General features: G+C 44.0%; 3 protein-coding genes and 1 long non-coding RNA gene across 6 annotated transcripts; 2 read left to right on the forward strand and 2 right to left on the reverse strand.

The window, feature by feature from the left end:
- Nucleotides 1–6214: 6214 nt before the first annotated feature.
- Nucleotides 6215–33174, reverse strand: TKT (transketolase). Its single transcript, XM_027121096.1, has 14 exons — nucleotides 32926–33174; nucleotides 23613–23730; nucleotides 22680–22793; nucleotides 21778–21875; nucleotides 17383–17574; nucleotides 15392–15510; nucleotides 13721–13914; nucleotides 12813–12977; nucleotides 11495–11651; nucleotides 9521–9651; nucleotides 8830–8913; nucleotides 8629–8722; nucleotides 7205–7327; nucleotides 6215–6504 (listed from the first exon to the last, which is right to left on the reverse strand). Exons 1-14 carry the CDS (start codon nucleotides 33030–33032, stop codon nucleotides 6329–6331), a joined length of 1872 nt encoding a protein of 623 aa, XP_026976897.1. The 5' UTR covers nucleotides 33033–33174; the 3' UTR covers nucleotides 6215–6328.
- Nucleotides 9658–14928, forward strand: LOC113628001 (dihydrofolate reductase-like). The gene is made up of 3 exons (XM_027121101.1): nucleotides 9658–9900; nucleotides 13645–13701; nucleotides 14413–14928. Exons 1-3 carry the CDS (start codon nucleotides 9815–9817, stop codon nucleotides 14507–14509), a joined length of 240 nt encoding a protein of 79 aa, XP_026976902.1. The 5' UTR covers nucleotides 9658–9814; the 3' UTR covers nucleotides 14510–14928.
- A 9506-nt stretch (nucleotides 33175–42680) lies between the features above and the next one.
- LOC113628002 (uncharacterized) lies at nucleotides 42681–44358 on the forward strand. The gene is made up of 3 exons (XR_003435845.1): nucleotides 42681–43052; nucleotides 43374–43455; nucleotides 44122–44358. It is a non-coding gene; the product is annotated as an uncharacterized LOC113628002 (long non-coding RNA).
- Nucleotides 44359–44385: 27 nt separating this feature from the next.
- Nucleotides 44386–105621, reverse strand: DCP1A (decapping mRNA 1A). Of its 3 annotated transcripts, XM_027121099.1 has the most exons (11): nucleotides 105379–105486; nucleotides 104454–104823; nucleotides 102426–102466; nucleotides 100042–100169; nucleotides 75732–75798; nucleotides 70855–70993; nucleotides 63869–63982; nucleotides 52823–53572; nucleotides 50811–50876; nucleotides 48670–48888; nucleotides 44386–48365 (listed from the first exon to the last, which is right to left on the reverse strand). In XM_027121099.1, the coding sequence occupies exons 4-11, from the start codon at nucleotides 100121–100123 to the stop codon at nucleotides 48285–48287; spliced, it is 1518 nt and encodes a 505-aa protein (XP_026976900.1). In that variant the 5' UTR covers nucleotides 100124–100169; nucleotides 102426–102466; nucleotides 104454–104823; nucleotides 105379–105486; the 3' UTR covers nucleotides 44386–48284. The 3 variants fall into 3 exon arrangements, with proteins under 3 accessions (XP_026976900.1, XP_026976898.1, XP_026976899.1); XM_027121097.1 differs by lacking the exon at nucleotides 104454–104823 and having other exon boundaries at nucleotides 105379–105621; XM_027121098.1 differs by lacking the exons at nucleotides 63869–63982; nucleotides 104454–104823 and having other exon boundaries at nucleotides 105379–105538.
- Between the last annotated feature and the right edge of the window lie 38558 nt (nucleotides 105622–144179).

The raw sequence follows: 144179 nt of genomic DNA on the forward strand, positions 1-144179 counted from the left end.
AAAGGTTTTAAATTTCATTAAGTCCCATTTGTTTATTTTTGTTTTTATTTCCATTTCTCTAGGAGGTGGGTCAAAAAGGGTCTTGCTGTGATTTATGTCAAAGAGTGTTTTGCCTATATTTTCCTCTAAGAGTTTTATAGTGTCTGGCCTTACATTTAGGTCTTTAATCCATTTTGAGTTTATTTTTGTGTATGGTGTTAGGGAGTGTTCTAACTTCATTCTTTTACATGTAGCTGTCCAGTTTTCCCAGCACCACTTATTGAACACACTGTCGTTTCTCCATTGTGTGTTCTTGCCTCCTTTATCAAAAATAAGGTGACCATATGTGTATGGGTTTATCTCTGGGCTTTCTATCGTGTTCCATTGATCTATATTTCTGTTTTTGTGCCAGTACCATATTGTCTTGATTACTGTAGCTTTGTAGTATAGTCTGAAGTCAGGGAGCCTGCTTCCTCCAGCTCCGTTTTTCTTTCTCCAGATTGCTTTGGCTATTCAGGGTCTTTTGTGTTTCCATACAAATTGTGAAATTTTTTGTTCTAGTTCTGTGAAAAATGCCAGTGGTAGTTTGATAGGGATTGCATTGAATCTGTAGATTGCTTTGGGTAGTAGAGTCATTTTCACAATGTTGATTCTTCCTATCCAAGAACATGGTATATCTCTCCATCTGTTTGTATCATCTTTAATTTCTTTCATCAGTGTCTTTTTTTAAAAAAATAAATTTATTTATTTTTGCCGCGTTGGGTCTTCGTTGCTGCACGAGGGCTTTCTCTAGTTGCAGTGAGCGGGGGCTACTCCTTGTTGCGGTGCATGGGCTTCTCATTGCGGTGGCTTCTCTTGTTGTGGAGCACAGGCTCTAGGTGTGCGGGCTTCAGTAGTTGTGGCTCGCGGGCTCTAGAGCGCAGGCTCAGTAGTTGTGGCGCACGGACTTGGTTGCTTTGCGGCATGTGGGATCTTCCTGGACCAGGGCTTGAACCTGTGTCCCCTGCATTGGCAGGTGGATTCTTAACCACTGTACCGCCAGGGAAGCCCCATCACTGTCTTATAGTTTTCTGCATACAGGTCTTTTGTCTCCTTAGATAGGTTTATTCCTAGGTATTTTATTCTTTTTGTTGCAATGGTAAATGGTAGTGTTTCCTTAATTTCACTTTCAGATTTTTCATCGTTAGTGTATAGGAATGCAAGAGATTTCTGTGCATTAATTTTGTATCCTGCTACTTAACCAAATTCATTGATTAGCTCTAGTAGTTTTCTGGTAGCATCTTTAGGATTCTCTATGTATAGTATCATGTCATCTGCAAACAGTGACAGCTTTACTTCTTCTTTTCCGATTTGGATTCCTTTTATTTCTTTTTCTTCTCTGATTGCTGTGGCTAAAACTTCCAAAACAATGTTGAATAATAGTGGTGAGAGTGGGCAGCCTGTCTTTACTCTTATGTATTTTCCCAGATTCATACTTCAAATCCCCATGTCTGTAACACCCAGATCCCCAAGAGTTAGTGATTTCTGGAATCCTGCCCAGAGCACTTGCCAGTGTTCCCTTGCTCTTCTGTTACCTCTCCCTCCACCCCGAAGGGGACAGAAGAGCACAGGGGAGCCCCAGGCAGGGACTCATCTTGGGGAGGAGGGCTGGAACCTGTCTCTGAAATGCTTTAATTATTAAAGTAATACCCACCCCCAAAACCCATTGTCCCGGAGGCTGGGAAGGACAGGCTGTTTTAAGTGGCAGCTTTCTTTGTGGCAGAACCTGGATCCCCCTACACACAACATCCGGGGAGGTGATCTTTGGTGAGATGAGGGAACGGTTGTGACCCCAGCTGTGCTGCAAGAGGCGTCTGTGTGGATCTCCACACGGAGATCCTGGAAGCACAGGTGTCCTCACTGGGAGAGAAAGGAGCATTTGGTCCCCGGCTGCAGTGAGACATCTCACATTCTGCCCCCCTGTCCTCACCACAGAAAGGACAAGAAGTGAAGGCCTTCAAGTCTTATGAAAAAGACAGGAACTGGTGAAATCTGAGTAAGGTTTTGTGGTCACCTGAGACGTTGTACAAACGTGCATGTCCTGGTCTTGGTGATGCACAATAGTTATGTAAGATGCCACCACTGGGGAAAGCTGGTTGAGGTCATGAGACCTCTTCTTTTTTTGCAACTTCTTGTGAATCCACAATTATCTCAACAAAAAAGATTTTAAAAAATGGCAGACCCATAGAACAGGAGAAAATATTTTCAAATCATAATTCTGATAAGGGACTTGTATCTGGACTACATAAATAAAGAACTCTTACAATTTGTCTTAGTTTGGGCTACTGTTATAAATTACCATAGACTGGGTGGTTTAGCCAACAATTATTTATTTCTCATAGTTCTGGAAAGTCCAAGATCAAGGTGCCCTCAGATTTGGTGTCTGAAAGCCCTCTTCCTGGTATGCAGATGGCTTTTTAGTTATGTCCTCACATAACATAAGACAGATCTTATTTGCTTCCTCTTTTTTTTTGGCTGTGTTGGGTCTTCGTTTCTGTGCGAGGGCTTTCTCTAGTTGTGGCAAGCAGGGGCCACTCTTCATCGTGGTGCGTGGGCCTCTCACTATCGCGGCCTCTCTTGTTGTGGAGCACAGGTTCCAGACGCGCAGGCTCAGTAGTTGTGGCTCACAGGCCTAGTTGCTCCGCAACATGTGGGATCTTCCCAGACCAGGGCTTGAACCCGTGTCCCCTGCATTGGCAGGCAGATTCTCAAACACTGCGCCACCAGGGACGCCCCCTTTGCTTCCTCTTTTAAAAGGGCATTAATTCCATTGTAAGAGCTCCACCCTCATGACCTTATCCAACCCTAATTATCTTCCAAAGGCCCCAGCTCCAAATTTCATCACACTGGGGATGAGAATTTCCATATATGGACTTTGAGGGGATACAAACATTCAGTCCATACAATTCAATAATAAGAAGAAAAATAACCCAATTTTAAAAATAGGCAAAGAATCCATATAGATATTTCTCCAAAGAAGGTGTGCAAATGGCCAATAAGCATATAAAAAGATGTTCCACACCATTATCCATCGTGAGAATGCAGATCAAAACCATGAGATACCACCTCACCTGTAATAAAGAAGATAATTCCAAGTGTTGGCAAGGGTGAAGAGAAATTGGATCTGTTATGCATTGCTGGTGGGAACGTAAAATGGCACCGCCATCAGCCTTGCAGTTCCTCAGAAAGTAAAGCATAGATAGTTACCAGCAATTCCAATCCTAGGTATACACCCAAGAGAAGTGAGAACATATGTCCCCCCAGACCACAAATGTTTATAGAAGCGTTACTTATAGTAGACAAAAAGGAGAAATAACTGATGAATGGAAAAATAAAATGCGGTATAACCATACAATAATATATATTATTTGGCAATAAAAAGAAACGAAATTCTGATACATGGGTGAACCTTAAAAACATATGGTAAGTAGAAGAAGGCAGAAAAGACCTGTATTATTTTGTCAGGCTCACCTAGCTCAGGCTCGCCTGAGAACCGAGAAGTCCCCAGGGCACCCCTCACTCCTGTAGCCATGTCACATGCACGGCTGTGGGGTGGTGCAAAGAAAAGTGGTCCCTGGCCTCCTCTCCCTGCCAGCTGGGCTGGGAGGCCCTTCACTGGTGCCAGGAGTTTGTCCTGAGGCTGTTGTGGGGCCCTGAAGCTGACCCTCCCCAGGCCATACTGACCTCCCACTCAGCTGCCTAAGCTGTGAGGCTTGGCCAGGCCTTTCTGGCTGGGAGGTCAGGCCAAGGAGAGCCTTGGGCACTGTGTCCTGGCTTCTCATCCTCCCTGGCCAGGGGCTGAGGAGGAAATAACAGGTTCCTCGGACTCTCATGAGGGCCCAGCTGACTGGGCTTCCTGCACGTGCTTGGCCACACCGCACAGAATGTGGGGTCTTAGTTCCCTGACCAGGGATCAAACCCGCCGTCCCTGCAGTGGAAGCGCGGAGTCTTAATCGCTGGACCCGTAGGGGAGTCCCTACCAAGCACGTTTTATACTATGTCTTCTCAGCCAAAGAGAGGAAGCAGGGTTTCAAAGGCTCATCATGGGTGCTGGGTCCATAAGTGTCCCAGTTTCCTGTGTCCCTGATGTCTTAGGAGTAGGTCTGGGGCCTTGGGGATATTGTCACTTCCTCCGTATCCTGCCCGAGCCCCAAGGGCCTGCCCGCCCAGGCCTTTGTCTTCTCCCTCACAAGCTGTGTGGGTTTCAAGAGGCTTAGCAGGCTGGGGTGTTGGGGCAGCTGCCTGTCCTTCCCTCTGCTTGGATTATCCAGGGCTGCCCAGGTCCTTGGGGCCATGGCTGATGCATATAGGTGGGCCCAGCAGGTCTACCCCAGCCTCCCTGCAGGCCTGGGCCTGTGTCCATGGCTCAGGTGCCCTTTTCCCACCATTTGCTTCTAGAAACTTAGGTGCATGGGCCTTAGGCCCCAAGGACCACAGGGGGCTTTGCTGCCAGCTGTACAGAATCTGAGCTCCAGCGTGCTCTGTCCACGCTCCCCATGGCCATGGTGCTGCAGGACCCAAGGCCCTTCTCCAGGTGCCCGCTGCACAACCCCTTCTCCAGGGGGCTTAGGGTGCAGAGGCTGAGGTCTCGGAGTGAGAAAGACCCGGGTTCCAATCCCAGCTCTGCCTTTTGCTACTGTGCTGGAGTAACTGGTGTCTCATCTGAGCCTCAGTTCTACCTCATCTGAAAGATGGGGATGATCCAGTTGGAAGGGCTAAATAGATGTATACACATAAAGCGCTGGCTTGCAGGAGGTGTTCAGCAATGTCACCTTCACCTCCCACTCCTCTGGTCCTGGCTGGCTGCAGCCCAGTCCTGGGACAACAGCCGCCGTCCCACTCCTCGTCTCAGCCCCACCTTGGGGATCCATTTCAGGCATCACAGTACCAGGGATGACCAGCAGGTGGCACCCACCCCAGCTCCCTGTCCCCAGGCTGCTGCTTTGCAGACCTCCATGGATTTCCTTACTCTTTTTTTCTGGTTTACTGTAGTTTATTTTGGATTATACAAGAAGGGGCATCAGAGTTGTGTCAGGACCCAGAGCTCTGGCTGAGAGCTATCCTCTTCCCCCCACCCCACTGGTCCCAGGCAGGAAGAGCGGGCTTGCCTGCTCTCCTCCTCCCGCTACCCATGTGGGCTTCCTGCAGTGCCTGGGGCCAGCCTCCCTGGTGTTTGCCCTGATGTCCGCTTCTGGTGCTTAAGTTGCCTCCAGTTGGTGCCAGCAGGCTGATAAGCCCTGGCTCAGGACTCCTCCCCGCCCCTGCTCTTCCTGGCACCCTTTGGAATTGGTGTTAAACACAGGCACACAGCCTCTGGTCCAGCCAAACCTGGCTGAGTAGCCTTGCGAGCTGACTGTGGGTGTGACTGCTTCATACTGTCCACGTTGCTGGGCGTACAAATAGGCATGTCTGTGAGTGTCTCATCTCCCCAAGGACTCTGGATCTCCTGGGAACCCCACCAGTGGCTGGGAGCACCCAGCTCTCTTTCCCTGGCATTAGTGTGTCCTAGGTCGGGATAAGGGTCTATGCATTTGGCTACAGGCAAGGCCTACCGTAGCTGAGCCCAGGGAGCAAGGGAGAAATAAGCTGTGGTCACGGGGGTGAGGGAACCAGCCCCACGTAGAGGCTGGAGCTCGGGCCTGCACAGCTTTCTAAGTGTGAGCAGAAGCTCCTGGACCAGCTGTCAAATACAGAGTCCGGCCCCAGAGGCAAGGCCCAGGAAACTGCATTTTCACAAGTCGTGGGGAGGCAGTTCTGCACACTTGGAATTGAGGACTGCTGGGTCTGTGGTGCTGGGTGGGAGATTCTTGTTTTTCTTGAAGCCTGCAGCTCTGATGCCAACCTGAGAGCTTCATTCTTTCTCTGTTTCCCTCTGCTTCTCTGAGGTTGCTGGTTAAGAGGGCATGGGAAGGAACTGGAACAATAAGCAAGTGTCCTCCCTACCCCAGGAGACCTCGGACCACAGAGGTCAGACTATAAGGCAGCTCCCTAGACCCCTGGGGCCGGGCCAGCTGAGGGTGAGAGTTTCCACCTCTGGGCTGGAAGGCAGGTTGCAGGCGAACCTGGTGGTGCTTGGGAAGCAGCAGCAGCAGCTCAGAACCGACTGCGCCAACCTCCCTACTTCTCCCTCCACCCTTCCTCCTCTGAACCAGCACTGGCTGCATTCACATCAAAGAAAAAACATTTCAGGAGCCAATTCATTTTTCTCAAAACATATATTTATGACTCCTCTCGGTACATCTTTGAGCACCTCTGCCGGGATCTCAGGAATGTGTAGAACTCACTCCCACGCTGTACCCCCCACCCCCCACTAGGCCTTGGTGACCAGGCCCCGCACGGCTTGCGCGATGGCGTCCTTGTCAATGCCGAACATCTTGAGCAGCTCTGTTGGTTTCCCGCTTCTTGGCACATGGCTGACAGCCAGGCGAGTGACAGTGACGCCAGGCTCGCCCATTACTGCAGAGGCCACTGCCTCACCTATGCCACCTGGACAAAGGAAAGGAGGTGAGTCAGGTGATGCAGCCTCAGGTGAGCAGTGGGCGGGTCCCCAGAGCCCCTAGCTGCCCCCCCGGGCCCTGAATCAGCCTGAGTTTATTCCCTTTCCCAAGGATGGGGGGCTGGCATATATACCAGCCACCGTGCCCTATGCCTGTAGCCAGAGCAGACATCACCAATCACAGTACTTATTTTTTTCATAAGCCCAAATATGGCCTCTGAATCATATTTAACACCATCCTCTGGGCAGCTGTCATCAACCGACATCTGCACTTGATCTCAGGGTCTAAGCCCGTCTATTCCCCTGGGGCCTGCTTTGGAGGAGAGAGTAGTGTGTATTTGTAGAGGATGGCTTTGTGGAAAACTCATTAAAGCCAGAAATTTGTGTCGCTTTCCCAGTTTGATTCTGCACAACAGCCTTGACTTTCAGGTACTTCAGGGACATGACCACTGTGTGCTCTTAGCACGGCTGGAACCCTCTCGGGCTTCCTGGGTCAGGCAGGGATTCAAGGAGCCATTCCAGCCATTGAGTTCAAGGGTCCCCAGGCCAAGCCTGAGGTCTGTTAAGAGGCCAAGTCCCAGCTGCTCTGGGTTTCCTGGGCCGCAGCTACCCTCCTGGGGCTGGGATAAAGGAGGATGTCTAGCCCTATGCCCCCAGCCCTCCCAACCTGTGTGTCTCTGGCTCTCTCACCTTCATAGTAGTGGTCCTCCACGGTGACGATCCTGCCCTTGGTAGCACGGGCACTGTCGAGAATGAGCTTCTTGTCCAGGGGCTTGATGGTGAAAGGGTCCAACACGCGAATGTTGATCTTCTCTGTGAGGGGAGGAGAAGCGGGGTGGGCTGAGGGGAAGGAGCTGGGCGCCATGGGTCTGCCCTTTGGGGGCCTTTGATGGGCACCCTGTGAGGGGGCCTGTCACACAGCTGCCCACCCCCGATGGCTCGGCCACCTCCTCTGTTGATCTGTGATGCCCGTGTCCTCCATACCCACCCCTCCACCTTGGAGCCTCCCTGGCCTGACAGGAGCAGCAGGTCTCAGGCAGGAAGAGGAGCGCCTCCTCTCTCCCCTCATGCCCTGGGCTGCAGTATCTTGGCCTTTGGACCGACCGTCAGGGAAAGCCAGAGGGACGGCCGCCTCCAGGGGTCCGCCCTGAGGTAAAGTGAGGGCATGTGGGGTGGTGGGGAGGGGAGCTGTGGCTACAGGCAGGACAGTGTCAGGTCAGGAGGATGGGTCAACCCTCCCCCTGGATCTCCAGCCCGTCTCGCTCCTGCTCTGGCCCTCCTCCCAGTTCCTCAGAGCTCTGTTCCTTCTGCCTGGGCCTCTTCGATACCCTCTTTGCTTATCAGTTCCTACTCACATCTGAGGTCATTTTCTTTTCTTTTTTAAATTTATTTATTTTTGGCTGCATTGGGTCTTCGTTGCTGCGCGCGGGCTTTCTCTAGTCGCCGTGGCTTGTCTTGTTGCAGAGCACGGGCTCTAGGCGCGTGGGCTTCAGTAGTTGTGGCACGTGGGCTCAGTAGTTGTGACTCCCAGGCTCTAGAGCGCAGGCTCGGTAGTTGTGGCACATGGGCTTAGTTGCTCCGCGGCATGTGGGATCTTCCTGCACCAGGGCCTGAACCATGTCCCCTGCACTGGCAGGTGGATTCTTAACCACTGCGCCACCAGGGAAGCCCTGAGGTCATTTTCCTAAGGACACCCATGTCCACCCTCTCCTGGGTGCTCAGCACGGCTGAAATCTGTTGTGATTCTACTGCAGGGGAGGCTAATGCCTGTCTTCCCTACAGCTAACACTTGTGAGCTCGCAATGATAATAATAATGCCAGGTCACGTTTATTAAATCCTCAGGACAGCCCCGTGGGGAAGGTGATAGTACCTCCATCATGGATGGGGAAACGAGGCACAACGATGCTGAATAACAGACTTAATTAGCAGCCAGCTAAGTAGATTCAGGCTCCAGGGCCTCTGATCTGGCCACCATGCTGGGCACACAGTGAGTGCTCCAAGCCTGGCTTTTAGTAATATTCTCATCATTTAATTCGACGAGATTTTTCTTCACCCAATACGGGGTCTGCAGTTAGCACCCCATCTAAGACTTTGTGGGTCCCACCCTCCTTACCTTTCTTTAGCAGGTCAGCAGCAGCCAAGGCCTCATGCAGGGTCACCCCAGCCCCGATCACAGTCACCTGGTCGTCCCTGCTCTTCAGGACCACCTGGGGGCAACATGGGGGCCAGTGAGGCTCAGAGTCTGGTAGACTGGGGTGGGTTCCGACCTCAGGCTCTCTCTGCGGGGTCTCACTGGGGCATAAACCACACCGACCTTGGCCTGTCCGATTTGGAAATCCTCATTGTTGTTGTAGATGATGGCGTTTTCTGGGCGGCTGGTCCGGATGAAGCAGATGCCCTGGAATGAAACAGAATAACTGAGGATTTCAGGACGCAGGACTTCCAACCTTGAGGACTGGAGTCTTTCCTCTGCAGCACGTGCCTCTCCAAATATTCCTCCTGCGTGACAGCCAGCCCCAAGCCCCAGATGGAAGATAACTTCTCCATCAGGTAGACTGGCCTCCAAGGACTGCACACCCCCCCCCCGCCCCCCCCCCCAGAGTGCTGTGGCTCGCCCCCTGCCCTCAGAGGGACGAGAGCCATGTGAGACATTCCAGTCAATGGCAGCGTGGCTCTGGTTCAGGACTCAGTTCATTCCGTCTTGGAGAATTCAACTCAGGGAGGGCAGACAGGCATCAACTGCTGGATTGGCAGGGGCCGCCAGGATGCTCAGTGGTGAAAGAGAGCGGTGATCAATTAGCAATGTCTGCCACGCAGCAGGAAGGGTGGTGTGTATTTCATTTTTCCTGGTCTAACTCCTCCAAGCCACACCACCAGTGCAAGGTCAGGAGACACCACTCTGGGGCAGCAAATGATCAGCTCTGGGCCTGCATACTGGCCTCCCTTCCCGTCCCTTTAGGGAAGTGCTAGCTGCCAGCTGAAGAAAGAACAGTTAAGTGACCTACCTTTCTATTGGCTGCTAATTCCACTGCCTTCTCCGTAGACACCCCATCGCTTGGGTAAAAGACGGTTGACATGGGGACAGACCGAAACATAGCCAGATCTTCCAGGGCCATCTGGGAGGGCCCATCTTCCCCTGGGGTGTGGGAAAGGATATGCTGAAGTAAGACCTCATGCGTGGAATGGAATCCTGGCCCCAAACCCTGTTTCAGAAGTCCAGGGACAGAATTTCGCGCCAAGCTGGCGGGCTATCCCCGGCAGTGTGACGTGCTAGCTCGGAAGTGTTTTCTGCCACCGTCATGGTTCGTCTGCTAAACTGCATTGTCGCTGTGTCCCAGAACATGGGCATCGGCAAGAATGGGGACCTGCCCTGGCCCCTGCTCAGGTAAACAGAATTTGGTGATTATGGGTGGGAAAACCTGGTTCTCCATTCCAGAGAAGAATCGACCTTTAAAAGTACAGAATTAATATAGTTCTCAGTAGAGAACTCATGGAACCTCCACAGGGAGCTCATTTTCTTGCTAAAAGTCTGGATGATGCCTTAAAATTTATTGAGCAACCAGAATTAACAAATAAAGTGGACGGGGTTTGGATAGTGGGAGGCAGTTCCGTTTATAAGATATCCAGGTGTTCCTTCTGATGTCCAGGAGGAGAAAGGCATTAAGTACAAATTTGAAGTATATAAAAAGAACAATTAATGTGAAAGTGATTTCTGATCTATTTAAAGCCTCCTCCTCCCCCCCCCCCCCCAAAAAAAATTATGTATTTTTTGTTGTGGAGACTGTTGACTTTAGATCTATGGATAATTATTTCTAAGCAAAGTACTTTTTTTTTTTAAGCAAAGTACTTTTATTCCCCATTAATCTTAACTAGACTGTATCAGATACCATTTGTGAAACATTTCTTGCTGTAACTGCCTGAATGCCCATCAAGAGTCAAGAATAGGTGACCAGCACGTGCCTAGGGTAGAATATCTACCAAGACAGCCCAAAGTGGCAGCGTCCCCTGGCAGCATGAGTTGAAACCAGAGCCTATAGAGCTAGGAGCTGGGCAGATGGGTCCAAAGGTCAGAAATAGATTATAAACAGAAGAGTTAGCATTCAGTTATTAAAATTACATCAAAAGAGGGACTGTGAATTACTTTATATCACACTTTTGAAAAAAATTCTGTTCACTCAGACTAGGAGTCAATAAGTTGAAAACTCCAGGATACTCCACAGAGATAGTAAAGAGGCAGGTACGAGACTACCTTTTCGGTGGTTAAAGGAGAAGGTCTGAGACCTTAAAAAACTTTGTTTCTGATCTTCAATGAGATTGCATGGGATGCTACAATGATAGAATAAGAATTGGCTGCTCTTTACAAAAAAGAATAACCTAATATCAAGCATAATGGCTAAAATTAAAAATTCAAAGAGGTGAAAATTGAGAATGAATATTGCTAGAAACCAAAATTAGTAAGTTAGAAACTAAACTTCACAGAATTAAAAAATGAAAATTAAAACATGTTTTACCCATCACTTTAGCAAAGATTTAGATTAAGTATCCAAAAAAAAAAATTAGCATTTTCTGCCTTATAAATTGGTACAACCTTTTTAGAGTGTAAGTTAGCAATATCAATTAAAATTCAAAGTATTCTGGGTTTGGACCCAGAACTTCCACTTCTAGAAATTAATCCTGAACAAAGAAATGGACCCAAGAGTATTTCTTGCAACTTTCTTTTTCAAACTTGGAAACAGCCCAAATGTTGATTAATAAGAAATAACTAACCAATATGTCTATAGAATGTAACATCTGCAGCAGTTAAAAAGAATGAAGTACTGACAGAAAAATGCCAAAAATTGCTAAGTAAAAGAAGCAAATTGTGTAAAGTACTCAAAATGTTTAATAAATGTGCATGTGTGGGAAAAAGCAAACAAAAAAATAAAATAAAAAGAACTCCGGGGACGTCACAGGTGTGACACCCGGCCACAGCTCCTTACCGATGGACACGCCGCAGTGGGAGCCGCAGAGGTTGATGTTGCTCTCGGAGATGGCTGCCATGCGAATCTGGTCAAAGGCCCGCGTAAAGAAGGCTGCAAAGGTGCTGCAGAAGGGCACCGTCCTGTCACGTGTGGCACAGCCCACGGCGATGCTCACCTGGGGGCAGAGTGGGTGGTGTCAGCCCAGAGGAGGGAGAGGGTGGCCAGGGGGGCCAGGACCCCCAGGGCCACCTCTTGGGAGGTGAGGGTTCCGTCATCCTAGTAACTGTTAATTCTCCTCCTCCCATGCAAGTGATCCTGTGCGCCCACGGACTCCACAGTCTGTTTCCAAACTCCTTCAACTTGAAATCGTAATTTCACAAGTTCTCTTAAAATCACTCTCCTGGGGAACACTTTTCTAGCAAGAAAAGCCTTTCACAGAGCAGGCCAGTAAGCTTGAGCATGGATGGTCCATCCTTCCCAGGCCTCTGCAAGTCTCCTCCACCATCTCCCTGCCACCCCAAGGCCTCTGCAGAGACCAGCCCTCGCAAGCCCTCTGTATGCCCAGAGGCCCCAGGCCCCATATGCTGGCCCAGAAGCACTGAGTGCAGGCACTGGTTCTAAATTGGCATCGCCTCCACAGCTCCGAAACCCACCAGCTGACAGGAGCCCTCCTTCCCCAGCCCCCCACCCCCTGGCCCCGGCCCCTCCAGCTGCCAAGGCTGGAAGCCAGAGACAACTTCAGGTTCAGGTGGAGGAAGAACTCTGGATGCAGCAGAGTCAGGTGGTCTCCAGGGGGAGGAAGCTCCCAGTTCCTAGAAGCCTGCAGGCCAGGCTGGGCTCCTCGGCCAGGATATTTTGAAAAACAGGACAAAACACTGTTCCTTATTTAACAACCACAGATCCTGACAAGGAGCTGTTAACCCAACTGTGTGCATGACAGGGGTCCACAAAGTTCTCTCATCTCTGTATTCCACAGGGTAGCAAGGGCCAAAGCCTTGTGCATAAAAGGGCCCAGCAGACTTTGGCTGCTAGTTCCAGCCTCCTGGCTGTGCCTGCCCTTCCACCTGGAGGGCCCTTTACCCCCAGAGAAAGCCCCTCCACCACAACGACTGGCCTGCGTGCAGCATCCCCTGCTCAGCTCTCCCGTGTGCACTCACCCAGCCCTTGGGTGTCACAACACCCCTCCCCCACCAGTTACTTGAGGTCAAGGGTCAATGCTGGGTCCTAGCTGTTTCTAGGGCCTAGCAGGCACCTGGCACTGCCAAACACGGCTGCTCAAGGGAACAGGAGGGGTTCAGCCCTGCCCCTGCACCCCTCAGACCCCAGCTGCACCCACCATGTTCTGCTCAGCAATGTAGCACTCGATGAATTGGTCTGGGTGCTCCTTTTTGAAGAGTTCTGAGAAGGTGGAATTCTTGGTGTCCCCGTCCAGGGCGATGATGCGGTCGCTGGCGTGGCCCAGCTTGGCCAGGGCCTGCCCATAGGCCTTGCGGGTGGCTATCTGTAGGGAGGAGAGTGGGAAGGCTGAGCACCTCGGGGGGCATGTGGCCTGGAGCCCAGCTCAGCCTCTGGGCCATAGCTTCCACCAGGGAGGAAAAGGGTAAAACAGCAGAAAAAGGAAGCCCAGCAGCATACGGCCCTATGGAAACTTCTGTAAGGGTGCCAATAAGAACTTAAAACGATCAATGTCTTGGGTGCAGCCTCTTGTCTCCAGCCCGGCTATGAACCATCTGAGCTGGAAAAGATGTCCTAACAACCCCATTTCCCCAGCCCTGTGAAAGAGACCTGTGAACGCGCCCCACTCTGCACGAGAATACACTGAGGGCCTGGGAGTCAGAAAGCCTGACTCAGGTGGCACTGATGGGTCCACAAGGGGGAGTGCCCAGAGCCGGGCAGGCCTGCCCTTTGCCTTTGCCTGGCCAGAAGTGGGGGAGTCCTGAGCGCAGGCCAAGGCCATGATGGACCGGGGCTGGGGAGGGGACTCAGAAGCTGTCAGCTTTGATCCCAGTAGCTTGCTGTGTGACTATGGGCAAATCCCTTGCCCTCTCTGAGCCTCTCTGCATGTAAATAATTCCAGAGCTGGCTGGCCCCATGAAAGAACTGGCAGGAGCAACATCTCAGGGTTCCTCCTCACCCAGAACTAATCTAATCTCTCTTCTCTTTCCCAGCCCCAGCCCTGGGGAACCAGAGAACCGCTGCCACCCTAGCCCAACCAGTCCAGAAAAGTGAGGCCCAACTGGGTACCTTGTCCCCAACTTTGTAGCTGGGTGGGGTGGGCATTCTGATGTTGGTAATGTCCACCGAGGGGGTGTCCTCCTGGGGGGGTTTCGCCAGGATCTTCTTTTTGCTCTGGATCTGGCTGAAGATTTCCTGGATGATCTGATCAGCCATGTTTTTGGGGAGGGGCTTCCCATGCCAAGACTCCTTATCTTCTATCCCTATGGGTACAACGTAGGAGGGCAGAGGGACAGGTAAGGTGAAAGCTCCCAGAGGGCCAGGAAGCTGCTCGAGGGGGCCTAACCCTCCACACGTCAAGGGCAGGCCACCATGGGGGTCAGGGAAGGAGGACCATGGTGACCAGCACTCAACTGCAGGCCCCTGTTGAGTAGCAGCCCAGTCCCCCAGGAGCTCCCAGTGGGGAGGGGGCATGTGTGGTAGATGAATGTTGCTGGCATGCCACCCCATCCCATTCCCCTTGCATCACCTCCCCACCCCAAGCCTGCACAGCGTGGGGTCTGCTGTAGAAATCACACTCAGTTTGTTGCATAGGTTGGGAGAGGAAGCTGAGGCCTAGGGCGGGGGGAGCACCGCCAAGGTCCCCTATGCATCAGTGAGCAGCAGACAGGGCTCTGTAAGCCCCCAGGTGCAACCCCTGTTGGGGGGGGGGCATCTTGCCGTGTGGGGACCAGTGAGACTTAATAACCCTCTCCTCTAAGGTCACCTCAGATGTCACCACAGCCTGGAGAAAGCCAAGGACTAACCCTCCCAAGCAGCCCCCAGGAGTTGAGGTTTCCAGATCTCACGTGGTGGTAACACCTGAGGAGTCAGCATCAGCGGCACTGAGGCCATGACTGTATCCCAGAGTCCTCTCCCAGAAGGTTCCAGAGCTGTGCACTTCTTCCCAGATACCAGTGAATATCCTCATTTACCTCAAGTCCACACAGGCAGAGGGGGACGTGACCCCTGGTGGGCAGGGGGAGAGCCGGGCACATGGCAGTGAAGCCAGCCCGGAGCCTGCAGTTAGCCCTTTTAGTGCCAGACTCCCTGTATCCCTGGGCAAGTCCCTGGCCACTTCTAGCCCCATCTTCCCATCGTCACAATGGGCAAGGGCCATCCCAGCCCCAAGCAAGGGTCTGGAGCCCGTGCCTAGGTGCTAGGGAGGGGCTTATGTCTGCACGGCTCTCAGGCCAGGCACAGGAACCATCTTCCAGACGCTCCTGGGCTGCCCACCTGCACAGGCCTCTGGAATCACTTTTCCATTGCATGAGGGGTACCCTGCTTGCCTCCTAGGGAAGAATCTAGGTCTCCCCAGGATTTCCTGGGGCTCCCTGCATCAGCCCTTCGGCTCAGGGCAGACAGCTGGAGCTGTCAAGGTCGCTCTGCAGATGCCAGGCAGGGAGTGTCCTCTCTCCTTACCCACAGTCCTTCCCAAGTCCTCCCTCTCCTCCTGCCTACACATGACCCCCAGTCGAGACCAGCCAAACCAGGCTCTAAATCCCAGCTCAGCCACGCTGCCCAGCAAGTCTCCTGCTCCCCCTTCCCTGGACTGGGTGCACTCTGCTGAGGAAGCAAGCGGCTGGCTCAACCCCAGGCACGGGCTCTCAGAGGCATATGCCTCCTAAACCACCCCCTCTTCAGTCAGCCGCAGGGCCCAGTCCCGGGGTGGTAGGTGGGAGGAGACTCGAGCATACAGACCTGTGATGCCTCGACCCTTGAAGGTCTTGGCAATGATGACCGTTGGCTGGTTCTTGACCTGCCCGAAGGCCTTGCACAGCTCCTCCACGCTGTGTCCATCTACGATGATGGCGTGCCAGCTGGGGACAGAAAGAGGGCGTGAGGGGCGAGGGCCCTGAGAAGGGCCCTGGGGAAAGGCCCTGCCCTCGCTGCACTGCACGGCTGCGATCTGGAAAAGAGCTGGAGGAGCTGGGGTGCCTCAAACCTGCTGGATTCCGATCTGCGTTTAATTTTCTCTTTTCACATTGTTTTACTTCCTCTTGTCTGCCTTTGAACAGATTTTCCTCCTCTCTCCTAAGTAATGCAAAGCCTAGTTACTTATTGTCTTTCATTCCTGAGCTATTCATTTCCTACTGAAAGCTGCTTTTAGGACAATGCAGTGGGTTTGGAATCTACTGCTAGATTTTTGATGAATTTTTATTTAAGGGACACATCCGATCACTCCATAGATAGTGGACGTGGTGCCAGAAACTTGTATAAAATGAGTCATGTTGTCAAACATCCAGAGGAAGGAGCGCTTCTCTTTCAGGCAATCCCTTTTGGGACACTTTTTGGCAGATTAATAGTAACAGAAGTAGCAGCTCACACTTATTGAGTGCCCACTCTATGTAGGCACGGGGCTGAGCACATATTAACCCATTTAAACCTGTTTTTGGGCTTCCCTGGTGGCGCAGTGGTTAAGAATCCGCCTGCCAATGCAGGGGACACGGGTTCGCGCCCTGGTCCTGGAAGATCCCACATGCCGCGGGGCAGCTAAGCCCATGTGCCACAACTGCTGAGCCTGCGAGACACAACTACTGAAGCCCACGTGCCTAGAGCCCGTGCTCCCAACAGGAGAAGCCACCGCAATGAGAAGCCCGCGCACCGCAACAAAGAGTAGCCCCCCGCTTGATGCAACTAGAGAAAACCCATGCGCAGCAACGAACACCCAACGTAGCCAAACATAAATAAATAAAATAAATTTTTAAAAAAAGAATAAAAGCAAATTATTAAAAACAAACAAAAACCTGTTGTTGTCCCCATTTTATAGACATGTAAACTGACATACTGAAGGTGGAGTAATCTGCCCAAGGCCGCAAAGCAAGTTAAGTGATGAAGCCAGGACTTAAGGAATCTGGCTTCGTTGCCACAAGGTTATGGACACAGACCCAAGGATGCTGCCGGGGTTATACTCCAAGTCCCCAGCCCGATGTGGCCTTGAGGAGGTCTGTCCCTGAGGCATGTTGTGGCTGTTTCTTCCCCTGTCCAACAGAGAATCTTTCTTCTCTTCATTTTCTCCCTCTGTAAGGTCACTCAGAGATAACAGCCCTGTGTCTGCTGTGTGATCAGGTACTGCAACTCCAACTCGACTTTCCCTGGTCATCGGCTCATCTATGAAGGGTGGCCTTGAAGGCCCTGGGCCCTCAGAGCCCAATTGCAGAACTTGTATTTGGGGTAGGGGAGGGACATCAAGGTGAGGCCCTCTCTGGCTGACACCCGCCCAGATGGACCTCCCTGCTTTGTAACACGTGACTCTGAATTCACAACCATCCAAGGCCCATGGGGGAAATCTGGAAATCCTATCTCCCGTTTCCCTATGAGAGGCCTGTTCCTCCTCCTGTCACAGGAGGTAACCAGTGGCCTGACGTACTGAGCGAGCCTGGTCCACACCGTGCACCTCCTGCCTCCTCACCCAAGAACAAGGTGAGGATGTGTGAGATCACGTTATGTGGAAGTTCTGAGAGCCATCACACCACCCAACGTGCAAATAAAAGAACTTGCTCAGAGCTGGGCCTCAGCCCACAGATCCATGGCACTGGCTAGGGCGGCCACATGCCCTGTGAGTCAGACCCTGAAGGGAGACCTTCTTTTGATGGGGCTTAACCTCTGGCTTCAGCCCCTGCATCTGCAAAGCTTTTGGCACAGAGGTATCCTTTGCTATGAGGGTGCTCAGGCCACAGCCTCGTACGTACCCGAAGGACTCGCAGCGCTTCTGGTAGACGTCCATCTGATGCTGCAGCGGGGTGGGGTCGCTCTGGCCCAGGCGGTTGATGTCAAGAATGGCGACGAGGTTGTCCAGCTTGTAGATGGCCGCAAAGGCCATGGCCTCCCACACGGAGCCCTCTGACAGCTCCCCGTCTCCCAGCAGGCAGTAGACACGGTAGCTGTGGGGGGGTGGGGGTGGGGGGGTTAGAGACCGGCCCCCCTGCCTGGCCCACGTGCCCCTGGCCTTTCCCTCTGGGACGTGCAACAGCTGTGCCCACCCCAAGTCCACACCCAGTGAGGAAGGGGCTGTGAAGGAAGCTGTCAGGAGCTCCAGAAAGTAGTACCAGCTGCCAAGAAACAGCTCCAGACAGCAGTGTGGGGTGGTTAGGGCATGAAGAAAATGGTGAGGTTCACAGGGGCTGACTACTCAGGCTGGGCGGGAGGGCCTTGAGCCACCCGCTGCCGGAGCGCACCCACTTCTCTCCACCCCACCGTGAACCAGGACTGCTGGGGTAGCCCTGGGACTCGCTAAGTGGGCCAGAGAGACAGAGCACCTTTCTGCTCAGAGGAGCTGGGCCAGGGAGGCCATCTGTGATGCACCCTAGAGGGAGGCTTCAGGTGAAGATGAGCACGCACGAGGGGGCTTGAAGGCCGGGATCACGGTGTCGGCAGGTGCCTCGAAGGATGGTCTCCTCCCAAACTTCTGGGGCTGGTTCTTACCCAAGACTAGAGCTGGGCCTAGGCTTTCTCCACCCCAGGGGCTATCTCCTGCCCTCAAAACAGGCAGCCATGATTGTTCCAAAGGCAGTGTGACACGGTAAAAAGAGCAATAAAGTTGCGATAAATTACCCAGAAACAGAACCTTCCCTGGCTGGGGAGGGTGGAGCCAAGGGGTGAGGCTGGAGGCAGGGAGGCCAGTTCAGGGACCTTGATCCCAACACCCAACCCCCCAACTCTGCTTAGCACTGAGTAACCCTCTCAGAGAAGGTAAGTGCAGTTGTTATTCCCAAGAAAACATACAGACAAGGAAACAGGCTCAAAGGTCAAGGCACCTGCCTGAAGATCATGCAGTTGGGGAGCAGCTGAGCGAGGATCCAAACACAGGCCTGACTGCCCAGTCCAGACTGTTCACTCCCTGCTGACTAGGATCGCACACAGGGGGAGGGGCAGCAGGATGCCGAGACCCCCTTTCCCCCGCCCAGCGTCCAGATGCGTGACCCCAGGGAGCGAGGCTGGTGCCTGGACGGCTCGGAGAGATGCAGCCGCCCTGCTGCTGAGTGGGTTGGGCCTCCAGGCCTCCCTGCTGCAGGGCCAAGGCAGGGGGAGCTGAAGAGAGGCGGGGACGGCTGTGGTGCTGCCAGCATGACTCAGCACCCCTGCAGGCCTCCAGGTCAGGGAGGGCTCCTGCATCCTCCCCTTGCCACGCCAGGCCCGTACCTTCGCTTCTGCGGCCTCCAGCCGGCCAGGCCACTGGTTCCCCCACAAGGAGCAGAAGGTCCCACTCACAGAGGCTTATCTTAAGCTGGGTCTTGCAGGCTGCAAGGGGGGGCCCAAAGACACTGCAGGGGTGGGGTCTGGCACAGCAGCTCCCGAAAATGACCAGCCTGACAGGGCTAAGCCAGAGAAACCTGTAGGGAACTCGACTTCCCCAAAAAGGGATTCCAGGGAAGCAGACTGGCTGCCTTCCCAACCCCACACCCACTTCCAAGGAACCTGAACTGGGGCCAAGCGTGGAGTTCCAGCATAGCCTCAGACTCAAGTCAGGAAGGCGGTGTGGGGAGACACTGGGGGTGCTTGTGAACAGGAAAGGGGGTCCTGCAGAAGCCAGGGCTAACCCTGAGGCCGCATATTTCCTGAAGCTGTTAGATTCAGGGTAGGGCTACAAATGCCCAACATTTGCTGCAGGAGTTGGGAAACCACCTCAAATATCCAACAACAGATGACGGTCTAAACGTGTTACAGCATCCCCATAAAACAGAACAGTATCCAGTCATTAAACCTAGCTCTTGGACTTCCCTGGTGGCACAGTGGTTAAGAATCCGCCTGCCAATGCAGGGGACACGGGTTCCAGCCCTGGTCCGGGAAGATCCCACATACCGCGGAGCAACTAAGCCCGTGCGCCACAACTATTGAGCCTGCGCTCTAGAGCCGGGAAGCCACAACTACTGAGCCCGTGTGCCATAACTACTGAGCCCGAGTGCCACAACTACTGAAGCCCACGCACCTAGAGCGCGTGCTCTGCAACAAGAGAAGCCACCGCAATGAGAAGCCCGCGCACCGCAACAAAGAGTAGTTCCCACTCGCCGCAACTAGAGAAAAGCCCACGCACAGCAATGAAGACCCAACACAGCCAAAACTAAAAATAAAATAAAAAAAACAAACACTAGCTCTTGACAGGGTGTGAGAAAGTGTTCAGATTTTTCTAAAAAGCATTGGGTAAAATTGTATAAATACTAGGATTATAAATCCATTAAGTTTTTTCTCACAATAACGTGGAGGAAATAGGATACACGGTTAAGTGAGACTGAAATGGGGGAGAGGTGGTTAAGAATAAGGAAGAAGTTTGTTTCTTTCTTTTTTTTTTTTGGCCACACCTCGCAGTATGCAGGATCTTCATTCCCCGACCAGAGAGTGAACCCATGCCCCCTGCAGTGGAAGCTCAGTCTTAACTACTGGACCACCAGGGAAGTCCCTCGTTTCTTTTTAATGCATTCCTGTATTTTAGATTAGTATGTATTTTATAATTAAAAAAATTATTTAAAAGAGAAATGGGGAATTCCCTGGAGGTCCAGTGGTTAGGACTCAGTGCTCTCGCTGCCGGGGCCCCAGGTTCGATCCCTGGTTGGGGAACTAAGATCCCATAAGCCATGTAGTGCAACCAAAAAAAAAAAGAAAAGAGAAATGGAACAGACCCAATTGGATGTGTGCTCCCTGGCTGATGGCTGGACAGACCTGACTGGAGGCTGGATCCAGGACCTCTGGCAGCTGGCGCAGCCTGGTAATTCCCTTAACCCCTCAGCCTTAGCCAACCCTGGCCACTGAGAACCCAGCTAAACGCTATCTCCCTACACTGGCTTTTCCCATTATGTTAGGGTCAGGAAACGACCCTTCACGAGGAATTATTTCAAGCAACTGTAGAGAATAATTAACTCACAGCTCTGGTTCTGTGCCAAATAAAATACTCTTAAACACACATCCCATTCTTTGTGACTTTCTTCACTGCATGGTGAATCACTTCTGGGTGTAGCTGAGCCTGGCCCCAGAGCCCAGCCCGGGAGGCTATGCCGTCAGGTAACACTGGCCTGAGTCTGGAAGGCCTCGCAGCCCCAGCCCACCTCCTGGAGAGCTGTCTCAGGAGCTTGCCCTGCACACAGTAGGCGCTCACTGGGGTGGAGCATCCAGTCAGGCTCCCTGCAGCCACCTGCCGCCTGCAGGCCAGACTCCCTCGGCCTCTCCTCTGGGAAGCTTCCCGCCCACAGGGCTCCCCGAGCCTGCTGTGCTTCCCTCAGGCCCCTCAGAGCAGCCTGGGGACCCTGAATATGGACTCCAGATGCACACCCTGGGTTCACATCCTGCCTCCACCATAAGGCAAACACCTTACCTCGGTCTCCCCACCTGTGAGAGGGGCAGCTGTACGCACCTTATCACCTCATCAAGGTGAAACCCTATAAAGCACAGAGCGCAGGGCCCTAAACGGTAAAGGAGTGAAGAAACCGCTCGGACAGCCTGCAGCCGACACGCCTCCCCTCCGCAACAGACGCCTGTCTGCAGGCCACGGCGGACGGCCTTGCAGCTGAAACCTGCCTCGAGGGCTTCTCTCCCAAGCTGCCTGGTGCTGCAGCAGCAAACCTCTCTGACCAGGCTGCTCACCCTCCACAGGCCACTCTCTCCAGGGTTCATCTCTTCCCTGGCTGCCACGTAGGGGTCAGGGAGGCCCAGAAACACCCCCGGAACACCCCCTTTTCTCCTTTCCCGAGGTAAAGGCGAGTGGCTCCGGCCTGGGTTCTCGGCACCTAGTCAGGCATCGAGAGGTGGGCCCACCTAAGACTTCCAGGGTCCAGGTGCCAGGCTTGGGGGGAACACGGGAACTCATGAGCCAAAGCGCTCTGGCCAAAGAGCATGTGGCTCTGGACGCAAGCCTGGCCCTACCGGTCACTATCCAGGGACTCTGGGCAGGTCCCTTCACTCCTTTGAGCCTATTTCCTCATCTGAAAAGGGAGCTGGTCCTGGTACCAGCCTCATGCCACACATGCACGGTTAGTTACTCAGTTCCGACTCCGCCCTGGGCAGGCAAGGAGGTGCCTGGGGCCAGCGAGTAAAGCTGGGCCACCAGGACCCCTCCCAAAACCATCGTGGGTGGGGATGGGGAGTGGGAGTGTTACCTGGCTTTGTCCAAGTATTTGCCGGTGTAGGCCATCCCGCAAGCGGCCCCGAGGCCTTGGCCCAGGGAGCCCGTGGCCACATCGGTGAAAGCTTGTTTCTGTCATGACAGAGGGCTACAGTTACCACAGGCAATGTTTCCCAGAAGTGCCTCCCAGGATTCTAGCCCTGTGGCCTTGGGAGCCTCGAAGCCATACCCCACCCATACCCGGGGTGCAGGCAGGTCTGCAGAAGGCAGAGTGTGTCTTCTCATTATTCCCCTACAGCAGTAATTGTGGGTGTGGTTCAAATACCAGCTCGGCCCATAGGGAGCTGTGTGACCTCAGGCCACAGACTGAATCTCTTTGGGCCTTGGTTCCTTCACCTGTAAACAGAGCCCACATTATTCACCTCACACAGTGGTTGGGAGAATTCAAGACAAAACTGAAGTATTTGGCCCTAGTGGGTGCCCAGATGGGGCATCACAGTTTCCATGGTAACCCCATGAACTCCAAACGTTTGCAGCGGCCCGAGGAGCACACCGGGCCCCTTCCGTGGGTGTCACCAGCATCCTGCTGTGACCCCCTTAGAGAATCCCTGGTGAACCTCTTCGCCCAAGCTGTGTCTAAGTGGCCAGGGAGGCCCAGCAGGGAAGGGAAGCCGGTGTTTGGTGCCTGGGGAGAGGCCCTCCCTGCAGTTGACCCAGAGTGCCCTGGGCTGGGGCCTTAAAAGTCTCACCCTGCAGCACAAGCTTGGGGTAAACAGCGTGCCCCCAAACCCCTGCTTCTTCCTTCCTTTAATGCCCTCCTCTGCCCTCCAACACCCCCTCAGCTCCTCAGTGGGTGCCCTGCTCCCTTCCCGCATGCCTTGAGAAACAGGAAGTGGAACCAGAGGGCTGGAGAGGCTCCTGGTGGGGTGCACTTACCGGGACAGGGTGCCCGTCCAAGTCAGAGCTGATCTTCCTCAGGTTCAGCAGCTCTGCCTCGGGCAGGAAGCCGGCTTCAGCCCAGACGGCATACAGGATGGGCGCTGCGTGGCCCTGCAGGGGATGGACGGTGGGGGGATGGGTCAGATGAGGAGCTGTTCCCGCCACGCCCCGAAACCCGGGGCCTGGCCAAACCGAACCTACTGGCCTGGGTATCCCTTTCAGGAAAGGAAGCAAGTGAAGGCTACCTTCCCTCCTTTCATCCCTCTCCAGCCCAAGGCTCCCACAGCCAAGGCGGAGCAGGCCCTAGGACAGGTGCAGGGGGAGCGCAGCTGTGAGGCCCGAGGCCAAAACCCCAGCAGGCAGCCGGCCGCCCTAATCCCTGGGTTCTGGCGTGTGAGTGGACCTGGACAGACTTCTAAGCTCTCATGCCTACCCCAGGAGACCAGAGGCCATGGAGCCAGGCCTGGGTACAGGTGGATTTCGGGGTTTCATGGCATAGTTTGTGGCTATGGTTCTCAAGCAGGGCGGCGGGGGGAGGTGGTCAGTGCGCCCCATCCCAAACCCTACTGCAGGGCATCACCACTCTTGAGGGAGCGAGCGTGGCCTGGGTACTGGCACAGCAGAGACGCGTGTAGAAAGCCACAAAGCTATACCCCCGACCTGGACTCCAGTCCTGCCTGTCAACACCAAACATGGCTGGAACACCCAGACCATTTACATTATCCCCTACTAATTCGGTTGTTTATTCCTTAGCTTGGGGTTAAGTTTACCAGCTGGGTCAGCACAGAGCAAGACACCGAGGGAGGGGCCAGGCGGAGCAGATGGAGAAGAGTGGTGAGGGGCTGGCTTCACACCAGGGAGGTAGGTCCCCTTCTCACCATTTCAGGGCCCACCCAGCCCCAGGTGAAGGACAGAGGGCTGGCCTCCTACCTTGGAGAGCACAAAGCGGTCGTTGTGAGGGCTCTGGGGATCCATGGCCTTGTAGCGCATGGTGTGGAAGAAGAGGACAGCCATGATCTCGGCGGCGCTGCAGCATGACGTGGGGTGGCTGTGGCCCAGGAGAGAGACAAACGCATGCATCACAGCCCTGAACCCCTGATCTACAGGGCTTATCTCACGCCCACAGACAGGGACCTGGGGGTGCAGGTCCCAAGGAGTCACGGGCTTGGCTTGTCAGAGAGCCACGTGCTCCTCCCTCCTGGGAGGGTTACATGGGGTCTCAAGGAGGCACTGCTGGCAGCATGGGGGTTGCACCCTCCCAGGGGCCAACAGTCTGGACCCTCAGAGTCATGGTAATTGAAGAATTCTGGGGCTGGACTAGAGTAAGAAAGGAGGAGGGGTCCAGGAGACTGCGGTGGCCCCTCTATGAACAGTTAGCTAAGTCCCAGTGGGACTGCCCAGGACTCTGCCCACTTGTCGGGGCAACTTGGCCTCCTAGGCCCCCAGTGCTGGGCCTCCTACGGCCCTGGGCAGGGGCTAACGGACGAAGGCTCCCAGCAGCCTCCACCCGCAGGGTTGGTAGTCTGAAAACTGGGCCTTCGGGCTCTCCAAGAGCATCACTGGGCTACGCGGCAGGCTTTTAATGGGCATTCTGAGGGCTGGTACAGCCACCAGAAACCATGTTTCTGCACAGAATTTAAAAGGCAAAGCAATCTCTTGTCTTCTACAAAGGCTACAATCCTGGAAAAAATAAAAACTCCTTCTGCCTGAGACAGGCCTGGGGCGGTGGCTCAACGGGCCTCCCTTTTTCAGGCTCTTGTTCTATTTGCTGCAGTTATTTGAATGGCTACTGGGCAAAGGACTTAACCAGGGAACGTACAAGGATTATGTCTTAGAGATGTGACTTATTCAGGTTTCTTAGGACCCACTTGATTGATTCAGCCCCAGCGCCCAGGAGTGGAGACTGGAGTTCCCGGCAGGACAGCTGTGATTCCTGAAGGCCTCTGGTCCACAGTTTGATTACAATGTCAGCCTCAGGGCACGTGCCTCCCAGCCGCTCCCTCCATGCAGCTCAGCCAGCTCAGCGCAGCCTTCTGCCGCTGCTCTGAGGCCCTTCACACTAAAACATGCCCACTGCCAAACCCAAGGGCACATGCACCACCTGGAGTTCAGTGGGCCTCCCTCCTCCCTGCCAGCCGGCTCCCACCACGGGTTAGGGGTGAGTCACTCCCAGAGCAGACACATTAGTAGAGAAATCCGGAACTGCCCATGCTGGTTTAGTACCCACATCCCCAGCACACAATCGTCTTATACTTAACCATTTCTACGAACTCCTGGTCATGGGGAAAGACACTAGACCTGAAAGAGGGAGGTGAGGAAATGTGAACGAGAAACCTTTCCCCGCCTGGCAGGAACCCAACTCCCTTGTCGCTAGCGCAGAATTCAGCTGGGGGACACCCCAGTCAACACCAGCCAGGCTGACCTCCTGCCCTTCCCCTCCTAGGGCAGCCCCATCCCTGAGGAACCCTCTTTCAAAAGTCATGACCCTGTTAGGAGAACAGCGGGGGAAGGATGTGGGTGGAGAGCAGGCCAAACTGCTCCAAGAGAAAGAAGGCAGACACGGACGGGAGCTTGGCCTGCCCTGCCCACCTGGCGGTTCCCAGGAAGGGGCTTCAGGGAGAAAGGGCTGTGACACAAGCACTTTCTGCACATGGTGGAGGTGTGCCTGGCCCAGGCAAAGCTGACGTGGTGGGAGGGAGGTCACCCACGAAGAGACACCAGAAGTTGAGAAGTAGTTGATTTGAACCATTCCTTGCGAGACCCATGGGGGTTGAGCCTATATTTCCTCCAAAGCCTGCATCCCGGACACACTACTAGCCCTACCTTCATACCTGCCAAATAAAAACATACGGAATAAGGGATCCTTGGGGGCCAGGTGTCTGCTCCACCGCACCCCAGAGCTTTCAGGGAACTCCCTCTGAGAGGTGTCCCAGGGTGGGGATATGGGCCACTCAGGCTGTGACTTCAGCACATGCTTCACCTCCCTGAGGCTCAGCTTCCTCACTTGTAAATGGGGTGCTGTGTGGGGATGGCGGGGGGTCCATAAGACAATGAACTCAAAGTGCCCACGTGACCATCGGCCACCACCATCTGCTGGAAGACCAGATGCCACACTTCTCAGGGCCTCCAACTCCTCATCTGCAGGCTGGGACCGCGGCCCTCTGCGGACCACGGGGCAGGCAGGAGGGAAGAAATGAGCTGAGAATTGAGATGGGGCTCTGCAAACCGTAAACTGCTGAACACACAGGAGACAGTTACTTTTAGGTGCAACTTACTAGAGGAACTTCAGTGTACAGAGTCTCTGGTCTGAGGGCCTGAGATTCTCCTGTAACCCCAGCCTGCCCTGGGGGTACAACTGTGGGCGGGGGCCCACCCCAAGGTGCTGTGCAGGACAAACCCATGAATGTAAACTGGCAAGAGGCAGGGAGGGGTGTGGGCAAGGTGGGAGGCTGCAGGGAACTTTATCCACTAAGCAACTCTTTGTGACGCATGGGGGTTGTAAGTTTGTTCCAAAACCTGTCCACTTACTCCTAATTAGTTCAATCTATGAAGGTGGTGCTGAGGCCTTACAGCTGGGCCTAGGTAAGTCTCCCAAAGGCCCCCCACCTCTGGGAGGACATTCTTCCAGATGTCCCCACCACCACCCTTCCCTTCAGCATTCACTCTGCTTGCTCACAGGTTTCCCTGCAGAAAAAGTGCAGAGAAGATCCCTCACCCCCTGGCTGGGCTCCTCTCCATTATCAACAGATAATGCTGCCAGCTGCTGGAAGATGGCCCTTCTCCCACCCTACGCATGTCCTACACATGCCTCAAGGCCTCAGAAAATGAACCGGGGAGGCGAGCACTACAACAGCCTCTCCCATGCTTAAAAATACAAAGAAAAATAATCTGTTATGAAGAAGAAATAAGTCCCTGAAGGAAAAAGTAAGAAATATGAGTTGAAAACCAACAGTTAAGGTCCAACCTAAAAAGTTAAAAAATATGGTGAGCTCAAAGACAGTAGAAAGATAAAAAATGGAAATTTATGAAATAGGAAGCAAATGTACAATTTTTAAAAATCGAAGTCAAGAGTTAGCTCTTCAAAAGAGGAAAAAAAGGGACTTCCCTGGTGGCACAGTGGTTAAGAATCTGCCTGCCAATGCAGGGGACACGGGTTCGAGCCCTGGTCCAGGAAGATCCCACATGCCACAGAGCAGCTACGCCTGTGCACCACAACTGCTGAGCCTGCGCTCAAGAGCCCGTGAGCCACAACTACTGAGCCCATGCACCCCAGAGCCCGTGCTCTGCAACAAGAGAAGCCACCGCAATGAGAAGCCCGCGTACCGCAACGAAGAGTAGCCCCCGCTCGCCTCAACAAGAGAAAGCCCGCGCACAGCAACAAAGACCCAACGCAGCCAAAAAGAAATAAAGAGGATATTTAATGACAATATATTCCTATAATGGAATACTATGCAACAACCTCAACAAGATCTCACAAATACAACACGTGAACAAAGCACACTGCTGACAGATCTCTACAGCAGGGAAGACCACACTGTTTATGAATTTATACAAACGTTATAAGACTATAAGGAAAACAATAAAATGCAAAACTCAGTGTATAGTTCTTTCTGGGGGAAACCCTCCTTCTGTGAGTAGGGAGAGACACCCAGCAGGTTCTAAAGCACTATAACGTCCTAGTTCTTAGGCCTGGAGGTAGGTACACCCAGGATAGTTATTTATAACATGTACATCATTTGTATTCTTTTTTAGGTATGTATTAAAAAAAAATACTCAGGGGACTTCCCTGGTGGCATTCTTAACTAGTGGTTAAGAATCCGCCTGCCAATGCCGGGGACACGGGTTCGATCCCTGGTCTGGGAAGATCCCACATACCGCGGAGCAACTAAGCCTGTACGCCACAACTACTGAAGCCCGCGTGCCTAGAGCCCGTTCTCTGCAACAAGAGAAGCCACCACAGTGAGAAGCCCATGCACCACAACAAAGAGTAGCTCCCACTCACCGCAACCAGAGAAAGCCCGCGCGCAGCAATGAAGACCCAACACAGCCAAAAATAAATAAATAAAATAAATAAATTTATATATTAAAAAATAAACATTAAAAAAGAAAATACTCAGGCAAGAGAATCGCAGGATGCCAGGACACAAGCCATCCTTGTTCTTCCTGTTCCTAGAACCACCTGGGCGGGCTCCTGTCTGGAAAGACTGCCTCCACACCTCAGACTGTGAAGAAACAGAGCTATGCCCCACACCACTCCCTCAGAGAAGCCCTCCCTGACCTCACGATCTAAAATACCTTCTTCAAGACTCCCCTGGCGGTCCACCGGTTAAGACTCTGCGCTTCCACTGCAGTGGGTTTGTCGGGGAACTAAGATCCCGCATACTGCGTTAGAAAAAAAAACAAATAAACCTTTTTCCCCTCACTCATACTTGCCGCCAACTGACACCATGTGGCTATTTGTTGCCTGTCTATCCTAGCTGCAACTCCAGCTCCAGGAGGGCAGGGAGTTTGAGTCTTTTCACTGTTGTAGCCTCGGGTCTGAAGAGCATCTGGAACAAAGAGTGCACACATAAATGATGTATCCTGGCTCCAAGACTCTAGGGATGTCACCTCTCTGAGCCTCAGTTTCCTCAATGTAAAATGGAGACAGTAGCAGAATCTGACTGAATGAGGTAGTATTTGTGTGTAAAGAGCTTGACACAGTGCACAGGAAAATGGCAATTGCTCAGTAAATATCAGCTCTAAAGATACCAGATACAAAGTCGAACCTCCTTCTCATTTTGAGGATGGGACCACTAAGGTCCACAAAAGGGGGAAGTACCTTGCCCAGGGTCACACAGTCTACCATCAGAAGAGCTAGGAGAAGAGCAAAATGCTAAGAGAAAGTGAAGAATGGATAAACAGAATGTAGTATATCCAAACAATGGACTATTCAGCCATAAAAAGAAATGAAGTACTAATTCATGCTACAACATGACGACCTTCCAAATATTGTGCTCAGTGAAAAAAGCCAGACCCCCAAAGACCTCATTCTGTAGGATTCCATTTATATGAAATATCCATTAGAGTTAAAAGGGGAAGTGGTAAATTCACTAAAACTTATTGTAAGTCACTGTCAATATACTAAATTTATTAAAAGCCACTGGACCATACACTAAGAATGTTATGATATGAAAAGTATACCTCACTAGAGCTATAACAGGATGATCTTTAAAAGGAAGAAGGTGCTCAGAGCCCAGCAGAGGAAATACCTGAGCAGCCACACTCCCTTAGCCAGTTGTGCAGCCCTCAGAGATTACAGCCAGGCCACGGGTGAGACTGACTTCTGAGCACAAGGCCAAACAGTTCAGGCCCCCGCCAGCTAGACCCACATGCTGGGGCCAGCTCCCACCAGCCCACCCCATGGAGTGGACTTCACCTCACTGTTCAGGGCGGGAGCACAGAGTCTGCCTAAGGACCCAGCGTCCAGGGCTGGTAGCTGTTGTCTGTGGCAATAAGGGAGTTCCTGATTTTGTGAGACTGGGCTCTAGTGACAACAGGCCTCTGCCTAAAGAGGCAAAGTCAAGGGGAGTCAGAGCTGGTGGTCCAGGGGCCACAGTGTGATCAGCTCACGGGAAGACAGGAGAACATCTCAGACCCTAGCCAGGTGGCTGCACCAGGTTCCCAGCTTCAGGAAGCACTGCCCATCAGCCCTGCTGAGTTCAGAGGCAAAGAACAGGGTCATTGCGGGACAGCCGGGTGTCCTCACACAGAGTTGGGAAATGCTGCTGCTGGGGTAATCTCAACGGGCTTGCTCTTGCCTCAGTCAGGGCCAGGCTGGGGTGAAGACAGCCAGAATGGAGAAGCAGGCCCAGGCAGCAGTTTTCTGCCCAGAGAGAGCACTCAAAGCCTCTCAGAGCACCAGAACTGGGTAGCAGGGAGGGATGTACTTCCAGCCACTTCAAGGTCACGTGAATCCCCCAGGACATGAAACCCACAACAGGAGGTGGCAGGACCCCAGAGCTTGCTCATTCTGGTCCCCCAGCCCCACCCCGGAGAAACCCAGTTCAAAAACCACCTATCTGTGAACTTCTCCTTTAGAGATGGGGAAACTGAGGCCCTGGGATGGGAAGGGTCTTTCTGACAAGGGCACAGCCAGTCGGAACACAGCCAGGGTTAGATTCGTCTCCCTGTGCCCACCAGCCAGGCCTGGCCAGACCTTACGTTCCTGAGTATCCACCCCAACACTGTGGGTCAGAGTCCCGGGGACGTCTAGGCACAGCCTGCACCGCCAGACCCGGGCCTGACTCTGACGGCGTCCTCAGATGACACTCAGCACTGTTTGGATAATGCCAGTCTAGCCCGCTTGCTGAGAACTCAGAAATCTCCACCATGAGCCTCAGCAGGAAGGGCCCCTCTGACAAGGCCATCAAGTCTTATCTTTTAAAGCCTGGATGAGCTGGACCCTTGCCACGGCTGCCACAGCTCCCCCAGCACGCCGAGGGAGGGGCAGGTGACCTGGAGAAGCTGTGGGTGTTGCCACAAGGAGCCCTCTGTGCAGGCTCTGTCCCTCAGCAGCTCGGACACAGAGGCCAGTGTCCTCACTTCCCGGGCCTGGTGACGTCCACTGTCACTTGGTCAGTGATGGCACAGGAAGGGGAAAGCTACCGAGATATCAGGACTTCACCGAATCCTGAACACCATGGCCTGGTCCTCACTGATCCAATGTCAGTCCAGCCTCCACAGTGACCATGAAAAGACCTTGGCCTAAGTGCTGTTTCACCACCGGGGTGTAAGCTCCCCCAGAAAGGAGACAACCTGACAGGATGGTCACTTTGGCCGCGACTGCACAGAGCCGGGGCCTCAAAGCTGAGCCTTCACTTGATGGACCGCACCCATTGCTGTGAGGGAATAGCCGGCCTCAAAACCAACATCTGGAGACCTGTTCAAGTCTTCCTTTACTGTTTTTTTTTTTGTGTGTGTGCACCCAGAGCTCTTGGCACATGCCTTTCAAAATCTCTTGTGAAAGAGGTAGTAATAGTAATGTTACTTCCTTCTGAAAAATTAAGTTTTTTCTAAGTATTTCTTTTTTTTGGGGGGGCCTTGCAGCATGTTTTTTCCTAAGTATTTCTTTCCTGCACTTTTTACGCATGCTTAAAACGAACAGGAATCACTGTATCTTGCACTTTTTCTTTTTGTAAATGGACACTTTGAGTTCAGTGAGTTCCTCCCTAAGGCATTACAGTGTAAACCTGGGTGTAACTTAGTTGCCAATCCAGTATCTTTTCCCCATAGAAATCAGAGTTTAACTATCTAACAAAGACCCAGGAGACCCATTGGACACCCTCTCCCTTTGGGAGCCCCCCTCCCCCAGCTGTAAATGTTATTTCATTTCTTTCCAAGTGCCTTCAAACTGACTGAGATCCCTTATCACTGTGCCTTATCTTCCCCTTTCTAGTTTCTCTCCATTTTCTGGCCTGGTGCTGCCTGCCTGCCCAAGAAGTCTTCTTGGTTAACGGGAGCCCCTCACTGGACAGCATGGAACAGCTACCAATGACCAGCTTGGGCAAGTCACTCAACACACTAGCCTCACTTTCCTCATCTATAAAATGTGATATGACAGCATCTGTCTCATAGGGTTATTCTCAGAATCCATAAGATAATATTAGCAATAAAGGATGCTCTGTGTCACACCAGGGATACTTATTGACCACTCAAGATCCCTGTAATTGTCTACAGGTTTTATCTAGACCTGTAAGATGCTCGGAAGTGTAACACTATTTTGTGTCCCCCCAGCTAGACCGTCAGGAATCTAGCTAGAGAGCTCCTAGCATACAGCAGGGCTCAACAAGGTTCTGCAGGGCAAATGATCCCCTAAAGTGGTCAAGGGAAGGGGATCCAGTAGTACTCACCAAGCAATATAGGTGTGCAGACCTACTGTGTGCCAGGCAGGGGAGAGGGCACCAAGAGTAAGCCAGGTCCCTGCCTGGCCAAGGGGTACCCCACATGATCGGGTACCAGCCAGAAGCAAGCAGACTTGGCTGGGAAGGTTTCTGGAAACCATTCCCCAGCCAGACTTCAAAATCATTTCATGAACCCATCACATGCTGTCTGGGCAGCCTCATGCCCCGCCCCAAAGGGCTGGAATCCTGAAAACCACTCAGTGTGTAGGCGCTACTACTGTTCCCATTTTACAGAGCGGCGAAACAGGCTCTGAAGCGACTCAGTAGCTGACCCTCTCAACTACCCCACCTGATGCCTCCAGCTGCAAAGTGGCCAGTTATCATTACTGTCCCTTGCAACTGGCCATCTTCAGAGAAGGCTCCTTGGGATGGGCAACAGCCTTTCTCCATCTTCTGAGCCATTAGGGCTGTCGGGAAAGAACGCTGGGGGATGGGCCTCTGACTTGAGGAAAGTGCACCTGGAGGCTGGCCCTGTATGTTCACCCCAAGGCCCTGGGGCTTGGTTCTTGGTTCTCTTAACCTTCCAAGTCTCCCCTCCTCCACCCCATCCCCTCCTCCTGCCCCCACCCCAGAGGAGATCTTAGACCTTCCCTCCACAAGGGATGCCAGGGCTCTGCATCCACGTGGCCACCTTCCTCCTCACTCTCCACTCCTGGAGTCTCAGCACCCCTGCTCCAAAGCCAAGAGTGGCAGGAATGTGACTCTGAACAGGAATGTGAGGTGGAGAAGGGGACAGGTAGTTTGAGGTAGGGACAAGGCCGGGGCCCCCAGGCTCGTCTGCAAGATGAGGGGTTAAAACAGGCGCTCTCGAGTTGGGCAGCACGGGTTCAAATTCCAGATGTCGCCGCGTGTGACCTCGGGCAACTGACAAATTCGGAGCTTCAGTTTCCCCACATGTGGGTGGAACGTTACCAGTTACCAGGGAGGAAAGGGTCCGGGGGCCGCGCGTGCCGAGGGCACGGTACAGGGCTTGTCTCTCGGCGAGTGGGCACTAATGGTGGCCTTCCCGGCACGGCCGGCGAGGGGCCTCCGCAGTGCGTAGCCGCTCGTCCCCTGCGCCTTTGAGCAGCGGGGAATGAGGGGCCGAGCCGGCCTGAGGCCTGCTGGGAGCCGGGCCCCAGCGGGCGGAAGCCGGGTCGAGCGCGGGCGCGGCGGAAGGCTCCTCCGGCGCTGACCTGCGAGGCGCGCGCTCCGCCATGTGACCGCGCCCCCGGCCGCCTCCCTCGTGGTGGCACCGTGCAGCGCGACACGGAGCCGGCGTGCCCGCGGCCCCGGCGCCCTCGTCCTGCGCCCTCACTCACCCCGAGCCGGCCGCCGTGGTGGCCTGGATGGAACTGATGCGCAGGCGGTTGGCTGTGTCCTTCAGGGCCTGCAGCTTCTGCTGGTCTGGCTTATGGTAGGCCTCCATGGCGCGGCCGGGCGAACGGGCGGGTGGGGAGACAGAGGACGCGGAGACGCAGCGCAGCGTAGCTGCCGGCAACTGCTAAGGCCGGACGCAGCGCTGGGGCGCGTTAAGAGTGCCGGGAGCCGCCCGCGGGGGCGGGGCGCCGGCATCACCCCAGGTTGCCCCGCCCCGCCCCGCCCCCGGACCAGCGGAGGCAGCCCCGCCCCAGCCCTCCGGCGCTGTTAGGAAACCGAGACCGTCGGGAGCCTGGGAATCTCTGTACCCAGCCCGATGCTGTCCGCCAGCCTAACCTCTCCGTCCCTCTTTCCTTCCCCCGAAATCTGCGGGGCAGCTGCGGGCTGCCAGGCTCCTGTGAGTCAGGCTGCACTGCCATGCCGGGATTAACCACCGACACAAATAATGTGATAATAACTGCAGGTTCTAGGCCCGGCTCAGGGTTCTTCTGTTGACTCGCATCTTCACTGCAGACCGCTCTCCTTCCTCCACAAAGCCCTGGAGTGAAACTGAGAGGGGAGGCTTCATTGATTGTACCTTAGTAAAAATGAGCAAACTGAAACTGGTAAGGTCAATTAAGGTCACAGGGCTGGTGCGTGCAGGGAGCTCTGCCCTAGCAAACACGCCCTGTCCTCGAGCCCCAGCCCCAGAGAGGGACCCCAGGGCTTGAGGAGCCTGTAGGAGGATGAGGATTATGAAAATGAGAATACATATGAGTAGTAATGATAATATCAGTTAATGTTAACCGAGAAATTACTAGAGGCAAACCGTTTACAAGTTATTAAGGCCTAATAACACTGCTGACTCTTAGGGAGATCACTAGATTTGGTTTCCAGGTCTGTAAGGACAGGAGAACCCACCTCTGCTCTTACCAGGTCCCCTGGCCCCCCAGGGGGATGAAGGTCCCCCGAGAAGGAGTAGGGAGGGGACCGTCATCACAGATGTTGTCGGTGGAGTTCACCCACCCCACATGCCCCAGGAGGCTGATACCCTTTACCACGTCTTATACAGGAAGAAGCTCCATTTTACAGAGGACAGAGAAAGGTATCCCCTCAAATCAGTGGCTGAGGAGGGGGCTGCATCAGATCTGTCTGATGCTGAGCCCCTGAGCAAGCTGAGGGAGGCAAGTGGCCAGGCCTTCCTTGACTGTGTCCCCTCTGTGTCTTTTGCCAACACTCAGAGTTCTGGGTCATGAGGGACAATGGACTGAATGTGACTGAGTCCCCCACCCCACTTCTGGGTGCTCCTTGGCTGTTCCTCTGCTGGCCTGGCTCCCAGATGCCCAGCCAGACCCTAAGCCAAGTGCATCTCATAGCACTTGGGTCCTGCCGGCCCAGCCCACGGAGGCCTGCCCACCCAGGGTTGGGTCCAAAGCTGGCAAGGGCTGAAGGCTGGATTGGAGTGAGATAGCCCCAGGGGTATGCCACGTCAGAGACCTAACGTGTGCCTCTGCCCTCAGTCTGATAAGAAAAGACATACCTTTGAAACCCTTTGGAAGCTCTGTGCCTTCCAACTCTGGCCTTTAGAGCAGTGTTTTCCTGTTCCAAGCCTCAATTTCTCCCTCTGCCCAATGGGACTAATCCTTGCCATTCTGCACCCACCCTGGTCTCTAATGGTGGCACAGTTCTCTCCATGGCTCTGGGGATCCAGCAGTGATAGAATAAAATGCCCCTCCACCTGCCCCATTGTGGGGCTCTAGGGACCCCTGGGGCAGCTTCTTGTCATCCCAGGATTCCAGGTGAATAAGACCCAGTTTGGCATCACCACAGCCTTCTCCTCCTGCCCCGCTCCCCGACCCCCCTGGCCTACAAGGTCTGGGCGCCTTAGCTAAGGCACAGGGCAGAGCCAAGGTCTAGCTCCTCCTGCTGCTCAGACCTGGGCACCCAACTAGACCCTTGGACATGAAGACCTCCACAGTGCTCGTGCCCTTCCACTAGGAACTCTGTGCCTGGGAGATGTTGTTGAGGGAAGTTCCATGGGCAAGCATGTCCGCAATGGCAGCAGGCACGGGCTGGTGGGGCCCTACGTGGTCATTTCACCCAATCGGTGTGAAGACCAAGCCTCCTGAGAAATGGGGATACTCTAAAGTATCCCCATTTCTGACTTGCGGACAGAAATTGGAAGGGCCTGTGGGGAACTGTAGCTCCTAAGGGTCCCAATCACCAGACATGACAGTCCCCTAGCTGGCTGAGTCATAAGAATTGCCTGAAACAGTTATTCTACCCACGAATCCCTGGTCACCACATCTAACCTTCTGAATCAGAATCCCTAGGGTGGGGCCTGGGGCTCTGCATTTCTAAGAAGACACTCAGGCAATTCTGTTTTGGGGCTGAGAACTCTCCAGAGAAAAACATCAGGGAGACCTGGACAGACCTGAGTTCAATGCCTCGCTGGTTACGCCATGGGGCTAAATGAAGCACTGAAAGTCCAGCTGTGGTGGGGAGATGTCTGTGACATGTAAACAGAGTAAAGCAAGGTATAGAACAGCAGGTAGAGTGTGATCCTATTTCTGTCAAAAATAAATTAAAGTGTGCACACGCATGTGTGTGTATGCGCATGCGTGTGTACCCATGCATGTGTGTGTTCGTAAGTGTGTCTGGGCAGAACAGAGGCTGCAAGGACAGACTTCAAGCCATGGGGGACTTTGGAGGGTTGGACTGAGGGAGACTTTGGGTTTCTACTTTATGAATTTCTCTTTGGCTGGAATTTAGTGCTAGTGAACACTGTTGACTTTTATAATCCAAAAAAAAAGCAAAACAAAATTCCATCTTGAAAAAAGCACTGTTGAGATTGGGAGATGCATTTTTTTTAATTTTAATTTTTTAAATTAATTAACTAATGGCTGCTTTGGGTCTTCATTGCTGCGCGTGGGCTTTCTCTAGTTGTGGCGAGCGCGGGGTACTCTTCGTTGCCGTGCGCGGGCTTCTCATTGCGGTGGCTGCTTTTGACGTGGAGCACGGGCTCTAGGCGCACCCGCTTCAGTAGTTGTGGCTCGCGAGCTCTAGAGCGCAGGTTCGATAGTTGTGGCGCTCGGTCTTAGTTGCTCCGTGGCATGTGGGATCTTCCTGGACCAGGGCTCAAACCCATGTCCCCTGCATTGGTAGGTGGATTCTTAACCACTGTACCACCAGGGAAGCCCTGGAGATGCATTTTTATGAATGCGCTTTTTCTTGTAATTTCTCACGATTATGTAAAGCTGCCTCTGTGTTTCATAAGCCAGGCTGTTTCCTTGGATGTTTTTGAGTTGGGAGCAAACCTCCAGGCGGTGGGTGCTCACCAGTGGGAGGTCCCTCCTGCCCTTGCTCTGCTATCTACATGAAATTCAGGGCAGAGCTATCCTGATGTGCTTCTGCACATCCCCTGAGTTGACACCAATGAGGCGTGAACGGGTCCCGAGCAGCTGTGTTCCTGAATGACAGCACTGGGCATCTCTTTGGCAGGTCTGGCCCACGTGCGGCTCCTGGGGCAGGCCTGGGCTAGTGCTGGGGGCCCTACAGTCAGCACGGGGCTTGCAGTGGAGGCAACATCCCAGTCTGGGTCTTCAGAACACTGTCTTTGACTCATATCCGGGGCTCAAAGCCTGTGGGGGCCTGGGATGGGTCCTTGTGTGAGGATGTGTCCAGCCTCGTGTCCACCAATGCGTAGCAGAGGGCCCACTCTTGGACACTCTCTAACGGGCTTGTAGGTTGATGAAGAATTCAGTTTTAATAAATCCATCTCTCCTCTCAATGCCGGAAATTTCCTTCCAGAGGCATTTTTGGGGTAAAGTTTCTTTTGATAATGTTGCCCCCAGGGACGTGAGATGACACACAGTTCAACTCACAGAACCTCTGATTTTTCTGATTTAACTTTTGTTTTTGTTCTTGTTTTTTAAAAACACTTCCCCCCCTCCAAAGGTAAAAGTAAAGTACACTCATTGTAAAAACCTGGAAGGTATAGAAAATTTAGAAGTAAACGAAAATTGTATGTAATGCCACCCAAAGAGGACCACTGGTAAAGTCATTTGTTCGTTTGACAAATTTTTTTTTTTGGCTGCACCACGCTGCATGCAGGATCTTAGCTCCCGCCGGAGATTGAACCTGTGACCCTTCCAGAGGAAGCTCGGAGTCCTAACCACTGGACCGCCAGGGAATTCCCTCATTTGACAAATACTGATTTATTACAATTGTTTGAAGAAAATAAAAACAGGGTCAAGGGTCAGGGAGAGGGGCTGGAGAGTAGAAGTGGGGGTCCCTTCATTAGGTGTTTGCTACTGTAGTTTCTTTTGTTTTCTTATTGTCAGGATCACATAAAATTCTCCATTTGTCATTTACATTTTCCCATTAGCATTCCCAAATTCTTCAAAGACATCGTTTTTACTAGCTGTGTATTGTCCCATCATGGAGCTATGTCCTCATTATTAACCATCCCTTAGTGATGAGTATTTGGAGTGCTTCCAGGTTTTCACCAAGATGTATTACCCTGCAGTTAACATGTGGTACCTAAATCCTTGTCCTCCTGGCAGCTTAGCTGGGAGTTTTCCCAGAGTTTTCAATGGGAAGCTGCTAGGTCAGAGGGTGGCAACCCTTCTAAAGCCCTTGATACGTATTTGGCAATGAGCTCTCCAGGAAGTCTGGTTGTGACTCAGTCACCTCTGCCTCTCAGCCATGTGCTTGGGGGAGAGGGCAGAGGGAGGGAATCCAAGACCTGCATAGCCTTGAGTGGATCCCTGCATGTTTCTGGGCCTCCGTTTCCTCACATTTGTAAAATGGGCTCATTCTCACAACAAACAGAGGTTTCTTCTTGTTTTCCCTTTCTCTGCCTGGGGAAAGCAAATTCAAGGTGGGGAGGCTACCCTCATTTTCACAGCTGTAAGCTCTTCCTGGCAGTGGTATGTAGGCAGCAGGAGGTATTAGACCCCCTTGTCCAGTGAGCAAAGGGAAAATCAATGAGAAGAGAGAATTCTGAGATGAGTTTTATAGATGGTTTTCTCCAGGACACCTGCAGACTCTGGGACCGTGGGCACTGGGCAAGAGCCCCATGACAGGGAGGCAGGGGTGGGGAAAGGGAACCTGGACACAGGGGATAACTCACCAGCTCCTCGACTTTGCTAGAAGTCAGCTCTAACCCCGGTGCACACGGCTCTCTCTCCTTCCTTTCTCATTTTATTGTTTTTTAAAAAAATCACAACTTGGGAATTCCCTGGTGGTCCAGTGGTTAGGACTCAGCACTTTCACTGCTGGGGGACTGGGTTCATTCCCTGGTCGGGAAACTAAGATCCTGTAAGCCGTGTGGTACTGAAACTGTGCACCTCAGATTGGGACTTGAATCCACATGCCGGGACTCGAACCCAGCCAAAACCCAGACTGGGACTTGAACCCACATGGCCGGGACTAGAACCCAGACCAAACTCCCAGTCTTCCAACTGAGATTGCACACCTGGTTTCAGGACTTAATGAAGCTCAGGTTTTTGATGTCTCATTGCAGAAAGGATTCAGTGAGACAAAGTAATAGGTAAGAAGTGAGAAACACTCCACAGACAGAGTGTGGGCCATCTCAGAAGGTGAGAAAGGCACCAAGGTATGGGATTGTCAGTTTTTATAAGGGTGGGTAATTTCATAGGCTAATGAGTGGGAGGAGTATTCCAGCTATTCCGGGAAGGGGCGGGGATTTCCATGAACTGGGCCACTGCCCACTTTTTCATCCTTATGGTTGGCCTTGGAACTGTCATGGCACCTGTAGGTTTGTCATTTAGCTTACTGATGTGTTACAATGAGCGTATACTGAGGCTCGAGGTCTAGTGGAAGTCGACTTGCCCACCATCTTGGACCCATTTGGTTCTAATCCGTTTATGTCATGTCCTCAGGCTATGTCATTCTTTCAAAGGTTGTGCCCTGCCCCCCTTCCCTCCTGTTTCAATTCAGCTAGGCTGTGTCCCCAATTATTCAATCAAACACTAACCTAGGTGCTGCTGTGAAGGTATCTTGTAGATGTGATTAAATCCCATAATCAGTTGATTTTAAGTAAAAGGGATTATTCTAGATAACTGGGTGGATCTGATTCAGTTGGTTGAAAGGCTGAAGAAGAAAAGTGACTTCTTCTGTGGCAGCTCCAGCCTCCTCTGCAGTTTGTGACTTACCTATCAGTCCCCTCGGCCCACCACCTTGGAGCAGTCCAATTCTTTGCCACAAATCTTTAATATAGACCTACAGGTTCTGCTTCTCTGCTTGTATCCTGACTGATACACAAAGAGGAAAACTTCATCCCCCATAATCCACCATCCAGAGGTCACTAAGGACAACATTTTGGTTATTTCCTTCCAGCCTTTTTTTTCCCTTTTTATCCATGAGCATGAATATTTTAAGTAAGGTCATGATCCCTCTGGTTTATATCACTGTGCATCTTAAATGCTTTCCCGCAGAGTCCACGTGCTTTTCTCCCCCAGAATTATTACTGGCGAAGAGGAAGGTCATCCACTGTCCCCCCTTGGTTGGACGTTTGCGTTGCTTCTGCGTTTATACTGTATCAAACAATACTTGTGCTTTCACTATAGCTAGCACTTGCTTCTGGGAGAGAGGGCTTCTTTTCTGGTCATCACTGTGTGTCCTTGGCCAATCCCAGGACCAGATTGGGTGGTCGACCCTCTGAGTCACCCCCAAAGGCCGGGGCTGCAGGCACCTGGCACTCCTGAAAGGTGAGCACCAGCATGGAGCCCAGCGCAGCCCTGCCAGGCCTGCTTTCCTTGCACACAAAGGAAAAGTGCCTAGTCATTGCAGCTTGCGGTTTGAGTAGCAGAGCCTGGGCACCTCCCTGGGTGGGGAGTAAGGAGCTGCCTCAACAGCCCTCATCAGTTCCTGTCTGGGTGTGCCATGCCAGGCAGGGCTTGGGCAGTGCTATTGACAGTCAGGGCACTTCTAGGGCAGCCGGGCCCGCCTGCATGGCCTGCGGCACAGAGTGGGGAGAGACTGTCACCCTGTTCCCTCTTCTGATATCTCCTGGTTTCCCTGAGCAAGCTGGGTGGTAGAGGTGGCTTTTGTTCCTGTAGATATTAAAGATGAACATTTTTGTTTTGCTGTGGGGAGATTAAGTGGATTTTCTCCTGGGCAGTTGTTGAAGAGCTGAAGTGGTGGTTATTTAGGGTAGGGCTGCAGCAGTCTGGAGAAAGGCATGGAGAGGGATCCTTTCCCTGCTTAGAGCCACACGGCTCCTCCTGGGAAACACGAAGCCGTAACAGTGTTTGGCTAGGAGGAACAGTCAGCAGCCACAGGAAGTCCCAAACCCAGGTTGGTTGCCCTCCAAACACAATGGCTTTTTCTCCCCACCCCACCCCTAGAATTAGCAATGACATCTAGTCAGCCTTCCTTCTGGTGACTTTGATGAGGCCTCAATTGACCCTTTGATTCTCTCATGAATTCACTCCTTTGTTGCATTTACCAAGGCCTGTGTGCCAGCACTGTGCTAGATGTTTGGGGAAGAAGATGATCCTGTCTTGGTTCTCAGATCACAGGTCACAGGTCGGCAGGGGCCACACGGCCCTGTCCTGTGATCTGTATAAAGAATTGCCTGCTGAGACTGCAGATCAGGGAAGGCTCCAAGGAGGAAGTGACAACCGACAGCAAATTTTGAAATAACAGTATTCCCTGCCACCAAACTGTACCTGTGTCATGCTGGCATGGGTGATGGGAATTGAGACTATAAACCCATTTCAGATCCGGACCTCGGCTTCCCAGCTTGGCCAGTATCCTGGCAGGATGCCTCTGAGCCACTCCGACGCACCCCCCACCCCCCCACCCCCGGCCTAGGGCTGAGAAAGCCCTCTGAAGAGCCATACCTGGGAGGAAGGGATAACAACAGGTGACTGGCAGCAACGCCACTGTCATTTCCAAACGTGCTTCAAAATTCTCCAGGGACCCGAAAGCTTTTTCCACGTTCCACAAACCCAGAGGGAGGTTTGAACTGAACACGTCCAGGTCAACTCTTGCCTCTGCTGCCCCCTAGCTGGGTGAACTTGGACGGATGGCCTTCGGCAAATCACTCAGTGGTCAGTTCCTTCACCTGGAAAACGAGGCAATGACATGTGTCCCCCAGGTGGTCAGGATGGTCAAAGTCACTCTATTCCAGAGTGACGTGCATCCCTGCTCCCGAAATCGCAGTTTACCACGGAGCCCAGGCTAAGGGGACAGGGCAGGCGTGTGTGGGGCTGTGCCCATAATGTCCAGCACTGAGTCTGGGACAGAACAGCTGCTACCCCCAGCCCCAAGGGTCAGATGGGGACCAACAAATAGGGTGTGTGTGTGTGTCTCTTCCTCCCACCTTCCCTCCTACCTCTCTCTGAGGTTGACGCACCGGCCCATCTTTTAAGGGCTCCAAAGTCCTCGGGGAATGTTAATTAATAACCTCGCCATCTTGGGCTGGAGCGCAAACAGCTCCTCGGTCTCCTTTTGGGCAGGAGCCCAGTGAGTCAGGGCAGGCGATGGAGGGGGGCGGGAGCTGGCTCCCAGGTGTGTCAGCCCTGGACGGGCCCTTTGTGGGAGAGCGGCCGTCTTCTGGGTGAAGGGGAGCTGTGTCAGAGTGAAGACCAGGGCTCCTATTTACGGGGGCATTCTGCGAATTTGTGTAGTCATGCCCAAGCATTCCCATATTTAATATGGAGCATCTGATTATAAATTACTTTAAAACTTCTCCTTTAGATCACAATTAAGGTCTTATTTAAAAATTATGTAGGCATAGGTTACATTCTCTATGAATTCTAGGTCAAAATGGTAAAGGTGAAATGACAAAATATTTGTTTATTTAAAAGGGGGTGAGGTGCCTGCTAGGGTGGAGACCACACAGTAAATGGGGGTGTTGGCCGGCAACATTGCTAGCATCCCCTTTCCCATCAGGGGGCCTGTTGGGGTAAGGGTCAAACAGAAATCAGGGAAGCTTCTCGGTGCCAGCAGGACGGGAGAGGATGTTAGCCCTTCTGTCCAGGGGAAAGACCCCTGCCTGGGAGAGGCTGGGAGGGGCAGTCTGTGGCGGCAGGAACGTGTCAGATATAGAAACAACAAAACGGGGCTTCGCTAGCAAAATGTGTAGCGGTCCAGATTTTTGTACATGCTTCAGAAGCCAGGGCGCCATTGCCAACACAGAGAAATTCCACAGAACATGGTGGGTGGTTTGCTGGGGTTGCCTCTAGAGCTTTGCCAGGGCTCAGGCAGTACCAGACCCATCTTTCTGGAGGGGCAGGGACGTGGTAAGCAAGCAGCAGTTCCTGTGGACTGTGGCCGGCTTCTCAGCTCCAAATTCTGGGACCCTTTTTAGACTGATGGGCTGACGTCAGTCTAACCACAGCCAGGGCCTCTGCCCCTTCCCAGGATGACAGGAAGCTGGTGTCGTGAGTGGCCCTTTCCCAAGGCTGCACTTTGAATGGCCTCCACCTCCGAGGGATGTGGGGAGGGTTAAGGAATGCACACAGAGCACACAGCACACAACAAACGTCGGTTATGATTACTTGTGGGACTGTACTTCAAATATATTCAAACTTACGTGAAAGAAGTACCTGTGAAACATGATGTGACTGTCATGCGGCCTTTGCATCACCTCCTTCCGAGCCATTCTACCGCTGGGCATGAGAGCTCTCTTAGTAGTCAGCTTTACTTTTAGCTAATTTGCCTGGTGAACTGAAGAGATATATGTAAGCCCCATCCGCCCGCCCGCCCTGCCATGGGTTCCGTCTGCGTGAGTGTGGCAGCAAACTTAGACAGGTGGAGAATCTTGAATTGATCTAAGCCCTTTAGAAACCTGTTGGCGTCTTCCCATTTGGGGGTAACAGAGACCCCAAAAGACACAGCCTAAAGGAGAGAATGCAGGCTGGGCTCCAGGGTTTGCTTGGTTTAGTGACTGTTTTGCTGCTCTTCCCTCAGCTTTCCAAGAACCTGGCTTCATCTTTAGAGGAAACCCCATGGCCGGATTTCTAGCTGCTCATCCAGGAGACAGGCTGGTTCTTGTAGCTCTGACAAACACAGAAGCCTCAGCAATTTCTAACTCACACACTTACTCAAAGACCAGGTATTTTTTAAAGTTTATCACTTAATTAATCAATTAATATTTATTTATTTTATTTTTGGCTGCGTTGGGTCTTTGTTACTGCATGCGGGCTTTCTTCAGTTGCGGAGGGGGGGGGCTACTCTTTGTTGCGGTATGTGGGCTTCTCATTGCGGTGGCTTCTCTTGTTGCGGAGCATGGGCTCTAGGCACGCGGGGATCAGTAGTTGTGGCTCACAGGCTCTAGAGCGCAGGCTCAGGAGCTGTGGCACATGGGCTTTGTTGCTCCGCGACATGTGGGATCTTCCCGGACCAGGGCTTGAACCTGTGTCCCCTGCATTGGCAGGCGGATTCTTAACCACTGCGCCACCAGGGAAGCCTAAGACGAGATATCTTTTAGCAACAGCATGAACCAGGATCCATAAACGGTGAGTGAAAACATCATTAGAAACAACCAGGAAGCCTAAAATCCCAAACCCTATGGCTCTTGTTCACGATCCAGTGGCCTTAGTTTTTCACGAAATTCCAATGAACCTGGTTACCTGGTTTCCTAGGTCATGACAGCTGAAAAGCAGCACGTGAGTAGGTCAAACTAGCTTTTAATAAACAGTGGTAATGTGTGACCTAAGGAATTATAGAAAGCAATCTAGAATAATTTATCGTGGAGGCAATGGAGTCAAGAAAGGAGTTCTAGACCAGCCCTCTGGTCTGCTTGGCTTCGGGTCCCTAACTCAGTACTGGCTTAATAAGCAGCAGGCCCTGTCACTCTCAGCTTCAACTCCCTTCTCCCTAAAATGGGTTATTGTGAAGATCAGGAAAATAATGGACAGCAATGCTTAAGTGCTGAATGAGCATGCATTAATGATGACTGGGGTGTGTGTACGAAAGTCATAAAGCAAGGGTTAAGCATATGCTCTGCTCTAAAAAAGCAGGCAGGTATGTCAAACATTTTAGAGAGAATTTCATTTGGAAACACACTTAATGTGAACAATTACTAGGGAGATATATGATTAACACTTTTTTCCTTTTCCCTATGTCCCATAATGATGACATTTTACTTTCTTCCCTCCCTCTTTCCTTCCTTATCATCCTAGATGCCTGGCACATATGACAACTCAACACACATAAACTGAGTGAATTTGGGAAGTGACCTGGAAGGTTAAGTCCCCTGTAAAACAGTGTTTTTGGTCATGATTAGACCTGTACCCTCCATCTGGGGAAAACTCAGAGGAATAAACGGAGTTGTTTTGTTCTCTCACCTCACTCCCTCTCAGCAGTAGGAGACTCTGGAAAAGTGTAGCAACTCATTCAAAAGTTCCTATTTCTGTAAATTCAATAAAAACACAATTAAAATTTAGTAGGTGCTAAAACTTGGTTTTGAACTTTTATTAAAAAAATATATTTGCAAACATATAAAATTTAGGATGAAAAATGCTCATCTGAAAACAGGTAATAACTTAATATTTGCAAACATACACAGATGGTATAAAATCCATACCATTAAAAATGTTAATGATGCTGTATTGCGCTCATGGAACAAAAATCTTGCTGTAACCCCAGAGCTTCTCATGCTCACGTTTCAGGGCGCTGAGACTCTGGTACACTGAAGGTCATGAGAGCCACATGGCCAAAGCAGGAATACAGAATAAAAAACCATTTAGAACACATACTGTTAAAAACACGTTTCTTAAGGAATCACACAGATAAAAGGGAAACACAATTTTGCATTTTCCCCATTCAAAGTGAACGATGTTGCATCATAGCATTTCAAATGAAGATGTCAAATACAAAACTGAGTGAAACATTGCACACATCTCTCCTGCTGAATTTGCTGAAAAACAGGCTCCTTGAGGCCCCGGCCCACTCAGGGAAATGTTCTCAAGCACAGCTTTAAAAAGCTCAGTGTAAGTTGCTTTACTTGTTTCAGATCTTAACGTTTTAGACACCTGAAAACACAGGGCACTATTGGTTCCAGAAGGCCCTTTGAATACAACTGAAGAAAACCAAAGACAAGTAAGAAAGAAACACGTGCTCAGCAGCAAACGCGCAGCAAGAATGCAGGACACACGTCCCTGTGATTCCTCGTCTTCACTCACGTGGACTGAGCCCACTCGTGCCTGTGCTGCCTCTCACTCCTCTGTGTTTCATTTTGCCCAGAGTTACAGTATGATGGCTAATTTTGTTTTTTAAGCAGTTAGGCACCTTCAATTTCATGTTGCATTGTTAGTAATACAATGGCAGTTATGGCCTCTACTACCAAAATGAGAAAATTTCAAACTACATTCTTTGGGGAGGAGAGTAATAAAGCTGCGTGGTTTAAAAATATTTACCTAGTAGAAGATTTGATGGGGTTTAAAATTTTTACAAGAAAACATGGGTGGAAAAAGAACAATTCTTGACATGCAAAATCGGGTCATATTCTAAACTTAGCCTGTGCATCCTCCGGCAGAGAAGGACCCAGGTCAACTTGGGTTCTTAACAAAACCCCACTCCCAAAAGCCTTCCAAAGTAAGCCATGGACACTCACATTCACATGCAGACGGCATGAATGCTTCTGAAACTGACAGTCACTTGAAAACCTAGGATTCAAAGTCACACCTTACAAACCTTGGGAGAGATGCACAATGAGGAGGAGCTTCTTCCATAAAGGAAAGGAGCAAGGCTGTTTGGGAGGTGGGAGTCCATTCAAAGACACCACATCAACTACAACCAAAGAAGGTAGTGCCACCCACCCAGGTGAGGGGGGGTGCATACAGACAGTCACGGTGACCTAAATGCAGGTCATCTGAAGTTCTACAAACCTAGCAAGAAGCATCTCTGTTTTGGTGTCCATTTTGATTCACCTAAGGTTTAAAACTAAGATTCCAGTAAAGTCACTGCAGCAATGTAAACATGCAACCTAAACTAGCATGAGGTTCTGGACAGAAGCCTGAATGAGGAATAAGGCAACTGAACTGCGACTTTCGGGCCAGGGTCATCCAACTGCAACTGTTCAGGCTTCGCCTGACTTCTCTAGGGACTCATTCTGGCCTGAACTTCCTAGTCATCATGACGGGGGACTTCTGGCTTCTGAATTTTCAAAATGCTTTGAATACATAAATCTGGGAGTTGAAACAGGTTTACCCTTTTCAAGTCTCCATGACTTGGGCACTTAAAAATTTACTTTCACACTAAGGAAACCTTATCACAGATTCTCTTTACTGTCTGTCATATTCATTCCTTGGATTAAAGGGTGACAATTAACAGATTTGATTAAAGACCCTCTTCAGGATATTCTCTCAACTCTCTTGTAATATTGTCCATACTCAAATCATCATTTCAATTCAAATGTCTATCATAACAAGAATCCCTCGATTCTTCCACTTACCAAAGCCCACTGAGACTACACCTGGGATGCGAGCAAACCTACCAGGGCAACTGTTTTCTGAGAACAGTCACGTGGCTCCCTGGACACCATCTCCTGGTGTCAGCAACACTTCACGTCTTACTGTAACCTTCTCTTTCCCAGGTGACACGCAAGCAATTCATTTTTGGTTGCTGAATTTACACACTACCTTTGAAAACAAACTATTCCTAATGGAGTATGAGAACTTAAAAGCTTCCCTGGCTTCTGCGCAATTCACAAATAACTAGGTAAATGCAATAGAAGACACTAAATTGGGAAGCAGAAAAGTTGTCCAGGAAGCATGTTTAGATTAACAAAAGCCAATCAAGGTGTTCTTTATGCTAAAAAACTAAGAGCAAACTAAAACAAGTATGTAATTCACAAGTAATTTTCTAAAATCTCAGCTAGAAAAAAAAAAAATCTGTGGACTTATGATTGAGTTACCATTAAAGCTTAAATGATTGTTCCCGAGGAACCATTACATCTGTCAGCATTATTCACAGCTAATCCTTATGCTAGCTGGTTGAGCCAATTGGGTTTTACCCCATCATTAAATAGTGCTCAGAAAAGTAAGCAGTGCATCTTAATTGGTTAAATACTACAAAATGACCTGTATCATAGAAGCGAAGACATTTTCATTCAAAGAATATCTTAAAATTACTATTGCTGAAATAAATCAAAATCTACATTAAAATATTACTAATCACCATTACATGCCATAAAAGAATAAATATAAATCATGGCAGATCAATAGCAGCATAACAAAGCATCTTTACATATTTTCACACTTCGGGCTGCAAAAGTACTCACAGCCTAGGAATACATTGGTAAAGTTCTGAATTTCACACTTTGTTTTTAACTCCATATTCTATAATAAAGTAAGGGCAGTGTGAATAACAGCTCCCTTTTCTGCATAGCTTTAAAACTATTCTCAGTAGACTTGAGGAATGGAACCAGAATGGCTTTGTCAGATTGGTCCACTGGTCCTTTTGTCAAAGTGTTAAGGAAAACAATTAACAATGACTTCTCACTGTGTTTAGACAGAAAAGGAAAATAAGGCTATGATTCACACACAAATGTAACATTTTCAAAACCACTGGAGAGTAACTTAAAGTGAAGATTTCTGATAGAATTCGGGCCTTACCAGTCCCAGCCTTTATTTCAAAGATGTGCCACGCCTGCTCCCATACCATGACAGGGCCTGCAGGGCCTGATTCCAATGTATCCCCACACTGGGAGCCTGCCACATGGCAGCACTGGGGACACTTAAAAACAAAACACAATTAAGAAATTTCAGAACTTTTAAGGCCCAAGTGAGACATTCATATAAAACATACTTCACTTGAACAAATCAGTCCTAATTTGCCAGCTTAAACTCTGACCCTTAAAACACGAAGCTACTTTGCACAGAGCTGACTTCTGCTCTGTTCTGAACTTGACTACCAGCCCAATGCTCAAGTTTTTAGGGGGGGAGTGGAGGGGAGAGGGGTGCAGACTGGGCTGAACTCTGACTGCTGCAAGGCTGGTGACCCCTTTTCCCTAAGACCTTGAACGTGAAAGTGAGTTGAAAATCAGATTCCTTATTTCACAAACTTGCTTAGATCTGATGAAAACACCCACACAACTCAACACAATGGTCTTTTTTTTTTTTTTTTTTTTTTTGTCAAAACAAAGGTCTGCTGGTGATGCTTCACAGTGAAACCTCCATCATCACTGGGAACGTCACTTGGAAAACATTCTTAAGGAATGAGTCTCTTTCTCATAGGCTCAATTTCAGGATTCTCAAAACTCAATGTTCTGTTTAGAAGTTTCCATGATGAGGCCTATTGTTTCTGAGGTCGCCATTCTGCCTTTGGATCGACTCTGCTCCAGTCATAGGTTGTGGCTGTCTTTGTTCTTGGTCAGAACCTGCAAGTAGACTTCATGAAGCGTACTAAGGAAGCTGGAATCATTCTGGAAGAGATGGTAATGTCACATTTACCTCACTAGAGCTTACTTTCTTGATAACCGCTTAGGAAGAAGCTGTATACATGATCTGTATAACTAATTACCCAAAGAATCCCACCACCCAGAGATAACCATTAATATTTTGGAATTCACTCAGATATTTTTCCACCTGGAGCATATGCCCAAGAAGAGAGAAACACTGGTTCTGGCTAGTCGTGAATTTTCTTTATGAGCTGATTTTCTAAGAAGTCATACAATTTTTTTATTTTTAAAGAATGAAATTCAAAGATGAAATTGATGCCCTACATACCTTAATTAGATGTATTAATGTATCCTGGAGCTGAGACTTGCTGAGGATAATGGAAGGCTTTCTCTGATTTTCTGATGTTCCAACAGTGAGAGGAGAAGGGGAGCTTGCTTTCCTCTCAAGGTCTGAGGACCTTGTAACTGTCTGCTGGAAAACACTTGGGGACAGCAGGACTGAGGACACTGCTGAAGTTGTTGCAGGAACCAGTGGGGGGCCTGCCACCTGCAGGGGAACAATGGTCATTTTGCACCGTCAGCAGCCACGTTGATTAGTGGACGCCTGATAACAAGCATAAGCAGCAGGAGACTGGAGCCCTGAGTCCAGTGCTAACTGTTTGGGTTTCAGATAAACATTCAGGAGCAGCATCTGGGCATTTTACATCTGGTTAGGAAGCTTGTTAGCTGAAGGATAAAGAGTCCATTTATATGATAAGGATGCTCTAGAGTTGTTATGAGAAGCCAGGCCCAGTCATCACAGAAGGGGGACCTGATAAATAACAGCAGGGTATGTACAGTAAGAATAGTCCTGTGATAAATCAAACATGTGAAGTTTTTCCATGAGGGGCACAGAAATGACTGGAAGAGGGCGTGAATGAACTTCCTGAGGTGATGGAAATGTTACATACCTTGGCTGGGTCATTACCCAAGGGATATACGTATGTTAAAACTCAATTAAAAAATCTGCATTTTATTATATGTAAGTTTTATTTCAATACAAAGAGAATTTAAAAAAACCCAGTTATATGAAGCATTAGTTTCTTTCTTTTTAAAAATATTTATTTATTTGGCTGTACTGGGTCTTAGTTGGGGCATGCGGGATCTTTTAGTTGTGGCATGTGGGATCTAGTTTCCTGACCAGGGATCAAACCTGGGCCCCCCTGCATTGGGAGTGCGGAGTCTTAGCCACTGGACCACCAGGGAAACCCTGAGCCTTAGTTTCTTTGGTGGTGTTCAACGTATTTATTGTATCATTACAGGTATCAAAGATAAATATATATATTTTTAGTGGTACGCGGGCCCCTCACTGTTGTGGCCTCTCCCGTTGCGGAGCACAGGCTCCGGACGCGCAGGCTCAGCGGCCATAGCTCACGGGCCCAGCCGCTCCGCGGCATGTGGGATCTTCCCGGACTGGGGCACAAACCCGTGTCCCCTGCATCCCAGCAGGCGGACTCTCAACCACTGCGCCACCAGGGAAGCCCCCAAAGATACATTTTAAAAACATAAATCTAATATCTATCTCCTTTCATTTAGATGTACTTCTGGGCTAATAACGGCTAACCATCAGAATACACAAAAAAGTAATAATTAGTATTTTAAATAACTCTCACATTTTGATACAATCAACAGAGAGCTATATATTTTTTTCCTCCTATCTGTCACCCTCCTCATTTACAAATAGCCAAGAGCTAGCCATAGTTTTGAGAATGTGGTTTCTGGGTTCTGAGCCATTTGGTTTGTTTTTTTGGTGCAACACCAGGCTGAGAGCTCCCGCCGATCACCATGCAGCGGACAAGCTACAGAAAAGACCCGTTAACAAGACCAGTCAGAAGCTGGCTATACTTTAAATTCTGAGACTTGAGGAGCAGTGTAAAGGCTCAAAGGCAAAAGGAATGTAAAAGTTTAAGAACTGAAAAAAGTAAGTGTGCATGTCAAAGCTGGTAGGTAATGGAGGATGAGGGCAACTTTTAAAAAATGAGGCAGGGGAGACACAGCAAGACCCAGAGCACACAGCCCTGGGAGGCTTTGTCGTCAGAGCAACGGGAAGCCAATGAGAGCATCGTAGTGATGCTGCCCTCTGTTTACTGAGACACCACAGCTCTTCCAGGGCAAAGACAATCTCCTACTCATAGGGACCAGGCTGACTTGCTCTCAGCAGTCGCCCATTCACAAACACTGAGTGAGTGCCCCTGCTGTGGCCCACCCTGCCCTCCCATACACACAGTCAGGGAAGACATCACTGCAGACAGGTGCCTTGAGGCCTACAAAGGCCACAGCAATGAACTCTGCCTAGGGGAGCAGGAGGGGGCATCTAAGATGGGCCTAGGCTTGAAAGCCAAAACTTTTCACTCAAGTGACAATGTTTTACTTCACACTCAGCAGAAGAACTTAAACATACTGTGCTCTTCAGAAAAAGGGAATCCTTACCGGGATGGCACTGGATAACATCATAGGCTGGGCAAAAACTTCAGGATCCTGGTTTTGCTGCATAGACTGCAACGTTTAAAAAGAAAAGATGAACAGATGTAGCAAGTTTCAGTTAAGATTTCTTAGTTACTGTGGAAAAATCTAGGTTAGCAGCAGTAAGGAATAGTTCAGACATGATCTGGTTCCTAGACTCCTGAGGGGAGAGGCTGACCAGAACTTGTGACAATGCAGAATGAGAGCTCTGGGACAGTACCCGACCCCCTTCAGTTCCACCCAAGAACAGGGGTGCGTGCAAAGCCTTGAAAGTGTCTCTAAGGAAAAAGCTGAAACCTGTGTCTCTTATAAGAGCTGGGACAGCCCAAGCCTATTTTTGCTGTTGGGGCTGTAGAGATGCAAGATCCTGGCAGTGTGATACCTCCTGATAAGGTGATTTAAACTTTGGACAGGTGGCACTAAATAGTCTTCATACAGAGTCACAATTCCACATGTTAAATTTTATCCCCATTCCTGTGCAGAGCAAATACATTGGAACTCAATAAAGCCCAAGGTCCTAAAATTCAATACTGCCACATAAATGAAAATGTACATGTTTGTAAGCTTCCTTTGCAAGGAGGCATGCTGGAGAGCAGGGTGCCATCCCAGAAGGCAAAATCTGGAGCGGGTGGCATCCCCAACCACTGCTGGTTGTACTTCCAGAACAACAGGAACAGTGGCGGCAGACACACTGCAGGAGTGTGATACCTTACTGTTAAATAGAACATTTTCTCTCCTCCTTATACTGCAGACAGAAACGGCAAAAAATGACAATTTAATGATGTAACCGGGACACTAGGTTTCCTCTTTTTCTGTACAGAATTTCAATGGAATGGAAAAAATACTCCATTAACTAAGAAATAATATTCAATTATTATGATGGGCTCTTCTATATAATATTATTTGGTAAAATGTTAAGAGTTGGGGATTATAATTATTAAAGGGCATGAGACTAAAACCCTGAAAGGTTCTACTCCCTTTCAGTTCTGTGATCTTGCACAAGTCACTTCCAACTCTGACCTGACTTCCTCATTTGTAAACTCACCGACCTTATAAATTGAGGGACAAGCCTCTTCTTCACCCCCACACCCACTTCACCACTAAGTCCCACTGACCCTACTTCTTAACAAATCCACGGGTCCACACTCCCCAGTGCAGGCCCCCACCAGCTCAAGCCTGGGTGACTGCCCCAGCCTCCTTCCTGATGGGTCATTCTACTTCCATCTTCTCCTTTCCTGGCACGCCACCCTTGGCTCAAAGCACTTAAAAGACTCCCCAGGGCCCTTAGAACAAATCTCTAACTCCTTGACACAATTTACAAAGTTTTGCTCATCAACAAATACCTGCTCCCCTACATTTCTTTCCATGTAGATCCAGCCACAGTGCAAGTTCAGCAAATGCCCTCTCATGTCCAGGCCTCTGTATGTGCTATTTTCCTTGCTTCCACATACTCTTCCTACCTCTAGAATAGGTCTGGCTAACTTCTACTGAGTCTTCAGATCTCAGCTGAACATCAGTTTCCTGAGGAAGCTTTATTTGACCCCAGACCTCCAAATCTAGGATGGTCTGATGGCAGCCCTAACGATCCTGGCACAAGGCAGGCACTCAGTGAGAGTACTGAGGGAGCCAGGGATGGAACAAAGATTGGGATAATCTGGATCTGTGGTCCCAAGTCAAATAAGAACTTCTGGAACTGTTAGGCAAAAATAAACAAAAAACCCTAAAATGTACACCCGGGAAGGAAAATACAAATACTGTTTCTTAGCTTTTATCAGTTGAAATAACTTTGGGAAGTGAATTGAGTTACAACACCAGTTACCAATGGTCTGGCTGATCACTGCAGGGCTTCTCTCTCCTTTCTTCTAGCTCCTGACACACTCAACAGCTGTCTCTTTAAACAACTGTCTCCTGTCAATTAAAATCCAGGTCTTTGCAGTTTCATCCCACCCAGTTACAGCCACCCACCCTCCTGCCAGTACCTGAAGGGGAGCAAGCACCATGTTGCTCAGGGAGGCTGAGGCTCTCGCTGCTGCCGTCTTCGTGGGAGGCTCTATGAAGCTCTCAGGCGTGGCCAGCTGGCCAGCTGCTGCAGAAAAGCTGGGTGCCACTGCACCTTTCCCAAGTGACTGTGTCTGTATTTGGTCATGCTGTGGGGTCAACCTGAGTTTCTGGAGAAGATCAACGCTTGGGAGGGATGTACCGGCTGTGTTTGTCACACTCAGCGGGGCCCTGAATGGGCTCTGGCTGGCAGTCAGACTGGTGTGGCTCAGCTCAGGGACTGGCTGACTCAGAAGTGGAGACCTCTGTCTAGGTGTGGTCTTCACTGCTTGCATCATGGTGGTGTTTCGGGGTAGGCTTGGGGGAGCCTGTCCAGTAGAAGCTTCTGCTGGTAGAGTAGGACTAAGCACAGGGTGCAACGGGATCGTATAGCTTGGGGCCTGCTTTTCGCTGGACTGTGTGATGGAGGCAGGAGTGATTAGCACCGGGGTGGTGACTTCAGGCTGGACTGAGTGGTGGGCAGCAGGATGGACACCCAGGTTTTCCGACTGAGGGGCCCCTCCTGGCTCAAAGGAAAATGGTAGGAACGAGCTGGGCTCTTTCTGGGAGGCATCTCCTGGCAGCTTCTCCACTTCTTCTGAATCCAGACCAAAAACTGTTGGCTGTTCCTTTGGCAAAGAGGTTCCAAATAATTCTTCCACTGTCAGATGTTTGTGTCCAGACGGAGCAGACTGAAAAACAAATCAAACCACCCAATGAAAGAAATCTCTTGCAAACCAGCGCATCTAAACTTCCTTTCCATCAACCAAAACAGTTTGCAGAAGCAAGGTTGGGTGGAGTCTGAAAATAGGAAATGGAACAAACTGAAGATGTTCTCAGGATTAAGGCCTAGGTACATCTATCTGGTCTCCCCAAGGTGGTGGACAGAAATCTGCATTAATAGTAAAATTCCAATTTTCCGGACTCTAGGTGGTAGCTTAGAACTCACCTTTTTTTTGTTGGCAAACAGATATAAGGTGAAGGGGCAATTACTTTACTTCAAAGTTAATTGTGCCTAATTGCCCTATGTCAGTCACACATGGTAGGGAAATTACACTCAAGAGGACAGAGGGACCAAATGCTGATCAAGCAATCATACCTTTATTTTCATGACTTTTGACTAAAAGGTAGGCACTGCACCTTGAGGACTAGGCCTCAAATACCAGAAAATAAAATTAACTATTAAAGAAAATTAAAGTATAGCTGATACAACATTATATTAGTTACAGGTGTACAACATAGTGATTCAATATTTTTATAGATCGTACTTCATTTAAAGTTATTATAAAATATTGGTTATGTCCTCTGTGCTGTACAATATATCCTTATATCTTATTTATTTTATACATAGTAGTTGGTACCTCTTAATCCCCTACCGCGATCTTGCCCCTCCCAATTTAATCATTTTTTAAATAGCTAGCCATTCCTCCTTCCTACTCCCGAATCACAGAATCCTTAAGAAAAAGCGAAGCATTTAAGCCTGAACACGTTACATTTACATATAGTCTAGTGATCTGGTTTACTGACGCCACTGCAACGACTCAAAGGAGAAATATTCGTGCCTCCCACTTGTGAGCTTTCCTGCCCCTTCCCTTCAAGGACTATTGCTGAATTCATTTAACCTTTATTTGCTGAGTATGCACGGGGTGGCAGGTCCTGCTCTGACCTGGGCCCAAAGGACATACCAGGAAGTAATGACAAAGAGTCCTACCCTAACAGAGCTTACATTCTCATGGGAGACAAAGTACTCTGAGAACACAAGCAGCCTCAACTTATGGTTTTATCCCTAAAGTGTATGGACTTCTTAGTTGTTTACATATATGTTTACATGAAAAAAAAATTCACTGAAAACACATGATTTTCAGGGCCCCAGAAAGTCTATAAAGGCCTTAAAGTACACTGCATCTGAAATACAATGATGATAACACTATATCCTATAGATATCCCATTTCTATAGGAAAACAAGCTCAGTTTTCCCCCAATGTTTGCTGCGTCCATTTCACAAATAATTAATGGTGTTAACCAGGTGCCAGGGGCATTGGGCTGTGAAGGGTGGGGAGAAGAAGAGAGAGGGAGCTTCTGGGCAGCAGGCTCTTAAGGGAAGGGGGTTAGGGATCCCCTCTGTTGAGAGACAACAGGGAAGGGAGGACTGAGGATGCAGGGGAGCTTACACATAAGGGACAGAAAAAGTTTTGGGGTCGCCGCTGTGCACTTTCTCCCTGGTGTCAGGGCAGAGCACCTGCTGGGTGAGAGAGAGGTGGCCGGGAGAGCATAGGTGGTGCGGAATAGCTGTTGTGGAGGAAGAGGCAGAAGCCTCCTCAAGTTGTAAAAAAATCACAACTTCGTACCAAACCATTCATTATATCTTAGAAAATAGTCAATGAAGAGAATTCTATTAATATTAAAGCTAACATAATGTATCTTGGCAAGTTAATGTGACGAGAGGCTTTGTTTAGGTGAAGGAACTCTCACGTGGCACATTCAGGCCCCCGCTAACAATGCTGTAGCGAGACTAGTAAGACTGTCTTGTCACAACACTTTCTAGCACTTCAAGGGATTTTCCAGATTCACAGTCTCACTCCAAATACTAGGCAGCACTAACACCTCATCATAAACTGTGGATGTGAAGAACTGCAAAAGACTTTATATGGTTTAATATCCTTACATTTTTACTTCTGGAAAACTGCAGAGCTTAGGGTCTGAAATAACAAGTACCTAGGTTCAAGTCCCAGCTGTTAACTCGTAAAATTACAGCATTTCTATGTAGTGCGCTCATTTGAAAACTGAGGGCAACTGTGGCTAATTGCCTCACAGAGCTGTTGTAAAAATTAAGTTCTCGATATAATGTCTGGTGCCCAACAAGCATTCAATAATTGGGAGTTGGCTATTATCATCATTATATGAACCCAGATACAGTCTTTTTTTTTTTTTTTTCTGCAAAAAGCTTTATTGTTTCCATTTGGTCCAAGGCTTGGGAGATGGGTCCAGGGTGGTTAAAAAGCTGCCTAGTGGCTGCAGAGAGGGGCTTCAGGCAGAAGCCCTGACACCAGAGGGGCTCCTCAGAGGCCGCTGGGCTCTGGAGGCTCTTAATCATGCTTGAGGGTGAGACTTTCAAAGAGATACTCGCCCAGCCAGCCTGGGGACCAAACAGCTTGCGGAGGTTGGTCAGGCGGTGACTCATCTTCTTCATGAGTTTCACCTCCTTATCTAGGAAGTGGCTCTCCAGGAAGTCACAGAGGTGGAGGTCTGGGCGGGCAGAACCCAGGGCATGCATATCCAAAAGGCCTGGTTCAGGTTCTCCTCCACGAGAATGGCAGCTTCCAAAGTGTCCTGGGTTTGTAGCCCACTCATCTTGAGATGGCTTCTGCATGTCCTCGAAGAGGGCATGGCTGCCACACTGGTTTTGCATTTTCAAGAGACGCTGGGCGCCCTTGCACTTCTTCCCCACCAATTCACAGAAAAAGTGGCCCATGTCCTCCAGAGCCACGTTGTCGTGGTTGAAATAGAAGCCCAGAGAGGAGGTAGGTGTAGGAAGCCCGCAGATGCATGCTGACCAGGCAGCTGATGGCAGCCTCCACCTTGGTGGAATAATTCTGACGAATCTGGGAGCTCAGGGTTGATCGGTAATGAGGAGTTATGCTCAAAAAATGGTGTTAGCTGGTCCTGGTGGCCAAGGATAGCTGAGTGGCTGATTCTGAAGGTTGAGACTGGAAAAAAGGTTGGAGGGTGGTCGGAGGCTGGAGCAAGAGGCGTCCCTGGGTCTCTTCCGTCCAAACACTGTTGAAGCAAGAGACAGATCTGCGGGACTGATGAGCACATTGCCCCACATATACTCTTTAACAGCAATTATGATAAATCTGTGTGTGGATATGTTTTAAAGAATATCAAATAATATGTGGGGATATTAAAAATCTATTAAATCCTTTTAGAATATCATCCCCTATAATGCAAAATAATAACAAAACCACTTGATGGGATATGGAGGCTGTGCTATTATAAATCACCCCATTGTTCCCTGAGGCAAGGAGTCATTAAAGACACAGCTGTTTGTTTAGAATTCACTGGTAACGTTTCAAATCCATTCAAAGTAATCTGAAATAGACAATGAATTCTGATATGGGACAGATGTCTCTTTCTCTCTGTCCAGGCCACATAACTGTAGTAGAATGCACAGGTTCCAACCCCAGGCTGAACACTGTGATCTACTCACTTTTGGATCCCTGGCATCATAAATGTCTGCTGATGAGCAGAGAGACAATTCCTTCCCCCTTCCCATTTCTAAAAGTTATGGTAAAATATACATAACAAAAGTTACCAATTTAACCATATTTAAACCTAAGTGTAAAATTCAGTGGCATTCAGAATATTCACAATGCTGTCGATTTACACAAGTTTTTCATCAACCCTAATAGAAACTCTGTACCCATTAAACAACTCCCTATCTTCTCTCCCGGTCACCCCCAATGCCCCACCCACAGACCCCGGTAATCTCTATTCTACTTTCTGTATCTATAAATTTGCCTACTCTACCTATCTTGTTTAAGTGTAATCATACAATATTTGTCATTTTGTGACTGACTTAATTTCACCTAGCATGTTTTCAAGGTTCATCCATGTTGTAGCAGGTATCAGAATTTCATTCCTTTTTATTTTTTATTTTTATTATTATTTTTTTGGCTGCGCCTCGTGGCTTGCGGGATCTTAGTTCCCTAACCAGCGATCAAACCTGTGCCCTCTGCACTGGAAGCGCAGAATCCTAACCACTGGACCACCAGGGTATTCCCAGAATATCATTCCTTTTAAAGGCTGAATAACACTCCATTGTATGTATATACCACATTTTGTTTATCCATTCATCTGATGATTGACAATTTGTTTCCACCTCTTGGCTGTTATGAATAATGCTTCATAGAACATTAGTGTAAAAGTGTCTGTTTTAGTCCTTGTTTCAATTCTGAGGAACAGAACTGCTGCATCATATGGCAATTCCACATTTTAACTTTTTGAGGAACCGCCAAACTGTTCTCCAGGGCTGCTGTACCATTTTCCATTACCATAACTCTTGTTGGCCTTTTGTGTATGTTATTTGGAGAAGTTTCTATTCAGCCCTTTGCCCGTTTAAAAAATTGATTTATTTATTTACTATTTTTTGGCTGCACCATGCAGCATGCAGGATCTTAGTTCCCAGACCAGGGACTGAACCCATGCCCACTGCAGTGGAAGCTCGGAGTCTTAACCACTGGACTGCCAGGGAAGTTACCCCTTTGCCCATTTTTGAGTTGGGTTAATTCCTTTTTTACACATCATGTTTAGAACAAAATGGTGAAGACTGCTTGGCAAAAGAAGTGCTGGAAAACTACACTAATTCTTATTCATTAATGCAAATTATGTAGTTTTTTTTTTTGCCACGCCACACGGCATGCAGGATCTTAGTACCCCAACCAGGGATTGAACCTGTGCCCCCTGCAGTGGAAGTGCGGAGTCCTGACCACTGGACTGCCAGGGAATTCCCAATTACGTAGATCTTAACCACCATATTCTTTTATATATATGTGTGTATATATATATATATATATATATATATATATATAAACACGCACAAACCAACATTTAGACATACCTACTTTAAAAAACACAGACCACATTGGGACTATCTTGCAGAAACTTAAGAGTCTTTTCCAGGGAAGAATACTATTTTATGTTATAATGAAAGGAGCAATCCAACAATAGGACATGGAGACGCCTCACCATGAAATACACCTTAGGCTTCGTAAATGACACGATCCAGGTAGCAATTTTTATCTATCTAGTGGAACACAAATCAACTTTTGAACAACTAACATTACCCACATTTACATGTGAAATATTTCTACACTTACACTTAAAAACTGGTATCTCTAGGGACTTTCCTGGTGGTCCAGTGGTTAAGAACCTGCCTTCCGATGCAGAGGACATGGGTTTGATCCCTGGTCAGGGAACTAAGATGCCACATGCTGCAGGGCAACTTAGCCCGCGGGCCGCAACTGAGTCTGCACGCCGCAAGGAAAGATGCCGCATGCCACAGCTAAGACCCGACAGAGCCAAATAAATAAATAAATATTAAAAAAAATAAATTACCTTCCAAGATGATTAGAATGGTGAATGTCTTATGGGGTTTGATGATAATGTTTATTTCAGTATAGAAAAACAGGGCTTACTTTGAAGTATAAATATTTACTGTATAAATATTTACTAATAAATATTAATAAATATTTACTGAATTAATACATACATCTAAGACTGTTGAAAAAAACTGGTATTTTTTTTAAAAGTCTCTCTAAATCCTCCATTAAAAAAATATATACATATTTATTTATTTATTTTCTTTCTTTCTTTCTTTTGGCTGCGTTAGGTCTTAGTTGCTGCACACAGAATCTTTGTTGAAGCATGCGAGATCTTTCGTTGCAGCACGTGGGCTTCCCTCTAGTTGTGGTGTGCAGGCTTCAGAGTGTGTGGGCTCTGTAGTTGTGGCGCGAGGGCGGGCTCTAGCGTTGAGGCACGAGAGGTTGGTGGTTGTGGCACACGGGCTTGGTTGCCCCACAAATCTTAGTTGGAATCTTAGTTCCCTGACCAGGGATCGAACCTAAGTCCCCTGCATTGGAAAGTGGATTCTTTACCACTGGACCACCGGGGAAGTCCCCCAAACTGGTATTTCTAATGGTATGAAATCTACTTCATATTAAAAAATGGGACTTCCCTGGTGGTCCAGTGGGTAAGACTCTACACTCCCAATGCAGAGTGCCCGGGTCTGATCCCTGGTCGGGGAACTAAATCCTGCATGCATGCTGCAACTAAGAGTTCGAACACTGCAACAAAGGAGTCTGCATGCTGCAACTAAAAGATCCCGCATGCCTCAATGAAGATCCTTCGTGCCGCAATTAAGACCTGGCACAGCCTAAATAAATATAAATAAGTAAATAAGTAAATAAATAATGAAACCATATGGTAGAATGCTGAACTCTGACGGCAAAAGCAGCAGAAAGTTTCCAATTTCTCCATGCTGCCTCCCTGCAGCTTCTGCCAGGCCAGAGACAGATTCTCACATTTTCTCTGGAATAGGGTGTGTGGTAAAGCTTTAGGGTTTCAGAGGTATCTCACATGAGGCAGAATAAATGAGGTTACGAGGGCAATAAGAGTTATCATAGACAGAACGCTCATTACACATGAGGCCCTGTGCTACACACTTTACACGCATTACTCTATTAATCGGTGAGGGCAGTACTATTATTATTGCCATTTTATAGATGATGACCAAGTACAACAACAGAACCAGACTCCAACCTAGTTCTAACAAGACAGTCCATATTCTTAACCATCATGCCACCATCCTGAGATGTCCATCAAGTAGATGATAGGTTACCTACTCAACTGAATGGTGATATGATCCTCTGGGGAACAGAGGTGCAGCTAAGACTTGAATAAATAAGAGGTGGATACAAGTCAAAAGGTACCAACTTTTGGAAATATGTAACTGGCTGAATCAGTCGCAAGAGGCTGAGTAGGCAGAGCATGCGTCTCCACACAAACTCCCCAAAGCTTTATAGTCTCTGAGTTGTACAGGACCCTCTCTATGCTTCTCTGCCTCTGACAAGAAAAACTGGCTGCATTCCTCTAGTAGCTGGGCTTATTTATTCATGGATTCATCTTCCATCATCCATAGAAAAGGTGAAATTTTATTCTTTACTCATCTTTAAAGACTGGATTCTGAGTTCTGTAATGCCTCACTTAAATCAAGTTTTAGTCTGACCATGCCCCTGGGAAATGGAATTCAATGAGTGACACCATGTATGGTACTCAAAAAAAATTCTAATAAACTGTATCAGGGGACTTCCCTGGTGGTCCAGTGGCTAAGACTCCGAGCTCCCTATGCAGGGCGCCCGGGTTCGATCCCTGGTCAGGGAACTAGATGCTACATGCCGCAACTAAACATCCCGCTTGCCACAACTAAACGATCACACGGGCTGCAACGAAGATCCTGCATGCTGCAGTGAAGATCCCGCGTGCCACAATGAAGACCCGGCACAGCCAAATAAATAAATAAATATTTAAAAACCCCTAAGAAACAAAACAACAACAAAACTGTATCAGGTTTTCCATTGTTCCTTCCTCACCCCATAGCTCTTGCTATTTAGAGAACTTCATATTTCTGTTTGGATTTATTGTGTCCATGTCAGATTTCCTACCTGATAGTGCCCTGAGCACACTAGAAGATACGATTATTGTTAACCACAGGAACCAAAAAAACAATACAAAACAAACTAGAGAAATAGTCCCAAGGGAATTTTAATAAGTAAATTATGAAACTGAAATAAAATATAATACTAGTAAGGCTTGACAGCATTACTTGCTCCTCAGCACTAGATGGCAGTGTTACTAAACCAACATACAATCTGCATGCAGGGCCGATTATGGATTTTAGCTAATTTTAGACATGGCTCTGACAATATCCAGATCTCAATATTTTACAAAATGCTGTCACTTTGGCTATAAAATGGAGTTTCTGGGGGTCCATTTCTTCATTTGGATCTCACAGTAAGTCTGTGAGTTAGGCACTGCCAAGAATCCTTAATCCCATGATTCAGAAGGAAAGGGGAAGTGACTGGCCCACTGGCTGATAAACCAGACCAGAAGGAATCTGCTCCTTCCCTTGCTGCCTCTCTTAACATATATTTTTTAAAAATTAAGTTTTATATAGCACTGCTTTTTTCTTTGATTTTTTAAAAACACAGCATTGCTTCTAATATATGTTTGACCTTTAGGATCCTAAGTCCAAATACAGTAAAAATGGAGCAAAGGAACGTGGTATACAAAATGGGTTTAAATTAATTACCATCTACATACCTAAAAACTTTATAGATACATTGCTGATGGGAATGTAAAATGGTACAGCCTCTCTGGAAAACAGTATGGCAGGGCAGTTTCCTATTAAACTAAAACATGCAATTACCAAATTACCCAACATTTGCACTCTGGCATTTATCCCAGAGTAAAGGGAATTTATGTACAAAAACCTATATACAAATGTTCATGGAAACTTTATTCATAATAGTCCCAAACTGAAAACAACTCAGATGTCCTTTAACAGGTTAATGGTTAAAAATGTTAATTCCACTCAGCAATGACAGGGAACTATTGATATACATAACAATTTCAATGAATCTCCAGGAGTTATGCTGAGTGAAGAAACATAATCCCCAAAGGTTATATATTATATGATTCCATTTATAGAAAATTCTTGAAATGACAACATTACAGACCTGGAGACAGATTAGTCACTGCCAGGGGTTAGGAATGCCAGAAGAAGGCTGGGAGGGTGTGACATATAAGTTTGTGCAATAACAAAAGGGCAACACAGAGGATTCTTGTGGTGATGGAAGTCTTCTGTATCTTGACTGTGGTGGAAGACATACAAAGCTCTACATGAGATAAAATTGCATAGAACTCAATAAACACATGCACATACACACAAATGAATATGAATAAAACTGAGGAAATGTGAACAAGATGGGTATATTGTATCAATATTCTGGTTGTGATATTGTACTGTATTTTACAACCTGTTATCAATGGAGTAAATGGATAAAGGGGACATGGATCTTTCTGTATTATTTCTTACAACTGCATATTAATCTATAATTATCTCAAAATAAAAAGTTTAATTAAAAAACTATGGTTTTCTGGGACTTCCCTGGTGGTCCAGTGGTTAAGACTCTGTGTTCCCAATGCAGGGGGCCGAGGTTTGATCCCTGGTCAGGGAAGATCCCACATGCCATGGAGCAACAAAGCCCATGTGCCACAAATACTGAGCCTGCTCTCTAGAGCCTGTGAGCCACAACTACTGAAGCTTGTGCGCCTAGAGCCCGTGCCCTGCAACAAGAGAAGCCACCGCAATGAGAAGCCCGTGCACCACAACAAAGACTAGCCCTGCTTGCTGCAACTAGAGAAAGTCCGCGCGCAGCAACAAAGACCCAACGCAGCCAAAAAAAAGGGTGGTGAGGGACTTCCCTGGTGGCGCAGTGGTTAAGAATCCTCCTGCCAATGCAGGGGACACAGGTCCGATCCCTGGTCTGGGAAGATCCCACATGCCATGGAGCAACTAAGCTCGTGCGCCACAACTACTGAAGCCCATGTGCCTAGAGCCCGTGCCCTGCAACAAGAGGAGCCACCGCAATGAGAAGCCCGTGCACCGCAATGAAGAGTAGCCCCCACAATGAGAAGCCCGTGCACCGCAATGAAGAGTAGCCCCCGCTCATCACAACTAGGGAAAGCCCACGTGCAGCAACAAAGACCCAACACAGCCAAAAATAAATAAATAAATACATTTATTAAAAAATAAATAAATAAAATAGGGTGGTGAGAGAGGCTCTCACCTTTATGGAAGACACTAGAGATCTGAAGGAAGAAAGGAAGCAAGCTACTTCTAGGAGGGAAGTCTTCCAGGCCAAGGGAACTGTAAGTGCAAAGGCCTGTGCTGAGGCAGGGGCATGTGTGGCACATTTGTGGAAAGGCAGGAAAGCCAATGAGGCTGGGAGCAAGGCAGAAAGGTAGAGGATGAGGCCAGGGTTAGGGGGGCCAGATCAGGTAGGGCCTTGTAAGCCACTGCCATGACCCTGGCTTTTATTTGAGTGAGATGAGATACCACTGGAGGAAGGCCATGATCTAACTTATGTTATACCAGGATTACTTTGGCTGTTGGGTTAAGAATAGGGGAGGGAGTGGCAAGGGCAAATGCTGGGAAACCACACAAGAGGCTACGGCAAAATCCAGATGCAAGATAGTTTTACATGGACCAGGGGATATGACATAAGAGGATGACATTACATTGCTGCCTGTACATACATACTTTGACAGATGAACAACAAATCAAACTTGTACTGCATTAAAATCCTTACAAAATGTTGACTCTGTTAGGTTACCTTAGGTGAAGTTAGGGCTTTAGCTGTACAAACCTTATCTTGGGACCCGGATGGCGTCTCTTCTAGAGTCTCGGTGCTTCCCAGATTGGAGATCTGAGTACTTGGCTGTAACCCAGGACTGGAGATATTTGAATTGCCCATCTGATTCTTAAATTAGAAGGAAAAGTATATCAGGTGAAAAGCTTGCTATTCTTTGGCTCACAAAACAGCATTCAAGGTTACTAGAAATATTATTTTAAAAGTCAAGCATAAAATCCCCCCAAATGTTTGCTCTGGACCTACATGTAAATTAACCTGTACAATAAAATTTCTAGAAAGCTGAGCACCTGATTTTAGACAATAGTGTTAGTAACAACTACTATTTTTATAACCCCTTTAAGGAAAAGCAAATAGCATTACTTTATCATGTACTCTTTTCCATTTTATTTTTTAAGTTAATATATGGTGGAATTAACTTTTGGAGTGCACAGTTCTATCTGTGTACCTATCACCACAATCAAGATATAAAACATATTGATCACCCCCCAAAACTCCCTCGTGCTATCCCAATGCAGTCATGCCCTCCCTCCACTCCTGGCAACCAGTGATCTGTTCTCTGGCACTAATTCTGTCTTTTCGGGAATGTCATATAAATGGAATGCTGGCTTCTTTAACTTAGAATAATGCCTTTGAGATTCATCCAAGCTGTTGTATGTATTGGGCTGGCCAAAAAGTTCGTTTGGGTTTTTTCCATAACGATCTTAAAGTTTTTTAACCATTTACCTATAGGAGGACATTTGTGTTGCTTCCAGTTTTTGGTGACTATGAATACATCTTCTACAAACATTCATGTACAGGTTTTCGTGTGGACAAAAGCTTTATTTTCTAGAGTAAATTCCTAGGAGTGGTAATTCTGGGTCATATAGTAAATATATATTTCTTCTAAATTTTTGTACTTTTATTTTTTACATTTAGATCTACTGACCCATTTTAAGTTGATTTTTATATAAGGTGTTACATTTAGGTTGAGGTTCATTTTTTTGGACATATGAATGTACAAGTACTCTAATACCATCATATATTTTAAAAATTGAATTAAAAAGGTCTTTAGGGACTTCCCTGGTAGTGCAGTGGGTAAGACTCTGCACTCCCAATGCAGGGGGCCTGGTTCAATCCCTGGTCGGGGAACTAGATCCCGCATGTATGCCGCAACTAAGAAGCGTGCATGCTGCAACTAAGACCCAAAACAGCCAAAATAAATAAATTAATTAAAAAGTCTCTAAACATCACTATCACAGATGACAAAACATTGTAATAAAGTGTTTAAAAATTCCTGTTAACTTGTATCTTTGTTCTTAGAAAGAATCCTAAAAAAATGATCACTAGATGGACATGGAATTTTTAGAAACTTATATATTTAGGCTATATAATCGAGCATCTAGTGAGCATTATCTGTGTCAAAATAGACACCAAAACCAGTTTAGAACAGTCAAGGGACCAGACTTTTTAAAAACAGAATCTCCAAACTTTAGTTCAGAGACAGATTAACTTTCTTGACACCATATTATAAAGATATGTGCCTAGTGCAGGAGTAGGTACTGAATGTGAAATGAATGGATAATATGCATTTTTTCCTATTCAAATGACTTAGTCCTTGTATTATTTCAGAACACCATTTACTCAATGTTATGCATTTAAGCAGAGGTGAAATAGTCTGTGAAAGCTTATAAACTGTCTTATCTTCTAACATACCTCTTTATGCAACACCACCATCAACCAGTATCAACACCTTATGGGGAATCCTTGGAACTGAACTGTATTAGAGAAAATATAATGGGTTGGCCCAAAAGTTCATTCCGGTTTTTCCACAAAATGTAACGAACTTTTGGGCCAACCCAATATAAACTGAAAACACTGCTCACAACAAGTTCTTAAGATGGAAGGTGCAAATGTTCAGGAGCATCTTTAAAATTGGGAGTTTTCACATAAAAATCCTGGCTTGTCATTTTCAGAGAGAAGCTGAATAATTTGGCACACCAGCCCATTTGGTAATGACTGGTTATAGCTGAGCTGCAACTGACCAGATGACACAGGGACAGGCTCGCTGTTGGTTTTACTTCCACTCTGATTCACTGTGGGTGCCACTGTGGCCCACCTGGTTTTGGGACATGTGAGTCTGCAATACTTACTTAACTCAACATAAGCTATAAGATGGGTTGTACTTTAAAAGGTTTCCAGAACTTCAAATATTTTATTACACTTATGCAGGGCTGTTCTTGGAAGGTTTGTTTGTTTGTTTATTTATTTATTTTTGAGGGTTTATTTTGGGTTTGTTTGTTAATGATAGTAACCAGTATTCATAAGAATTGGGAGAAATGGACAATCAGAAACAAACGTTTTTTTTTTTTTTTAATTTTGTTTTTGGCTGCGTTGGGTCTTCATTGCTGTGCACATGCTTTCTCTAGTTGTTGTTGAGCAGGGGCTACTCTTTGTTGTGGTGCACGTGCTTCTCATTGCGGTGGCTTCTCTTGTTGTGCAGCACAGGCTCTAGGCATGTGGGCTTCAGTAGTTGCAGCATGTGGGCTCAGTAGTTGTGGCTTGCGGGCTGTAGAGTGCAGGCTCAGTAGTTGTGGTGCACAGGCTTAGCTGCTCCGAGGCATGAGGGATCTTCCTGGACTAGGGATCGAACCCGTGTCCCCCGCATTGGCAGGTGGATTCTTTTTTTTTTTTTTTTTGCGGTACGTGAGCCTCTCACTGCTGTGGCCTCTCCCGTTGCGGAGCAGAGGCTCCGCGGCATGTGGGATCTTCCCAAACCAGGGCACGAACCCGTGTCCCCTGCATCGGCAGGCGGACTCTCAACCACTGCGCCACCAGGGAAGCCCGGCAGGTGGATTCTTAACCACTGCACCACCAGGGAAGTCCCACAAACAAACTTTTGGGAAGATAATTTTACAGTATTTGGTAAAAACCTTAAAAATGTCAAAATCCTTTGATTTACCAATCCCATTTCAAGTAATTTATCTTAAGAGAAAATTAATGCTAATTAATAACAAGACAGTTACCAAAGGTATACTTCTGAGTTCTTAAACAGAATTAGAAAAATCTAGGATATTGTTTATATAAGGCACAGAAATAAAAATATACAACTATTAACATCACAGTTTGCTTTTTCAAAAGCTTTTCATTCTACCAAATGAACTTTCCCAGGGACTCCCTGTGAGATAAATATTGTCACAAAAAGATACTGTTCTTTGGAAAAAAAAATAGGTTACAAAAAAGTTAATGAAAAAGTAGTTTTAAAACTAATTAATAAAACTGTGTACTTAAAATTATCACACACATTGGGACATATTTAGACAAATTTGTAGAAGGATAAATAACAAGGCATTAGTAGCAATTATTTCTAGGTGGTGGAATTATTTTTTTTCCCGTTTATTATAATTTTAAAATATAAAGTTTTCTATAATTAATATGCACTGCTTACATAATAAGAAAAATAAGTGTTCCTTTTTTTTAAGAACAAAAAAATCCCTACCAAAATCTAGGATTACATCCTGTGGCTAGATGTGACTCAGAATGGGCCAACCTTAGTCAAGGTCTGTGTTTCAGCTATCTTTCTTTACATTAAAAACAGGAAAGTTGGGGGACTTCCCTAGTGGTCCAGTGGGTAGGACTCCGTACTCCCAATGCAAGGGGCCTGGGTTTGATCCCTGGTTGGGGAACTGGATTCCACTCCACATGCATGCCGCAACTAAGAGTTTGCATGCTGCAATTAAGAAGTCCGCATGCCGCAACTAAGAAGTCCACGTGCTGCAACTAAAAAGATCCCACATGCCGCAACGAAGATCCTGTGTGCTGCAGCTGGGACCCGGCACAGCCAAAATGAATGAATAAATAAATAAATGAATGAATAAATAAATATTAAAAAACCCAGGAAGTTGGTTAAAACAAACTACTATAGGACTTGGGGAGAAAATGTTTATTATAAAGTGTTTTTATTTTCAAATAGTCTCTATTATAAATTCTTCACTCAAAAGTCTGGAATTTCCGGACTTCCCTGATGGTCCAGTGGTTAAGAATCCATCTTGCAATGCAGGGGACGCCAGTTCCATCCCTGGTTGGGGAACTAAGATCCCATATGCCAAGGGGCAACTAAGCCTGCATGTCACAATTAGAGAAAAGCCTGCACACCACAACAAAGCAGAAGAGCCCGTGTGCCGCAAATAAGACCCGACGCAGCCAAAAAAAAAAAAAAAAAAGTCTGGAATTTCATTCACTGTATTATATACACTGGACAGGGGAGATTTAGAATTGGGATTAAATTCCATCACTGAGGCCTAGCTTGTACCCCTGCTCTTGAAACTATCAATCTCCCAAGTCTCTACCTAAAGATAAAGGGTCCATCTGGAACCATCAGCACCAGAGAAGAGCCCATCCAAACTCTAAGATGGGAATTCATGGGCCACTGCTAATACTAACTCCATTTGATTAGATGATAGGCAAGTGCAGACAAGAAACGAAACTCTTGTTTAAGGAAGCGCCACCTATTTATGGACGGTTTTCAAAATTAGAAAGAACATATTATGAAGTAAATATCAAAGATTTAACTAAATTCCCAAAGGTTTAGTCTTAATCCAACCACAGTAATTTCATTTATTCCACACGATGGAAGAATTTTCTTTACAATGGTAATTACTGCACTTTCCATATTTTCTACTTTTGCAATGTTTATTAACTAGAAATCGTGTCAGATTTTTTTTTTTTTTTTTTTTTTGCGGTACGTGGGCCTCTCACTGCTGTGGCCTCTCCCATTGCGGAGCACAGGCTCCGGACGCGCAGGCTCAGCGGCCATGGCTCACGGGCCCAGCCGCTCCGCGGCATGCGGGATCTTCCCGGACCGGGGCACGAACCCGCGTCCCCTTCATCGGCAGGCGGACTCTCAACCACTGCGCCACCAGGGAAGCCCCGTGTCAGATTTTTATTCTGCTCATGTGACCTAGAGTTCCTTTACAGCTCTGTGTAGAAAAACAAGGCTTTAGTTCTTTCTTTCCTTTGGAGATTACTCACTTCTCAGCCTGAGGGGGAAGGCGAGCCATCTCCTGGAGTGTCTGCTCTAGTGTACAGTGCCTATACTTCCTATCCTGTGTGGCACCTTGATCTACTCATCACTGGCAAGAGGTGACAGAGCTCGGAACTTATTAGTTACTTGTTGTCAGAACACCAAAAGGTCTGTATAAAAACAGAACAAGGCATCTATGTAGATAACCCATATCTCATTAAGGATATGAGAGGGAATTTATGGTAATATATGGTAACCTAAAAGTTCACAAATGATTCTTGAATTTAATCTCATCTAGTTTCCAAAGAATCAAGGAATTCATTATAGAGATGACTGCTTTTCTTATATTAATTTTCACAGATCCACAAATTCTTCATAATTCTCTATGAGACACTGAGGAATCTGGTACAAACTGAAACTTCTCATGGGCTCTAAGTACATTTCTCTGCCCAGGAGGTGGGACCTTTGGTGTCTGAACATGAAGATTTGTTGTAGTTTACGGTGAATATGACTGTTTTTAATTAGGGGCAACTACCTTCTAGAGCACTGCTTCCAAAGTTTGTTCCCCGAACTCTAGATTCTTGAGATGTTAAAGGGCAGTATGTGAAAAATGGTCCTGTAGTCAAGTCAATCTGGAACTTGAGGTTACTGTTTTGTTTACTGTGGGACCTCTCAGAGTCTTGAGCACTGTAACGCCCCAAGAAGATGGGGGAGGAGAAGCCATTCTAACAATGTTTTCTTAACTCATTTGACCAATTAGAACCTCTTTTCAAGGACCACCTGCTAACAATGTAGAGGCTAGTGTTAGAGAACTGTTAAGGGAGCTACAGTCTTAGCGTTTTTCACACCTTGTTCCTTTAACTTTTGGTGAGGTGAAGATTAAACAAAAAAAGCTTAACTTAACCCAATGTTAGTAAAGAGTAAGATGACAATTACAATTCTGCTGAAACAAAGTGCAGCAGTGGAAACCTTCCACCTCACTCCAAGGAAGCGTGGGGCTTTGAAGTGCCGATGTCAGGTGAAAAGCCAGGACAGCTCCAAAGCCACAAGGTTTGAAGACCACTGAGGAACTGCCCACTGCTTGGCACATAGTGGACAGTTCATAAGTGTGTATTGAATAAATTAATGAATGCACCACAACTTCCATTTAATTCAACTTTGGGGAGAAAATGTTATTGATTAACTTTTAAACTAAAATACAGGGAGGGACTTCCCTGGTAGTCCAGTGGCTAAGACTCCGTGCTCCCAATGCACGGGGCCCAGGTTCGATCCCTGGTCAGCGAACTAGATTCCACATGCCGCAACTAAGACCCGGCGCAGCCAAATAAATAAATAAATAAATATTTAAAAACACACAAACAAAACCCAGGGAATTCTGGTGGTCTAGTGGTTAGGACTCTGCACTTTCACTGCTGAGGGCCTGTGTTCAGTCCCTGTCGGGGAACTAAGATCCCACAAACCATGTGGCAAGGCTTAAATAAATAAATAAACTAAAATACAAAACAGAAAGAAAAAAAAAGCATTCTAGAAGAGCCCCTCATTTGGGTAATATTCCAAATGATGCTTAATGAGGGTTGTGCACCTAGCACCAATTACAGATCATAAATTATACGCTTCGGTATTACAGGGTGCAAGTTATCAGAGTACTTTTCAAAAACTACATAAATTCCTAAGACCTAGCAGAGCCTGCAGGGTGGAAGAAGAGGCATAAAACCTTTCCAGAACTACCTGCTACAGGCTAACTCCTGCAGTCCAAGATCATTTTCTCCCACAGTAATTTTACAGGAATAGAAAAAGAGCATTCTAAATTTTCTGAGGTAAGAAAATGTCTTTCCTTATCTTTTAGGCTTAAAACTATAAGACATGTTTTCTTTTTGAACTACTTATTCCCGCTGGCCCTGGAGGTGACTTCGCCAGCCCACGAGCCCCCCGCAGGTCTCCTCCTCCCTTTAGTTCTCCCACTCAGCATGCAGAGTCTCACCCTCTCATACTCATCCTTGGCTCTGCTTAGCATCTCCAGGATGTCGATGGGCCTGTGGTCACTGCAGCCGTTGGCCTGGCTGGGACTCTGCTTATCCCGAGCTGCTTGCTGGGACCGCCGTGTCTCCTCTTCTACCACGCTACAGGAGGAGAACCAGGTTTTAGAAAGACCTCTTTTGATACAATCTGACCCAAGAACTCTTTTGGTGTCCATCTTCCAAGGATACAGGAAGAATGCCACATGGTAACATTGTTCTCACAATACAAAACACAGAGCCTCGGTTACCCCATCCCAGGAGTATTCAACTACCTACTTCACCACCTCACTCACAACAGTACCAACCAATATATTTAACTGTCAGAAGGCCCAAAATACAGAATTCCTTTCCAGAGTGGGTAGAAGTAGGTACCTTTAAAACTCTACTGAATTATCTCATTCTCTCTCTTTTTTAAAAGTATGTCAAAATCAGTCAAACTAACTGGTGAAGTAAATTTGAAAATGGACAATGCCACCAAGACCAAGGAAGGCTGCACAGTTGAACAACCCCTGGGGAGAGTGTGTATTGATAATGGGGTAGCAAGGAGAAAGATCAGCTTCTTGAAAACGGAGGTCTTGGTGAATCTTCAAAAGTTAACGACAGCACTACAAGCAAACAAAAGATTTCCCTTGTTCTCTCCTTAAAAAAATCACTAAGTGGGTGACTGAGGTTAGGGTGACTGTGGTGATGCTCTTCATTTTGATTGGTGCTGCTTAAGCTAATTCTGCACTTGAAAATATATAAAGCATGAAAAGTCAAGGTCTAAGTCGAGGGTTGTGGTCTTCAAATCTATCTGAGGGGTTTCATTTCTTAGGAACATCCTCTCTCCCCTGCCACATATTAAAGTCTGAAGCAATTATAGCAAAATGTGAGAAACTGAAAGCTGGGTGGTGAGCACATGGATATTTTATTGTTTCTTATATTTTTCTTCAAGCTTGAAATAAAAGTAATAAATTTTAATGAGGCAACTAGTCTTTTTTTCTTTTAAAGATCCATTCGGGTTTCAATCCCAACTGTAATGAATAGGCCTACCTGCCATGGGATATTATAGGTACAGCCACAACTTGATAATCATATTAATTGAGAACTTTCAGACAGTGATGATGACAGGCAATAAAACAATTCAGTAGCAAAAGGCTTGTTTTTATGGACTAAGAGGAGTAGGACAACAACAGGCCACCCAGTGTCAGCTTTACTGCTTTAAAACAGCCTGTCCAGGAACTCCCAGTAGTGTGTGTGGGATGGTTCTTTTATTTGAAAATACTGGGTTAAAGAATATTAAACAGATTTTTTTTTAAACAGCAAAAACATTCTGAGTTTTTAACATGCTAAAATGTATTACGATTCTCCAAGGATGGGCTTATAGATTTCCCCAAATTTATTTGACCGTAGAATCTTCTCTTGAAGCAGGATTCTTATTTGGAAAATGCTGCTTTAAGGTAATGGTGTCGTTTCTCTATTTAGATTCTTACAGCTCTTAATAGGATTATTATTTATAAAACAAATGTAGAATCATGGACTTGATGGCAGACTGAAAGAAGACAGGCATGTGATATGAGGATCAGACCAATTAGAATATTGTTTCATCTATATCCATACTGGTAATCAACTCTTGGGAAAGAAATACTGTATTGTGACAACTGTGAGGCCTATTGCAAAGGAAAAAAAGACTGGAGAGATCTACATTGGTTATTTCTTGATGGTAGATTACAAGCAATTTCACTTTTTTTTTTGTACTTCTCTTCATTTTCCATAATTAACAGGCACTCTTTTAATAATCAGAAAAAAGAGTACTATTAAAAATGACTAATTAGTTAATACTCAGTTATAGGCCACATCCGCCTGAATCCACCTTCTTGCTCTCCTACATAGCTTCTCAGTTCTTAGTAACACCTTTCGGAATAAATCAATTTTTTACTTGAAGAATTTTTATTATATTGTGGCTGTCAAAACAGTGATAAGAACTAGATTTAACAGAATGGGCAATAATGGGCACTTTTATTTAGATGCACAATATGCCCAAAAGAATTTTACCTGTATTTCTGGTTAAGAGAGGTGATATTCTGAAATATGTAGCAAATAGAGGCTGTATGCAGGCAAAGTTAGAGCAAAGAAGGATAAAGTAACCTTTTTATCTTTGGTGACCAGAACACCATTTATCACAAAGTTAATGTTAACATTAGGTATTCTCTTCAGCCATAAATAGGCCAGACACTTGAAAACTCACTATCAACAGTTTCATGAGGGCATTCACTAATCAGTTTCAATACCACCCCTGCTTCTAGTAAAACAAGCTTAAAGCTTAAGCAAATGTCCCTCTTTTGGGCATTTCTAGTGAAGGAACCCTGTATGTCCTTCTTTTTCCTTTCTGCTTCCTGTTTCTACTTTCTCATCCTATTTCTAGGCTCAATACAATAGTTTCAGATAGGCCTTCAGTCTTCTGCTTTATCTACATTCTGAAGTCTTGCCTTAGGTGTACCACCTGCCCTGAGAGAGAAAAAAGCTCAAAATGGTTTCCTGCAAATAGCTGTTAGTTCTGCAAGAGCCAGGTTCTCTCACTTTGGGCCCAAAAGCTCTCAATCTGCAGGAGAAAGTCTATATATTAATATATTCCAAAGCATAGATATTTAAGAAAAATATTCTGGATTTCAGGACAACCAAGAATCAACAAATCTTTGTCTTCTAAGTTATCAGAAGCTGCCTCTGCTGTCACTTTCAGAACTACAAAATAGTCAAATAAATGGGTTTGTAAAAAAAAGTTTATCTTTTTTTTTTTTTTTAGAGAAAAGTTGTTCTAAAAAGAAAGTCTGGTTCTAGAGAGCCAACAACACATTTTCAAATGAATGACACAAGTTCATAAGGAACAATGTCCTTGGGGTGCACACAGTAATAAACACGGCCTGCCAGTGGCTCATAGCTACAGCAAACAAAGCAGGAAGCAGATAAACATCCAATTGAGACATGTTAGCAGTCCTGGACTAAAACGTGGCCTTAGCCATGTGCACTTCTTTTAAAATGCAAATATACCTGGAACTGAGATTTTGGGCCTAATTATTTACACTTTTACAAGAATTAGTTTAAAATTAGACTGTTAAAAAGAAAATTAAGACTGTTTTCCCCCAGGCACGTAGGTAAAAACCTTGCAGGAGAGCAAAGGGAATTTTGATTTGACAGAGGGGAAAGAGAGGTCTGCATTTCTGAGGAGATTCAGGCAAAAATTGCAAAGGAAATATAAGTGCACCAGAACTTGCCACCCACTGCATCAGTTTGTCCAGAGCTCTGTAGCACCTCAGGCCCCTCCAGCACCTAAGTGTCTTGGGCTCCCAGAAACCAGAATGGCAATACCAGCAATACAGATAAGCCACATGAGGGGTGGCTTCTGTGGGCCAGTCTGAGAAAGGTCGATGAACCATCCCTCAGAACATCAATCCAATGAAAATTACTTTCCAAATTCCAAGATTCTGGTTTATAAGAACTCTCCTGGAACATAATCCATTAGAGGATTGGGGACTACTAAACCTAGAATCTGTGTCAAAAATAAGTTCTCTTAAAGGAAGTAGCCACGGATGTGTGCAGAAGTTCTCTATCAGTTACTGAAGACAGTTCTACCTGCTACAGTGGATATCTGGAGAGAACCTAAGTCAGATCCACTGCATGTGCTGGTTAGGCTGTGCACTGGATATAGAGGATACCCTCTGGAGCTAGGCAGTTCATATGGCTCTAACCACATGTTTAACAGTTAAATTATGATCTGTCTGCAGCACTGAATACAATGCAGTCATTATAAATACTAGAATGCCCTGGAAAAATGCTGTTGACATGAAAAGTAGGATGTACAGTATGATCTTACTTTTGTAAGTGTAAAGAAAAAAGTGTTGCTTGCCATTCCAGTTCAAGAAACATCAAGCCTATAGCTACTGCAGTTGCCCACAGAGAGTGTGCCCTGAGAGGAATTCAGAACGGAGAAAAACAGGAAACATTCTGTGCTTTGGATATACTGGTACTTAGATTAAGATGCATATCTAAGGAATCATTTCAATGACCCCAGATTCTTGCATCTTCTCATACATAGAAAAGCACTAAAATCATCAACTTGAGATGTCTGTTCTTTGCTATTGGCAGTAATCTTTTGATGCTTGACTACATGTTTTTCTCAGCAAAAAAGTTCATATATCCTCATTCTTTTGGCATTCCATTCTCTAGCTCCTTTTTTTTTTATTAAAGTATTTTAAAATTCTTGTTACTATTGCTGAGGGTCATATTTTGAATTCTTTTTTTTTCTTACCTTTTTGGTTTAAAAACAAAGTAGTCTTTAGCTGGTTTCAATTATGTAAATATATTTTTTTCTATGGTATTTTCCTCTTGGTGGTAACATCTTAAGTAGATGTTTTTTTCTGATGTATATATATTAAAAAAAAGTTCATATATATCCTGGCTCCTCCTTTACCTCCTGGGAGCAGTTCCTCAGAGCTCTCTGAGGCTATCTCCCAGGCTATAGCGCTCAGTAAGGTCACTGAATAAAAATTAACTCACAACTTTTATGTTGTGCATTGTTCTCTTGGTGGACGTAAGAAACAATCACACACATCAACCCAAGGTACATGTAAAGAAAAAGACTGGAATCAAACAGACAAAAACGGTAATGCTAGTAAGTAGTAGGATTATAGATAATTTCAGATTTCTTTAAGCTTTGCTGCCTTTTTCAAAACTTTGACAATAACAGGAAATCAGGGGAAAATACGAGTTAGTGGACTCCAGTAACAAAGAGAAAGGGGAAAAGTCATTTTTTCATCTCCCATATATCACTAATTAAATCTATGGTGTAAACAGAAATACTTACTCGGCCATGAGTTTGGCTATGCGGTGACAGTCATTCTTGTCATAAAACCAGATACTGTATATTGACACTTGAAAAACAAAGAAAAAAAAATAAGGGGAAATGAGGTTTCAATACTTGGGTAATATGTAAGTAACATATTATCACCATAAAATGTCACAGAATTTACCATGAGGACCTCAAACTGTTAACAGTTACTCTAAAGAAAAAAAAAGCCTCCCCGCAAACTGTTTAATAATAAAATTATTAATAAAATTAGGACAGCTAAAATATTCAGATGAAAATTGCAAAAATTGTTGGTTTTAGACATCATTACCAGATCTCATCAAGCTTAAGATGCCACTAAAGTACAAGATAAACTATTATTTTATGCATTATCAAGAAAAAAAATGCTGCCAATTAAACTAAGAATTAACATTGATTGTGTGGAAAGGGAACGTTGCCTACCATTCCAGTAAATATCGTATGTTGCCCTAGCCTGCCATCAAGCCATCAGCCACTGCAGCACCCCCTACCCCCCCATGGTGAGCCCTAAGGCAAATTCAGGATGGAGACAAACAGCAAACATTGTGTGCTCTGGATACTGGCCCTAGATAGTTGCATATCTAAGATGTCTATCTAAGGAATAATTTCAATGGGCCCAGACCTTGCATCTTCCCGTACACACAAAAGCACAAAAATCATTAACTTAAGGTATCTACTTTTTGTGATTAGCAGTAATATTTTGATGTTCAACTACATGTTTTCAGCAAAAACTCCTACATATCCTGGCTCCTCCCTTACCTCTTTGGAGCATTCTTCAGTTATCTGAGAAGCTATCTCCTGGGCAATAGTCCTCAGAAAGGTCTCAATAAAATTTAACCTGCAACTTTTAGGTTTTGTTTTTCTTCACTTGATAATTGTAAAATGCTTTCCAAATTGATAGTCAAATGTGGGGAAAAAGGTGTCTTAATCGTTGAAAACCATGTTCCAAAACCAAACACCAGAACCTTTATGAGTCTCTTGAAATTTAAAAATATAAAATTAATACCACATTACAGTAAAAACAAAGCTTTAAAAAACAAACACCAACTCCAGACCCATCCTATGATCGACTCTATTCACACGTGAAATGGAAGTGCCCAGGCTGAGCCCCATATCACACTTCTTTTCCAATCTTTTATTCCCAGTATGGTGATTACCACTAAGAAATCCCCCACAAAACACTGAATAATAAACAAGCTCCTGCTGTATAGCACAGGGAACTATATTCAATATCCTGGGATAAACCATAATGAAAAAGATAATAAAAAAGAATGTATATATGTATATAGCTGAGTCACACTGCTGTACAGCAGAAATTAACATCGTAAATCAATTATACTTCAATAAAAAAATAAAGAAAAACACTGGTGAATGGATAGATGAACTTTATAAAGATGACTAAATATAAAACTACTGTAAATACTTTTTAAAAAATACTTATTTATTTCTATTTATTTATTTTTGGCTGCGTTGGGTCTTCCTCTCTGCACACGGGCTTTCTCTAGTTGCAGTGAGCGGGGGCCACTCTTCGTTGCGGTGCACAGGTTTCTCATTGCGGTGGCTTCTCTTGCTGTGGAGCACGGGCTTCAGTAGTTGTGGCACGTGGGCTCAGTAGTTGTGGCTTGCGGGTTCTAGAGTGCAAGCTCAGTAGTTGTGGCGGATGGGCTTAGTTGCTCTGCAGCATGTGGGATATTCCCAGACCAGGGCTCAAACCCTTGTCCCCTGCATTGGCAGGCGGATTCCTAACCACTGTGCTACCAGGTAAGTTCAAAACTACTGTAGATGCTTTTTTAAAAAAATTTATTTTCTTTATTTATTTTTTATTTTTGGCTGTGTTGGGTCTTCGTTGCTGCACGGGCTTTCTCTAGTTGTGGTGAGCGGGAGCTACTCTTTGATGCGGTGTGTGGGCTTCTCATCACGGTAGCTTCTCTTGTTGAGGAGCACAGGGCTTCAGTAGTTGTGGCACGTGGGCTCAGTAGTTGTGGTGCATGGGCTTAGTTGCTCTGTGGCATGTGGGATCTTCCCAGACCAGGGCTCGAACCTGTGTGCCCTGCATTGGCAGGTGGATTCTTAACCACTGCACCACCAGGGAAGCCCCAGATACTTTTTTAATTTATTTTTTTACTTGAACTTTTAATTTTTATACAATTTTTAAAGGTTACTTTCCATTTACAGTTATTACAAAATTTTGGCTGTATTCTCTGTGTCGTACATATAAATACTTTCTGGATAAGATAGATATACTGAATACATAAGTCAAAATAAACATAGCGATAGGCATGGCTCATTGCTATCATGTGCACCCACTGTGACACAGCACATCCCAGGTTGCACCCCCTTTCATACTTACTGTGACTCTCTGGCACAGGAAGGGCAGATATGCTTTTATTTTTTAAAATTAAACTTTTAGTTTTGAAATAATTGTAGCTTAACATGCAACTGCAAAAAATAAACAAGAGATCCTGTGTGCCCTTTGTTTGTTCCAGTGGTAACATTTTGTAAAACTATAACATAATATCACAGCCAGACTACTGACATTGATAAAATCAAGATACAGAACATTTTGGGACTTCCCTGGTGGCCAGTGGTTAAGACTCTGCCCTCCCAATGCAGGGGGCCCAGGTTCGATCCCTGGTCAGGGAACTAGATCCCACATGCATGCCACAACTAAGAGTTCACATGCCACAACTAAGGAGCCTGGAAGCCACAACTAAGGAGCCCACTGCAGCCCTGCTGCAACTAAGACCCAGCAAAACCAAATAAATATTTAAAAAATATATGTTAAAAAAAAAGATACAGAACATTTCTGTAACCACAGGGATCCCTGTTGCCCTTTTATTGCCACAGCCATCTCCCTTGGTACCCCTCCCCCATCTCTGACCCCTGACAAGCACACTAATCTGTTCTCTATTTCTATAACGTTGCCATTTCAAGAATGTATTATAAATGGAAACATAGAGGATGCAACTTTTTGCAACTGACTTTTCTGTCTCAACATAATTCTCTGGATATTCATCTAAGTTGTTGCTTGCATCAATAGTTTGTTCCCATTTTTTGCTGAATAGTATTTCATGGTATGGATGTACTAGTTTATTTAACCATTTGTCCACTGAAGGACATCTGGAGTGTTTCCAGTTTTTGGCCATTATGCATAAAGCTGCTATGTTCGGGTATAGGTTTTTGTGAACCTAAGTTTTCACTTCTCTGGGTTAAATGTCCAAAAGTACAGTTACTGAGTCACAGTAGTTCCATGTTTTTTAAAGAGAAACTGTTAAACTGCTTTCCAGTTTTACAGTGGATGACACATCTAGTCTCTGTGCATCCTTGCCAGCATTTGTTGTTCTATTTTTACCTTTATGCATTCTGATAGGTGCATAGTGGTAACTCATGGTGGATTTAATTTACATTTTCCTAATGGCTAACGTTACTGAACGTCTTTTCATCTGCCTGTCATCTGTATATCCTCTCTAGTCAAATGTCTGTTTATGTCTTTTGACCCATTGGATTGTTTTTTAAACTGTTGAGAGTTCTTCATATATTCAATATACCAGTCCTTTGTCAGACTTGTGGTTTGAAAATACTTTCTCCTTTGTCTGTAGTTTTTTTTCATCCTCTTCACGAGGTCCTTCCAGAGCAAAAGTTTTTAATTCTGACAAGGTGCAATTTATGAGTTTTTCCTTTTATGGATTATGCTTTTGATGTCAAGTCTAAAAACTATTTACTGACCCCTAGATTCAAAATTTTATCCTGGGCTTCCCCGGTGGTGCAGTGGTTAAGAATCTGCCTTGCCAATGCAGGGGACAGGTTTCCAGCCCTGGTCCAGGAAGATCCCACATGATGTGGAGCAACTAAGCCCGTGCACCCCAACTACTGAGCCTGCGGTCTAGAGCCCGTGAGCCACAACTACTGAAGCCTGAGCGCCTAGAGACTGTGCTCTGCAACAAGAGAAGCCACTGCGATGAGATGCCCATGCACCGCAATGAAGAGTAGGCCCTGTTATTTAGAGAATGTCTGCATGCAGCAATGAAGACCCAAAGCAGCCAAAGGTAAAATAAATAAAATAAATAAAAATTTTTATCCCGTTTTTTCCCTAAAGGGTTTATAGTTTTACATTTAAGATGGTGATCCATTTTGAAGTTTTTTTGGGGAAAAAAAGGTTTAGGTTAAGGTTCTTTTTTTTCTTTTTGGTGCAACTGTTCCAGTATTATTTGTTGAAAATGCTCTCTTCTATTGAGAGATCTTTTGTACCTTTGTCAAATATGAGTTGGGCATATTTGTGTGTGTCTATTCTGGATTCTTTATTCTGTCCTATTTATTTGTTTATCCCTCTACCAATACCACATCATCTTGATTACTGCAGCTATATATAGGCTTTAATATTGGGAAGAATAATTCCTCCACTTTATGCTTCTTTTTCCAAGATCGTTTTAGCTTCTAGGGTCTGTGTCTTTCCATATAAATTTTAGAATAAGTTTGTCTATGCCTAAAAAAATCCTTGCTGGGATTTTGACAGGACTTAGGAAGAACTGACATCTTTAGTATGTCAAGTCCTTCAATGCACAGATATAGCACATCTCTCCATTTATTTAGGTTTTGATTTCTTTCATTTTGTAATTTTCAGCACACATACCCTGTATATTTTTTGTTATGTTTACCCTAAGTATTTAATTTTCTTTGTAGAGATTATGAATGATATTGTTTTTAACTTGGGTTTCCACAGGTTCATTGTTAGTATGTAGAAGTCTGATTGATTTTTGTGTGTTGATCTTGTATCCTCAGACCTTACCAAACTCACTTATTAGTTCTAGGAGTTTATACATAGACAATCATGTCATTTGTGAATAGAGACAGTTTTATTTCTTCTTTTCCAATCTGTAGCCCTCTTCTTTTTTCTTTTTCGCCTTATTGCAGTGGCTAGATCTTCTAGTGCTATGTTGAATAGCAGTGATGACAATGGATATCCTTGTCTTGTTTTCAATCTTAGAAAGAAGACATTCAGCCTTTCACTTATGATATGGTGGATTAGAGTGACTGATTTTTAATATTGAACAAGCTTTGCAGATTTGGAATAAGGCCCATTTGGGCATAATTTATATTTCTTTTCTATATATTGTTGGCTTTGCTAATATTTGGTTAAGGATTTTTTTCATCTAAGTTCATGAGAGATACTGGTTTGTGGTCTTCTTTTTTTTTGTACTATCTTTGTCTTGTTTGGGTATTAGAGTAAATACTGGTCTTACACAATCAGTTGAGAAGAGTTCCTTCCTTTTCTGTTTTCTGGAACAAACTGTGTAAAATTAGTGTTAATTCTTCTTTGAATTCTCCAGTAAAACCATCTGGGCCTGAAGATTTCTTTTTTGAGAGCTTTAAAATTATGGATTCAATTTCTTTCATGGCTATAGGACTACTCATGTTATCTATTTTATCTCGGTTGAGTTTTGCAGTTTGTTTTTTTCAAGAAATTGGTCCATTTCTTCTAAGTTGTCAAGTTTATGAGTATAAAGTTGTTAATAGCATTCTCTTATTACAGAGGATGTGTAGTGACATTGTAAGCAGATACGGTAGGAGGTCCCAGGAGAAAGAGAACCAGGCACAGCTTTCTTGACAGAAGAGAAGCCATTTTTGGCCTAAGACATTTTGTGTTCTAAGCCTGGCCATCATGCTTGCCCCTGAACAGGTCCCAGTAACTAATGATCTTAACGGGAACAAAAGAATGCAGAAATAAGCTATTATCAGGCAAGAGAAGTAACAATAACAAAGATAACATATCAGTCTTAGACTCCCTGTTCTGTTTCAATGGTAAGACTAGCCTGAAAAGCTCAACCACCAGATCAACTGAAACCTAAGGAATGATGATGTTGACCTTTTCTGACCCTCAATCAACTATAGAAGCTTGGACTCTGTGGACCACTCAAGCCCCTTCATGAATATGCATGTATCCTTAGCTTAAAACTCCCCCAATTTTGCTGTTCAGGGAAACCCTGCTTTGGGAAAGCCCAGTAGTTCTTAATTGCTGCAAGTAATAATAAATCCTTCCGGGTTTCCCTGGTGGTGCAGTGGTTGAGAGTCCGCCTGCCGATGCAGGGGACACGGGTTCGTGCCCCGGTCGGTCCGGGAAGATCCCACATGCCGCGGAGCGGCTCGGCCCGTGAGCCATGGCCGCTGAGCCTGCGCATTTGGAGCCTGTGCTCCGCAACGGGAGAGGCCACAACAGTGAGAGGCCCGCGTACCGCAAAAAAAAAAAAAACCCCAAAAACAAAAAAACAAAAAAAAAATCCTTCCTTCTACTGATCTTTGGCTTGGTTTTGTCTTTTGGCTCGACACCCACCAAGAGGCAAACCCAGTTTGGGGGTAACAACGTCCACTATTTCATTCCTGATATTGCTAATCTGTGTCGTGTTTTTGCTTTTGTTAGTCATTACTAAAGGTTTATCAATTTTATCGACTTTTTCAAAGAACTTTTTTTTTTTTTTTTTGCAGTATGCGGGCCTCTCACTGTTGTGGCCTCTCCTGTTGCTGAGCACAGGCTCCGGATGCACAGGCTCAGCAGCCATGGCTCATGGGCCCAGCTGCTCCGCGGCACGTGGGATCTTCCCAGACCGGGGCACGAACCCGCGTCCCCTGCATCAGCAGGCGGACTCTCAACCACTGCGCCACCAGGGAAGCCCTCAAAGAATCAACTTTTTGTTTCATTGGTTTTTCTCTATTTTCATCTTTTCAATGTCACTGATTTTTCTGTTCTCATCTTTGTTCTTTCCTTACTTCTGTATGCTTTGAGTTATTTTATTTTGTTCTTCTTTTCCTAATTTCTTGAGGTGGGAATTTAGTAGACTCCTAGGCAGTGTTGCTTGAAGGGGTGAGAGAAGTTTCCCATGGCTAGGCCATCTGGTATGCCTTTAGTGGGGAGCCTCTGACCTTCAGAGATGAAGACTGCTACCCAGGCCAGGCTGGTTGTGATGTGACTCCTCCCCTGCTCCCACCACATCTTCATGAAAAGGAGGGAACATATTACCCCAGTGGCCACATATTGTCAGTAGGGCTTCCAATCCTTCCTGCCAGTTTTGCTGGGCTCACCTGGTATTGTTGACAGGATTCCCATTTGATCTGGGAGAGGAATGAGCCTAACTGGGGCACCCTCCTTTGCTACACTGGAGGTCAAGAAACACCAGGCCTGGGTCCCCTTCTTCTGTTGGGTGGGAGGGTTGTAAGACAACCTGCTGCTGTGTTGTTCTTTGAGTTCTGGGTCCTGCACCAGATCATCTTCCTCTTTCTACTGTTCAGAGTTTTCCTGATTGTCTTTTGTGTTACTTCTGGTTTTTATAGTTGTACTTAACAGGGTAGAAGCAAAGAAAGACAAATCTATGCCATTTTGTTTGGATCATTAGTCTCATTATGTATGCTTATGGATGGAAAACTGAAGCTCATGGAAAGACTACATGACATTAATAAATCAGAGAAAAATAGCCTTATAACTAGAACTCAGGTCTTCTCATTCCTAGGCCAATAATCCTGCCACTATACACCCAATGCCTCATTAGTTGAAATAATGTAAAATATTTTGTAGAAACAAAAGAGTTAATGGGCTTTAATTATGCTTGAAGACTAAAGCAACACATAAAAGAATAAAGTATAAATAACTGAATAAGTTAAAAATTATACACTAAAAGACTGACAGAATATAAAAAATATAAATGCTAGCACAAGAAACTTTAAATAAATTAAAAATCCTTTTTTATAACTACGATTTGAATTTCATCAATACACATTAACATATATTGATATTACCAATACACATTCATTTAGGAAGCCACTGTTAATAAAAAGCTTTTTTTTTAAAAAAATTAAGGTATAAACGACATATTATATTAGTTTCAGGTGTACAGTGCCATGATTTGATATTTGTGTATACTGCAAAATAATTACAAGGCCAGTTAACATCCATCAACCATACACAGTTACAAAAAAATTTTTTTTCTTGTGATGAGAACTTTTAAGATCCACTCTCTTAGCTACATTCAAATATGCAATACAGTACTATTAACCATAGTCACCATGCTGTACATTACATTCACATGACTTATTCATTTTATAACTGGAAATTTGTACCTTTTGACTTCCCTCGCCCATTTTACCTACCCACCTCAGGCAACCACAAACCTGTTCTCTATATCTATGATCTCCATTTTTGGTTGATTCCACATATAAGTGGGATCATGCGGTATTATTTTTTCCATCTGACTTATTTCACTTAGCATAATGCCCTCAAAGGCCAACCAAATGGAAGGATTTCATTCTTTTTTATGGCTGAATAATATTCCATTGTGTGTTCAGTTCTCCCAATACCATTTATCAGAGACTGTTCTTTCCCCATTGTGTATTCTTGGCTTCTCTGTCATAAGTTAATCAGCCATACATGCCTAGGTTTATTTGTGGGCTCTCTATTCTGTTCCATTGACCTATGTGTGTTTTTATGCCAATACCATACTGTTTTGATTACTACAGCTTTATAATATAGTTTGAAATCAGGGAGGGTAATGCCTCCAGCTTTGTTGTTCTTTCTCAAAATTACTTTGGCTCAGGACTTCCCTGGTGGTCCAATGGTTAAGAATCAACCTTCCAAAGCAGGGGACGCGAGTTCAAGCCCTGGTCAGGGAACTAAGATCCCACGTGCCGCGGGGCAACTAAGCCCGTGAGCTCTGGAGCCTGCACGCCACAACTAGAGAGCCTGTGTGCTGCAAGGAAAGATCTCACATGCCTAAACTAAAGACGCAATGTAGCCAAATAAATAAATAAATAAAATATTTTAAAAAAAGGGGGCTTCCCTGGTGGCGCAGTGGTTGAGAGTCCGCCTGCCGATGCAGGGGACACGGGTTCGTGCCCCGGTCTGGGGAGATCCCACATGCCACAGAGCGGCTCGGCCCGTGAGCCATGGCCACTGAGCCTGTGCATCTGGAGCCTGTGCTCCGCAATGGGAGGGGCCACAACAGTGAGAGGCCCGTGTACCGCAAAAAAAAAAAAAAAAGATTTCTTTGGCTCTTCAGGGTCTATGTGGTTTCATACAAATATTAGGATTGTTTGTTCTATTTTGGTGAAAAATGTCATTGGAATTTTGACAGGGACTGAATCTGTAGATTGCTTTGGGTAGTATGGACATTTTAACGCTATTAATTCTTCCAATCCATGAGCATGGGATATCTTTTTTTTCTTTTTATAAATTTATTTATTTATTTATGGCCGCATTGGGTCTTTGTTGCTGTATGCGGGCTTCCTCTAGTTGTGGCGAGCAGGGGGCTACTCTTCGTTGCAGTGTGTGGGCTTCTCACTGCGGTGGCTTCTCTTGTTGCGGAGCATAGATTCTAGGCGTGCAGGCTTCAGTAGTTGTGGCACATGGGCTCAGTAGTGTGGCTCGCGGGCTCTAGAGTGCAGGCTTAGTAGTTGTGGCGCATGAGCTTAGTTGCTCCGCGGCACGTGGGATCTTCCCGGACCAGGGCTCGAACCCGTGTCCCCTGTATTGGCAGGCAGATTCTAAACCACTGTGCCACCAGGGAAGTCCAATGTATCTTCTTCAATTTCTTTGATTAATGTCATAGTTTTCAGTGTACACTGAAAGCTATTTTAATGGCGAATTTTTTGTTTCACCCTGAATTAAGGTCATTACATTCTATAAAAGACTTCATGGCCAATCACAACTTTAACAGTTTCTTTTCAATGGAAATAAAAGTTTAATTGGCTTTTTTATTGCCATTGTAGAGTGAGATAAAACATTGATATACAGAGTAAGTGAATGGTTTCATTTTAATCAATGAAGATCATGAACATGGATTTTTTTTTTCCCTACTCTGGTAACAAGGGGGTTTCTCTGACCCCACATCTGGCCATGCGTCCTACCATGAAGCAGCCCAGGCTTGCTTTTGTTTTCTGAGCCGTCAGCCTGCTGTGAATAGTTCCCTGTGTTTGGAATCCATTTTCATCGCCCCTCTTCTGTTCACAGAACTTCAAAACACTACCAATGCTTCAAACAGAGTTAATATCCTTGAATAATAGATAATTCTGGAATATTTTATATGATGTAAGTCGACAGATTAAACTTACCTTTGACATCCCAATGGAAGAAGCACAGAAGCAACCCTGTTACAGAGGAGATAATTGCTAAGCATTATCTACCACAGGCTCTTAAGTTATGTTCCTTGCAGCTAAGAATTGCTCCAACATAGAGTAAATTGGATTGGGGTTCTGAAAAGACTTCATATATGGCAATCACACACAACTACCTTTCTCTAAATATGCCTCATCTGACCTTGGCTAAAGAACACACAAAATACAAGAGGCCAAATACAAAAGATACTAATATTTCTCTAACAGACAACCCCATACAACTTAGAGTGATGAGAAAAAAGGATGATATGCAGTACATCAGGCTCAGAGAGGAACACACAATATTACTGGGGGCTAAGTAGAGGCATTTAAGTATGTTTTCATAGGGGATTTGCAAACGAAACTCTTAAGAAAGAATTCCATATCAATAATCAAAGTAAGTCCACCCGAGCTGTCAACTTACTTTGACAAATCTTTACTTAAGCCCTACCCCCTTTCCTTTGAAGAAATACACTATAATTTAGAAATAAGATGCACACTTTCCACGCTTGTACATTATCAAGTAAACGGCCAAAAAAGAGCCAAACACTTTCAAAGGCATGCTGCAGAAGAAATAAAGATAAGGAAGCCATAATGATAGCTTAATGGGTAAAGGATAAGAGTCACACTCGATTCTGCCAAAAGCAGACCTGTAGAGGTTCAGACACGCATCAAAGAATCAGCTCTGTCTGCCAACATATCAAATGCTCAGTGCATGCAACTGGCAAGGAGGCCCAGGGAGCTGCCACTAAGCCTGTCACTGTCACTGGTGAGGAAAGACAGACAAGTTCACCCGATAGATAAAACCATGGAAGACCTTGTCTCTAAACCAAAGCTAAGTATTCTTCCCTCAAGAGAACTTACACTCTAAGGCCCAACACATTTTTGTCAACAATTTGCTTGCTGAAACATCTTGATTAATTATACCACAGAGGATTTAGGGATGTGGCAATACCGTATAATTTTGCTATGGTAAATAATAATGGCATCCTGCTTTATAAGTGGCTTTTATCAATATGAAAGCAAATTATTTAGTTATTGGACACCCATCACATATCATGGCTGCTAACCATTGTCCCAAGTAAGTCATGCTGTTACTGAAGAGTTAGGGGGTGTGACAGGACATTTAAATACCTTTATGTTGTACGTCCATAAAAAATAGCAAAGTGCAGAAAAGTATATTCAAAATTAAACGTTTCCATTGCTTTTCTTTTTATAACTTAAAAAAATTATTTATTTTATTTTTGGCTGCATTGGGTCTTTGTTGCTATGTGCGGGCTTTCTCTAGCTGCGGTGCATGGGCTTCTCACTGCGGCGGCTTCTCTTGTTGCAGAGCACGGGCTCTAGGCACGCGGGCTCAGTAGTTGTGGCGCATGGGCTTAGTTGCTCTGCGGCATGTGGGATCTTCCCAGATCAGGGCTTGAACCCATGTCCCCTGCATCAGCAGGCGGATTCTTAACCACTGAGCCACCAGGGAAACTCTCCATTGCTTTTCAAGTGACAGCCCTTTTCTTTTGAAAGTATGAAAAATACAATCGACAAAGATTAAAGTTATTGGATTGTTTAATACTGATAAATTTTAAAAAGCTGAAGGGCAAGACATCCATTTCCCTAGAGAGTCCTGTTTGAAGATCCAGGAGCCAATTATGATTTGATGTTATACCTCATTTTGCTTCTCATCTGCAGTGGCATATGGCACACACAAGATCAAGGAAACCCAAATTAATTTGGAGCCTTTATAAAATCCCTTGAGACTTCTAGAGATTCTGTGAACTGTCACAGAGCTGGGAATCACTCTCATGCACGTTGTCTTTTTATTCATTTATTATTTAGATCTGATCTTTCTAAAAGGATTTGAGGAGGCTGAAGATTTTCTCAGTATGGTGCCAAGCAGAAAAAGGGGTTTGATAAAGCTTTTTGGGGTTGAGTTATAAAATTATTATAAAATTTATGAAGATGACACCCACAAAGATCCCCAAGACCGGGGAACAAAAACAAGAAAATGTACTTTCAACATAACCAAAAATATTTACGCTAGAATGAGAAAGACCCTTCTGATTATAAAAGTACTGTTAAGAATGGAGTAGATGATACAAACACAAGCCTGCCCTGACAAGTGAAAAAGCAAATGCCTTGACAGATCATTTCCTTTAAGACAAGAATAAGCCTGGTGGCTCCTTATCAGTATCAAAAGGTTGGGAAAGAGAGAGAAGAGAAAGTCTCTGAGGTGGGGTGGGGTTTAGAACACACACACACACACACACACACACACACACGAAAAGGGGTATGGAAACAAAGATTGCGGACCTGGGATTACGACTGGAGACTGTGGTAGGTGGCAAACAGGCAGGTGAGGCAATGCTGTGAATCTATAAGTAAGGCTGGTAAGTGTAACTGGGTTATGTCAGCAGCTTACCTTTTTTGGACAAAAGAACACACATATTAAAACACCACTGAACACTAACATGGCAGAGAAAGAGCACACCTTCTAAAATTTAAATTATAATGTCCATTTAGTAAACACTGATTAAAAGACTTAGGCCAGGAAATTAAAAATGCTATTTTGCAAGCTCTTTGGTTTGTTTCTAAATTTGGTTCCCCTCTCTAAATTAAATCAAGTCCAAAAATATTTACCAGAAATACTGCTTCCAAAGTCCCTTTTAACACTGTAATTTCAGTATAGGATTCAGACACATGAAATGACCACTGAATGTTTTGGGGGACTAGGAAAATAAACCCCAAAATATCACAACTGATGATTCCTATTTATAAACTTTTTATTCTTTAATGATGGGCAACCCTGAATAAAATAGTGAATCACACTAGGGTTTCACCTCTGCTGTCAGGATCTTTCGCCACTATTGCCACACAGTACTTGCCACTCCCTAAGGCAGAGCTTCCCCTGAGCTGCAAGTGATTATGGGTGTGCCAAAATGTTGGATTCATCCAACCCCCACTAGTGGTCTATTCATCCCAGTGTCCCACACAAATCCATATTATCATTTTTATGTATCACAAGGGACAACAAAGGGTGGGAAGCATGGCCCTTGGCTTCCATGCAGCCAACTTCCTGTTTCCTGGGCTTCTAAAAATCTACACTTAGGGGTTTGGGAAACAGGTCAGACAGCGGTGTAAGAAAAGGGGGAACTTCTTTTCTCTCCTTTCTCTAATTTCTCTCCTACATGTTTTTCTACCAATTTACTAAGAGATTATCCAAACCAGGGTTGTAAGGCAAATGCCGAAGTGGGTATAAGAGACCTCAGGGTGTGATGGATCAGCGAGGCTCCGGTGAGCAGGCCCTACCCAGCGCTCTGCTGACTGTTACTGCTTGCAGGAATGCAGGTGCTGTGTGGCCATACATGCCATTTTATCATAACAAGAAAAGGTAGAACTCCAGATGTGTGTGTGTAAAATACCCCAATTTTTTTTTTAAATTTTATTTATTTATTTATTTTTGGCTGCGTTGAGTCTCTGTTGCTGAACGCAGGCTTTCTCTAGCTGCAGCGAGCAGGGGCTACTCTTCGTTGCGGTGCGCAGGCTTCTCATTGCAGTGGCTTCTCTTGTTGCGGAGCCCAGGCTCTAGGCACACGGGCTTCAGTAGTTGTGGCTCGTGGGCTCAGTAGTTGTGGTTCGTGGGCTCTAGAGCGCAGGCTCAGTAGTTGTGGTGCACGGGCTTAGTTGCTCTGCAGCATGTGGGATCTTCCCAGACCAGGGCTCGAACCCGTGTCCCCTACATTGGCAGGTGGATTCTTAACTGCTGCGCCACCAGGGAAGCCCAAATGCCCTAATTTTTAAAATGTTGGTAGTAAATGCTTATCCTATGCCTTCCTCTAACAAAAAGAAAAAGTTGAGCATGCCTAGAAGCAGTGACTTTGCAAGTAGCTCAGATCTGCCTGGACCCTCCAGGGGACTGAATGTCAGAGGGCTGTCTTGAGGTTATTCTGCCCACTCCAGAGTGGCTTCAAATCTTCCTGGACAAGTGGTTACTCTGTTTCAATTTTTCACCTCCACAGTGTGCTTCCCTATATTAACACAAGGTGAAAACCTATACAACACATAGTAAGAAGTTTCTGCCACTTAGCTATAAGTAAATGTTGCTTTCCTTTTTGAGTTCTTGAAAGAGAAAACATTAATTACCTAAAAGAAATAAGTGGTGCATACATGGTTAACTTTTTAAATCTTTACAATTAAGATAACACTGTAATTAAAAAAAAATGATAAAAATTGCTTTTCCCCTGACAACACTACTTTGGGCGGGGCAGGGGTGGGGGGTGGGAAAGCCAGTAATTAATTAGGTATAATGAAAAGAATCTGCTTTGGAAATTCTGACACATTCACAGGCTCACGAAGTTAACAAGAAGGTACCTGATGGAGCTCTACTAGAATACTAAGTGGTGGCCTATGACAGGAAGCATTAAAGATTTTTGATATGTCTGACCTAACAGTGTCACCAGATCAGCCTTAGAGTCTAAGTCACTGTTTTCATGGTGTTTTTACCTCTTCAATCTACAAAGGTGGCAACAGCAAGGCTCTTTATCTTGGTTCAGAAGGCCAGACTAATGCAGCGCCACAGATCCTTCTTCTTTCACTGATTGCAGAATCATACCAACCACAGCAGCTGCTGCTGATGGGGGAAGACTGCCTGCCTTTCTTCAGGCTAAGTAAGAAGCAGTGTGCTGGATTCAAAGATCACAAAGAATGAACTGTGTAACTTTAAAAACTGTTTATAAATTCCTCTTTCAGTCTCGACGTAGAACTCACATTTTCTGAGTTGACAAATTGTAAACTTCTCTTGCAAGGAAATTTCCTGCACTGTGCTTTAAGTCTGAAGATTTGCGCCAAATGCCAGCAGCCACCTAGCACCTCTCCTGTTCCGAGTCTTGCCCTTGAACTGAGAAAGGACAAGCAGAGACCAAGAAACACACACAAACACACACTACAGTATTTCTCCTACTAAAACTTTCCATTTGGCAGCTACATTTTCAACGCTATGGAAATGAATCTCCCTGCTTTTTCTAGTGATCTAATTTTAATTAAAAATGCTCTATATCAAGAGACTGATGCCCGATATAAAGGAAAAGTTACAAGTGAAACGGAAACGAAGGGGTACTTCGCACAGGTTTTTGGAGGTAAGTTCTTAAAAATATTAAATAGCGATAATATTTTTATATTCAATTGTTTTGTTATGGTGATCTGTTGTTGTTGTTAAGCTGGTTACAGAGTGAAGCTTTGTTGATTTTTTTCAAAAGTACTTCTGGATTATAGAAAACATTTTAAAATGAAAAGTGGCATTCAGTGGGAGATCCATGCCTTAAGGTGTTGGGTGGAGGAAACACGGAGTTGTCCTTGTTAAAATGATTATAGTTCAGTAAATAGATGTCAAGTCTAACATGCACACAAAGTAAGATAATTGCTTCTCTTCTGGCTAAAACCACCACCACCAACTGGTCTAAGGACAGAATAAAGTTAGGTGTGAGAAGAGAAAATCTAGACTGTATACTTCTAATTCATGAATCAGTATTGCTGTTAAAAATGACCAGGAAAAACAACACGTAAATACCCTCACAATCCCTCTGGTGGATCACATTTTCACTTTAACGAGCTTAATCATTCAAATTGGCAACTGGTAAGTCTCAAATCACAGATCTTAAATCATTAATTTTTACCACTAATTAACAGGGTTGTTTCAGGAATAAATATGAGCAGCATTGGGATTAATATAGTAGCGTATTTCTTTAAGAATCTTGACCTTTACCAGAAAGGCAGAGGTCTGACATTAAAAGTTCTAACACAATTTAAAGACTTCTGCTTATAATTTTCTAAGAAAATAAAACAGAATCTCAGAACTAGAAACATACATAAAATTCTTTAAAAGTACACAATACTGTTAGTCAAAATGATATACCGTGTGGTAAAATGCTTAGCAAAAGATATTTAATAAACATTAATGAATTAAGATGTGCATCTGAATTAAATAATCACCTTGTTTGTTTAAAAACAAAGGACAAAATAAATAGTTTTTGCAAAAGAAAATCATTAAATGCTAGAATCGATTTTACAGAGCTTAGTGGTACCACAAACCTTTATCTTAATATTTTCAATTAACCAGGTTATACTGTGAACTGTCTAGCTGTAACAAAGAAAAACCAGTTTTGCTTGCTTTCACTTTTTTGTTGATTCACATACCAAATTTTGGATTTAAAAAAACTGCTCAGAACCTACCTTACAAAATGGCCTTGGGGCATGTCATAATTAAGCCTCACACACACACACACACACACACACACACACAGAGGCATACATATAAATAAGATTCCAGGTTGCCACAAAATGGCCTTGGGGCATGTCATAATTAAGACAGACACACACACACACACACACACACACACACACACACGCATACATATAAATAACAGATTCCAGGTTGCCACGTTCACCCTGAGAGATACCCACAGAAGTGGAAATCAAAGCACCCCTGACATTGATCTTGGGAAAAAGAACCTTCTAAGACAAACATACTTAGTGAGGTATGTTTCTTGTAGCAGGTGCTCACTCACCAAATGCTTGAAGGAAGAGTGGATAATAGAAGCACAATTTCCTCACTGTGGAGATAAATGTCCTGTGATAATATCAGAAAGGTATAGATCGTATGGATGCTTTTTCAGAGGCCAGTTGCTATATGGAGAACTACTCTAGTACCATTTACTGAACCTGACAGAACATTCTTCTCAGCATTTTTTAAGATGTGATGGAAGAGATTTTAAACTACTGACCCAGTTATTTTACTGAGTCCATTTATTCCTGACTAAGTTTTGTTACACTGTGTTTTTTCCAGGAAATTGTCCATATAATCCAAGTTTTAAACTTACAGGCAGAAAGTTCTTCATAGCGGTTTCTTATTTTTAAAAAGTTCTTTGCAGTGGTTTCTTATTTTATTCTCTATATTTAGTTGCTCTACATATACAGTATATATTATTACTAGTATTGCCTATTATGCCTCTCCTTACTCTTTTTTTTTTGTTGTTGTTGGATCAATCAAGTTATAGGGGAGAGTTTTTTGTTTTGTTGATTTGCTCTACTGTTCTATTGCAATTCCTACTTTCTGCAATTAATTTCTACTCATCTATATTTTCCTTCAACTTAAAGATTTCTTTTTTCCTCTATAACTTTTGTGGCTGGGTAGCCTACATATGGTATTTTTTATAAAATTCTATACAGACTTGAAAAAAATGCAAATTCTTGAACTGCTAGAAGCAGGGTTCTTTATATGTCCATTAGATCAAGCCTAACTGTGTTGTTTAAATATCCCATAACCTTATTAAATTATCTGCCTTATCTGTCAATTACTGAGGTGGCCTGTTTAACTCTCCCATTATAATTATGGATTTTAAACATTTGATATGTAATTCTGACAAATATTAATACAAGGTAATACCAGTCTGGAATTGTTTTATCTTGCAGGTTATTTACTCCTTTTGTCATTATGTGGTAACTTTTATTCCTGATGATGTTTCTTACCTTAGAATCTATCATGTGTGATTTACATAGTTACATCAGCCTTGTTTGGTTAATAGTTACCTAATATATATCATTCTATCCCTTTACTTTCAACCTATCCTGGTTTTTGAGTTTTAAGTTTTTTGAAAACAGCATTTTAGGCAAATTCTGTATCTTTATCCAATCTCAGAATCTCTTTTAACTGGCAAGCACAGTTCACTTAACATTTGTTCTAAATACTGATTTATTTATTTCTGCCATTTTATTATAACTGGGCTATTTCCCATGGTTTCTATTTATGTTTTTCCTATCTTGACTTATACTGGCTTAAAATCAAGACATCCTATTTTTTGTTCTGCAGTGATTACCCTGAATCTTTTGGGTAATCACTTGACTTAAAAGTCTGTTGTTCATCAGTTTATTTACCCTCTTCTCAGTCTTGGGATGCTTTATGTTTGGAAAGCTTTTATCTTATATTATTGCTGTCTAGTATTTTTGCTTCACTTTTTTTTTTGGTTGGTTTTTTTTTTTTGCGGTATGCGGGCCTCTCACTGCTGTGGCCTCTCCCGTAGCGGAGAACAGGCTCTGGACACGCAGGCTCAGTGGCCATGGCTCACGGGCCTAGCCGCTCCGCGGCATGTGGGATCTTCCCGGACCGGGGCACGAACTCGTGTCCCCTGCATCGGCAGGCGGACTCTCAACCATTGTGCCACCAGGGAAGCCCTGCTTCACCTTTTTAATACCTCTACTCAAACTAGTCATTTTATTGTTTTATACAGTTAATGCTTATTTTGATGTACCTTCTTTTCTTTGCTCATTATGGTTGTTGCTTAAATCTCATTACTTCCGTGTTCAATTTCCTTATTTCTGAACTATAGCCTTTAGAACTGCACTGGTAAAATTAAATTAATTAAACTAAATTAAGAATTAATTTACAATTAAAAACTCAGTTGTACTAGGCACATTTCAAGTGTTCAATAGCCACATGTGACTAGTGGCTACCATACTGGACAGTATTGCTTTGGAAGTGTATACAACAAGGGTCTGGGGAGACAACAGTTCTGTTTTTGTTGAAAAATGTCTTTATTTTGCTCTCTTGAATTACTGAATTGTTTGTTTTTTCCTCAGTACTCTGCATATATTATTCCCCTGTCTTTCAAATTCAGTAGCTGCAATTAAATATGCTGTCAAACTGGTGCTCTTTGTAAATAATCAATCTCAAGCTTGGTTGCTTCTGTCTTTGCCTTTGATGTTTTACCATCTGTCCAGGTGTGTATTTATTTCTATTTACTTTGGGGCCTTATTTTACTGCCTAAATCTGAGACTTCTGTCTTTCATGGATTCTGGAAAATTCTCAGTCATAATCTCTTCAAATATTACCTCTCTATATATTTTATCATTCTGAAATTCGTCTCTGTCATATGTTAAACTTTCTAAGACTTTCCTATCCTATCCTCTCTTTCAAATTTTCCATTTTTTCCCTTTCTGGAATGCATCCTGGATAATTTTCTCAGATGTCTCTTCCAGTTCCCCAATTCTCTTTTCAGTTGTTATAAATTCACTGTTGAGTCCAGGTAGAGAGTTTATTTCAATAACTAAAATTTTAATTTCTAGAAGTTTTACTTGGTTATTTTTCAAATCTACCTATCATTTTATTTTATAATCTACATCGGATATTCATATCCATTAAAGTCTCTATCTGATCATTTCATTACCCAAAGTTTCTGCGAAGGGTTGGCTGTTTGTTTTATCGTAACTTTTACTGACTGAATTATTTCTTTGTATATATAGTAATTTTGGACCACGAGGCTTGTCAATAAGATGCCTGGGCAATCTGGATTAAGAATATTTCTCTCCAGAAACGTTTTGTATTTGCTTTTGCCAGATGTTCTAGAGTACTCAACAGTTGACGATCAATTTTATGTTAATTTTTTGGCCTGGGTAAGAAATTATACCAAATGAATGATATAACTTGAATCTCAAATCTGCATGAGAGAGCTCATGGTTACAATCTTCAGGGGAGACATTTTCCCTCTAACTCATAGCCTAGACTGAGGTAGATTAGCTTGCCTGTCATCTCCCTAGGTTCGTGGGGATATCTCTGATATCCTTCTAATTTATTAATATATAACTCATTAGGGCACCTGGGTGAACGTTGGTATGCACGTCTCAGCTCCAATGAGCCACCTCGTGAGGGGTCAAGGTCTTGTCTCCTGATCCCATGTAATTATAATGGGGTCCTTATGTTAAGGAACGTTCCCTATCCCCAAGAACCCTTTAACCAGCTGGCAGCTGGTGTCAGCACACAAGCTTCCCACTTTGGCTTTCAGTTTTCACTTTGATGCTGACCCATTAAAATGCCCCCATTCCCTTTTAGGCTATACTATGCATTTAATATTTTATACAGCATTTCTAAGTGTTTATAGGAGGAAGATTTTCTGACATCATATTGCTGGACAGGAGTTTTTCTTTGATGTGCCTATGCCATAACTCCTCGAAATTCAGAGTTCGCAAGAATGGTTTTATAATCCAGTTAGCAAAATGGATTCTGTTCACAAATGAAAACAGAAGATCAGCAGATTGGTAGTAATGCATATGTTTACACAGCAAAAGAATTATGATTTTTCAACTAATCACAGATAAAATGAAAACTATCGTAAGTGTTTTTAAGGGAGATGTGTCCACAGATTAAAACAGCATTACATTATCCTACAAAATTTTAGCCAGGAGGGGGCTGTGTGTTCCAGCACACCATGACCCACTGATGAGAGTTTTAAAAAATTTGTAGCCTCCAAGATTTCTCATCTTTAACATATATTTATATATATTCAACTTATCATACCTCAGGCTGTCTAGTAATTGCCCTTACAACATTTGAATGTAATATTTGTAAAGGTAAACAGAGTTCCCAGCGTGTCATGGTGCTAATCAGAAGGGATGGAAAGAAGCACACTATGGGCCTAGGTTATAAGAGAGCCTGTATAATATTAAAGTCTTTATGATTCTTTCACTAATAAGATCATTTGGCGTAAGTCCAAGATGGAGACAAAGTCTATAATATTTTATATTTGTAAGTGCCTGACAAAAAACCTTTACATATATGGTGCTCTCTTAAGATAAGCAGGTCAGATCAGTGGTTTAAGTGATTTATCCAAGGTTACAGTTGGTAAAATGGCAAAGCCTAGAATAGAATTCTTGTCTGCAAACTAAATTCCACGCAGAAGAGTGTTACCATGGCAAAGCCACCCTCAGGGATATCTTCTGCAGCCTTTGTATCTAGAAATCATTTGTAAATTTTAAAAAGGAATTACTAAATGAGAGGCATAAAAGTCTAATCTAAAGCTTCCCAAGTGCTCGTTCAGTTCAGGTATGGCATAACAAAAGGGTGTGTTTCTGCATGGATCCATGCTTTAGACCTCTGTTGTCCAATATGGTAGCCACTGGTCTCGTATGGCTATTCAAAGGCAGATTGATTAAATTAAATAAACTTAAAAATAATTTTTTTCTTGGTCACACCAGCCACACTTCAAGTGCTCAACAGTCACATGTGGCTGGCTGGCGATTGCTATATGAGACAGTACCCATATAGAATCTTTCCATCATCACAGAGTTCTGTTGGATAGCACTGCTCTAGAATGTGGATTGATGAAGTAATGTTATTGTTGTAGCAGAGTAGAAAGAACATTGGTTTTGAAGCTCAACAGACCTAGATTTGACTTCTGCCTGTCACTTATAACCTTTGTGACTCTTGAGCAAACTTCTTAACTTCTCTGGGACTCTTGTTTCCTCATCTGTAAGTTGGGAATCAGAAATAAGGTGCTGGGAACATCATTTTTCCTTAATAACTACAGAATCTGCAGTCTCCACAACCCTCATTGGGGTCTTGTGGCTGCCCAAAGTCCTTGCACAGTATACAAAAATATACTGCTTCCAAAAGGTTCAAGAGAATCACCAAAGCTAAGCTTCTGGAAGGCATAAGCATTTCCTCTGTAAGATTTTACCTTTCTCTTGGGGTGGTGGGGCTAGGGTGTGTGGGGAGTGTATAAAGAAAACCTAGGGAATTCCCTGGTGGTCCAGTGGTTAGGACTCCGCGCTTTCACTGCTGTGGGCCGGGATTCAATCCCTGGTCGGGGAACTAAGATCCCACAAGCCGCAAAGAATGGCCAAAACAAACAAACAAGAAAAACCACTCAAAAAAAAAATAAAGCAAAACAAACAATTTAGAACTGGAAAAAGTTATAGCTCAATGTTCTCTCAACTCTAAAAACTGATTTAAGTGGAACTAGATCTGAGGGTGTAACTTGAGTAAAATGGGTCAGGTGTCTTGGTGGTATTTTCCAAAAGAAAACAACAGAAGAGCAGCTACAGAATCATGTACAATTACCTGTATACACAATCAGACACTAATTAACTTTTTATTTAAAGAACAATCCCTAAACAACTCAATAGCCTGCTGACCTGACAAGACTACTTTTTACTTTTAAGACTAGGTAGACAAAACATATACTCAAGAGAGGCCTTAACACTCCCAGAATCACTTTATGCTGCCTTTGTCACTTCTCCCCGATACAGCTATTCCTTTAAATACTTTCCCCAAGCTCCTCCTCTGGACTGTTTCTAATATATCCACAGTATTGTGCTTGACCTTTTCAGGCTTTTCTCTGGTCTGAAAGCAAACTGGTGTGCTCTTGAATTTCTAATTAGCAATATCAGAAACTGTAAGGCCCTTGAGATGATTCAGTGCCTCAATTAACCGAGGAAGGGAATGACCTGGTTAAGTGAGTCTTCTGTTTAACTAAGGAAACCTTTGTTTCAACCTCTTGTTGAAAATCTTTCTAAAATAAAAAGCAGTAGTGCACTTTTTCCCTCAAGAATATTCTAATTAATATAAAAAACACTCCTGACAATTTAAGGTCTTATCATTACAGCAAATCAATCTATGACACTATAGTGCGGTTAAAGCTATAGTTTTGATCCCAAGTAACACATGAGAAATTTACTAGATTTTCACAAAATAAAACCTAACATTAGCTTGTTTTTTTTACAATTTGCTTTCATTTCTTCCACACATGGACTATAGAAATATTTCCAGATATTTTAGGCTCCGATTAAATTTTGTTTTATCAACACAACACTGTAAATCAACTACACTCCAATAAAAATTAATTAAAAAAAATTTTGGTTAATCATGGTTCACTTATATTTGTGTTATCTTGCACTTTCAACTTCACAGGAAACTTTACTTGTTAAAGAAATATAATGAGATTCACTTCAGGCTTATGCTAAATGGTAATCAAGGCCATGGGCCTCTGATAATTTCCCCTACTGACTACTTTACCAATCAAACTTTTCTTAGAGGCAATAGCTAGATTAAACTTTCAGGTAATAAAAAGCAGAATTAAACCAATTTTCCTTAAAAAAAAATTGGATCTGTGTTACTTTGCAGAATTTCCCCTTTAACAGAATGGTCAGCATAAAGAAAACAGCTATTTGAAGTAATTCTACTGTAACATTAGTTTAAATAAATCCATTCAAACCATCTAAGAGAGGTAATTATCTGGACAAATAGTTTACTGAAAAGTCAAGAGACAGATTTTATTTCACTTAAAAGTGAGCTACAGAGAAGAATTTGGGGTTTCTAGCTTCAACACAGACCTTGTCATTTCTCATTCAGGGAATGAAAAGATGCATAATTTCTAGTAGTTTTTTACATTTTATACTGAAGACATTCCCCCAATACCAGTTACCTCCCAGTCAAGTGAAATTCAAACTTTTACTTAAGGAGCAAATTTATCTCCAGCAATCTCCTTAGATTATGGTTACAGCACAATCACCTTACCACCGTAACCAGTTTTGATATCTCTACCATCAATGCCAAACAAATCGCCCATCTTCTTTCCTCAAACACTCATACTTTCAATACCCATGCTGAAGTACAGGAACCAGGTATACTTTTTAGTGCTTTCCTTCTTGGAAGGGCCACTCTAGCTTTGCTGACCACACCTAACCATTTTTAGAGTCTATAAAATGCCTGAAAGGACCCTGGACTAGGAAGCAGAAAAAAGGGTTACAATCCTCACTCTTCAACTGAATAGCCGCCACTCACCTCAGAGTCTCAGCTGACTTAACTGCCTGCCTACCCCATAGGTTATTATATTATTAACATTAAAGTACAATAGCTCTTGGCCCTGCACTTTTACCCAACAGATACTCAACTAAATAAACAGATCGAAAAATACCACAATCAGGGCAAAGACAGTACTTTCTTTGTGGACAGAAATATCAGTATCTGTCCTGTGTCTCTTAAACTAAGTTCTGTTGCTCAGGGGCATGGGCAGCCAATAATACATGTTACAACAAAAACAAAGGGTGAAACTTATTTTCAGAGAACAAACAATAGGAATATAATGTAATGCTATTATATGGAATAGTATAGTTAACTAAAATAATGTAATAAGTTACTGTATACAAAAAAGTGTTTCAATTTTAGAAGCCCAATTTAAAAGCTCTGATCTTACTAAGAGACTCATTTATAACCACAAGAGTATAGACCATATTTTTTATTGTACCTTTAATTTCCAAGAATAATGTGCTGACAGAAACTGAAGTCACTCAATTTTAACTGCAAACATATGCACTGTAATTAACAGATACTCACAGCTTGCATTTCTATATAGTAGAAATGGTTCATGGAGCTGAAATTCCAAGTCTTTATTCACTGGTTCAACTAGATTGTGCATATTCAGTCGATTCACAATGGTAAAACCATGGTAAGGTGAAGCTGACCTTAGATTTAATAGAAGAAAAAAAAATCTGTTGTCATTGTTCATTTGCAGAAATGTTATCTACCTCTTTATTTCCATTTTAAAGAATGAATACAATATTGCATTATATAGTATTATTGGCACTTAAAATTGTAAACAAAAAAATCTAAGTCAGATCATACCCCTCCTCCTCTCAGAAGCTTTCTCGGTCCATCAGAGTAAAGACCAAGGTCCTGTCTAAGGCCACCAAGGCCTCAGGTGATGTGCACCCCCTTGACTTCATCTCCTATGCCTCTTCCCTGTTCCTCCTGCTCCAGCCACACTGGGCTCCTTGCCATTCTTCCTACAGGTATGTTTCCACCTAAAGACCTCTGCCTGGGCCACTGGCCTAGAATCTAGAGTTATCCCATTTCCCACAAGGCTTTGGTAAACTGTCCTGTTCTCACTGAGGCCTACTAGAGAACTACCCTTTTTAATGCTCCCAAACTCAATACCTCTAATCCCCCTCTCTCTTTTTCCATACCACTTATTATTTTTTGTATTTATTGTCCTTCTCCACTAAACTGTAAATTCCATGAAAATAGGGTTGTCATTTTTTTAGATATGTCCCAAGACAGACATATAGTATATGTTTAATAAACATATGCTCAATAAAAATATAATTTATTTTAAATATGTTGCAGGATTGGTTATAATTATTGCCCACCATTACAATGATTTTTTCTTACATCAAATGTGAGAACTATGGAAAAACCTGAGTTACAAAGAAAATGCTTCGAATCCTACAATAAGAAACACCCTTGGTTCTCGTGTCAGGATGATTCAGCATACGATCCTTTAGATATTTCTCACTTGTATACAACACTTTACGGTTTCTCACTTGTTTCTCTGTATACACTTGTTTCACTGAATCCTTTAGGTTTTCTGATTCCAAATCCAGGCTTCTTTTATACTAAGGTCTCTCCAAATCGACATTCTGACATCCTGGTATATATTTATCCAAAGTATATAAAATGTTCTCACATTTCCCAAATAGAGTTTCTCTGGTCTCCTTTTATTACAATCAATACTGTGTAAGCCTCCATAAATTTCATCAAATCAAGTCGCTCACTAAACTAAATTTCATCTTCTATAACCGGTGGATCTGTACTCTACTGTAACAATAAGGCCAGCAAAGCACTTTCCAAGTACCAACATTCTAACAACAGTTGAAGAGTTTCTAGACATTTATATTGGTAATAAAGACTAATGAAGTAGGTGAAGGGTAAAGTGTTTTTTTTTTTAAAGGAGAAAGATGAATAACAGCAAACAAAATGTCAAAAAATAAAAAGTAACATCAAAGCATATACATTTAAAGGAAGGAAAAGATCAGTATTTTCAGACAAGATCTCAAAGTTGTACAGCAAAATTTAGAAGAATATTTGACAAATTCTTGTTAATAACCATCAGTGGAGAAATGGAGAAAAGCAATCATAAAAGATAACTCACAATACACACACACAGGAAAAGAACCAGGTATCAGTAATAACTCCTGCTGAGTTCCCTAAGCTTTAGAAACCAAAGGAAGGAACCTACCTCAGTCAGAGCAAGACCTAAGAGGGATCCAGGAAAACAAGGAACTCCAATGACTAACATACCCTGTCAGCTGCCTTTAGGCCAAGAAAGTTGCCGAACAAAACACAAGCTGCATTTACAAACCAATCATTTTTTTAAAAATCATGTTTTAAGACAATAATTCTCAGAAAAGTTAAAAATAAAAAATGTGCAATTATGAATAATCTAGGCTTTCTAAAGGACTCTCAAACTAAAAATACATATTACTACAAACACTGACAAAATCCAAAACTTTTGCGGGTAGATGGAAAGGGGACAGAACCAGAGTCTTAGAAGATAACTTTTTGTTTAGTAATCACACAACAGCTAGTCTATCTATTCTCTTTTTCTCAACTATTTTTCTCAATGTATTCTATTTTTCTTAATATGGGGGGAGGGAGAAAGGCAACTGCTTTAGACTCATTCATTACTAGAAAATGTTTTCCATTTTGCTAGGTTCCTAAATAAATTCTAGTTCTGTTTGATTCTGAATCACGGGAAGTGTCAAAGAAAGGACATTACTTGGTAAGGATCTCACAGCAAGGGATGGATGAATACTTGAAGGGTCAAGCAGCAAGGTCCCAAAGACAAATATACAATAGGGTTGAATCACTCCATATGACACCATTCACTATCAAATTTAAAAAAAAAAAAATTTAAAAAAAATCTTTTTAAAAAAGCTTACCTTCGATATACAAATAAGGTCCCTTCTATATCAGTCTTCTCCTATAACAGACAATGAGACGATTAGTTTTTTTTCCCATAATCTAACCCCAAGGAGTCCCAATGGAGAAGAGATACTTCATGTTTAAGATCAACTTATTTATTTTAAAATTAATCACTTTGAACAGGTCAAGTAGGTCTTCTCCACAGACTACTATTACCAGTTTCTTTTGTATCCTTTCTATTCTATTGATGTGTATTAACTGATATGCAATGTTCTATCTAGCAACACGCCTGTATCTGCAGCAATTTCCCTTTCCTTTTTTAAAATTTAAAGGAGAAAAATTCTAGAATTAGCTTTCACTTTTTAAAACTAAAATGTTATAGCCAAATTTCTTAATTTTAAAGCCAAGGTCTTGTATAAAGCAATTTCTTCACCTTTAAAGTTTATCAAAGTTACTAGGGGAAAAAAAAAACATTTTCTTATAGGACACTTTGTTTCATCATTGGGGAATTTTGGTATATTTTTATAAGTAGCAAATTTTGTAGCAAATTTAGTTAAGAGTTACTGTCAAACACAATTAGTTTGTTATTTTTAAAACTGTGTTGAAGAATCATGAATATTGAAACTATACTCTGTCTTAGTGTAATTCTTATAGGTCTTACAAATAATTAAAAACTTTTTTTTAGCTTAAAGTAAATGTTTTGATTAACAAAGTACAACTCATCATCCTTCACTTGCTGTGACAAGAGCGTATTTAGGTTTTAAACACAGTTACAGGGGCTTCCCTGGTGGCGCAGTGGTTGGGAGTCCGCCTGCCGATGCAGGGGACACGGGTTTGTGCCCCGATCCGGGAAGATCCCACATGCCATGGAGCGGCTGGGCCCATGAGCCATGGCCGCTGAGCCTGCACGTCCGGAGCCTGTGCTCCGCAACAGGAGAGGCCACAAGAGTGAGAGGCCTGCATACCGCAAAAACAAACAAACAAACAAAACCACACAGTTACAATGTTTTTAAAAAAGCAAAAGAAACACGTTAGTCTACAGTTCACAGCCCAGATAGGACCTAAATGGTTTAAGGTAATCAACAAACTTAGCAAACTTAAATGTCAGCCATATAAAATTGAATTTGCTGGGATGAAAAAATAATTTTAAAAAATATTTACCATCTTGATTTCTTCCAGGAGTATTGCCCTAGCTTAAACATCATAATGAAACTTTTCCTTACTAAAAATTCAGAGGCTTTTTCTTGCCTTTCAAACTTTATTAGTGCAAGAAATTGGTAATCAACGGTTTCACAATGAAAGAAAACGCCCAAATAAACCACTGTGCAAAGTTACAACTCACTGTAAAATAACAATGAGAGAAGAGACTTTGGTTATACTCCATGTACCATGACCCAAATGAATAATGGCAGCTTATTTTTCAGTTCAGGTTATTATAGCTTGTATTTCATATTTAAAGGTGAATAACACAATTAAAATTCCAAAATATTGGAAGTCTGTGACAAACTAGAAATAAAAGCCTCAGTCCATGCCCCAAATAATAAGTCCATGCCCCAAATCTTCACCATTTGTCTGCAACCCATATTACAAAAATTCATACGTAGAGCAAGAAAAATGATTAAGAACGATTCAAACTAAAGCAATGTCTAAAACAGCCACACTTAAAAAAAAAATCTATAATTTTGTTCTCTTTAGCTTCCCATACCTCCTTCTCTTACAGGAGGTGAAGGAAAGAAGATAAAGTAAAGCAAGATGACTTTGAAAACTCTCTTTATCTGAATTAACTGTTTATAAATGCCAAATGATTTTTCACAAAATTACTAATTAACTATAACCTATGTATCTGCACTATGTTGTAAAGGACATACTACGATAATAATCTTTCAGTTTTGTTAGTATAAAGATTTCAATTCTTACTGAAACGTTAACGTCAATCATTAATTCGATCCAACAAATATTTACGGATTATTTCCTAAGTAAAGCCTATATAGCTGAATGAGTTAATCAAGAAGGTTCAATTTTTTTTCTAAGGGAAATTTCGTTACCTTTATTTGTTTGGCCACTTGCACGGCTTGTGGGATCTTAGTTCCCCGACAAGGGATCGAACCCGGGCACCCTGAAGCGGAAGTGCGGAGTCCTAACCACTGGACCGCCAGGAAATTCCCTAATTATGTTATTTAAACAACGGACGAAGCTTCAAACGGGCTAACAAGTCAGTGAACAAACTGAATGCAACTTTTCGGATCCTCTCCCGTGCAAAAAAGACAAAAAGTACTTAGTCTGATGGGTGCATTCAGAGGTGATATCACCAGCAGCATTGCTGAACAGACACAGGGTCTCTTTTCCAGAGGTTTCAAGGTAATCCAATTAACATGGAAGTCATTTTCCTAAGCGCCTTGAAATCTTTTCCAAACTCTGGAAATACAGTGTAGTTCGATAAATGCAGGACTTATCCCCAACCCCTCTCTTCCAATAATTGAAACTAACTGGATTTCAAGCTCTAAATCCAAATGACCTCTGAGAAGGAAGCCCTTATTTATGTCTATTGGGGGGAGAGAAGGAGTGTTTATTTTATAGATTATGTATATATACTTTATCTAATAACTCTCAAAGCTTCAAACACAATCTTTCAGGCATCTTTATGACTCCACCAGTCTCATATCCTCTAACACACCTGCAAAAAAGGCAAGTCGCCCACATCCTCGAACCGGACCCCATGGGGCTGATCCTCTTCCAACCCTCCCCTCTATCAGCTTTTCCCCCGGATGTTTGGACCTACTTCTCTCGCTCCTCTCGCCCAATCTCCGGCTCCGCCGACACCCCTCAGGCGCCAGCCGGACTCTTCTCTAGTCCCTGGCCTCGCCCCTGCCGCCGTGGCCTCCCTCATCGGCCCCCACCCAGAACGGTCCGCGCGGCCCCTTTAAGAGGCGGCGGCCGGGCGGGCGACTTCAACGGCCTGGCTGCACTCACCCACTGGTTGGCCTTGGGGCAGAAGGTGTACAGTGCGACCTGGCCCGTGAGGTCTGCGATGCTGGTGATGTAGGGGTCGTGTTGCTTCAAGGCCGCTAGGCTCATCTCTTGCCCAGCTCGACTCAGCGACTCCATCTTGAATTCCGGAACCTAGCCCCTATGGCGAGGGCGGAGTCGCGGACAGGAAGGTGCCATGGAGCCAAAGTTCCCCCAGCTGCGTCAGCACCCTCATCTTCCGCCTCTCAGCCGGGCCTCGCGGCGAGGCGGTACGTCAGCTATTATGCTCCGCTGCGCCCACGCCCGGGGCGCTGGGTTCCAGTGTCGTCAGGTCCCAGTGGACCTACCGTCCGGGTTGGCGTATGCCGCCGCGTAGCCGAGCTGGTAGGACGGGACTCAGTTGCTTCTTTTCCGCTGGCTGAAAGGTCCCGGCGCCCGGATCAAGGCTGCTCGGGAGCTTTCTCCAGCGTTCCTGCCGGACTAGGCTCCCAGGGCCGCAGAATGGAAACCTCGCTGTGGCAAGGCAGTGCTCCACCGTGAGTTTAGAAAGCACAGAGAAGCGGACAGGAAGGAGGGAGGGAACCCCGAAAATTACCTCAGATCTCGGCTCTCTTCGTGTTTTTATGAAGGAAAATTTTGATAAAAGCCAAACTAACCCGCCTGTAACTGTACAGGAGTGTCTTTTATTATCCACGTTTACTTATTTTCCTCGTGTGAATCCCACGAAAATATTTCTATCCAGTCTTGGAAAGAGCCCGTGAAGGCTTGAGTTTGTCTTGGATCGTTTAAAGCTTTAAAACAATAACTCATTCTTTTAGCAAACATCTGTTGAGCATTTTAAGGCATTTTAAAGGGCCAGGTACTAGCTGAAGAGGAAAACAAGGCTTGTAAGGTATAGGGAGCTCTGCCCCACCACCGACTTGTTAAAAAACATTTTCTTATAGAAAAGATACCCCAATGGAATGGAAAATTTTTGACAGAAAAAAAAAAAAAGAAAAAGGATAGTAGTTGTATTGTTGATGATTTTACATCCCAAGACCATTTGTTAATGGAAAGATACTTCATGTCTTACATTCTTTGCAGAATCATGTTACATATACAAATGCAGACAAGGAAACATGTATCATTCATTTACCGTTCATTAAGCAAGTATTTATTGAACTCCTAATTGTGAAAGGGTAGCCCCCTGGAAGCTTCAAAGACAACTTTCTAGCTCTGGGAGAAACTGAAAGAAGTAGGGGCAATGCTAGAGACCTTTCACTTGAAACCCAGAGGATGGAGCCACTAACTTCATCTGGTCAGGAAAGTATAGGAAGCCTTCATGGAGGAGATGATGTTTGAATTAATGTTTCAGGGATGAGTAGGAATTCATCAGAGAAGAAAGGCAAGGGCTTCCTTTCATCTCACAGTCTAATGGTAGAAAAGTGTTCATCCTCATTTGCTGGTTGATTTAATTGAAGCTGGGTGGAGAAATCACTGGCTAGTTGTTCCACACTAGTCAGGGGGGATCTGGTATTAGAATCCAGGGACTACTACTGCCTGCTAACCCAGGGTCCTTTTATCCACACTATGGCTGCCTTTCTTCATAGTGGAGGCAGAGCCCTACATCCCCTCTACCTACTTTTCTTTTTTTTTAACTTTTTATTTTATATTGGAGTGTAGTTGATTAACAATTTTGTGTTAGTTTCAGGTGTACAACAAAGTGACTCAGGTATACATATATATGTATCTATTCTTTATCAAATTCTTTTCCCATTTAGGTTGTTACAGAATATTGAACAGAGTTCCCTGTGCTCTACAGTAGGTCCTTGTTGGTTATCCATTTTAAATATGGCAGTGTGTATATGTCAATCCCAAACTCCCTGACTATCCCTCCCCCCCACCTACTTTCAAGGGAACATTTAAACAATCTGTACCCTAATTTTTTTTAAATTGTATTTTTTGAATAAGTAATACATTCCCTTGGTACAGAATTCAAAGGCACACCTGAAACAGAATTTAGGTGTTTTTAATTCTTATTTTTTAATTGAGGTAGAGTTGACCTATAACATTATATTAGTTTCAGGTGTGCAACATAATGATTTGATATTTGTATAGATTGTAAAATGATCACCACAATAGTCCAGTTAACATCCATCACCACACATAGTTACACATTTTTTTTCTCATGATGACAACTTTCAAGATCCACTCTCTTAGCTACTTTCAAATACGCAATACAGTATTACCTGTAGTTACCATACTGTACATTACATTCTTGTGCCTTATTCATTCGTTCTTTTCTTATGTAGATTTCCTGAAATAATCTAGGACATTTCCTTTTTTATTTATTAAATATATATTTTTGATTGAACAGGGCTAGACTAGTGAAGAACACCAAGTTATTTTAGGGAGTTTTCATATTCAGAATAGAAAATTGCTTCGAAATGCATGTTTGCATGGCCCCAAACATGTTAATGTTGACTTTGATGCCCTATACAGTTCTTAAGATATATTAAAGAGAATGTGAGTATTTTGGAATTGAAAATCTTTCTCATTTACTTTGAAGCCTGACTTTGCCTTATATTTGTGAATGAAACCTTAAGACCTTTCCCATGTCTTTTAGACCAGGGGTCCCCAACCCCCAGGCCTCGGACCTGTAGTGGTCCAGGAACCAGGCCGCACAGCAGGAGATGAGCGGTGGGCTAGGGAGCGAAGCTTCGTCTGCCACTCCCCATTGCTCTCCATTGCTCTGAACAATTCCCCACCCCCCACCCCATCCGTGGAAAAATTGTCTTCCATGAAATTGGTCCCTGGTGCCAAAAAGGTTGGGGACCACTATTTTAGACAATAGGCTTTGAGAGGTCAGAGATTCCATCTCAGTCTATTAGGTCTCCAGTACCTAACACAGCCCCGGCAAAGAGTAGACTCTCAATAAATACTGGTGAATGAATGTTGTCTTAAAACCCAACTCCCTTAAGGCCATGGAAGAGACTTGTGGGAGGGGTGGGGAGGTGGGTGGCTGGGATCATGTGATCAGAGGTGGGAAGGGGTCTTACTCTGCACTGGAAGACCTTTGGTAACATTTGCGTTGTGTTCCATGAATGACAGTTTTTTAATAAAAATAATTTAAAATATGAAAACCTAAAACCCAATCAGTCCAACCCATGTGTCTCCCACTCTGAGTGGTTCTGTGGTAGAAAATAAAACTTGCCATTTAAAACCATGGGCTCTAGGTCCACGATGGTGGACAAGTTGATTTCCACTAGACCTTGAGCCTCAGTATACCCTCATTGTAATACATCAGCAAGCTAAATGACACACCCACAGGAGCCATGGCAGTTCCGAGGCTGACCATAAAAGGCCAATAAGTGGGCTGTGGCCCAGTTCCTAGAAATCTCTGCCCCTTTCCCAAAATTGTTGGAATAATCCTCCCACTCATTAGCCTATGAAATACCCAGCCTATGAAAAGTAACCACCCCCACACCTTGGGGCCTCTCACCTTCTGAGATGGCCCACATTTTGTCTATGGAGTGTGTATCTCCCTGAATAAACCTTTCATTAAAAAAAAATAAAATCATGGGCTGTAAGGTAAAGGGCACTAAAATACATCTACCAGCTGTGTAGCTTTGTCAGTCCCAGACTTCCCATTTCTCCAGTGTCAAATCCCAAGTCCTTGCCATGGCCTAGGAGGAGACATCGCTGGGCCTGGTCTCTTGCTTTCTTTTCATCTCCATTTTCTGTGAATTGCTCTTTCAAATTTTCCATCCCAGCCCACTGACTGACATGTGCTAAATGAGTCTAGTCTCAGGGCCTTTGCACTTGTTGTTCTCCCTTTCTGGAACATTCTTTTTTTTTTTTTTTTTTTTTGCGGTACGTGGGCCTCTCACTGTTGTGGCCTCTCCCATTGTGGAGCACAGGCTCCAGACGCACAGGCTCAGCGGCCATGGCTCACGGGCCTAGCCACTCCGCGGCATGTGGGATCTTCCCGGGCTGGGGCACAAACCCGTGTCCCCCTGCATCAGCAGGCGGACTCTCAACCACTGCGCCACCAGGGAAGCCCTGGGACATTCTTGTCTCTGATATCCCTGTGATATAATAATGGCTCATTTCCTCACTTTCTTCATAGCACTTATCTGTGAGTTGTAGTTATTATATTCACTTTTTGTCTGTCTCATCAGCTTAGTGAAGCAGGAACCATGTCTGTCTTGTTTACTATCACATTTTGACACAGAAACCAGGCTTAATAAGTATTTGTTGGATTAAATGGAATGTTAAGTTGATTTCTATCTACCACATAAACCTGAGAGAAGGGATGGTTGTTTCAGCTCTACAGCCAACAAAACATTTGTTTGTCATAAGTATAAACAAATAATCATGATTGATTTACTTGTATTATTAATATAATTTTTTGTTTCTTAGGCTCTATGCTTATCGCTTTTAGTATAGCCCAGAATTCAGCATCTTTTCACTCTTGCAACTTTCTCCCTGTCCATTTTCTCTCCATCTCTGTCTCCTCTCTCTTTCTCTCCTCCCTGTCCCCTTCTTTCTCAGATTTTCTTTTAATTTTTAAAATTTATTTATTTTTTGGTTGTGTTGGGTCTTCGTTGCTGTGTGTGGGCTTTCTGTAGTTGCAGCAAACAGGAGCTACTCTTCATTGCAGTGTGTGGGCTTCTCATTGTGGTGGCTTCTCTTGTTGCAGAGCACGGGCTTCTAGGCATGTGGGCTTCAGTAGTTGTGGCACACAGGCTCAGTAGTTGTGGCTCATGGGCTTAGTTGCTCCACAGCAGGTGAGATCTTCCCAGACCAGGGATCGAACCCTTGTCCCCTGCATTGGCGGGCGGATTCTTAACCACTGCGCCACCAGGGAAGTCCTCTTTCTCAGATTTCAAAGATTTATTCTAAAAGTATCTGCTTAGGGACTTCCCTGGTGGTCTAGTGGTTAAGACTCCACATTCCCAATGCAGGGAGCCCAGGTTCGATTCCTGGTCAGGGAACTAGATCCCACATGCCACAACTAAGACCTGGCGCAGCCAAATAAATAAATAATTTAAAAAATAAATGAAAGTATCTGCTTATTACTGTTTACCTTTGTAGGCAGAGAAAGCAAGCTAACTAATTTTCCCAAGGTCCAATAATGATTCATTTGCTGAGCTGGAATTAGCATCTTCTAGCCTTGGTTTCCAGGTAGATCATGTATCTTGCTACTATTCTGCCAGGCACACTCTTAAATTACACTGGATACACATGAGTGAAATTTGTTTTCCTTATGCTGCTGTTTCAACTGTTGATATTTATTTTACATGATTGATATCCAAAAGGTTGTGGAGTTACTATAAAACTCCTTACCTCGTCCTTGCCAGATGATTAGGATGGTAGTTCTTTCCTTCAGTTTCTCCAGAAAAGCCTCTGACCTCTGTATTTTATTTATTTATTTATTTTTGATGTGTACTTTATTTTATTTATTATTTTTTATACAGCAGGTTCTTATTAGTTACCAATTTTATACATATTAGTGTATACATGTCAATCCCAATCTCCCAATTCATCCCACCACCACCTCCCCCTCCCCGCTTTCCCCCCTTGGTGTCCATACATTTGTTCTCTACATCTGTGTCTCTATTTCTGCCTTGCAGACCTGTTCATCTGTACCATTATTCTAGATTCCACATATATGCATTAATATACAATATTTGTTTTTCTCTTTCTGATTCACTTCATTCTGTATGACAGTCTCTAGGTCTCTAGGTATTTGTTGTTTGTAGATTTTCTTTTTTTTTAAATTAATTAATTTTTTTTTTATTTTCGGCTGCATTGGGTCCTCATTGCAGTGCGTGGGTTTTCTCTAGCTGCCGTGAGCGGGGGCTACTCTTTGTTGCGGTGCTTGGGCTTCTCATTGTCGTGGCTTCTCTTGTTGTGGAGCACGGGCCCTAGGCGCGCGGGCTTCAGTAGGTGTGGCACACGGGCTCCAGAGTACAGGTTCAGGAGTTGTGGTGCACAGGCTTAGTTGCTCTGCAGCATGTGGGATCTTCGTGGACCAGGGATTGAACCCGTGTCTCCTGAATTGGCAGGTGGATTCTTAACCACTGTGCTACGAGGGAAGCCCTGTTTGTAGATTTTCTGATGATGCCCATTCTAACCGGTGTGAGGTGATACCACATTGTAGTTTTGATTTGCATTTCTCTAATGATTAGTGATGTTGAGCAGCTTTTCATGTGCCTCTTGGCCATCTGTATGTCTTCTTTGGAGAAATGTCTATTTAGGTCTTCTGCCTATTTTTTGATTGGGTCGTTTGTTTTTTTAATGTTGAGCTGCATGTGCTGTTTATATATTTTGGAGATTAATTCTTTGTCCGTTGATTCGTTTGCAAATATTTTCTCCCATTCTGAGGGTTGTCTTTTCATCTTGTTTATGGTTTCCTTTGCTGTGCAAAGGCTTTTAAATTTCATTAGGTCCCATTTGTTTATTTTTGTTTTTATTTCCATCACTCTAGGAGGTGGGTCAAAAAAGATCTTGCTGTGATTTATGTCAAAGAGTGTTCTTCCTATGTTTTCCTCTAAGAGTTTTATAGTGTCCAGTCTTACATTTAGGTCTTTAATCCATTTTGAGTTTATTTTTGTGTATGGTGTTAGGGAGTGTTCTAATTTCATTCTTTTACATGTAGCTGTCCAGTTTTCCCAGCACCACTTATTGAAGAGACTATCTTTTTTCCATTGTATATCATTGCCTCCTTTGTCATAGATTAGTTGACCATAGGTGCGTGGGTTTATCTCTGGGCTTTCTATCCTGTTCCATTGATCTATATTTCTGTTTTTGTGCCAGTACCATATTGTCTTGATTACTGTAGCTTTGTAGTATAGTCTGAAGTCAGGGAGTCTGATTCCTCCAGCTCCATTTTTTTCCCCTCAAGATTGCTTTAGCTATTTGGGGTCTTTTGTGTCTCCATACAAATTTTAAGATTTTTTGTTCTAGTTCTGTAAAAAATGTCATTGGTAATTTGATAGTGATTGCATTGAATCTGTAGATTGCTTTGGGTAGTATAGTCATTTTCACAATATTGATTCTTCCAATCCAAGAACATGGTATATCTCTCCATCTGTTTGTGTCATCTTTGATTTCTTTCATCAGTGTCTTATAGTTTTCTGAGTACAGTTCTTTTACCTCCTTAGGTAGGTTTATTCCTAGGTATTTCATTCTTTTTTTTGCAATGGTGAATGGGATTGGTTCCTTAATTTCTCTTTCTGATTTTTCATTGTTAGTGTATAAGAATGCAAGAGATTTCTGTGCATTAATTTCGTATCCTGCAACTTTACCAAATTCATTGATTACCTCTAGTAGTTTTCTGGTGGCATCTTTAGGATTCTCTATGTATAGTATCATGTCATCTGCAAACGGTGACAGTTTTACTTCTTCTTTCCAATTTGTATTCCTTTTATTTCTTTTTCTTCTCTGATTGCCATGGCTAGGACTTCTAAAACTATGTTGAATAATAGTGGTGAGAGTGGACATCCTTGTCTTGTTCCTGATCTTAGAGGAAATGCTTTCAGTTTTTCACCATTGAGAATGATATTTGCTGTGGGTTTGTCATATATGACCTTTATTATGTTGAGGTAGGTTCCCTCTATGCCCACTTTCTGGAGAGTTTTCATCATAAACTGGTGTTGAATTTTGTCAAAACCTTTTTCTGCATCTATTGAGATGATCATATGGTTTTTATTCTTCTATTTGTTAATATGGTGTATCACATCCATTGATTTGTGTATATTGAAGAATCCTTGCTTCCCTGGGATAAATCCCACTTGATCATGGTGTATGATCCTTTTAATGTGTTGTTGGATTCTGTTTGCTAGTATTTTGTTGAGGATTTTTGCATCTATTTTCATCAGTGATATTGGTCTGTAGTTTTCTTTTTTTGTAGTATCTTTGTCTGGTTTTGGTATCAGGGTGATGGTGGCCTCGTAGAATGAGTTTGGGAGTGTTCCTTCTTCTGCAATTTTTTGGAAGAGTTTGAGAAGGATGGGTGTTAGCTCTTCTCTTAATGTTTGATAGAATTCACCTGTGAAGCCATCTGGTCAGACCTCTGTATTTTAAAATGTTACTCTATGAAAGTATTTTAAGTGGTGCTAGATGTTTTCTAGAATTACATTTCTGATATGTTGAACTAGTTAAATCTGTCAGTTCTGGAGCAGAAATAATAATACTTTCAACTAGGAAGAAAGAAGTGGCTTTCCCATATGGAATAATGTAGTGAGAATAAAAGAACATGGGATTAGAACAACATTTAGTTCATCCCTCTATTGCCAGGAAAGATTGCATTTAACATGGTGTTCTTGATAATGTTCTTTGGTAGAAAGTTCTATGTTGTTTACTGTTACTTTGCCCAATGTAATGTGTCAAATTACCAATAACATAGCAATGTCATAAACAACAGCAGGATATTTAACTGATACACTGCTTATCCATGGAACTCAAAGTGCTTCATAGGTACACTGTGGAAGGAAGATAAAAATTGAGTCGGTATTGCTAAGAGAGCTCTCTAAATTGCAGCAGGGAGGCCACTGAGGAAGTATGACTTATGCATGCCTCAGACTATGGAATCTGACCTTTTGACCACTTAGTGTCCTAACACAATCATCCAGAACATCTACCAGAAACTCAAGATAATTATCAGACCCTTACCCTAAAATAACTCATCATTACTTAAGGACAGATATTTCCCTTCTTGCATCAGAGTCAATCACAATTCTTGCCAGGAACTTCAACAACGTTGTGGCTTTCGTCTTTAGAAGCCCCTGACTCTTTCTCTTCCACAGAACACTCTTTTGGTTTTACCCATATCTGTGTCTCCCGAATTCTAAGACTTCAAATAAACTCTTTTCTTATTTGCAACCTTATTATTTATTTTCTTTCTTTCTTCTTCTTTTTTTTTTTTTTTTTTTGTCGATGATAAATACACACAAGCCCTCAAGATTGGTACATGGATGTAGACAATTGTACAGGAAGGAGCTCAGAGGCCCAGGATTAGTTGACTTGCCTCTGGCGGAGATTGTCTGCCATTCACCAACAATCCTTTTATCCATTTCCATTGACTGAGGCACAGCTAGGCTTCACTTACCAAGCTCCTTTGGCTTCCCTTTGCCTCTATGACCAAAATCAGACCAGTAGAGTATTGGCAAAAGTGCCGTGTGTCTGCTCTAGGCCAAGGCTTAAAGGAGAACCTTGCCCTTCCAGACTTTCTTTTACCCCTTCTGTTGACTGGGTGCAGGCCACTGTGAGGACCTGAGGAATGGCAGAGACAAGGGATGAAAAGAGCTGACACCCTGAATCACCACACAAAGGACAGCTGCCTGCCTAAGAGGGTACCCTTCTCAGACTATTATAGGAATGACAAGCAGGCTCTGTTAAGTTTGCATGATATACTTCAGGGACTTTTTGTTACCTGAGCCCAGCTGATCTGAACTATTTTACCATCCAGGTTGTTTAGAAAGTACCAATAACATTTCAATTTTCTGAAGTAGAATTAAAATGAAGCATATAATTTACCAGAACACTTCTTAGTGCTTTGACAACAAGTCAAGATTATAAAAGAATTCAAGCCAAAACTCTGCATTTACGATCAGTTATAGACACAAATTTGCAGAGTCACGAAGTGGCTAAGGACCAAAAATATTTTACCTTATACCATTAGAAAACTGATTTTATAATTCCATCATGAAAAACCTCTAAGCCAAATGGTAGACTGTCCTTATCAATGGGAGATTCCAAAGATACTCTCAGACTTCTTTTTTTACACCCTTATTTTTCGCAATTAAAAGGCAAGCATTTATTTTTTTCCTTGTAATTAGATTTTGGGTTTAAATTTTTTATTTTATTTTAGATTAGAGTACACTTGATTTAAAATGTTCTGTCATTTTCAGGTGCACAGCAAAGTGATTCAATTATACATATATCTATTCTCTTACAAATTATTTTTATACTATGCTATTACAGAACGTTGAGCAAAGAACCCTGTGCTATACAAGGGGTCTTTGTTGATTATCTAATTTTAAAAAGGCAGAGTGTGCACATCAATCCCAAACTCCCAATATATCTCTCAAGCTGCCCGCCCCCCAAATTTCCACTTGGTGACCGTAGGTTTCTTTTCTAACTACTGAGACTTATTTCGGTTTTCAAAATTAGGTCATTTGTATCAATTTTTAGAATCCACATATAAATATGATATAATATTTGTCCACTCTGTCTGACTTACTTCACTTCGTATGATCTTCTCTAGGTCCATCCGAGATGCTGCAAATGGCATGATTTTATTCTTTTCTAGGGCTGAGTAGTATTTCATCGTAGATGTGTAGCACATGATCTTTACCCATTCATCTCTGGGTGGACGTTTCGGTTCCCTCCGTGTCGTGGCTATTGTAAATGGTGCTTCAGTCAATGGCAAGTGCATGTAACTTTTCCAGTCCTGGTTTTCTGCAGATATACACCCAGGACTGGGCTAGCAGGATCACATGGTAGCTCCATTTTTTTGTTTTCTAAGGAACCTCTACACTGTTTTCCACAGTAGCTCTACCAATTTACATTCCCCCCCGGTAGTGTAGGGGGTTTCCTTTTCTCACGGTCTCTCCAGCATGCATTGTTTCCAGACCTTTAGAGGATGGCCATTGTGACTAGTGTGGGGTGATAGGTCGTGGTAGCTGTGATGGGCATTTCTCTAAAAATTAGCAAAGTTGAACAGCTTTTTCTGTTCTCGTTTGGACACAGCGTGCGCGTGCAATGTGCGGGTAGAAACTGGCTTATTGAAAGTCGGCCCTGTTTGATTCTTTTGCGATTACCCACCCCAGGACATTTCTTGAGGGCAGGTGTTATTTCCAGCCCCGCAGGCCTTGTGAGTATGAAGTGTCCAGAAGCCCGGGTTGAAACTTGTCGTTACGGGCCGTGGCCACAAGGTGGCAGCATTTCATCATGCCCGCCTCCGGTTCCTCTGGCCACCAGAGCCTTAGCCAAAGTGGTGTTCCTGGGCTGGAAATTACGGTGAATGGGCCTGCAGAGACACCCAAAAGTTTCTGTCTCATTGCTTCTTCCTTCAGTCCCTCCCCCGGACTCATCCCAAGGCCTGCAACACCCCGATGTGCTGTCGGCTGAAGGTGGGGCGGTGACTCTAAGGAAAAAGGCTGGAGTTGGGAACCTTAGCAGCAGGAGACGTGGACACCAAGGGACTTCTCCAAGCTCTTCCAGCCCAGAGGGTCCAGCATCCTTGGGTGCACTCGGTCTGCTTTAGCCGTAGGAGGGCCTGCCTGGATGTGGAGTTTGTGGTGCCATCCAGAGGGGATGAGGCGCTCCAGGTTGGAAAGGAGGCTCATGTGCCTGCACATCCTCCCTAGGTCCCTCAGCCCTATGGTGGGCCAGCCTTGGGTCCCAGGCTGCTCAGACTCCAGGGAGGTGACAAAAGCCTAGGTAACCGGAGCCTGAGGAGAATATTATAAGAATTTCTTCCTGGGTTTGTTTGTTTTTTAATTTGATTTTATTTTTCTATTGGAGTATATTTGATTCATAATGTTTGTTTCTTTTAGTTGTACCACAAGAGGATTCAGTTATACATATAGATATATTTATTCTGTTTTGGTTCCTTACCCTCATAGAGTTTGACACAGTGTTTAGTTAAATTTACTATGGTCTGCAGTTGGTATGTGTTTATTATTTATTTTATATATATTAATATGTTTGTGTTAATCCCAGTCTCCCAATTTATCCCTCCCCACCTCCTTTCCCTTTGGTAACCATAAGTTTTTTTTCCTAATTCTGTGAGTTTGTTTTAGTTTTATAAATTAGTTTTTTTGTTTCTATTTTTAGATTCCACATATTCGTGGTATGATATGATGTTTGTCGGTGTCTGTCTGCCTTACTTCACTTCATATTTACATCCCTAGTCCATCCATGTTGGTTAAACTGGCATTACTTCATTCTTTTTTATGGCTGAGTACTATTCCATTGTGTATATGTACTACATCTTCTTTATCCATTCATCTCTCAATGGGCATTTAGGTTGCCTCTATATCTTGATCATTGTAAATAGTGCTCCATTCAACACTGAGCAGCATGTATCCTTTCGAATTATGGTATTCTGTGAAGATATGCCCAGGAGTGTGATTGCTGCATCATTTGGCATCTGAATTTCAATTTTTTAAGGAACCTCCACAGTGATCTCCATATTGGGTCTAGCGATTTTCATTCCCAGGAACAGTGTAGGATTTTTTTCCCCACACTCTCTCCAGCATTTATTGTTTCTATCATTTCTTTTTTTTTAAAAAAAAAATTATTTATTTATTTGGTTGCGCTGGGTCTTAGTTGCAGCAGGCGGGCTCCTTAGTTGCGGCTCACAGGCTCCTTAGTTGCGGCTCGACAGCTCCTTAGCTGCGGCACGCAGGCTCCTTAGTTGTTGCATGTGAACTGTTAGTTGCGGCATAAATGTGGGATCTAATTCCTTCACCAGGAATCGAACCCAGGCCCCCTGCACTGGGAGCACAGAATCTTAACCACTGTGCCACCAGAAAAGTCCCAGCATTTATTGTTTCTAGACTTTAAAAAAATATATTTGTTTATTTGGCTGTGTCAGGTCTTCATTGTGGCACACGGAATCTTTCATTGTGGCACATGGGCTCAGTAGTTGCGGCATGAGGGCTCTCTATTTGTGGCGCACAGGCTGTAGAGTGTGCAGGCTTCATTGCCCCGTGGCATGTGGGATCTTACTTCCCCGACCTGGGGTCGAACCCGTGTCCCCTGCATTGGAAGGCATATTCTTAACCACTGGACCATGAGGGAAGTCCCTAGACTTTTTGATGATGACCATTTTGAGTGGTGTGAGGTGGTACCTCATAGTTTTCATGTGAGTTTCTCTAATAATTTGCATGTTGAGCAGATTTCCATGTGCCTTTTGGCCATCTGTATGTCTTCTTTGGAGAAAAGTCTATTATAGGTCTTCTGCCCAGAAAATGCAATATTTCTTAAGCCAAGACCATAAGAAGAGTTTTTGTAAGGCGTCTCTCTGTTGTGTCAACTCTGAATGCTGATAGTTTCTTTGTGACTGTCCAGATAAATATGAAAGCCTGAGAAGCACTGGTAATAGAACCTATAGATTCTCTCCATGGATTCTCTCCTATAACTCCCCAATTTTAATTCTGGGTTTCTTCTAGGCTTATATTGCCATTATTCATTTATTAATATTTATTTTTCTGGCATAATTAGCATCATAATCATTTTTACATATGAATTTAATTCATTTAATGAATTTTAGCTCCCTCGAATCTGAAATTTGATTGTTCGGTGGCCAGGGAATATTCATAAGTTGTTGATCTCCTATGGTTTGCATCTGTACAGAAATATCTGTAGGAATTAATTATTTATATTTATTATACCCTCCCACTTTGCGGTAAAACCACAATGTTACATAGTGAAAGGGTTCAATGCTTTCTGTTTTTCTGTTTACATCTTGTCCTAATTTGCCTCTCTGACATGTGGTCTACTTGAGACAAAACTGACATACGAGTCATTGGGAGCTCTCTTCTGTAAACCACTCACTATATGATCTGTGGAGTAATAAACGTGGTCCAGATACAGTTTATGTGAACTCAAACTCATTCACCCTGAAGGCTCACGTATTAGGAAATCCTATCTTTCCCAATTCAAGTGCACTTATAGACTTTGATGTCACACAGGATCATTAAAAATCACTCTGAATTGCTGAACCACTATAATTTAATGGAGATTAACTGTCACAATATGAAAAGCCAGTCACTCATCTATATGTTGTCTGCAGCCTTGAATGTAATGAGTATTCCCTGTTCTGAGCCTTGAAGGGATCTCGATATTCATTACCTAAAGAGAAGCACATAAATTATACTTTACCATTCAATAAGCATGAACCCAAAAGGTAACAGAATAACCGGTTTCTCTTGCACAATAAAATTATTGCCACTACTGTGAAAAAAGAGGTTGAACTAGGTCAGGAACGGTTCTTTTTACATTGCTCAAGAACACTAGAAGAATTAAAAATTTATGGATTACCTCCTAGAAACAATGATCTGGTAGAGAAATGTAATAAAACACCCTCTCTCCTGTGTCTTCCTAAGCTGCTCCATGCCATTTCATGTCGCCATTGTATTAGTGTGACAACTTTCTGAAGCTCTAGAAACTGTCTTTTGGCAAAGATGAAGATTTCCAAAGCAAAAGATTTTTTATGGGAAATCCAGAGGCAGACGGTGTAGAAAGGTAATGTTAAAATAGGAATCAAATAGAATCTCATTTTGCGTATACTCTATATATTCGTATTTTTATTTTACTTAGGTTGCTGATAAGTACAAGCCAAAAAACGATGAAGGTGAAGTCAAGAGTGGTATTCATAGTATCATACAGTATGAGTATCCTTCTGGCTACGAAAATTACTATATCGTTATTTTTATGTGAAATCTTCCAGCAGCAAAAGCTGGCAAAGTTACTTCTTAAAAGAACCGTATCTAGTTTTGAATAGTCTTTTATTAATGCTTCTTTAACCTTTCAGACACTTCTAAGTCTTTGTTGTTGTTTTTAAAGAGTATTTTAAAGCACGTATATTTGTATTATATTTAATGCTGGAAAATAATCTAAGTGGGCCCGTTTAGTGATAGACGTAACTTAGTTTTAAGGGATTTGGGGGGGAGTTGGACATTTTATTTGTAAGTGGCTAAAAATCATGTGTTTCCTAAGTATTGATGGATGTTTTCATATAGAAAAATTTTTGTTTTCTGACTCAGTGATTCCTTTCCTATCTCTGTTTTCCTTTGATGGCCTTTTATTCTTCCATGATGAACCGCTTGAGAAGATACACAGTGTCAAGCGTTCCATTGATCTGTTTTTGAGCTAAATTGCCTTGTGGTTTAGCAAAGGTAATGGAAAGATGATTAGTTGGGTGAAACATTACTGTACAGACATTTTCTGCTTTCCACAGATTCCTGCATTTAAAGTAATCTACAGAAAACTAAGGCTTGGGAGGAAAAAATGCCCATCCACAGTTTATGCTAATAGAATATGTGCAAAAAAAAAAAAAAACTCGAATTTTTTAGTCAGTGAATCCCTGAGGATTGAGGTACATCATCTATTGAAAGCAGCCAAGAGATCTGTTGAAAGGCATATCACATCAGAGAAAAGAGCTGTGTAGCTTGCAATTGCTTGAAATACATCAGCTAAACCGAACTAAAAGATAATCTCAACGTCATATTTTGGCGTGCCTTCTCAGAGTAAACAAGGAGTTTTTTCTTCCCCCCAAAGAAGTCAGCTGATTTTTTTTTTTTTTTTTACCATACGCGGGCCTCTCACTGCTGTGGCCTCTCCCGTTGCGGAGCACAGGCTCCAGACGCGCAGGCTCAGCGGCCATGGCTCACGGGCCCAGCCGCTCCGCGGCACGTGGGATCCTCCCGGACCGGGGCACAAACCCGTGTCCCCTGCATCGGCAGGCGGACTCCCAACCACTGTGCCACTAGGGAAGCCCCAACTGATTTTTAAAGTGTTTGGAATAGCATAGATCTTTCCTGGTGTGATCTGGAAAGGTCTTTGAAAAAGGTATCATTGACCATAAAAAGGGAGCAGTCTTTGGATTTTTTGTTCTTCAAACTGGTGATGGGTAGTGCAAAAGAGGTTTCAGAGGCAAAGCCAATGAGTTTGTTTCAACCTTCTTCAGACAGGCAGAGGGTAAATGAATTGATATTAACATCATGAAAGAGAAGAGAACTGACCTTTTTATGAAAGTATGGGTTAGGTCTGCATCTATTAGACCTAAGTATTTCATAGGTCTGAGCAGAGCAAAGCCAGCTGCTGACTGTGCAATATTGTGGTGTGGCCGGGCCTTCTGTTGTAGGGTCACCTGTCCTCCAAGATGCAGACGGGGTGAAAAAAGAGCATTTTGAAAGCTGAGGGGAAAACACAGACCTGACTTCCTTTTGATCTTCTACCCAGCTTTTGAATCCAGTTTTATTTAAAACCATCACCATCAGATGTATGTACACTAAAATACTTGACTTTTAACTTTATTTTTTGGCCCTGTCACACGGCATGTAGGATCTTAGTTCCCCGACCAGGGATTGAACCCACGCCCCCTGCAGTGGAAGCGCAGAGTCTTAAGCACCGTACCGCCAGGGAAATCCTTTGACTTTTAACTTTAAACAAAAAATATAAGCAACAAACCCGTGAGGACTCAGTAGCACTTCATCCAATAAATAGTTAGGCACTTCGATTTTGTATAGAATTAATTGACCAAACAATCTTGACCCAACAGTTCCAGGGTAAGAACATTGATAAACTACATCCAAACTCTGCCATGATGACAAAGCACCACATTCTGGTACTTTCATCTTTTAATATGCTCCTTGCCATAGGTGAGGAAAAGGTTTTCCTTAAACTTTTTTTTTTTTTTTTTTCGGTACGCGGGCCTCTCACTGCTGTGGCCTCTCCCGTTGCGGAGCACAGGCTCCAGACGCGCAGGCTTAGCGGCCATGGCTCACGGGCCCAGCCGCTCCGCGGCATGTGGGATCTTCCCGGACCGGGGCACGAACCTGCGTCCCCTGTGTCAGCAGGCGGACTCTCAACCACTGCGCCACCAGGGAAGCCCGTGAGTGGTTTTTTTTTAATTAATTTTTTTTTGGAGTATAGTTGATTTACAATGTTGTATTAGTTTCTACTTTACAGCAAAGTGAATCAGTTATACATATATATCCACTCTTTTAAATTTTATTTATTTTATTTTTTAATTTTAATTTTTTTGGCCACGTAGCTTGCAGGATCTTAGTTCCCCGATGAGTGACTGAACCTGGGCCCTCGGCAGTGAAAGCCTGGAGTCCCAACCACTGGACCACCCAGGAAATTCCAATATCCACTCTTTTTTTTTTTTTTTTTACATCTTTATTGGAGTATAATTGCTTTACAGTGGTGTGTCAGTTTCTGCTTTATAACAAAGTGAATCAGCTATACATATACATATATCCCCATAACTCCTTCCTCTTGCGTCTCCCTCCTACCCTCCCTATCCCACCCCTCTAGGTGGTCACAAAGCACCGAGCTGATCTCCCTGTGCTATGTGGCTGCTTCCCACTAGCTATCTATTTTACATTTGGTAGTATTTATAAGTCCATGCCACTCTCTCACTTTGTCCCAGCTTATCCTTCCCCCTCCCCGTGTCCTCAAGTCCATTCTCTACATTGGCATCTTTGTTCCTGTCCTGCCTCTAGGTCCTTCAGAACCATTTTTTTTTTTTAGATTCCATATATATGTGTTCACATACAGTATTTGTTTTCTCTTTCTGACTTATTCACTCTGTATGACAGACTCTAGGTCCATCCACCTCACTACAAATAACTCAATTTCGTTTCTTTTTATGGCTGAGTAATATTCCATTGTATATATGTGCCACATCTTCTTTATCCATTTATCTGTCAAAGGACACTTAGGTTGCTTCCATGTCCTGGCTATTGTAAATAGAGCTGCAATGAACATCGTGGTACATGACTCTTTTTGAATTATGGTGTTCTCAGGGTATATGCCCAGTAGTGGGATTGCTGGATCATATGGTAGTTCTATTTTTAGTTTTTTAAGGACCCTCCATACTGTTCTCCATAGTGGCTGTACCAATTCACGTTCCCACCAGCAGTGCAAGAGTGTTCCCTTTTCTCCACATCCTCTCCAGCATTTATTGTTTGTAGATTTTTTGACGATGGCCATTCTGACTGGTGTGAGGTGATAGCTCACTGTAGTTTTGATTTGCATTTCTCTAATGATTAATGATGTTGAGCATTCTTTCATGTGTTTGTTGGCAATCTTCTTTGGAGAAATGTCAATTTAGTTCTTCTGCCCATTTTTGGATTGGGTTGTTTGTTTATTTGATATTGAGCTGCATGAGCTGCTTATAAGTTTTGGAGATTAATCCTTTGTCAGTTGCTTCATTTGCAAATATTTTCTCCCATTCTGAAGGTTGTCTTTTCGTCTTGTTTATGGTTTCCTTTGCTGTGCAAAAGCTTTTAAGTTTCATTGGGTCCCATTTGTTTATTTTTGTTTTTATTTCCATTTCTCTAGGAGGTGGGTCAAAATGGATCTTGCTTCCACTGTTTTTTAGATTCTTTTCCCATGTAGTTCATTACGGAGTACTGAGTAGACTTCCCTGTGCTATACAGTAGGCCCTTATTAGTTATCTATTTTATATATAGTAGTGAGTATGTCAATCCCAATCTCCCAATTTATCCCTCCCTGCCTTTCCCCCTTTGGTAACTATAAGTTTGTTTTCTACATCTGTGACTCTATTTCTGTTTTATAAATAAGTTCATTTTACCATTTTTTTTAGATTCCACATGTAAGTGATATCATATGGTATTTGTCTTTCTCCGTCTGACTTGCTTCACTCAGTCTGACTGTCTCTAGGTCCATCCATGTCACTGCAGATGGCAGTATTTTGCTCTTTTTTATGACCAAGTAATATTCCATTGTATAAACCTGAGTGTTTTTATGCTAGATTGGATGAAGAATGAAAGTCGTGGAGAGATGATGGGATGATGGGTATGAGCTAAGTGTAGCAAACTGGGGGAAACTCAGCAAGGCTTGTTTGTTCAAATTCCTCCCTGTGTCCCTTTTTCTTCAGAGATAGCAATGCTCCTTCCTCCGGGTATTTGGAGAGCACCTCTCACATGAGGGTTTTATGACCTGCTTCAGGGAAAGGTCAGAAAGTCCTTCCTGCGCAAGCCGTTTCTCAAGTTCTTTCAGGTAGAAATATCCAATATGCCAAGGTGCCCTATTTTGGGGTAGCATGTCCTGAACCCTGTCACTGCCATAGAAATATTCATCTCTCATATCGAATATCCATACAAATTATTTCCTTTAATATGCAACCCAGGGCAAGGAAAGGATGTTTTTCCTTGTTTCATCTAAGGGAAGATGGGTGCTCTGATAGTGAAGTGACAGAGCCTGTCTCTGCACGGGCGGAGCCAGCACCCACTGCCAGGGTGCCCATCCCCCACTCTGCCTCACTACCCATAGACGCTGGAATCTCAGCCACTTGGCATCCAAGGAACCATGTAGCAAAACCGATAAACAAATGCTAATGTGCCAGTGGTGGTTTAGAGGACCATTCCCAGGTACCCCACTAGCTGCTTTCATAGTGAATGTTTCAGGAAAATATGAAAGATGGTTTTGGCTAGTAAGATAATGGAAACTAGGTTGTGAGACAAAAAAAAGGAGAGACAGAAAAATTCTGGCATCCATAAAATTTTGTTAGATGCATTAAAAAGTTTTGGGATGCTTTTGGGAAGACCCTCATGATTGACTTAACTCAGTTCTGTGACTGGAGTTTTCTTTTTTTGGAGCTGCCACAGGCTTCCTTGTCTCTTGCTCCTTCACTGCTGAACAACTCAGTATATTCCAAGTGAATCTTGAAAGCTCTGTCCTGGCTTCCCTTCCTCTCTGCCAGTGGGCCGTGCAGAGACTTCCATGCTCTGAAGCTCCCATTTAATGGTCAGCTCTGGATATCGGGGGCTGATGATTCAATCTGTGAAATGTCCAGGATCTTTACTTTTTTTTTTGGACTATATTAAAACATTGAGATATAATTGACAAAGAGAATGCTATTAGTTTCAGGTGTACAACATAATGATTTGATATTTGTATGTCTTGCGAAATGATCACTGCAATAGTCCAATTAACATCCATCACCACATGTAGTTACAAATTTTTTTTCTTGTGATGATAAGTTTTAAGATCTACTCTCTTAGCAACTTTCAAATATGTAATACAGTATTGTTAAGTATAGTCTCCATGCTGTACATGACATCCCCAGGACTGGTTTACTTTCTAACTGGAAGTTTGTACCTTTTGACTCCCTTCACCTCATTCCCCCTGCCCCCTGCCTCTGCCGATCATCAATCTGTCTTCTGCATCCATAAGTTCCGTTTCTTTGCTTTATTTTACTTTTTTTTAGACACCACATATAAGTGAGATCATACAGTATTTGTCTCTCTCTGTCTGACTTATTTCACTTAGCATAATGCCCTCAAAGTCCATCCACATTGCAAATGGCAAGATGTCCTTCTTTTTTATGGCTAATAATATTCTATTTTATAAATATTTGTATATATCTTCTATTATATATATACATACCACACTTTCTTTATCCATTCGTCCATCAGTAGATGTTTACTTTTTTTTTTCTTAGCCTTTCTCTGCTTATTAGAGTCACTGGGAGTTCAGAGGGGTAGTTAGAAGGGGTACTGTTATAAAGCAGTATATGGTAAGTGCCAAATGAATGGTCCTACTATGCCAGCCAGGGCTGTGTTCCAGATGAAGGGCATTCAGAGAAGCCACACGGAGGAGCAGAGTCTGGGCCTGAGCTTCAGTGGTGGGTGGGGTTAGGACGGACTGAGGGGAGAGGAAAGGATGCCAACTCCCTTCTTTTTCTATATGTTTTCGTTACAGAGAAAACCATGGGGGTTCTCTTTGGGGTTACATTCTTGAATAATATTTCTTGGAACACTCTCGGAAAGAATGTTCTCCTTTTCTCCTGTTTGCTGGGATATGCTAAAGCAGTATCTCACCAGTAGCTTTAAGATGCCCAACATCTGAGCATTTCATATCAGAAGGTCAAACAAGAACTCCAGTCCTGGCTCCATTGCGTGATGGCTGGCACCACCGGAGAAATCATTTAACTTCTCTGGATCTGTTTTCTCATCTGAAAAAATAGGGTTAATAATTTCTACCTCCCGGGCTTGTAGAAATTGGGAACTTTGCCCACACTGAGAAAACGTGGGCAAATTAGCTAACATAGTGCCTAACACATAGGAAGGGCTCTGTCAATGACAAGGTTCTTGTCCCTCCTGATAGGCCATAAATAACAGATTTGTTTTTTGAGTAGGGAAGAGACATCATGGCTCCTGACAGTATGTGAATAAGGTGGTACCTCTGCTGAAATGCTTGTCTCTGGAATCGTGGTCAGCCTTTCTGGAAACCTAAGCCTGACCTCTTGCTGGTGGCCGTCCACAGACGCTGTTCCTTGTCTGGAGAATGAATGGGGGCCCCAGGGTCACACTTCCTGGTATATTGCCATCCACAAGCCTCAAGAGCCCCGGAACACATGTGCACTGTCAAGAAGATCAAAGGACAGCAGAGTTCAGGACGGAAAAGTGCTGAGGCCAGGCATATATGTTAAAGTGAGGATCTTTGTTAGCCAGGGACAAGTGCGCATTGCTAGGTAATCAGAAGTTTCCCCGTGAGCTAGCCCAGCACGGAGTTACAGTAATTTTTCTTGCACATATTTTTCTGGGTGGCCTTCTAAAGCCCTTTGATAGTGCAATCAGATGGGGCAGACACACTGGTTAAACCTGCTCTCTACTAAGAGAGGGGGAGTAATGGCTTCTGTACTGTATTTAATTAATTAAAATATCTTACTGGGAAAGTGGCCATCACGAGGGGGAGAATCTGTTTTGAGAGCTTGTTGTAAGCGTAGGAATTGAAGAAAGGGGGAGGTTGCATTATTACAGACCCCCTAGCAAGCTAAATAACATCCATTTGAAGGCTAAATAAAATTTCAGAGTGAATCAGGTATACACCTATAAGTCCTGTGTCTTTATGCTCTAGGGTTTCTGTTGAATTAATAATAATAAGAACAATAACAACAAATGACAAAATACTTCCAGTCAGAGAAACGGATCCAAGGCAGAAAATCCCCTAAAACCCCAAAAGGTAAAGCTACCTGTTTTAACATTTGCTACTAACATGGGAAGGGAGGCTCCTTTGTGGCTCTGAGGAATTGTCTCCACTGGGCAACCAGTCTCTGGCACAGCAAGGCCACTGTCTTCCAAGTCTGCAGGGGCCTCTGTTCTCTATTTCTTCCCTGAACACTCAGAGTTAGTAAAGAGGGATTGGATTCGTGTTTAAGAAAGTGTTTATTCTTTGGGAGATGAGGTTAGGGTTGGTGTTGGGAACAGGGCCTTGGAGAAGCTCTTAGAGGTGAGAAAATAATGTTATTGTTACTACCCTCTTTCCCTCTTTTTCTCACCTTATTAAATAGTGAAAGAAGGGTCACTTTTTTGAAATGCTTGAAAACAGCTTTTTCACACTCTAGGCAGCAGACTAAATTCTTGTTCAGGGTGGCCTTTGGGCTGGAAAGTTGGATAGTCACTTGGTGGAAAAGGGAAACTAAAGGTAGTTTTAACCGTGTGAAGAAAAACCTAGGTACAGTCCTTTACTGTTACTTATTGATGGTGTTATATGCAGACTCCATTTCGATGGGGATCTGAGCCTTTGTAGAGTGATGTCCTAAGACACCTCAGGAAAGGATACTCTAATTAGAGTAGTGGACTTGAAAGGTGGTAGAAGAAAGATTTTCTTTAGGGGGTGTTTTTTTTTAATAAGTTAAAAAAATTTATTTATTTATTTGGTTGTGCCAGGTCTTAGTTGCAGCAGGCGGGCTCCTTGGTTGTGGCACATGGGCTCCTTAGTTGCGGCACGTGGGCTCCTTAGTTGTGGCATGTGAACTCTTAGCTGCGGCATTCAAGTGGGATCTAGTTCCCTGACCAGCGATCAAACCCGGGCCCCCTGCATTGGGTGTGCATAGTCTTAACCACTGAGCCACCAGGGAAGTCCCTTTAGGGGGTGTTTTTGCCACCCAAAAGCCATAGGGTAAACTTTCTCTGCCCCTGAGGGTCATTATATTTCTGAAGTTAATGATTAATTGAGGTGATGAATCCTGCGTCCCCTCTACCCCTCCCTACCATATCCAAAGCCTAGGGTTTTTTTTCTTTTTTTTTGGTTTGGTTTTGTTTTCAGTGTAAGTAAGGATTGAGCGTCAGTTATCACTGTAGGTCAAACCTTAATTTCAATATCTTTAGTGTTGAATAACTATTTCAATGGAAAATGAAATTTAATTCTCTTCTTTTTAAAAACATTTGAAACAGAATATTTCAGGGTGTTCAGATTGCCCAAGATAGTTGAGCTCATAGTGAGATATCCCTAAATATCCAGTCAGGCTGAGAAGATTTGGCATATACGTTAAAAGTTAAAGTTAATTAAAAAAAAAAAAAAGTTAAAGTTAATTAAAAGCATGTGGTGACACTGATTAAAATCGGGAGATGAAATCATGATTGCAGTGGTTTTCAACCTGGGGCCTGTGAATGGCCTTTAGAAATTCTCTGACTGCCCTGGGATTAAAAGCAATGTTTTGTGTGTCTGTGCTTTTGTCTTAGAAGGGGATTGGTGGCCTCCATCAGATTCTCAAAAGGGTCCATGTCTCCCCAAAAGGTTAAGAACCACAAACATTTAAAAATGCCCAGTACATAGGATTAAATTTTAAAAATTGATAAAAAGAAACTTCTCTGGTCATCTATACCTTCTCTTTTTACATTAAAGGCTTAGAATATTAGATATAGGATATACAACCTATAAAAATTCATTCTAGTATGAATTTTAAATCCCAATGCAATGATTATAAAAATTATTTCACAAATAGAGAAGCTCGATTGAAAAGGAGATGCCTTGTCTTAGGATGTGAGATGGCCTTAATAAATTCAAATGAAAAATTTCCTGGGAACTGGAGGACTGAAAAGATGGACACCCTGGTGCTGTGGGTGGAAAATGTCACCTGAACGCCACTGGGAGGCGCTGTGGCACAGGGAATAAAAGGAACCCAGGTCTAATGAGCCCTCAGCTTCCAACTCCAGTGAGACCGTGGACAGGTCATTTAATCTCACACTGGGTCAGTTTGTTAACTGCAAAATAGAGATATTCTGTTTCAATGAGACTAAGGTATGATAGCAAAGCGCTTTTTAAAAGTACACCATGGCCATTAAAATAACTGTTGATAAGGATTGCCAAGATACATTATAAGCATAGAGAGTAAGGTGCAGAGTAGTTATAGTATGACGGTTTTGTGTATGAATTTTTATCCAAACACGTATATGCTGATAATATATGCCATTATGATTATTATTTACTAGAAAGGTAAACAAAAAACTGTGGTTACTGTTGGGGAACCAGGAGTGGGGAGGTATTTTTTTCTGTTAAAAATATTGGGACTTCCCTGGAGGTCCAGTGGTTAAGAATTCACCTTCCAATGCAGGGGAGGGGACGCGGGTTTGATCCCTGGTTGGGGAACTAAGATCCCACATGCCGTGGGGCAACTAAGCCTGTGCACTGCAACTACTGAGCCCGGGTGCCTCAACGAAAGATCACGCATGCCGCAACTAAGACCCGGTGCAGCCATAAATAAGTAACTAAGTAAGTAAGTAAATAAATAAATAAAAGGAGAGCTGATTATAGAAAGTTAAAAAAAATATGATCCCTAATTTCACTATTGAAGAAAATACTAATGGCATATTTGGACAGTCGGATGATGGGCTGTTGTTTTAATTATTTTTATTTTCTCTTAAAAAACTAAAAATAATTTAAAAAAAGAAAATAAAAGACCCTTGGAAAAATAGTGACTCGGAGGTGTTAGGTGGGATTATTATTAATGAAGAATAACCATGGCTGATTTAAGGTCTGATCATTGGAAGGAGGGTGTTTTCAGGAAGATGCTTCCCAAGGATGAGGAAGTACCCCAGATTCACCTCTCTAGGTCCCTTAAATAGAACAAACTTGGAGACGGTTTTCTTCTCTGAGAAACCTATGTCCCTGTCCAATGTGGCTGTGAGACTTGTGCTGGGTTTATTTGCAGGTAACAGCCTAACGCCTGCACCAGAGCATGCCTCCCTCTCCCATCGTTCTCCCTTCCTACTGGGTCATCCTCACATCGGAACACTAACTTTCTCCAATGTCGCTATTTTCAGAAAACCCTCCCGACTTTCAGAAAATGTCAACCCCACATTCTCTTCTTGCTGCCACCCCATTTCTCTGCTTCTCCCCTGGCTTCTCTAGAGCAATCCGTACTTGTTCTCTCCAGGTCCTCTCTTCCCATTCTCTTTCAACTAGTTTTTGATGGTGAGTTTGAAACAGATATAACTGTAGAGTGGATAGTAGAATGAACCCAAGGGTACTCCTCACCCAGCCTTAACAGTGATCAATCATGGCCAATTTTATTTCATCTACACCCTTATTCATTTCTCCTTTCCCATATTTTGAAGCAAATTTTATATAGCATATCCCTTTATCTGTAAATATTTTAGTGTGTATCACTAAAAGATAAGGACCTTTTACCATAACTAATACCTTAAAAATTAACTATTTCTTGACATCATTAAATATCTCATCAGTGTTGAAATTTCTAATGGTTTCATCTCTGTCATAACTTTTTTATAGGGTTTGAAACAGGATTCAAATGTCCATATAATGCATTTCTTCTTTTTCTCTCTGTTTCTGAATCTGTTGCTCTTTCTCTGTCTCCCCTCCCTTGTAATTTGTCTGTTGAGGAAACTATGATCCTTTTTCTTTAGAGTTTTTCATAATCTGGATTTTGCCAATTGTATCCCTGTGGTGTAATTTAATGTGTTTCTCTGCCCTCTGTATCTCCTAAGAATTGGTAGCTAATTTAGAGGCTTGATCAGGTACAGGTTTGATTTTGGGGGTGCGGGACGAGGATGACTTTATAGCTGCCGGTGTGTTCTTCCGTCAGGGGGCTTATAAAGTCTGTTTGCTTTTCTCCTTGAGATGCTAGTTGCTCTTGATGATCAATGCCTGTTTCCATTAATTCATTAGGGGTTCCAAAATATATTAGGTGATATTCTAATTTTATCGTTCCCTTTTCATTTATTTACTAGCTGGAATAATTCTATTTTTTAAATTAAAACAATTTTATTTATTTAGGCTGCACCGGGTCTTAGTTGCGGCACATGAGATCTTTGTTGCAGCATGTTTAGTTGTGACATGCGGGACCTTTAGCTGCGGCATGCGGGATCTTTAGTTGCGGCGTGTGAACTCTTAGTTGTGGCATGTGGGATCTAATTCCCTGACCAGGGATCAAACCCGGCCCCCCTGCATTGGGAGCCTGGAGTCTTACCCACTGGACCACCAGTGAAGTCCCTGGAATACATTTTAAAAGATAAATTTACCTTCATTTACTATTTGGATACCCAATGGTACAATTTATGTAAGAAAAACAAGATAAATTCTTTGATTTTTAAAAAATTCACCAGTCTCAGAATAATGAGTTGGTCCCCTAGCATCCTCAATTTGGATTTTCTGGGTGATTTTTTTCAAGTATTATTATGAACTCATGTATTTAAACATATTAGATGTGTTTCAGTCCATTACAGCTGTTATTCATATTGATGCACGAATTTTCCCATTCCCATTCTCTCATAAACTCACTTCAGTAATCCCCACCACTTTTGTCAGTGTCACCATTGGCCTTCATGTCACAAAATCCAATAGTCAACTCTGAGTTCTCTTTTTTAAAAGATTTTTTTAAATGGAGATATACCACACACCATAATATTCACTCTTTTAATGTATACAGTTCAGTGGGTTTTTAAGTTTATTCACAAAGTTGTGCAGCCATCTCCATTCTCTAACCACAGAACCCTTGGACTTCCCCGGCTGTCCAGTGGTTAAGACTCCGTGCTTCCACTGCAGGGGGCGTTGGTTCTATCCCTGGTTAGGGAAGTTCCACATGCCATGGGGTGCAGCAACCCCCCCCAAAACATCAACAACAAAAACACCCAACGAAAACAAAAAACAGAGGCCAGAACACTTTCATCACCTCACACCCATAGCAGTTAATCCCCGTTTCTCCCTCCCCCAGCTTCTGGTAACCCCTAATCTACTTTCTGTCTCAATGGATTTGTGTATTCTGGACGCACTATATAAATGGACTTGTACAGTATGTGGCCTTTTGCGACGGGCTTCTTTCACTTACCGTAATGTTTTCAGGGTTCATCCGCATTGTAGCGTGAATCCTGAGTCCTCATCTTGCCCTGTCAGGAGCATTTGACGTGACTGATCATGTTTGTTCTTTTGACTGCTGGAGCACCCTCTCTCTGACGTGCCTCTCACCACTCTGGCTGCATCTTCTCAGTCTTCTTTCATGCTTCCTCCTTATTGTCCAGTCCTCTTAATGTCGGTGAGCCCGGGGCTCAGACATCAGACCTCTTCTACTTCTTTTTTTTTTTGGCTGTGCCACGCGGCCTGTGGGATCTTAGCTTCCCGACCAGTAATCGAGCCCGTGCCCCCTGCAGTGGAAGCGCGGAGTCTTAACCACTGGACCACCAGGGAAGTCCCAGACTTCTTTATACTCACTCCCCAGGGGCCCTCATCCAGTCTCATGGGTTTACATCCCATACAAATGCCATCAACTCCTGAATTTTTATTCCTAGCCAGGTCGTTTCCTCTGAATTCCAGAGCTATAACTTCATCTCTTTTTGGATGTCTCACATGCATTGCAAAAGCAACATGTCCAAAATTGAACTCCTGAGTCACCACACCCTCCTGCTTTCCAATTTGTTCCTCCTACAGCCTTCCATCTAGATGCTTTGACCAAAAACTTCGTAGTCATGCTTGACTGTTTTTCTTACTCCCCACGTCACATCTATCAGCAAATCCTGCTGGCCTTTCCTTCAAAATACATCCAGAATCCAGCTCCTTCTCATTACCTTCATGGCTAAATCCCCTTGTCTAAGCCCCCATCACCTCTTGTAGGATAATTGCAATAAATTCCTGACTGGCATCCCTCTGCCAACCCCTTATGGTATATTCCTAGCAGCTCGAGAGGTCATTCTATAGCCTAAGTCAGATCATGTGTCTCTTCTGCTCAGAACTGTTCAGTGGATCCCCATGTTGGGCAGAATAAAAGCTGAAGTTCTTACAAGCCCTCCGTGATGCGCCCTCCCCTCACTCCATCACACTCACTTCCTGCTGCTCTCTGCCTTGCTTTCTCTGATTCATCCTCACTGGATTCCTTGCTATTCCTCATAGACGACTCACATGTTCTCACCTCCAGGCCTTTGCACTTACTGTTTTTCTGCTAGAATGCTGTTCCTCCAGACACCTCAATTCCTCATCTTTCAGTTCTGTGTTTATATGTCACCTAATTGATGAAGCTCATTCTATTTAAAATAATAACGTGTACCCAACCCCTTCCCCATTCCCTGTGCCACTTTCTCTGCTTTTCTTTTTTTCCAAAGCACTTACCTACTGACACATACACGCACCCATAAATATGTGCATCCACATGTGCACACATTCTCCACCTATGCCTGCATACGTGCACACACACCTGCTTGTTTACTTGTTTATTTGCCTATTGCCTGTCTTCCCCACTAGAAGGTAAGCTTTGTGGATACAGGAACGTAACTTTTTTCCCTGCTGTAGTCCCAGCACCTAGAATAGTACTTGGCAAACCATAGGCTCTCAATATATTTTTATGGAATAAGTGAATGAATTGTGTGAATACTTCTTTCCCTGACAGAGACAAATGGCAAGAGCAGGAACTTTAAAGCATGATTTTGGTGCCTTCTGCTTCTGCTTCCTTTCTAAAACTCAGCTGGTCAGGAATGACACAGTCCCTCCGAGCTCTGGGCTCACACAGATTCCTCCTGGACGTTTAGTCAGTACGTCTTCCCCTTTGATCTCCCGCAGCGTCCCTGGGGAGTCAACATTTAGGCCCATCTGCGAGCCTGGCACAGAGCCTTCCTTCCCTCCAAATGTATGGATGATTGGCTTTTGGGTAGAGATGCTAAACAAAGAAAGGAAGATTATCGTTTGGGCTGTGGATTACTTCCAAAAGCTAAATGTGATAGAAGCGCTATCACAAAGGCTAGCGCACACAAGTAGCTTGAAAAACTGGCTTGAGCATTTCTGCTTGCTACAGATAGAGGAGAAAAGAACTTCTAAATGTAGAATTTCCCAAACCATCAGACTTTTAGAATCAGGAGGGCATTTCCTTCCCTCCCTCTCTCCCTCCCTTCTTGACTCGGCTCCCCTCCCCTCCCCTCCCCTCCCTCCCTCCCTTTCTTCCTTCCTTCCTTCCTCAAATAGACACAAAAGGCCAGAGAAATGAGGCAGATCTCCAGAGTCACACAATTAACAGCAGAGTCAGAACCCAAACTCAGGTTTCCTAATTCTCACTCTTTAGAATATATTATGCCGCCTTGCCAGTAAACAAGGAAATAGTCAGGAGAATGCTCAATTAAATATTTTTGGGGAAGTTAACCACTTAGGTCTCAAAAAGCTCAGTGTCCGTGGACAAGTAATTAGAGTATCACCCAAGAGATGGAAAAATGAACACTTCTTGGTCTTTAGCCACTCTAAAGTTTCCAGTTTTCCTCTCTAATCCTGTAGATTTCTCCCAAGGCTATTTATTTTCAGCTCAAATCATTATTTGCTCATTTGCTTGCAGACAGTTTATAACCTTCTTTGGGCAAGAGAGAACAGAGAGGGTCACAAGGAAAATGTGTTATTTAAAAAAATTATTACAAAACAAATTTTTAATTTTTTTGGCCATGTTGTGCAGCTTGCAGGATTTTAGTTCCCTGACCAGGGATCGAACCCAGGCCCAGAGCAGTGGAAGCGTGGAGTCCTAACCACTGGACTGCCAGGGAATTCCCTACTACAAAACAATTTTCATGTACATTAAACTTAATAAAAATAATAATAGCTGACATTCATTAAGCATATTGTGTGACAGATGCTATTATTACTTTTCATACATTATCATATTTAATCCTCATAACCTATGAGGTAGGTACGATTATCATCTTCATACTACAGAGGCAAAAACTGAAGCTTGGAGAGATAAGGTAACTAGAATTGGGTTTTCTTCAGTCTCAAAAGATATTTTTAATATTATGTCAGGGGACAGCTCTTCTGCTACTGACATACCCTTTGTCTTTCTATGGCTTAGTGGGTATGGGATTGTACCAGTCTATACAGTTTTCTGGTTTTTTTAATGTTAATTGTTTCTAGTGGTAGGACCATATATTATATTTATATAGACTTGGACATACAGACAATTATAGAAAAATATATAGGCCACATATATAATTTGAAACACTCATTCTAAATCAGGACACAAATTCTCCAAAGGAGCTCCTCAGACATGCTGAATCCAGGATTTGACTCCAGTGACTACTTTCTAAGCTCTTACGCTTTGGAATATAAAACTAAAATATATTTTGCAAGTTTTCTTTGTATTTTTGTAACTCATAATAAGAGAGTTTTGGTATGATAGTTGTCTTACATAAATCAAAACGATTTATTAAAATGACATTTTACAAAGGTATAAAACTCTTAGGAGAAGACATAGGTGTAAATCTTCGTGATAGTGTAGTAGGCATTGGTTTCTTAAATATGACACCAAAGGCATAAACAACAAAAGAATAAATAGACAAATAGAACCTTTGCAAAATTAAAAATTTTTATTATTCAAAGGACACTATCAAGAAAGTGAGAAGACAACTTACAGGATGGGAGAACACATCTGCAAATCTTATCTGATAAGGGTCTAGTATCTACAATTTATAAAGAATATTTACAACTTAACAATATAAAGAAAAACAATCCAATTTAAAAATAAGCAAAGGAAAAATAAGTGAGGGAGATTAAGAGGTACAAACTTATAGTTGTTGAGAGATGTGAAAAAAGAGGTTGAACTAGGTCAGGAACGGTTCTTTTTACATTGCTCAAGAACACTAGAAGAATTAAAAATTTATGGATTACCTCCTAGAAACAATGATCTGGTAGAGAAATGTATAAATTTTATACTGTATAAAATGTACAGTGTGGGGAATATAGTCAATAACTATAATATCTATATGGTGACATATTGTAACTAGACTTATAATGGTGATCAATTTTGAAATGTATAGAAATACCAAATCACTATGTTGTGTAACAGGAACTAACATAGTGTTGTAGGTCAATTATAATTCAACAATAAACAAACCAACTCATAGAAAAAGAGATCAGATTTGTGGTAACCAGAGGTAGAGGGTGAAGGAGAGGGGGAATTGGATGAAGGCAGTCAAAAGGTACAAACTTCCAGTCATAAGATAAATAAGTACTAAGGATGTGATGTACAACATGATAAATACAATGAACACTGCTGCATGTCATATATAAAAGTCATTAAGAGAGTGAATCCTAGGAGATCCCATCACAAAGCATTTTTTTCTATTTCTTTAATGTTGTATCTATATGAGATGATGGATATTCATAACTTATTGTGATAATCATTTCATGATGTATGCAAGTCAAATCACTATGCTGAGATCTTTTTTGATCCACCTCCTAGAGTAATGGAAATAAAAGCAAAAATAAACAAATGGGACCTAATGAAACTTAAAAGCTCTTGCACAGCAAAGGAAACCATAAACAAGATGAAAAGACAACCCTCAGAATGGGAGAAAATATTTGCAAACAAATCAACGGACAAAGGATTAATCTCCAAAATATATAAATAGCACATGTAGCTCAATATTAAAAAAACAAACAACCCAATCCAAAAATGGGCAGAAGACCTAAATAGACATTTCTCCAAAGAAGACAAACAGATGGCCAAGAAGCACACGAAAAGCTGCTCAACATCACTAATGATTAGAGAAATGCAAATCAAAACTACAGTGAGGTATCACCTCACACCAGTTAGAATGAGCATCATCAGAAAATCTACAAACAACAAATGCTGGTGAGGATGTGGAGAAAAGGGAGCCCTCTTGCACTGTTGGTGGGAATGTAAATTGATACAGCCACTGTGGAGAACAGTATGGAGGTTCCTTAAAAAACTACAAATAGAACCACCATTTGACCCAGCAATCCCACTACTGGGCATATACCCAGAGAAAACAATAATCCAAAAAGATGCATGCACCCCAATGTTCACTGCAGCACTATTTACAATAGCCAGGACATGGAGGCAACCTAAATGCCCATCGACAGATGAATGGATAAAGAAGATGTGGCACATATATACAATGGAATATTACTCAGCCATAAAAAGGAACAAAATTGGGTCATTTGTAGAGACGTGGATGACTCTAGAGACTGCCATACAGAGTGAAGTAAGTCAGAAAGAGAAAAACAAAAACCGCATATTAACGCTTGTATGTGGAACCTAGAAAAATGGTACATATGAATCGGTTTTCAGGGCAGAAATAGAGACACCGATGTAGAGAACAAACGTATGGACACCAAGGGGGGAAAGCGGCGGGGGGCGGGGTGGTGATGTGATGAATTGGGAGATTGGGATTGACATGTATACACTGATGTGTATAAAATGGATGACTAATAAGAACCTGCTGTATTAAAAAAAAAGAATTTAAAACAAAGGACACAGGGGTGGGGAGGAAGGGTAAGCTGGGATGAAGTGAGAGAGTAGCATTGACATATATACACTACCAAATGTAAAATAGATAGCTAGTGGGAAGCAGCTGCATAGCACAGGGAGATCATCTCGGTGCTTTGTGACCTCCTAGAGGGGTAGGATAGGAAGGGTGGGAGGGAGATGCAAGAGGGACGGGATATGGGGATATATGTATACATATAGCTGCTTCACTTTGTTATACAGCAGAAACTAATGCAACATTGTAAAGCAATTATACTCCAATAAAGATATTAAAAAATAAAATAAAATAAAACTAGACTATTATAAAAAATAAAGGAAAATAAATGGAAAAAATCACTATGCTGTACACCTTAAGCTTATACAGGGCTGTATGTCAATTATATCTCAATAAAACTGGAAGAAAAAAATAAAAATAAGCAAAAGATCTGAACAGACATTTCTCCAAAGTGGATACACAAACGGCAAGTAATAACACGAAAAGATGCTCAACATCATTAGTCATTAGGGCAGTAAGTCAAAACCACAATGAGATACTACTTCATACCTACTAGAATGGCTATAATAATAATAAAAATAATAACGAGGGAAAATAACAAGTGTCAGTGAGGATATGGAGAAATTGGGGCCTTCAAACATTGCTGGTGGGAATGTGAAATGCAGCAGTTACTTTGTAAGACAGAATTGGCAGTTCTTCAAAATGTCAGAGTTATCATGTGACCCAGCAATTTCATTCCCAGGTATATACCCAAGAGGGTTGAAAACATATGTTTTCATATGAAAACAAGTGCATAAGAACTTGTACATGAATGCTCATAGCAGTATTAATAGCCAAAAGGAGGAAAAAACCCCAAATGTTCATCAAATTATCATTGGATAAACAAAATGTGGTGTATCCATGCAATGCAATATTATTCATCCATAAAGAGAAGCAAAGTACTAATGCATGCTACACCATGGATGAACCTTGAAAACATTCTGCTAAGTGAGAGACGCCAGACAGAAAAGGCCACATATTGTATGATTCCATTTATATGAAATGTCTAGAATAGGCAGATCCAAGAAACCACAAGTAGATTAGTGGTTGCCAAGGGATGGGGGGAATGGGGAAATTGGGAGTAACTACTAACAGATAAGGGGTTTCTTTATGGTGTGATGGAAATGTTCTGCAGTTAGATAGTGATGATGGTTGTACAACTCTGTGAATATACCACTATGTTATACATTAAAAAATGGCTAACATGGTGAATTTTATGTTAATTGAGTTTTATCTCAGTTAAAAAAATGGCATTTTACGAGCTTTAAGTGATGCGTATATTTGAATAATCTTATTTAAATTAGATTTCTGTGCTCTTTATTGCAAGCAAGCATTGCCTCTTTTTGTATCTGTCAGAGTTTGAGTTTTTAAAATTAATTTTTATTGGAGCATAGCTGCTTTACAATGTTGTGTTAGTTTCTGCTGTACGGCAAAGTGAATCAGCTGTGCGTATACATATTTCTCCTCTTTGTTGGATTTCCTTCCCATTTAGGTCACCACAGAGCACTGAGCAGAGTTCCCTGTGCTATACGGTAGGTTCTCATTAGTTATCTATTTTATACATAGTAGTGTATATATGTCAATCCCAGTCTCCCAATTTATTGCACCCCACCTTCCCCCCTTGGTATCCATACATTTGTACTCTACGTCTGTGTTTCTATTTCTGCTTTGCAAATAAGTTTATCTGTACCATTTTTCTAGATTCCACATACAAGCGATTTTATACGATATTTGTTTTTCTCTTTCTGACTTACTTCACTCTGTATGACAGTCTCTAGGTCCATCCGCATCTCTGCAAATGGCACTATTTCGTTCCTTTTTATGGCTGAGTAATATTCCATTGTATACATGTACCACATCTTCTTTATCCATTCCTCTGTTGATGGACATTTAGGTTGCTCTCATGTCCTGGCTATTGTAAATAGTGCTGCAATGAACACTGGGGTGTGTGTATCTTTTTGAATTATGCTTTTCTCCGAGTATATGCCTAGTAGTGGGATTGCTGGGTCATATGGTAGTTCTATTTTTAGTTTTTAAAGGAACCTCCATACTGTTCTCCACAGTGGCTGTATCAATTTACATTCCCACCACCAGTGCAAGAGGGTTCCCTTTGCTCCACACCCTCTCCAGCATTTATTGTTTGTAGATTTTCTGATGATGGCCATTGTCAGAGTTTGATTTTGCGGCAACGCCAGGTTGGGGTTAGGGCACGTGCTTCTTGAGTTGTATCAGAACTTTACTGTGGTTGCTTTGCCTCGCCTGCTGCCCAGCTAATTTTACAGTGCTACCTTCAGAAGGCAGGGAGCAAACCTGGTCATCACCAAAGTTGGGTCTACATAGTGGCAAAACATTTGATGACTTTAATCTAAAACTCAAGCTGGAAATAATAGACTCTTAGAATTCTAGTTAGGATTGTGGTTGCATGGTTATGACTAGGAAGGAAACATGGAGGAGGTTTCTGCAGTGCTGGGCATATTGTATATTTTGACTAGGACACTGGTTCATGGGTATGTTCGATTTGTGAAAATTCATCCAGTGGTATGCTTATGATATGTGCACCGTTCTGCATCTTCGTAAGTTTCAATAACAAGAAAACAATTCAGTTCAACCTCCATATACATGTTTATGATATCGACAAACTGGTGTGATTAAATGGGGACCAGAATCCACTAAGTTGACCTGCTGCTGTGGAGGTGACACCCAGCCATAGCCATTCTGAAAGTATGTTGCCAAATTTTGTAGGCGCTCTCTGAGCTCTGCATCAGGGCCCTGTCCCTGAGGCAGTGAGTGCATCTTAACCATCTCCTAATCATTGTTTTGAAGAGCAAGGGCATGGCTAATGAGTGCCTCCTGTGCATTGGGGCTGCTGGAATATAAACCCCCTGGATGACGTGATGCTCTGAGCCAGATATGGAGCCGCCAGGCAGGCGTGCCCCACTCCCTGCTCTGTCATCAGTGTTAGACGTCCAGAAGCTACGTACCGTCGTGCTTGCTCTTTCCACCTGGGCCCCAGAAATGTCCTCATGGGCACCGACTACGAACAGATCAGATTGGCCTGTTCGTGGGTTCAGGCCCACAGTCCCGTATCTAAAATATGTGGTGCTGGATGTATTTTAGCATCCAGACATTTTGGGTTTTAGAAAGGTGATACATTGCCTCTACGGTATATTATGTAATACTGCCAACACGGCCTGGGGCAGCAGTCTGTAATCAAAGTTGAGTATTTGGACCAGGTGGCATAAAGACTACAAATGGTCTCCTGTCAGTTCAGGCCAGGGCGTTCTGTCAAATGAGTTTGCCTTAAGCCTTAAAAAGTTTTTGGATCAAAGAAACAATAAATGAAAACAAATTTTAAATAGAAAAGATATTCTTTTTTTTTTTTTTTTTGCGGTACGCGGGCCTCTCGCTGTTGTGGCCTCTCCCATTGCGGAGCACAGGCTCCGGGCGCGCAGGCTCAGCGGCCATGGCTCATGGGCCCAGCTGCTCCGCGGCATGTGGGATCTTCCTGGACCAGGGCACGAACCCGTGTCCCCTGCATTGGCAGGTGGACTCCCAACCACTGCGCCACCAGGGAAGCCCCATTTTGATCTTTAATCAAGATATAAATCATTTTCATCAGCACAGAGCATTCCTTTGTGCTCCTTTCTAGCCAGCGCTCCACCCCAAGCCACCACCTCAGAGGCAACCAGATGAATGGTCTTTGGTCTAGACATTTACAGTAGGAAGAGTGGAGGAAAGGCAATTCCACGGAGGGAACAGCGTGCAAAGGCATGGACATGTGAGCAATTGTGGTGTGTGTAAGGGACCTGCTGTCCTCTGGTCATCGTACCTCTGGGGCTGAGGGAATGTCATCTCTGTTGGATGGAAGTTTGACAGAGGTGAGGCTAGGAGCCAGGTCACTAAAGGATGGGCAGTCAAGTAACTTGACTTTCATCTTATAAGACAAAAGGAGTATGGAAGAGATTCAGGCAGGGTAGTGGTACTAGTACCAAGACCAGTGAACTTCATTTGTTTTTTTTCCTAATTAAAAAATCCCAATCTTTTTATTGAGGTAAAATACACACAACATAAAATTTACTGTCAGCCATTTTAAAGCGTACTTTTCAGTGTTATTAAATACCTTCATACTGTTGTACCACCATCACCACCATCCATCTCCAGAACTCTTACCATCTTGCAAAACTGAAACTCTACCCAGTAAATAATAACTGCCCATTCTCCCCTCCTCCCAGTCTCTGTCAACCATCATTCTACTTTCTGTCCATATGATTTTGACAACTTTAGGTACCCCACATAAGTGGAGTCATACAGTATTTGTCTTTTTGTGGCTGGCTTATTTCACTTAGCATAATGTCCTCAAGGTTCATCTATGTTGTAGCATATGTTAGAATTTCCTTCCTTTTTAAGGCAGAATCCTTTGTATGTATTCAGTATTTTGTGTGAATGTATTTTGCTTATCCTTTCGTCTGTTGATGGACATTTGTGTTGCTTCCACGTTTTAGCTATTGTGAATAATGCTGCTATGAACTCGGGTATGCAAATATCTGTTTGAGACTCTCATAATTCTTTTGGGTATATACCTAGAAATAGAATGGCTGGATCATATGGTAATACTTTGTTTAATTTTCTAAGGAATCATCATACCGTTTTCCACAACAGCTATACCATTTTACGTTCCCATCAACAGTGCACAAGGGTTCCAATTTCTCCACATCTTTTTTTTTATAAATGTATTTATTTATTTTATTTTTGTCTGCATTGGGTCTTCATTGCTGCTCGTGGGCTTTCTCTGGTTGTGGCAAGTGGGGGCTACTCTTCATTGCGGTGCACAGGCTTCTCACTGCAGTGGCTTCTCTTGTTGCGGAGCACGGGCTCTAGGTGCGCGGGCTTCAGTAGTTGCCGCACGCAGGCTCAGTAGTTGTGGTGCATGGGCTTAGTTGCTCCATGGCACGTGGGATCTTCCTGGACCAGGGCTCGAACCCGTGTCTCCTGCATTGGCAGGTGGATTCTTAACCACTGAGCCACCAGGGAAGTCCCTCCACATCTTTGTCAACACTTGGTGTTTTCTGTTTTTTGATAGTAGTCATCCTACTGGGTATGAAGTGGTATCTCATCGTAGTTTCGATTTGCGTTTCCCTAATGATGAAGACCTTACTTTTAAAGAGATCATCCTGGCACCCAGTGTTTGGGGAAATGGAAGGGGACATTGACTAGAGGCAGAGAGACCCTGTTAAGAGTGATTACAGTAACCTAGAAATGATAAAGGCCTGAGCAAGACAGGAGGTGGTGGAAATGGAGAAAAGGAAATAGATGGGAGAGGAGTTAAGGAGATAGGCTCTCCAGTACCTGGTGATTAGGTAGAGGTTGACTTTATAAACTAAGGCACCTACAAAGCAGTACATGCATGGTATTTCCTTTAGTAACACTGGACTGTGTGCCTCCCCATATTTCCAGATTTTGCTTATTCAAAATTACCAGCAGGTTAGTGGAGGACACTAGAACTCAGATCCCTGGCTCCCAGCCCAGGTAGGGAGAAGGTTTTTCTCCCAGCCCAGGTAGGGAGAAGGTCCTATATTTTTAGGACCCCTTAAATAGCTCAGAAATGGGCCAGTTGTTATTCTTAAATAAATAATCGTGGGCTCCCTTCCTCAAGGAGTGACTGTATACCAGTTCAATCTATGATTTTTTCAACCTATAATTTTTAAATAACGGCTTTATTAAGATATGATTCATATACTATGCAATTCACCCATTTAAAGTATAGAATTCAGTGGTTTTAATATATGGGCAGATTGTGCAGCCATCACTATAATCAATGTCAGAACATTTTTTCACTCAAAAAAGAAACACTGTTTCCATTAAGAGTCACTCCCAATTCTCCCCCTGCTCCCGGCTCCCAACCCTAGGCAACCACTAATCTACTTTCTATTTCTATAGATTTGCCTATTCTGGAATGTTCACGTAAATGGGATCACACCCTATGTGGTCTTTTGTGACTGACTTCTTTTACTCAGCACAAAGTTTTCAGGGTTCATCCATGCTGTAGCATGTATTAGTACTTTATTTCTTTTTATTGCTGAATAGTATTCCTGGATGGATATGCCAAATTTTGTCTATCCGTTCATCAGTTAATGGACATTTGGGTTGTTCTCACTTTTTGGCTAGTATGAACAGTCCTGCCATGAACACACATTTACAAATCAATCTATGATTTTAAATGGGAATGGCTACCTTATGAGATTGTTGCAAGAATAAAGTGAGAGGCTGCATGTAAGGCACAAATACAGTGCTTGGTACACAGTAAGTGCAAAGCAAATGTTGACATCATATGATGAGGGTGGTAACAATGGTGATAGGTGTCTCTGTTAGGAGCTGGAGGTTAATGGCCCTCAAACACTTCTTTCTCTCCTTTTGTCCTACTCCATGGCTCCACTTCCATCTTCCCCTTTTAGTTTCTCCTTCTTTTCTTCCATATTCCTTTCTTTTCCCTCCTCAACTCATATCTTAACATTATTGGTGGTTCCC

Source organism: Aethalodelphis obliquidens, unplaced genomic scaffold (genome assembly GCF_003676395.1).
Source record: "Aethalodelphis obliquidens isolate GAN/ISIS:26980383/991018 unplaced genomic scaffold, ASM367639v1 scaffold22, whole genome shotgun sequence".
Taxonomy (NCBI): Eukaryota; Metazoa; Chordata; class Mammalia; order Artiodactyla; family Delphinidae; genus Aethalodelphis; species Aethalodelphis obliquidens.

Bases quoted from the DNA above. Each gene is read 5' to 3' on its own strand.
- LOC113628001 (XM_027121101.1), top strand. From the start codon at position 9,815: ATGGTTCGTCTGCTAAACTGCATTGTCGCTGTGTCCCAGAACATGGGC. The intron at 9,901-13,644 runs GTAAACAGAATT...TCTCTTTCCCAG, and splicing joins CTGCCCTGGCCCCTGCTCAG to CCCCAGCCCTGGGGAACCAG. The intron at 13,702-14,412 runs GTGAGGCCCAAC...CTCTCCTCTAAG, and splicing joins AGCCCAACCAGTCCAGAAAA to GTCACCTCAGATGTCACCAC.
- DCP1A (XM_027121097.1), bottom strand. From the start codon at position 105,513: ATGGAGTCGCTGAGTCGAGCTGGGCAAGAGATGAGCCTAGCGGCCTTG. The intron at 63,983-70,854 runs GTGAGACTCTGC...TTCTAATTTAAG, and splicing joins CCAAGGATGAGTATGAGAGG to AATCAGATGGGCAATTCAAA. The intron at 50,877-52,822 runs GTACTGGCAGGA...TAAACGTTGCAG, and splicing joins TGGTGCTTGCTCCCCTTCAG to TCTATGCAGCAAAACCAGGA.
- TKT (XM_027121096.1), bottom strand. From the start codon at position 33,032: ATGGAGGCCTACCATAAGCCAGACCAGCAGAAGCTGCAGGCCCTGAAG. The intron at 21,876-22,679 runs GTAAGTGCACCC...CTGTCATGACAG, and splicing joins TGGACGGGCACCCTGTCCCG to AAACAAGCTTTCACCGATGT. The intron at 8,723-8,829 runs GTCGGTGTGGTT...TGTTGCCCCCAG, and splicing joins TCCAAATCGGACAGGCCAAG to GTGGTCCTGAAGAGCAGGGA.